The sequence below is a fragment of the Amphiprion ocellaris genome, chromosome 16 (assembly GCF_022539595.1).
Source record: "Amphiprion ocellaris isolate individual 3 ecotype Okinawa chromosome 16, ASM2253959v1, whole genome shotgun sequence".
NCBI classification, from domain to species: Eukaryota; Metazoa; Chordata; class Actinopteri; family Pomacentridae; genus Amphiprion; species Amphiprion ocellaris.
In genome coordinates, this window is record NC_072781.1 from 13785362 (window position 1) to 13907257 (window position 121896).

The window sequence follows — 121896 nt, forward strand, 5'->3', positions numbered from 1 at the left end:
ATATGGACAATGTAAGGACTTACAGCGATGCCATCAATTCCTGGGACACCTGCAGGTCCAATAGGGCCAGGGGTCCCATTGTTTCTCTGTGAAAAATAATAATGATAGTAATGTCAAGAGAAAATGCAGAAATTCCTGCCAATTTTGTTCTTTCTTGTCCTTATATACTGCTACACAGAGGCTATGAAAAAAATGAGAGCAGGTGCACCGCCTTATTATTTCTCCCTGCAGAACTGTCTCTGTAACACTGAAGTGCTTACAGTACACTGAGAGGATTTCTGCTTCAATTTTATCAGTATTAGACGGCACATTCTAAAAGCCAAAAGTTTAAAGAGGACAACTCTCAAATGTTGCATATTCTACTTTTTTTTTCGAAAACAGATGCTCCATATATATTTAGAGAATAAAATATTCAGAGCATCTCACCACAGTTGAAGGCAAAGTTATGTTATTATTCAACATATGCGCCAACAAAACACTCACCTGCACCTCTGTCACATCAGTCTAGACACACAAATAGAAAGAACACAGAGAGAGAAAAACAGAAGTCTTACTTGAGACGAGCAAATAAGGACGAGCTGCAGTAGCAACACCAGAAAAGGCCCTTTAACGCCAGGGGGCCCTGCCATGATCTCCCCTGTGTGCAGGAAAGGTAAAAGTTGTAGTCCTTTCTCTGGGCTTTGTTGGGTTGAAGGAGCCCCCAGCCAAACAACCCAACTGAATCCGCCTCAGCTATCTAGACCGTCCGAGGTCCCATAGCTATCAGGGGCTCATGTATATTCATACTTCGACTGGCTGCAGGAAGGGATTGGAGGGTTTGTAGGGGGATACCACAGGGAGGGGCCACACTGCAGACACCACCAATAGGGGGGAACAGCGGGTTATTTAACCTCTGCTATCACCCACAGTTATTTCACTCATGTATTTTTTGATTTGATCAATTTAACTTTGCACTTTAAATGTCAATAATGCTGTGGGCAAAAATAATTTGGCAAGGATGCAGAAACAAAAATAATATATAGTGATTGCTGATTACACACAGGCATTATGGATGATTTTTACACACAAAAAGTTGGGATGTTTATTGTGGATGTTATTTCCCCTTTCTCAGTCAACCAGAAGTGTGTATTTTTAACAAATAGTCTGACATCTAAAACTAATATTTATGGGTTATTATGTTTTTTTCCCATTCTTACCGATGTTCTGGCTGGGAGGTCGTGACAAACCTCTGCCCGGGCTCGCATCACATCACAGTGAATCAGCATGGAGTAGAGTTCAAACTTGACAAATAAACAAATAAAAATATTACATTAGCACAACAGCAGTAGAACAGAAGTGCAGCCTCCTATCCGCTGTATGTTAAAGCACAGTCCTCTAACGGCACTGCATCCCAGGGCAAGAGGCTGCTTCCATTAACAATCTAGCCTCAGTCTGTAGCATGAGATAAAAGGCATAACTATGTCTAACAGCATAAAGTACTTTGTTTGCACAATAAATTACTTACAACATGGGACTCATTACTGAAACATCACTATGGACCTTAAACGCAGATAACCCTGCGAGTTATAACGTTGGCAAAGTAGGTAATTTATCTGCTATGTGTGCAATTACACAAAACAAAGGCACGTATGCATCTAAATACTTAGAAAACATGCACCTGAGCTGTATGGTGTGGCACTGCAGGGTCATTCAGCCTATGCACAACTCATGCTGTTCGCCAGAACGTGCAACATATTTGTAAAGCCTGAATGTAGGGACAGTAGACTTAACCTACTGGACACTGAAACAGACAAACCAAACAGGCTGGTGAGAAAACTCAGCGATTCCAAAAGTTTTGCATGGCAATACTGCCCCTAAGTAAACCCACTATAGGGAGAAAGTCCTCTGCATGTATGGTGAAGCAAGGATCAAGAATTATGTGAATCAAATTTAAGATAATCTTTAAAAGAACTGGTAGTTTCGTTCTATATTATTGTTGCATTATAATGTGAATGATCATTAAGCATCACAAACACAATTGGGATACAAAGCTTTCATTGACCTGCTTTTTTTTTTTTTTTTTTTTTTTTTACACTTTTCATAATGAGAAATAACTAAATAATCATATCTTAGTCAGACAATATGTCATTTATATCACATCCAAGAAGCATTCTACTTTTTGGAAGCAGCCTAAACCTTAAGGCATCAGATATTTTGTAAAAAAAAAAAACAGTACGCTGTAATGGAATAAGAAATAGCAAATAATCCTGTCTAGTATTAGTGCTTGTGAAATGTTTCTGTCCATCAATATAAAGCCTCCCACCTCCACTGTTCACACTCAGTGTGACAATAAACATACCGGAATTGCCACCACAGGGTTGTCCTTGAGCTTTCCTATCAATGTGAAGCCATCAAGACTGACTTTTTTCCGGGGTGGAATATTCTGAGAACCAATCAAGACACAGTCCACGAAAAGAGCCACACTGTGCCTCCTGATGTCCAGTAACACTCGGTGCCACTGGTCATTGAAAAGAAAAGGCAGGGGGCCGAAAACAACAGTCTGCCTCCCGGTGTTCAGTGCAGTGAAGGTAAACTCCAAAGACCTCGACTTGCCATTGAGTGTGACAGCCAGCTGCTCGTCTCCATTCACATCCTGCATTTGCCAGATATTCCAGTTTGTATTTATGCTGCTGTCACTCATGCGCAGCACTGCCACAAATACAAACTCCTCTGGCAGTCCCAGTGGATAAGCTGATCTGAAACATAAAGGATGGACTATTATTAAGTCAAGAGTGATTGTGAAACCTATTTCTTATTATAAGAAATATCTTGTCTGTGCATTATTTAATAAAATCGTGCTACATAATGAATTTGATGGTGCAGATAAAGCCAGACTTTAATGTTCAGGACCATGGACAGGGTAAACAGTGTTATACCAGCTCAGCCACTAGATGTCGGTGTTCACTCATACATTTTAACGCACTGTGGCTTACCTTGTGTTGATTCTGAAGTTGAAAGCCGGGCCGATTTGATAAGCAACATCCTGAGGAGATGGTCCAGCAACCTTTTTGACAGTGCCCCTTCTTGCCAGCTCAGCGATGTGGAACTGGGACATAATATAGAATCCTGAGGGTACAGGCACACAAGAGTGGTTAAACACAAAATCATTTCAGAGGGCTTGCAGTAATCCCTCAGGGTGGTGATTTGATTCTTCTACATGACCAAAAACCCCATAGGCAACATCTTTTATTTTTTCTATTATGCTGCTCAAGTGTTCCTGTAATAATGTCTCTTTAGAGGGAAAGTGTTGGTAAGCAAGTGTCAGACATATACAGACGGGTGACAAATGAAAGAAAATCCTGAACCATTGATCCCTACAGTGAAGGGATTCAGTGACTCTGTTATGCTGTTTGGGCCATTCTGCAGGCCTGTTTAGGTGAGCTTGTACCGCTAGACAGAACAGTGATTGCAAATCTAAACAAAATTATTTTGACCTTAAGCCTATAATGAAATATTTCTGTCTTGAAAGAATAGTGGTTAGCACAACAATGCCTCAATCTACTGGACACAAAGTGTCACTGACAGATTTGATTTGTATTTAGATATTTTGTGAATTCACCTGGGAAATGATTCTCTCCAATTCTGATCTGAAGACACATGGACTGCCGCTCCATATGAACACCAACTTGAGATGAAAATCTCACAGCTGCAAGATGGAAAGAGAAAGCAGCCTGTTAGTAGTCGTGTGTGTGTGTGTGTGTGTGTGTGTGTGTGTGTGTGTGTGTGTGTGTGTGTGTGTGTGTGTGTGTGTGTGTGTGTGTGTGTGTGTGTGTGTGTGTGTGTGTGTGTCTTGTGTGGAGGGAATAAAAACTCAGTGTTTGGAAAGCTGCACCACTGCCTTGAATAAATATTAGACTATCTCTGACTGTTTGTGCTTTCCTCTTTAACACTGAAGCGATAGATTTGCCTGTTTTTACACATCTGGACAGGAAGTTAAAGGTGTTTATCAAGTTTGAATAAATAGTTACATACAACACATTCTTCCTTTATCCATTTGCAAAAAACGGGTGTCAGCATTGTATTAAACGTCTGACGCTGTTCAAATGAATAACTCAGAGCTGGCGCTGTGTTGAACATGCTACTGTATAATCATGCTCACAGCTGCTAGACAGGATGCATGTCATAAAATATAGATAATAGCAGCAATGTCAACACACAAAATAATGTGAACGCCTAATGGAAAAGAGGCCATGTGGTTATATATTATAGACATATATCAAACGGGTGGTTTACATCAATAAATATCAATTAGCAGAATCTGTCAGCTGGAACACCTGCAACATGAAACAACTAACAGAGCTCCATAGACCTCATTACATATATATGAGTGAAAACAATTCACTCTGTCAAGAGGAGCATAAGTCACAGCACGGTCAAGTACAAGGAAACTGCTTCAACAAAAGGAACAGCAGTCACAAGTACAAACTAACCACAAGGGATATGATTAATATACCGAGTATGTTGGGGCTGACAAACAGTGCTAAATTAACATGACTCATGTCTGCAGCAAAGCACTGAACTGGTCACTTTGTTCCTTCAAGGTTAAAGTGTTTTTTGTTGTTGTTTTTTTTTTAATGAAATGTTGACATCATTTTGTCTTCCTTTGCCACTGTTATCTCAGCAAGTGCACCCTGCAGTACAGAAGATTACTTACTCTGAGAATGAAGTCCAGTGCAGAGATACTGTGGAATAGCATAGCAGCAGCACAGTGAGTACAGAATGATATTTCTGGAACAGAATCAGAAGGAACCATTAGCATTGATGTAATTTGAAATGAGATAACACGCTTACAAAAATTGACTGTCACTTTGTGATTAAAAGTGTCAGCAGTGTTCGCATCAATTACATGTCTTCTTTGGTCACACAAACACTGTGAAGTAAATGACTTACCTTTTGACTCCTCCCATTTCATAGCTTGATTTGGAAATGAAAAAAAGCACCTGCTGCTAGATGTTTTTTTGAGATTGGCTTCCGGGAGCGAACAAACCCCTGAAATTGTTGCTCTGTCAGCAGGAGTGAAAAACCTCACAAGTCACAGTGAGAGGTCTCTTATAGGCTTCACTGTTGTCATTTATTTGGGGGAGTGAGTCAACAGTCTCCACAGTGTCAACTTTGCATTCTACCAGCGTTCTCCGCATCCACTTTGGACTTAATGTTTGGCCTAATGTTTCTTCAATTGCACACTCACAAAACTGTATCCCATTTGTAGTTCTATTGTCATGCTTATGTAATAAATGTAATACCAACCAAATTAGCGATGAAAAGGATTGTGGTGGCTTCATTTACCCAGCACTTTGGGGATTTATATTCTCTGCGATCACTATGGTTGCACAGTATTCAGACACCATTGTTTCTAGTGCAGTACAACCTGAAAATCAATAGACGCTGACCAAGGAGCAATGCAGCCTGTGTTTGTTCAGTCAGGCAAAGAGGCAGAAAAAAACCAACTTTTGTACAAAGGCAATAATGTTCAGGACTAGTCTTTTTCATCGTAGTATTGACATCCAGATTGCAAAGATATGCAGTGTTGATTTCCATGAAGCTCAGCTTTTCATTTGAAGGTGTAAAGTATAAGAAATGAAACTGCTCATTGTAAACTGATGTCCCTCCCCCACATTTCCTCCTCACATCCTGCCAGTTTCCACTTGTTTCAAGTCTCCAGGAAAACAGATAAGTCAAATTGGACTTAATACTCTGGACACTGACATCCTCCTTTGTTATCAGGTTGCGGTACGCCAGTTTATAGTATAGGTCTACAGACTGTGGGAAGAAAAAAAAGTAAAGCACCGCATACAGAAAACCACGTCAGATACTCACCAATTCACTAAGAAAACGTTATTTACTTAAATGAGATGCAAAGGACCATCAGATGTGAATATATTTAAAAAAATAAAGAAGTCAAAGTGTAACAACAACAACAACAATAATAATAATAATAATAATAATAACCTAAAGAAGAAGAAAAGGAAGAAATATAAACGTCTCTAAGCTTTAAATGTTCCATTAATAGGCAGCAGGTTTGTTTTGCATAGCGTCAGCTGCGCCTCTGGTATGTGCAGTTACGCGCAGTTGAATGTTCATCAGCGGGCAGCTGGAGCAGCGCCTACTGTCAGCTCCTCAGATTGAGCAGTTAGCTTCATGCCTAGCAAACACTGCTCTAAGAAAAAGCTCATGGCCTGTCGGCTCTGCGTGTTATTTTAAAGCCGTTTCCCAAATTGGAGTAGCCAGATTAGGAAGTGAAACATCCAGCGGAGTTGTGTTTTTTGCCAGCACTTCACTGTGAACGGACGACGAGACGACTCAGTTTGGAGCTAACGTTGGTTAGCTAGCTAATGTTAGCTTGCTAACGCAATGGTGAGTAGCGTTAGCTCGTCTGCGGCTAGCTAATGATACCCGGTGACAACTGCTCGGTGGGTGGCTACGTTTACCGCTAACTATTAGTTACCGTTAGCGAACTGGCTGTCGGAGAAGATTTTTTTTGTTGGTCTGTTCAAGTATATTGTGTCTTTGCCGAATCGTTCCTCACCTTTTGTGGGCCTTTACATAAATGTTGTTTTAGTAGCGTCCCACCTGTAACCGAAACGATACCCTTGCAGAGATTCTGCCCACCAGTTATGGACCTTTCATTTCGCTCACTCTGGTAATAGTATTCTAAACGTATAACTAAGTCATAACTAATGCAACTGTTTCTTAACTGTTCTGGCTTAGTTTGGGGCTTTAGCTGTTGATATGCCTCTGAATAAGAAACCGTACGCTGATGGCATTTCAGGCCTTGCCATTTATATATATTTTAGCAAGACTGCTTGTTTAATTTCACTTTCCCTTATGTGGATTGGTTACTTGAATTGATTTAAGTGCTTGTTACATTTCTGTATCAGCAATCGCCGGTGTTTGTTTAGGGAAATATGTCACTTTGCTTAGTGGTAACTTTTTTCAAATGAGCGTTTTGCATGTACTGTAATGTTTGGATAAACAGTGGATATGCATACGCTGCTGACAGCTCACACTGGCAGGTTACTTGGTTTACTGATAGCAACATGTCAGCATTCCAGTCAACGCCCCACTTCACCTTTTATTTTGTCCCTAATTATATCTTTTATGTACTTGCAGTGCTGCAGACGTAGCTCTTGGCTAAAGACTAAACCGGATCAGCCTGTTTCTGCTGTGACCCTGAGACTCAACATCAGCTATTTCACGGGGTCATAAATCGATAATGCTACCCAAATATGAATTACTCGCATTGGCATTTAGTAACATAGCTTTTTATGTAAACGTTTACACGTTTTTGAATTGGAAATGCCATCTTTCCCATGCCTTAATTCTGTGTCTTGCAGCTTTCTTACAAAGTAGACTTGACAAAGGCAGCTGTCATTGGTTCATATGATAATTTTAGCTGGGGATAAATTACAAGTGGCTTCTTGATTCATACAAGTGTGTTAATGAAGTGTCTGTCATACTAATAATATGTGTCACATCATAGAAAACAATGATAAAGTGCACACTACAAAGTTGCAAAGAGTAATAAGTACCTTAATTTATTGTGAGCAACAATTTTTGTAATTTAATCACAGTCAAATTTAGATATGAACCTGTTGCTCTTTGTATCAAGCATCCATGTCAACCAGGTCAAATTCATGGTGGCCTTTTGTGTCTCATTGGTTTCCACTGGCACGGACACAAAGTCATGTTGTTTCCCAGTGGATGATTTATTCATTTCATACATGACTAATTTAAGGAGCGTCTGTATAGTTGGGTTTTTTGTGCCAGTTTTATTTTGCCTCAACTACAGCCAGAAATAACTATATTGCCTTTTTTTAAAAAATTGGGTCTAAATACATCGAGAGCTAAAAATGTTTGCATTAAATGAGAGGGATGTCTGGGTTTATTTCAAACAGTACCAATTGGCGATATTGTATTTCAGGCCTATTTTTGCAGTGTTATTAATAGTATTTTCCTTTACTCTGCCATACTAATGCTATAATTTTCTGGGCTGTTAACTATTTAGGCCCAGAGGACAGACTGCTTCTTCTGTCAAATATAGACTTCATGCCCTAATAATTCCTCCACAACTATCACCAGAGCCTTATGTAATCTTGAACTTCATATTGTGACTGTATGATTACTGCTGATGGTTTCTTTTAATTGATATCTTCAGATCTTTAAAGATAATTGGGCCTGGACTTCGCTTTGTACAACTTGGAGGATCGTTTTACAACTTTTTTGAAGTTCTATCTGGTATTTACCTGTTTTATTCCAGGGAAAATACTGTATTTTATTCAAGTGGAAAGGTTTTGCAGAAATCTTTTTGCTTTAGCCCAGATGTCTTTGAGTCTCAGAGCTGAAATGATGTATTTGATTACTTTTGCCTGCAGGCTTATAGGTGTATCCCAGATGATGTAAGGCATCTCTGCCTGTAGAGACCAAGATGACTGAAGTTCAGGCCACAGTGGAGTTCTCTGTGGAGCTCCACAAGTTCTACAATGTGGACCTTTTCCAAAGAGGGTGAGTTTCGTCTCATTGTTTCTCCGAACTTGTGTTTCCTTTCTGGAATGATTTTCCAGGTTGCACTTCGTTAATGCTGCAACAAAAAAAAAAACTCTATCGCAAACATATTTTACAGATAAGTCTATCTTGATAATGTAAAAAATAGGTCAGCTTTCATTGTATGCTTTGAGAGGAATTGAACAAGCTTTGGCAGGGAGTTTGGGATAGAAGGGCACAGGGGCATGTTCTGTGAGTGTCTCAGCCAATCTCAGAGAGTTGGCAGTCTTGTTTAGACCTTCAGGGGGCTATGAAATACTCTTTGTACAGACAGCATTAAGTGTGCTAAACAGTGCATGAGTATACTGGGTTATATATTTAAATTGGCCTTTTGTTCTGTTTCTGTGTGATGGGAATTCTCATCTAACATAGTGAAGGTCTAAGGTATAGATTTAGGTATATTGTCTAAAACTAATGTTTACAGTTTAAAATAAGTGCCTAAGAACACAGATAACTTTAAGAAATGCTGTGTAGAACAGATATGGAGGAGCTCCATATTTGTGGCACACTTAGTTTAAGTGTGTGTCTTGATTACCAAAGTGCTGTAGTGGAATTAAAATATTGATTTGAATATTGAATTGATTGAAAGATAAAAATGCAACTCTTAGGAAGCCTAATATAGTGAACTGTACATACCATTTAATCAAACAAAACGTGAATAAACAAGCACAACTAATGCTGTTCTTGCAAGTGTTTTATAGTGAGACAGTGCTATAAAGGATTATTGACTTTGGCACAACAAAATACCATTTGGGCTGGCACAGAGTGACTAATCTGCTTTATTCAGCACTGTATTGGACTTAATAATAATTGTACATCAAAGACCTGGTATGGAAAAACAAAGCAGTATAATTTTTTTAGAGAAGCGTGTTTTAGTTGTGTCAGACTTTGTGTATTAAGACTGAGCTTACCATGCATCGTAGCAAAGTATATTAGACTGAATAAACCTTGTTTCTTACTTGCTTTTATGCTCTTTATCAGGAAGCAAGTCACAGTCCAGCTATCCCATCTGACTTAAACTGATACTTCCTGCTTCCTAATATGATTCTAGTTTTGGCACTGTGTCGGATGGTGTTCTGTGCTTCCCTGTCATCCTGCCAGTTAGTAATGATACACCCCATCAAATCGATATTTTGCAAACATCCAAAACTGTGTAACTAACATATAATTAACAAGTTTTATAGGACACTGAGGAAGGGAAATTCACTGTTTAAACTGCACAGCTCTACAGTCATTTCAGTATTTCACTTATGGAATTTTTTTCACAGCAGCAGCAGCGTAATGATACCTCACTGTGTTGAGGGAAAAACTCGTACTCAATGCTCCTGAGTCATCAGTGCTTTAAGAGCTCAGGTTTACTACATGAGTGACTGCAAAAGAAAGTGCTCATTATTTATTCATGAAAGGTGTAGTGTCCCTTTACAAGTAGAGGCGTTTGTAGCTAACCTGTGTGGTTTTCTCCCCTTTTACAGCGCTTCTCATCTAACTAAGCTAATAGTGCTAGTTTTTCAGACCTGTGTTCATGTTAAATTATTTTTATGTATTTACAGGTTCTACCAGATGCGCGCCAGTCTTAAGGTCCCACCCCGAGTACCACACAAAGTTGAAACAAGTCTGCTTCACCCAGGAGGTAAATTAATTTTTGATGATGTGTACAATATAGACAGTCTTCTTTCCTACGACACTTGTGCACAAGGCTGGTTAACTATATTTACAGTATTTTCTGTACTTGGATTCAGGTTTTCTTTTTGGATCCAGTTGGTCAGCCCCAAGCACTGCTCCTTTCCTCTCAGTTCTCCAATTAAAGCCATGAAAAAAATGTTTTGATAAGCTGCGGTATGCGCCAAGTAACACACTGCTCTTTTTCTTTATCCTTCTTATCAGAGGGCTGGCAGTTTCCTGTAAATGCAGGTGATTGTGATGAAGTCATACTATTTCTTAAGGTAGACATGCATGACAGGTTCAGTTTTCAGGTCTGAGATATTATTAGTGACTTCAGGAAAAATGTTTAAAAATGTTTTTCAGATTTGGTTTACATATTGTTTTGCTGACATAGAGTTAGTAGAGCACTGATTTTCGTTATAAGGCCACTCCTTGTTCTCAGTATTTCTTTAAGGCTTTGTGCATATGCCCTTTCAGGAACCCGAAGTGCTGCTTTCGCACAAAGCACTCATTTCTTTGTCTCATAAATAAACAGGAGCCTCAACAGTATTTCCAATGCTGAAATGTTTTGTTTTCCACCAACTTTGGTGACCTTGCTGAATGGGTTAGTTCAGAAACAGCTACATTTTAACTTTCAATCCAGACATGATAAGATATTTTCTGTCAGATGCATTCTGCCTCAGGTTATTATAAGATCATTACCTCTGTGGTGGTTCTCATGTTTTTCCAAAGATTATACAATTCTGAAGCTGACAGGTGGTGTAAAATTATTCCTTTCTCATTTTTCATCAACACACAGTTAATTGTAGTGATTTCCTTCTAGGCTCTGATCTGGCATTTCCTGCTTCAGTCCAAGATGATGTCATCTGCAGCAAAACTTTTCAAATCCTGTATAAGAATGAAGAGGTTGTGGTCAATGACGTCCTTCTCTTCAAAGTGATGATGCTGCTGGATGAGAAGAAGGTAAGCTTAGTAAAGCTGCCTTACCTAGAGTTTTGTTTTCTTGGCCGTGAGCTCAGGCCAAATTATTTGCCACAGTGTATTTGCCAATACAGTGTCTGAGTCATAGATTTTTAATACAGTGACACGGCTTTTTACCTACTTGGCATTAAGTACATGGTAATTAAAAGACAATCCAATTTAGAAGAGTGTGGTTGATAGCTGCATATAGTCAGCATCACAAGTTTTCTTCATGGCTTTTCTGTTGTGTTTTGTATCCTGCAACACAGTGTAGTGTTTAGAAGCAAACATAAAGTACTAAGTGTGGAACTGTTCTGTGGCAGAAATGTTAGAAAACTCATTATTTAATATCTATTCCTAAAGAACAGTTCACAAAACCTTAATTTCAGCCCGAGACATCCATTGTTTTTACAGGCTCTAAAGTTGACTGGCTTCACTGTTTTTTATTATCCTCAGGTGGAAGAGTCCCTCAATGACATGGATTTTCAGCTCCTCTTGGATTTATATTTCACAGATGGCGATTACACGTAGGTGTTGCATATTTTAACTGCATATACAATGTTTTGTAAATTTGTTATTTGCATCTCTTATGTAATAAGACACTACTAGAGTTTTCTGTCTTCGTTATGTAATTTCTACAGGCCAGATGATCCAAGTTCTCTACAGAATATCAGTGGCCGCACACTTCGTTTGCACTTTAGCCTCCAGCGAGGCATCCACCAACACGTCAATGTCATGTTTGACTACTTCCACCTTTCGGTCATCTCCATAGCCATCCACGCCTCGCTTGTGGCACTACATCAGCCCCTAATCAGGTCAGACAAGAGCACTTTTTTGCATTAAATTTTCAAGCACAGAAATTGAAGCTTTTTCATAGACTTCTGTCATGTACCTGTTCCTGTTGTTAGCAGCAAATTCCAACGTAAACCTTTCTTTACTGCTCACACAAAATTTAACATTAAAGCCGAAGTAAAAACTGTTACTTTCGATTTTGAACTTGACGTGAATATGAAGTAGAGGAAACCTGTTTTGAAGTATCTTACTGAATTCTTGTGGTGTTTACCTAGTTTCCCTCGACCTGTGAAAACCACATGGCTTAACCGCAACGCTCCAGCACAGAGCAAAGACTCAGTCATCCCACCTCTGGAGAATGTGGTGTTCGGCAGCAGTTATGTCAAGCAAGTATCGCCAGATGTAAGTAAACTATTTTTATGGCATAAATGTTTTTGAAATTTTCTCCATTTTTCTTTATAGATGCTGCGAAACTGCTGTAATGTTAAAAAGTCTTGGAAGATGTCATTTTGATTGTATAGTTTGCTGAACTACAATTGAATCAACTGAACATTTGTTTAAATAACTGTCCTCAACCTAATAATACCTGAGATATTTTGTGAAACTGTAGTTGTTTTACTTTTATGATGGAGGAGAAAAAATAAAAGAGAAAAAAGGGCCTTTATATTTTCAAGCAAGGGTGCCTGCCAGTAATACAGGCTTTGATTATTACATGGACATGGCTGTGGATTTGGATTTTACAGTTGTACACTTCAGGTAGAGTAGTGTGCTATATTTATTGCATTTGAAGCATGGGGGGATATGTCAGACGATTGATAGATCAGGCAGAAGAAGAACACTGTCAGATCTGGCCGTGAGTAATATCCCTCTCATGACAGAGAAAGGTGGCCAGCCAATGCTTCCACTGAGATGCTGTTGGGTAAATGTACCAGAGTCATTCAGGCAGAACAGAGGCAATTCCTGCATCACTTCTTGATGTATCACTAACTGGTAGCGTGGGAATAACAATCCGTTGACCACTTTTTACTTCGCTCCAGGGATTTGTTCAAAAGTCGCTATGAAACATTTGCATGTAGAGATCGCACACAAAATAGAGTGACTACTAAACCCAAGGTCCACAAGTAGTACAATGTCTAGAACAGCAATATTATTGTGAAATAATTAAATTATCTATTGCCACTTTTTGTTTTTTTTTGTGATCCCTCAGGGCAGGACGTTTCTGGTGTCTGACCCCTGTCTGCAGCATGCCTTCAGTTTGCACCATAACCTCTGCTCCAATCTCCTAGTAGCCTACCAGGGCCTCTTTGGCTATTTCACCTCCATTACTAAGGACCTGCCCTCTTCCCATCGGATGGAACTAGGTATTCTGCATTGTGGCTTTACATCAGCTCCTGTGAGGTTACAACAGGTTGTAAAGCAATGATTTTCTATGTCCCAGACTTCGTACAATATGACTGGATTTTATGTTATTATTTTATTTGAACTAACATCACTGAGAAGAAACCAGTATCTTCAAGGTTGTACCTTATACAATATTTTCTTATTCATTTTTTGCTGTCAGTGGATTCTCATTATTTTTTTTTTCTTTTCAGTATGTGTTTGTTGTATATAAATTTGTGGTGATCTCATGTCATTTCACTTGAGCCCTACACATTACCATATTCAGCCCTTTCAACAGACCACACAGCTAGCAACCTACTCAGTTGTTTTAGGGGTCTAACCATGGCTAACTCATCTCAGTTCACTATGCTTACAAAATCACACTTGCATTTAGATAAGCCTTTTAACTAATAGACAGAAGCAAAACACAACTCTGTTGTTGCTATAGTTCACCAAACCTAATCCACACAAGTGGGCATATATTAACCTATCCTAGACAAACAAATAATACAGAAAGTTAAATATGCCTATATGTGCAATCTTACTAGCCAAGCCCAGCATGCAAGTCCTATATGAGAGAGTACTCAGAAGACCCTATCCCCGAAGTCAAAGGCACGTCTACATAGGTATGTCCCGACCCTTACAGTACCTCAAATCATACTGCCTCTTTCTCCCTTCTTCTCTTCACTCCAGTTTTTTCCTTTCTTGTAGAAAACTCCACGCCCTCTTTAGGACCACTTTCCAGGGGCATATCTTTTCATTGCTGTATACATATTCATCTTTTCTTTTCATCTTTGTAGCAAGGCCTTGGTCAAAGAGTTTCATAACACAGTGGTACTATAGAATTTCTCTGCTGTCTCTGGTCATGTCATGAAGTATTTTCTGACACCATTACTGTCTGATACAACTTTCTTATTGAGCTTGTATTACAGGTTCTTTGAAAAACTCTGTAATTGAAGTGACTGATAATGAGGAATCTTAGTAACACTATTCCTCTGCCTCCTTAGAGCAACTCGACTTAGAGGCCCGTCTAGCTGAGCTATGCGAACAAGTCAAGGTAAGATCTATTGAATGTTGGTGTTTTCTGTCTTTGACAACTGTCCGTCAATTGCTAGTGATGCACGGCATTTATAGTAAGCGACAAGGCTGGCACATCATCAGATTTGGAACTACTAGATTCAAATATGGCACCAGAGCATATAGAATTAGTTGTCGAGAGGTTTTATTGGCGTATTTGGTAGTGAATATCAAGTCATACTGAAATGCACAGAAAGTGTAACTGAATCACTGGTGAGAATCCGTAATTATAGCAAGTGACTCAAGGTGTGTCAGCAAATTACGGAGAAGAGACACAACAGAATGGTGCTACCAAATTTGTGAGCAGACTAGCTAAAACTAGTCTGTGAACACATTTTATAGTTGTGTAGATGAGAAGACCAAGCTTTAATGGGTCCTTGAATCTTGATAGTTAGGCCCTCTATAGATCAGTAGTGAAGGAGAATGTTGCCAGAGCTGTGGAATGATACAAATTGCTGTGGATCATGTAGGCACATTATGGAGATCAAGTGCCTCTTGCATGTTTCAGTTTATAGCACTTTGTTTCTAAATATATCATTTTATATGAGGTTAGACAGAGATAGGAAGAGCTTTCATTTATTTTGGAGACTCCATCCGGAATTAAGCAGCTTTACATGATCACAGTAAGCAGCTTTTCAGAATTGAAAATATATGGAAATTAAAGATAAGAGTACTTTAGTCTCTTTGAGGCTTAAGTGGTCCATGATACTAATTTACTTGGGGAAAAAAATGGAAAAATTAGCCTTGTTTAAACTACTGTTAAGGGATAGCTGGTGACCAAACAAGTGCCAAAATTATCTGTAACAAATTCCCCAATTGACAATTAAGGGAAGACGTATTATATATTTTACCAGATTTTACCTTGTGTCTAGCAAAGAACCTTCGAACAGAATTTCTTTTGTTCTCTATGCTCATGTTAGGAAAATATGCTTACTTGTGCCCCCTGTTGAGTGACTTGTGTCTTTTTGATTTTAGCAGAAAGCCGAGTCCCCTGATGAACTGGCGGAACTCGTAAATATGAATCTGGCTCAGCTCTGCTCTCTGCTTATGGCTCTCTGGGGACAATTCCTAGAAGTTGTGTCTCTGCAGGAGCATGTTGCTGCTCTATTAGCTATGGAACACCATACACTAAGAGTGAGTCCAATTTCTTAAGTCATCTACAAATTAAAACATCTGACTAGTTTTCTTTGAATGATTGCAATCCTTTTCATTCTGATATGATTCAAAACTATGCTAGAATACACAGTACGAGACTGTATAATCTGTAATGGGGAATTGTTACAGGTAAGGCGATTTGCTGAGGCTTTCTTCTGTCTGGAACATCCAAGACAATCTGCACTGGCATATCAGGAGCTACAGTAAGTTGCACTGGCATGTTTGTCGTGTTTGTCGAATGCAGTGTTTCTGTTATCAGGTCTGGGCCAGCACTAACTTGCCTGAAATACTGTAGCCCAAATTTGTTTTCTTTGACATGTTGTTTCCTGTTCTCCCTCTGCCATTCCATCAGTGCTCACAGTCACCAGCAGATGACTAATGCTATCAAAAGCTCGAGCTACTTCATGTCTTTGCCTCCGCTTCCAGTGGAATGTGCAGACCTGGATGGTGATGTTAGCTCCCTGCCAATTATCTTTGAGGATCGCTATCTGGATTCTATCACTGAAGGTCAGTAACACAGTATTGCTGCTCTGCTAGATGTGCATATTTACTGACTAATTTTATGAACAAAATATATGTTTGTTTTTTACTTTTTTGTGTGTAATATGTCTTCAACCTGAAGATCGCGATGGACCCTGGCTGGGCATGCACAATACAAGGACTGGCTCAGTTTCTTGTAAAGCAGACAAGCCCAACGCCAAGGACTACAGTGCAGCAGCCAGCCCCATATCTGAGTCACGATGTGCTCCTATGGATAACACCTGGCCAGACAACTATGATCCACCACCAAAGTCCAAAGGCAAGTCCGTCAAACTGAAGAAAAATTCAAAGACTGACAACTCCAAGAAGCTGATTAGACAGGGCTCTAAGGACTCTGTAGTTCTGGTGGGCTATAAGAACCTCAAAGTTCCTTATGGTGATTCCAGCAAAAAGTACAAGGAAGGTGAAGGTCCCCTTCACCAAGATGAGGAACGAGAGACCTTGCAAGCGGATTCAAGTAGTTATTTAAGGACTAATGTCAATTCTGTTTTTGACTCTGCTGCCACATCAGCACACTCTGAAAACCGTGCTGATGATTCTGTTGCGGATGACAATATAGCTACTGCTGCTTGTCAAAAAGCTTTTTCCAAAAATCCTACAACCTTGGACATGCAGAATAATCCTCAGGCAGGTCCTGGGGTTATTGCTACATCCAACCAACCAGTTCACCACGATGAGCAGATTGACCACAGTGGCCAGAAGATGCCACAGTGGTCTGCAGGACTGAAACAAATTGAGGTGAAACCAAGTAACAAGGACCCATACAGAGGTGATAAAGTAACCATTCTTCTACCATATCAGACTGATGGAACTCTTAGTAGTAATATTCCTGAGATCACCCAGACAGATCTTTGTGACTCACAACAGTCTGTCTTAGAATCTGTGTTTGAAAGGCCAAGTAACGAGGCGACACAGCGTGGCCAGTCCTGTGTCGTCTCTGTACAGGTAAAGAGTGATTGTATCAGGATGCCAGATGGAGGAGCCCCCAGTGCCTCGTCTCGCCTCTCTGACTCGGGCATTGAGAGTGAGCCCAGCTCCTTCGCCACTCAGCTTGCTTTAGGACCACAGACCAGTGCAGGGCTAGGTGCCTCTGACTCAGGTCCTGCTGCCCCACAACCTGAGAGGGCTTTCCTGAGTCCTGCACGGCCTGCTCAGCAAAGTGCAATACAAAAGCCCAGTGGGACAGGAGAAATTCTGTACCCAGAAAATACGAGTGCTGTCAGTGGAGTCCAGTCCTCCCTCACTTCGATCAACTCCTTGCCCTCAGATGATGAGGGTGAAGGCTCCTCTAGGGGCTCCAGTGGTGCTGAAGTCCGAGGCAGGAAGTCCAGTGTTTTGGTGCAAGAGCAGAGTGTTGTCTTCTCTGGGGATATCACTAAAAGACCTGATGTAGCCTCCAATCCTGATACAGTCACAGGTGATTCTCAGCTTAGAAAACCTGCCTTTGACGTGGAAACAGATTCCAAATTACTAGGTTTTTCTGAATTTGGACTTGAAGAAGCAGCTGGTTCTGGGACCGTTAAAGAACCCCGTAGTGAACCGCATACAGCCTGCCCCTCTAGTAACTCTGCCACCAGTAGCACTGACCTGGTAAAGCGTGGGATGGTAGAGAACTACTTTGGCTCATGCTCTAGCACTGATGTGTCTGAGATCAGCCCTGTAGAAACATCTGCTATCACACTGGGAATCCAGACAGGACCACAGGCTGAGGAGGATGAGGATGAGACAGAGCATGAAATGATTGAGAACGGTTACTACGAAGAAGGTGACGGCTATGCTTTTGTCAATGGTGTGGCGGATGATGACCGTATTGGGATTGGGGATGCAGCCGCTCAAGAGACAAGTCTTTTGTTCGAACAGCCCAGCATTGACTACCTCCATGAAACAAAAGATTTATCAAAAGCTCCTATCTGCTCTAACCTGGCCTCCAGCAGTGTTGGCTATACCTTGGGAAGACCTGTCTATTCCTCCACTTCTCTTTCTTCTAGCCTGCAGTGGTATGAATGTGCACCCACACCACAGATGAAAGTGTGAGTCATCTTTCAAAACTTTTCACAAATCCCACCTAATACTGGACTTTGTTTTTCACACATTACAAATGAATATTTATCAACCCGTTTCATTATAATTATGCAGGTTCATCAAGGCCAAGGAAGAAATGAAGCAGCTAAGGCTTCCTGGTTTCTTGTACAGTGAAGTGCCTGAGCTGGCATCCACTGTGCCCTATTTCAGCTTGGAAGAAGATGAAAGCTGTGAAGAAGGCATCCATCTCATAGTCTGTGTCCATGGCCTGGACGGTAGGAAACCTTTCATCAAAATCTTCAACATTAAATTTTTTCCTTTACGCCCATGTTTAAAAACACATTGATGCATTTTTGCTGCAGGTAACAGTGCTGATCTGAGACTAGTGAAGACCTACCTGGAGCTTGGACTGCCTGGTGCTCGTATAGACTTCCTAATGTCTGAGAGGAATCAGGTAAATGGTTCAGACTTTATACTTGTTGAATTTAAGTGGATGAACTTGGGTTATCTGATAAAGGTGCTTGAGCTTAAACAACTGTTAGTCAAGTATACACTCAAACCTTGTCCTTGCTGATTCAATACTCCTTTTATCTACAGAATGACACTTTTGCTGACTTTGAGTCAATGACAGATCGACTGCTGGATGAAATAGTCCAGTACATTCAGATATACAACCTCACAGTGTCAAAGATAAGGTAATACGTGTGATTTTATCCGAATGTACCATGAGAATGTAAAATACGAAAAAAACATGCCATGTTAGTGATTTATCAAACAGCAGCATAGTGCAATAAGCCATCAGTAAACTGGCATGATAAAACATAGCCATGTCTAAGTGTTGAAGTACATGTTATCAATCAACAAATGATAAATGTTAAGGCTATTTATTTATTATTTTCTGACACAAAATATGTCAGTGACATTTTAATGTCACTTGGTGTCTTTACAGTCTCTAATCCTTTTGTTTCTTCATTTGCAGCTTTGTGGGTCATTCTTTGGGGAACCTCATAGTTCGCTCAGTGCTTACCAGGCCCAGGTTTAAATGTTACCTGAGCAGGCTACACACCTTTCTTTCCCTTTCTGGACCTCACCTGGGCACACTGTACAACAGCTCTGCTCTGGTCAACACAGGTGAATGTCAGAACATTTAACTTCATTTTCAGAGATTCCATCTTCTTTTAGTCAGCTAACTGGTAGTTGCTATGATTGTATTCTCTCTCACTCTCTCCATCCATCTACTCTGTCACAGTGAAGAATCCTCCTAAATACTATTCAACTTTGTTTCTAGGCCTTTGGTTCATGCAGAAGTGGAAAAAGTCAGGGTCACTCCTGCAGCTGACGTGCCGTGATCACTCTGATCCTCGCCAAACCTTTCTCTATAAGCTCAGCAAGAAATCTGGTTAGCTCTGCAGTTTCTAAACAGACATTTTAGGCTGTGCATTTGGAATATGAGATTGTATATAACCTTGCTCTTTATCTCACGTTCAAGGTCTGCAGTTTTTCAAGAATGTGGTGCTGGTGGGGTCACTGCAGGATCGCTATGTCCCCTATCATTCTGCTCGAATAGAAATGTGTAAAACTGCATTAAAGGACAAACAAACAGGTGAGTTGAAGCATCCTTGGTGGGCATATCGACATAATGACCAGGACAAGGTGCCTTTGGTTAAATGCAGGTGTTCTGATTCTAAATTGGAGAAGCAAACAGAACAATCACACTCTTAAGGGTTTTGACACACCAAACCACTGTCTACTACTGTGTTGTTCTTCACCCATGCAGTGCAGTTTCCCCTTTTTTGCTATCTCCAGTTTTTCAGATATTTTCACAGTGACAAAAGTATTTTTAGCTTTGTCATTGAAGAATAGTAAGTGTCCCTCTGTCCAGACTTTTTTTTCCCATTCCCCTCTCCTTAGTTTTTTTTTTTCTCCTTTTCCAACATGGTGATGTAGACTAAATTGTAATTTTAGATTGAGTGTCCAAATAGCATGTTTTACTGAGTGCCAGTATCTTTTTTTAATTGTTCCCAATGAGGATAGATTGTATATGGCCATCGACAGAAAAAGCGCTGCACCCAGCATCTTTTTTTCAGAGCTCTTGTCTATTTTCGTACAGCCACACTGGGCACTTCAAGTAGAAAATCCCTGAACTTTTCAAAATGGCGCTGGTGTTGTTACTGTCGCTTCTTTTAAACTAATATGGGCAGAACTTCTCATCCTGGAAACTAAACAAATGAAGGTTATTCTGGCTATGACTGTCTGTGCAGAGCTTTATGAAATGTCATGCAGAAATGATCACAACGAGGGGTGATGCTAGTCAATCATGCAAAGGTTAGAGTGGTGATGTGCTGTCAAGATATTGCTGTCAATAAGACAAAGCATGGGGAGTGCTTTTGCGATTAGGCTTTTCTTGCCAAAGAAAAACTATATGAACTCATTCCCTAGTTTTGCTGACAAACTAAATATTAGGCTATCATACAGTTTTACACATTATATTGACTGAAGAGCATGAAATGTACCAAACCCTGTCCTGTTCAGCCTGTTTCACCTTTGTCTCTACAGGTCCTGTGTATGCTGAGATGATTGAGAACCTGCTGCTGCCAGTACTTCAGAACAAAGACTGCAATCTAGTGCGATATGATGTCATTCATGCCCTGCCCAACACAGCCAACTCCCTTATCGGACGGGCTGCCCACATTGCCGTCCTTGATTCTGAGATCTTCCTGGAGAAGTTCTTCCTCGTTGCAGGCCTCAAGTTCTTTCAGTAGAACAGCAGCAGAATCAAACACTTGGCTGGGCAGGAGGAATGCGGCACTGATACCTCACTGCAACTAAATGTTATTCTGATCATGGCATCTGGATTATCTCTTGGTTTTTCAGTACTTATAATTACTTTTCAAAGACATACGAACAAAGTTGTTTTTCTTTCTTTTCATGTTGTTTATATTGGAATCATGGTGGATACGGAGTTTGCCATTTTTATTTTTCTACTACCATTTTTTAAAAACATTGTTTTGCCTCTGTGTGTTTGGAAAATGGTTTCCCCCATCTTATGCTATATTTTCAGTGTTATTTATGTGTTATGTTTTTACGTAATTATTTTACTCCAACTTTATACAATTAATTTTAGACTCTGAACTGGAAATGTAGCTGCTACAAATAATGAAATGGCTGTTTTGGTGAGCTGGCCCAAGTCAAGTCTGCACATACTGTCCTCACCATTTCAAATGTTTTTCCACTAATGTTAAGAGACACTGCATTGATTTGCACCACAACTACATTTTACAAGCTTTTGTACTGAAAATGGTCATTTGTACAAGTTACTTTTTTATCAACAATTTTCCATCGTTTTTAAAGGCAAAGATTGCATATGAAATAGGATTGTTGCCCAGACTTTGCAGCCTTGGCTTTGGTCTTAATACTTAATGCTGTTACTTGCCATTGCAGCACAACATTTACCCAGCCTGGTGTTGGGAGAGTAAAGCTTTGCCTACAACAAAATGACAATTTATTACAGGGGTTTTAAGAAATGATCATGATTCAGCAAAAGCACACGTTGGTAATATGAACTTGTTTTATTGAAAGTATTTTGTTGATCATTTGGTGATTATTTATGTTTATTAAACTGGAAAGAATTGGATGGAATTAAATGTTTCTTGGACAATTGTTTATATATCATCATAATCTATCATTAAATATGCATATTATGAAGTAGGTTATATGACTTATTTTCTTGTGTTCATTTCGGGATTTAAAGTGTTGTGCCACTCTCAAGGCTTTCGGAAAATTATCTGATTCAATGTTGTCTTACAAATTTGATCAACAATGGGGTTCATGTATTATATACAAAACAGTTAATTTTAATTAGATTTCTCACCACAATTAAAATAAAGTTTTTATGAAGTCTAGTTTTTCTTACATGTATGTGCAGCCGTGGTAGTTGCAATTGCAGCTGTAATTGAAATCCTAGGGTTTCTTAAAGTCTGACTTCAAAGTTTGGATTGATAATCTTGGTGCTTTTTTTTTTTTTTTTAACTTGGCCGTTCTCATTTAATTGTACAAGTTTAAATTAGTTTTGTTTTGCTTTTGCAATGGCACAAATGGTCCTGCAGGTGGCAGCGTCGTCACAGTAATATGTGATCATTGCAGGAACTTCAGTTGATACAGGGGTGACTGTAGTGGTCTTGGCCGGCAAAAATGTTTTCAATAGTGAAACTACTGGAGTATCACTTGATATTATTTTACATACTTTAGGCCTCTACATAATTTTAGGGATATTTTTATTGGTGTCACTGATATGACTAGTTTATGTTTTATTTAGGGGAGTTTAATTGGAGGCCGAATATTTTCTGCCAATGCAATCACAAGGAACAAAGTAGGACAATTTCCCTGACTGACAACTGACAGACAAAAAGATATAGATAGAGGCTATGGGATAATTATGGCAAAGACATTTGGGTAGCCCGTTTATTTCCATAAAACCATGGATGATGGACCACTTCTCCAATACAAATGTGTCCAAAGTGATCTTAGTAATATTTTTTTTATCACTCGTGTCTTCAGCCATATAATCACTTACTTAGCCCCTTCAAATCTACTCTTTTCTATGAAAACCCTTTAAAATAATAGATGATACCTCAGCCATGTCATACACTATAGTTTGTGCACTTCACCCACTAGTGTGAATGATACTCCCAAAAGAGAAAAAGTTCTCCATTTTAGTTCCACCTATTTATCAAAATACTACAAACGCTGATTAAAAGATAACCTTTTTCCTGGAAAACGCTGGAAGTTACAACGAGAATCACAGCTGCTGTCAACACTTCTACATGGCCCTCTAATTAGCACGCCTCACAATACCGTCACAAAATTAGGGATGTGTTGTCCTGTTTATTTAAAATAATATGAAGGTGATATTCCTACATGAATAAAGACGTGTGTTTTTTGGCTCATTTAAATACAATCAAAGCTAAAATAATTATCGAATAGGACGTGAATGTACTACGAACATTTCAAACATGAGCCCAATCACAACAGATCACCCCCGCAACTGCCCGAAATGGTACGGCTCAATCGTTAGAGCTTCAGGGTGGTTGAAGCAGCGCTTTAAGACGCGACAACACGCGATGGGGAGGGGGAGAAGTGATGGTCCGCTCATTTCTGTCATATTTTTACTCGGATAAATAAGAAGGCTGTTTTTAATCATTTTGTGGAAGACCTGCGACTGTATTAAAATCTTCTTCGCGTCTTGTACTGTGAGTAATTCCCTGCTTCATACCTAACTTAGTAAACGAGTTGGCGGAGTTGGTGATGCACTTGTTGCACTGTTAGTGTGTAACGTTATAGCACTATCCGACCAAGCAGGCAGTTTTACAGTTTTTCTTTAGGAAAAGGGAATATTGACTATTTGTTTTCAGCTTCTCCTGTTTTGTTCTGATTTATTGCTCACTCAGTAATGTCTGTAATAAACTTATGCTAACAGTTACTCCGAAACTTTGACAGAACAAGCGACTGCTAGCTTACAGCGTTACGGAGGAACTGTCAAAAAAATGGAAATTTGATGCGCCTTCGTTATCTTTAGCAGGCTGTTTCTTCTTCGTAGCCTTTTGTAACAGTTTTAATTTCCTACATGTTATATAAATGTGTCTCGCCAGAGCTCTGACTCAAACTTGAGGAATGCACTGCTCCCCCAAAACTGAAAATCCAGCTCGCCCCATTGTTTTACAGTGGAATGAGTGTAAATGGTGTTGCCCTGTTTATTCAGACGTTATCTTATTTCTTTATGGGTTTAGCGGGCAGCGAGGATCCCTAAATACTTCAGAGGGCTTGCACTGTGCAGAAGGGATGTTGTTTTTCCACCAGCCAGCAGTGTGCTCAGAAGTAGGGATTATAACGGTCTTGGAGGGGAATTAAAGCATACAGATGGCTGCTCTCATGTGATGCCAGGTTTCACCCTGGTCAGCAACATGGGAGATGTTTGAAGACGTCACTCAACACCGTTTGGACTGATGGGAAACTTGTTTTGACAGTGGGATGCAGTGAGGACTATTGTCACCAGTATACCTAAACTGGGTTAGGATGGTATGATTTCACCTCTTTCATTCGATACCCAACTGTTTGCCTCATTTCAGGTATATTTTGATGCATTATGACAGCTTTATGGACCATAAATTGATGGTGCAAATATCTCAAATGCTAAGGAGTAAAAATAACTGGCCAGGCTTTACATTGGAAGTACAGATTTTGTTAAATGCATGGATTTGTTGTTGTATTAGCTGCATACAACCGTTTTCAGAGTCAGAGCATATACAAAAACAACCAGATTTCTGTGAAATGGCATTACCTAACACATGCATTGCTCAAAAAATTGCACACTAAGATATGCAACCTCTTCTTCCAGTCTCTGGAATCAAACCAGCAAACTGTTGTTTATTATTGTCTGTTTATCATTTATTGCCTCAGTATGTTGTTGTATCTTACCTCTGTGTCATTTAAAGTACATCATATAAATCCAGCAGTGTTGTAATATTTTTTTGTGTTCTACAACAATGTCACTGTGGGCATAAATAAGTTGGCAGAAGAATCCAGTACTGAAACGACAGGTTGTGATAGATTTTTATTTCTTAATGTATGTTACAATTATTTAAACTTTGTCAATATGAACATGTATTTGGGTGTGTTGGGTGAGTTTTTGTACCATTTGCTATATTCCAGTGTGAATTTAGTTGGTTGTGTCATAAGTCAGATGTTCGAGCTACTGGAATTTCAGGTTTTCTGAACGTCTGTTTGAGCTGACACCCTGATGTGTTCAAACATGTTGATAAATCATATTTGGTAGGGCAAATGTTTTACGTTAGGAGCCAGGAGCATTTGCTTTTGTAATTCCCACAACTTGTTTTGTACACTGGAAACGCCTTATCAGTTTTTCATTTTCTTATCATTTATGTCAATCAGAAAAGCGGTGTATGTGCTACTTTTAAACGTATATAAACATCTTTTTCCCCAATCTGAATGCTTAACTCCTTAAGCAGCGAGTATAAATAGAGACGAGCATGACACAAAGAAATGGTAGTTTGTTAGAGGATCTTTAAGTGAGATCACACTGCTTGAGTTTCTGATGATTTGTTTTCTGTCCCATGTTTTGTTTTTTTTTGTTTTTTTTTTTTTAAATGATTACTGTCCAGGGCAGGATTTAAGGGGATCAGAGTCGGCGCACGGCAGTAATTAACCTGATTATTTGATTCTTAGACGCTAATCAGATGAGCGTCGTACCAGTCGGGGCTTTGACTCAGCATAGTTGGGCAAGTTTCAGGTGGGCCTCGGTTGCTAGTAAAGTGCCATAGTGAACTGAATTGATATGTTAAGAACCATCTGCAATAATACAGGTACTTTTTATAATGTTGTGTTGCTGTGGTTTCTCAGAAAAGGTATGCAAAAGGATTATCTGATTGTTTCCAGTTAATGACTATTATTAGGATTATAGTTTAATAAGCTCATTGAATTTGCCTGACTATTTACTTGTTTATCAAAGATACAATATTGCAGTGTTGCTGAGCATTTCAGTAACAATGATTTTTAGGGAAGATTTTCTTTCTTGTTTAAATTTATGTTCCCTCTGGAAGATATCTGTGATGGTTAAACACTTGTCCTTCAACCCTCCGAACAGACAAATCATGTCGAGATAATCTTGGTTGTGGGATAATGGACATGTACTTATGTCTGAGAATGGGATTGTTTTTGCTTCAACTGATTGACAGTATTACAATGCCATGTCAGTGCAGAAGATTACATGTTTCACAGCAGAATGTAGAATGTGTAATTAAAGCCGTTTAAGATGTTCAACTTCTTTTATTTTGATATCAGAACATACACAAGTCGGTAATTTCTTAAGGTATATTCTGCTGTCTTCATAATTGTCATTGCCCTGTTTTTGGATTATGTTTTTTCGTTTCTTTGCTTGTCTTACTCTGATGCCCTTTATCTTTTTAGATGCAATAAGGATGGACTGTCCTGGAACAGATAAAAAGTGAGGGATAGAGGGAGCAGGAAAAAACTGAAGCAATTCAACAAAGCGAGCGTACTTATCAGAGACATACACAAGACATCATGTCCACCTCAGTCAAGCAGGAGAGAACCATTTGTGTTCTCCTCCCCAACAAAGCCCAGCTGGACATCACTGTTGGGGTAGGTATTTAATATGTTTCTGACTGTCACCTAAAGGTGTTAAGAGATGATGAAAGTTCAGTTAATTACAACGGTGTTTTGGTTGCAACCTAGTCTTCTTGAATACAAAGTGAATACAGACTTCTTTATTTTTTCATCTGTTGCAGCTAAAGACCACAGGGCAGGATGTTTTTAATCGTGTAGCGGAGTTTCTTGGAATCAAAGAGCTGCACTTCTTTGGCCTCACAGTGGTGAAAGGTAAGTTAATTCCTCATTGACCCCTCAGCCCTTGAACCTGAAAGGATGGTTCACACTACAGTCCAGAATAGAATTTGAAAACTGAAAAAATATGCTCATGACATTGCAAGTGCAAACCTTCAGCAATCCATCAGGTATAGTGTAAACAAGACAAAATGATTCCAACTTCTCAGTCTGCATAATTGAATTTTGTAATCCACTTGAGCCACTGAGCAAGTCCTGAACTTTATGTTTCCTAGTGTTCCGGTCGTACAAATACGCTGAAATGCCTCAGTAATCTTGTGTGGTTCACCACTTGAACAAGCAGCCTTTTGTTTTTGTGGTGTTGGTTCAGCGATCACTTGGGCCTGGATTCCTGCAATATTAACTTCATTAAGCCTGGAATGCACCCTTGCATTCCTCCGCTTCACTGAGGAGGGATGGATTGATGATGGGAAGAGGAGGGGAGTGGGAGTGGTAGAAAAGGAGGTAGGGGGGATTCGTCATGACACAAGCTGCCCTACTCAACTCTTACTCAAAGGCCTCAATGAAAGATGAGAAGTGAAGGAGCTGGAATGAGTCAGAGTGGAAACGAGACAGGCTGAAAGGAGAGATAGATGGTTAAAGGAACGGGTTGTGAAACAGCTTGGCGAGGATGATTTGACTACACAAAGTTGAACAAAGGAGATAAGTTGAAATAAATAGAAAATGCTTATGTCATGACTCATATGACCAGGCACAGAGTGATACCACATCCCGAAGCTCAGTACCGGTTGCGAACAGCTTTTTAAACCTGCCAATAAAATGTATTTCAAAATTGTTTTTGATAAAACAGCATTAGCATTGACATAAAGCTTTATATTCAAGGGTTTATAGGACAGGTAAGGAGCTAACTATGGAGATAGAAGCTTTATTATTTTAAGTGCATTGACGAATGTCTTTACGTGTTTACAAACTGTTAAAAATACATAGCTCTTGCCAGCAGTGTTTGGTGTGTGCTGCCATGTTGTCACTGGCATTAGAAAATGCATACATTAATATTGGCATTGATGTCACAGCTTCCTCGCAGCCCTATTCATAAATGGAACAAGGGCTTTTTTCTTTCACCCTAATGAATTCCATTGTTGGGCAAATTTTACGCTTGGTTACATTATTGTTTTGTTTGCTTACTAACTGTCTCCTTGTTTCCTGATTGTCTTTCTTCATCCCAGACAATGAGCACATATTTTTAGACATGGAGGAGAAACTGACTAAGTACTTTGCCAAGGAATGGAAGCAAGAACCAAGAAAGGTATGAAAATGTTTTTCAAAGGGAAAAAAAAATTATGATGCAAATGAGAAGTTGTTTGCTTTGGTCTGCTCTCCAAACTCTTAGACAGGTCCATTAATTGAGAGGTAGAGTTCAGTGGCCTGTATGTTAACTAATCATTTAACGTGACAAAAGATGATAATATACACAAGATTAATGTAACCTGTCTTTATCTACAGGGCTTACAGAAGAGACCCTTGCCTCTAGTACTTTTTCTCAAAGTACAGTACTACGTAGAGAATGGTAGACTTCTATGGTATGTATTCTCTATATGCATCTTCTTCTGGAGAAGCTTGTATTCTTTATGTTATTTGGTTTTCTAATTTATCTTTGTCCTACTTCCTGACACCTTTTTGTGCCCTTCCCTCCCCCATTTTTTGGGTGTGTGTGATATCAGTGAACGAAAGGCACGGCATCTATACTACGCAGACTTGCGGGAGCGAGTGCTTCGCTCTGAATGTCGTCAGCAGGAGGAGGTGTACTTCCAGCTGGCAGGTTACGCCTTGCAGGCTGACCTCGGTGACCACCCGTTGCCTCGGGAGGGTATGGAGGTCACCCCTTATTTTGAGCCTAAGGAATACTTTCCCCCCTGGGTAGGTGTCACAACAAGGCCGCAACGTTTAAAAACCGCTCAAAAAATTTCTGTTAAGTGTTTAAATTTTTTTAACGATATGTAGTAAAGTTATTTTAAGGAGCTCTTTGCTAACTACTGCCCTTTCTTCCTTCTATAGATTGTAGCTAAACGTGGCGTGAACTATCTCCTGTGCCATGGCCCCAAGGTACATCAGGAGCTGTGGGGCATGTCTACTCGTGACGCCATCCTCCTCTTCATCAGAGAGTCATGTCAACTGGAGGACGTACCTGTCAGGTTTTACAGATTGCAAAAGGTTATGAGTCACTTTACTATTTCCCTAACATAAGCTAGTTTAAACTAGTTGCTTGAATTAGGTTTTTGAAGCCTTTGCAATACACATTCTGTTTATTTAACTGATGTATATCATTAAAAATAAGAAACTATGATTATTTAGACTATTGCATTGTAAAAATTAGTTTTCAACTCGTTTCTAAAATATTTCAGCTTCATTTCTCCCTTCTGCTGGTAATACTGGCACAAATATAACACAAATACCGTTAGCTTGGCTTCATTTGAGCTGCTCTGTACAAACAACTACAGGGCCGTTATGTAACCTTCCATCTATTCCAGTGTCTCGACCTCCCCATTTCAAAATCACTCATCTATAGAGTGATATTTTGAAGTCTGTCCCATCCATTGCGTAACACGCTCTCACTTTAAATTTGTTGTTAGCAGCAGCTCAGTGTTTCCCAGTGAACTAGGAGCGAGGCTAAACTGTGAAATAGCTATCTTATCTGAGCCAGTCAGATGCCTCGCTGACATCTCATCTTTCGTTTGTCCAGGACAAAAAGGAGGAGAAAGGAACAGCTTTGCTCGGTCTGACCCTGCGAGGAATGCAAGTTTATCAGGTGCGTGCATGTGTGAGTGTGTTATTGATGAACAGGGTGTACGTCAACACATACGTACACAAGGGAATCTGCGTTTGCTCAAAGATTCAGTCTTTGTGTCTGTAGTCCTATAAAACCTCCGACTACACGTGTGAGGAATGTGTGGGATTGCCACCAACAGCAGTCCATCAGGAGATAGGAGCTGCCTGCCATGCCTGTCAGTTGTTTGATCTGTCCATCAGGGGCCATCTGGGGGGGATTAGCACTCCAGGCCTGGCTGATTTGAAAGCCAGCAGACCGTGAGATGCCTCGAGAAGCCCTTAGCCTCATTCAAGTCCAGATGGCTCCAAAAAGGACAATTGATTATTGATGACTAATTCTAAAATGCAGCTAATTAGATTACACATCCAGATATCATACTGAATTGTTTTTTGTTTTTTTTTAATTAAGTGTGTGCTGTTTGTATTCATAGGAGGTGAATAACATACGACAGCTGCTATACGACTTCCCCTGGTCAAATGTGGGACGTCTTACCTTCCTGGTATGAACACTTCTCATTTGCATTCACAGTTAAATTTAAGTGGAATCCTTGTAATTATTTAATGGGCATTAGCCATGTACACTGTGTATAATATGTTGTCCCATACAGGGTAAGAAATTCGAGATCCAGCCAGATGGCTTGCCATCAGCCAGGAAGCTGGTTTACTACACAGGGTCATCGTTTCGCTCTCGCCACCTCCTCTTGCACCTGAGTAGCAGCCATCAGCTCTACCTCAGCCTCCAGCCTGCCCTGAAACACCTACGCCAGCTGGAGGAGAGCAAAGGTAGGGAGGGGAGAAGTAAATACAGGGACAAAATGAGTATCATATAATTAGAGTTTGGATGGGGACCACATGAACTAAGCTGAACACCCCAGTGGCTACTAGAAAGTAATTGCATAACTTACAATAAGTGACTTTGTACTGCAGAAGATGTTACTTTTCAATAATCATATTTGTAGCAATTTAAAGATTTAATATTTTTCTCTTCTGCCTTAAAAGAAAAGAGCTAAAGTGAGTTTCTTATTGATCATAGTACTGTTGGCAGTATACTTTGGGATGAACTGTATATATTAAGAAGTTGAAAAGTTTCTTTAGATGGCTTATGTTGTTGATTTATTCTTAAATTTTCTTCATTTTAGAGAAGAAGTGTTACAGAGAATCATACATCAGTGATGACCTGGATTTGGACCCCCAAGGCAGTGAAAGCAGCCCTGGCCTGTCCCGACACTCCACCAGCAGCTCGGGAATTGAAGCAGATGCCCGCCAACATAGCATGTATGCCGAAATGGTCTCTATGGAGGAGGAAGGTCAGCTGCAAGCAGAGAAGTGTTTCAGCTCAGCAGCCAGCCAAGGCAGCTCCTGTACCTCTGGGTTTGACACAGGCAGCAAGGCTCGAATAGAAGATGAAGGGTGGCCAGAGGACGGTGAATGGATTTTTATACAAAAACATTTGCACAGGCATAGACTGATGCTTTGGGTTAGGGTTCAGTGATATTGATCATGACAGCTACTGTGTAATTATGTTGAATTTAAGTTTACTTCTGCAATTTTCTTTTGGAATTATTGATTTGTTAGTCTGATCTGTCTTCACCATTACCCTTCAGTAATTTGGCAGTATGTTTCAAAGATACAAAGTGATAATGAAATCACAAGACTGTGGAATAAGAATGTTGATAACAATAAATGTAAATATAATCACATATGAATGTAAAGTATTAACCTTAATAAAATTAAGTCGGTGTAGTACTATTATATGATGATGACATCAGTTCCATCTGCACAGATGTTTTCAATAGTTCTGTATAGTTGTAGTAATTGCACTGTTTCCTCAGGTTGCATACTAAGCAAAATATATTTCTCAGAAAAGATTTTTTCCCTCTTCTGCTTCGTACCTGTGTTCTTACAGTAGTAAGCATTTCAGCCTCTACTTACAGGCTGTTTGCACAGCTGCTGCCTTTTACCGTCCATTGTGCTCCTAAATTCATATGCGACTGCAGCGGATTTGTTTGCCTGGATTTTTACCAATCAGTTCTCTAAATTGTTTTGTCCAGAGACCAAAACCAGTGTTGGAAGTCCAGAGGAGGTGCTTGTGGATGATCCTGATGAGATGTTCCAGTTGGCTGATCTTCTTGAAGGAGTGTCAGTAGATTGTGCAGAACTATCCTCAGACACTCATTCACCAGGTATGACTCATTTGAAGGACCAGTGTGCAGGATTTGATGGCACCTAGTGGCGAGGTTTGCACATTGCAACCACCTTAGTACCCCTCCCTCACACCTCCCTTTTAAGCATGTAGAAGAGCCTAAGGTGACAACTGCTTAAATGTGGGGGGAAAAAAAGAAGTAGAACCAGTGTTTGGTTTGTCTGTTCCACGATACTGTAGGAACATGACAGACTCTGGAGAAGAGGAGTCACTTCCTATGTAGATACAAATATTTGATTCTAAACGAATCAAAACACAAATATTTGTAGTTGCAGTTGCTTATACACTAATGAAATCATTATTAGGAATAATTTATTACATTTCTGCTCATAGATCACCCTAAATCCAACACACTGGTCCTTTAATTGTCTTCATCCAAGCCTTTCAAACAAAATAGTTTTTTATTCTCAAACTCTGTTCTCTCTCATATTTGTTCAAATTGACCAATGAAATCATGTGGGCTCCACAGAAAACGAAGAGTGTCCCCCAAACAGTGATAAAGATGCCAGGAAATTATATAACAGCGATATGTTAAAACAGGTTGGTCAACTATGTTATTTCCAAGTGCTTTACTTTGCCTTCTTTACATTTCTTTGTTGTACATACTTATCTTTACTTTCTGTCTGTATTCTAGATTCTGAAATCTCGAGCACAACTTTGCGTGGATCGACACAGCCACAGTCTAGATGATGTCCGTCTGGTCCCACCTCCAGCACCCCTGGGAATGACACTGCCACCTGATTCCTCCCACAGCTACACCTTTGGGCTTCCAGATGTCTCAACAAACACTAAGACCTCTGTTGATCACAGTTATTACCCCCTTTTGCACTGCCAAGCCAAACCTTCCTTCTATGGCCGCAGGTCTACCAACTGTGTCTCACTGGACATGTTGGGTGATGAGCAGTTTCTGGAATTCATACTTTGAATACATCAAGTGCTGATGAACACTCTTGTTCTCTTCCTCTGTGGTTTCTGTGATGAGGAATATGTGCATTTCAAATTGCAGGGAGGCATTTTATTGAAAATCACAAGTTCCTTCATTCTCCCTAAAGTTGAGGATTAGACAACAAATCTAATTCAGCAACTTTTCAGTTGGTAAACAGAGCATATTTATTGATGTTGTATACTTATTGTGTACATATTACTTGCACTATTTTATTACCTTTCAGCCTTCCTGAGCAAAAACATATCTAATCAAGTTTATTGTCTTTTGTAAAGTTCACGCTTTTAAAACATTCTCTGAAATGTCTTCATAGCTTAATGTCAAGGGCATAAAAGTTGCACCACACAGCCATGTGCTGTACTGGGCACTCGTACAATGCGGCTTACTTTACTTACTCTTTATGTAAGCATGTACATTTCCTTGTTTCATTCAGGAGAATCTCCAGAAGCCATGGTGCTAATGTTTGTGCTCCTGTATTCCTTTTATTGTCTTCTTTAAAGTCATATTTTATTCTACACTTTTCTTTTGTATTGTGTGCTCTGTCATGCTTTACCCATTAGTCTTCCACAGCAATGTAGCTGCTGATGTGGAAAATTGAACCTCTTTACAACTGGCAATGGTACGAGATGCATTACGACCCGCCGTCGTAATTATAACAGAAAAGTATTATTTGTGAAGCACTATTTCTGTAATCAGTAAGTGTACAATGAGTCTGCAGTACTTTTGTATTATGTAACCCCCAAACAAAAAGCCTTTGTCGTTTTTCCTTCAGAAATTATTGTCACTGTTCTGTAGATGATAATTCATATGCAAAAAAACTGCTGTCATTAGCCAATATGAGGGCAGCAGGAAAGAATGTCAGTCATTAAACGGCAAAAACGTTTACCCAATGCCAATAATGTATAAACGCTGTAAAAATCACAATACTTAATTTTTACCTAAAGCACTGTTTTTTATGATGGTGAAAATAAATTCTTAATGTTACTAAATGAAACATGGAGTCTACAGTTTCTTTTCAACTCCTGCTACTTTTGTTTAAAATCAGTCCGCTTCGATTTACCCCCAAAATAGAACAAACACCAATGCGTTTCTTTCTCTTAAGTCCCACCTCTCGCGAGAGTGAGACGTTACGTTTGCGGAAGTTTACGTTCCGTTTTGGAAAACGTGCTGCTCATGGCAGCCGTGAGGAGAAGAGCCGGGTGTCTTTAGCTTCCGTCATCCTGACAGTATAATAGATACATACAATGTATTCCGTTTTAATGAACGCGCTTTTGTCCAGCTCTCCGGACTACGACGCTTTGTTTAAAAGTCTGTCCTGGCCGGAGGAGTCGTGGCCGGAGACGGAGCGGGTGGAAGCACTGACAGCTTTCATTGAAGGACTGGGACCACTTTTGGCAGACTCGATTCAATTTACAGAAGCAAAAAGACGCTGTGTTCAAGAAAAAATTGAGTCGGTTATTTGGACAAAATGTCTGCCTTTCCTCTCTAAAATATCAGCAGAAGCTGCTGAAGGTGCTCGCTGCAGGGAGAGTACAGCTGCCGCCTGCAGGCTTCTGAGTGTTTGCATCCCTCTTTGTAACGAGGAGGTTTGGAGGCGAGCTGTCTGCTTCGTCCTGCCGTCATTCCAGCTACCAGAAGAAGAGCTGCTGGGTCAGGGACGACTCAGTGTGGAGGTTGCCAGCGAAGTCCTGGCTGCTCTCATACCTTTTCTGTCAGCGGATGAAGCCCTCACACTCACCACCTTATCATCCGCTCTGTCATCCATCAGAACTCTCCCTGATGTGCTGGTTTCCAAAATCACAGTCAGGATTCTCTTAACTCTGCTGAGCTGCTGCAGCGGTGTGAGGTTAAAAAGCATCCTTAATGTGATCCTGGATGATCTGTACAGCTGGCACTCCACTGACCGCACACCTGTGGTGACAGAGCGGACCCTGCTGTGTCTGACTGCCCTGTCAGACCACCTCCTGAACCCTCACAGCCTTCCCTCTTCCTCCTCGGAGCCTGATCCTCGTCTGTCCCTACAGTTCTGGAGGATGGTCCAGGATGGACTGATTCACAGAGACAGTGTGTCACGTAAGAGGGCATTGTACCTGCTGAAAAGGTGTGCAGCCCTGTCAGAGGAGGAGGGCTTGAACTGTCCTCTGTCTCCATCAGAGGAAGGTAAAATGCTCAGATTTCCTCACACTGTACCACCTTTAAATCACTTGTGTTGTAAGGTTTGTTATTGAACTCTTCTTGAAACGTCTGCAGATGACACCTTATTTAAATGGGTACCTGACAAGAGCAAATTGCTTAGAGAGTTCTGGGAGGATTATGCACTGGTGATGGAGACTCTGGAGGAAAACCAGGTAGGAAATCCCAACTAACTGCCTTTTCACTCTTTATTCAGAATTTGGTGTCATGGTGCAGCTTTTACTCATCCTTGTCTCATTTTCCTCTGCAGGTTCACGTCGTCCGACCAGTTTTAAACAGAATAGACATGCTGATCCGAACAACAGTGAATGATAATCAAGGTAATACTAGAGTTGAGCAAAGCAAGGAATCACTTTTGTATTGTTTTTAAAAGTTTGGTGAAAATCCTTTTGTACCTCTTTTAATTAAATTTGTTTATTTGTATGGCTTTCTTTAAATGTTGATTGGATGTAGCAATAAATCCATCCCATTAATTCTATGAATCAAAAAGACTGAAGTGATCATAATCAGAGTTAAATTGAAGTTAACTATAATAAGCAAATGTAAATATGTTAAATATAATAACCTACACAGGTATTTATTCATTGAAAATTCAATAAAGATGCAGAAGTAGTTCAGCACAGAAGTGTTCTGGGTCTTGGGCAACCCATAAACAGAGGCTATTGTCCCTGACGCAGCGGCCACGGGTTCGAGTCCAACCCACGGCCATTTGCTGCATGTCCTCCACTTGCTTTCCCCCCATGTTTCCTGTCTCTCTCTCCACTGTCTGCTATAATAAAGGCGAAAAAAAACGCCCCAAGAATTTATTTAAAAAGAAGTGTTCTGCGTCTCAACATGGTCTCTTCTTCATGCCAGTGCTCTGTCTGTATTGCAGCTCCAGGTCAAAGCCTTTTCCACCCATCCTGGCTGCTCTGCGTGTACCAGCGGATGTTCCACAGCGAGAATAAATCCTTAATGAGAGAAGGAGTTTGTCATCTGCTCGAACTGCAGGTCCTCCAGCAATCAGCCTTTGCTTTGGCCTTTTCTCAGGTATAGGCTCAGACACAGTTTAGTCATTCAGACTTATTCGGACACCTTAACCAAAAACACTTAAAGTCAAACCTATTTATGCAATTTTTCTCTTCTGTTGCATTGCTCTGAAGTTTATCGTTGGCCCCTTTATGGATGTTCTCTCCGAAACGTCACTCTTCCACAGGTGAGGATTTAGAACCAGTTAACCAATTAAAATAAGGGCGATATGGTGCAGGGATTATGCTATTGAGTGTTGTTTGCATCAGACTTAAGTAACTAATTGTCTGTCCACATGTAGGTCAGTTGGACAGAATGTAGGAGACTGTCCTGAGCTGGCCGTTAAACTCCAAGTCTTTATGGCCGCCTTCTTCAATAGCCTGCCATCAGAAAGTAGAGGTACAGAAGCCACAGATAATACACGTTAACAAAGCTCCGACTCATTATGAAATTACCTTCCCAACTCCGGCTGTTGTGTTTGTTTTGCAGGTTGTGTGTTGCTGCAGCTGATTCAGCAGCTGAGTTCGAAGCACTGGTGTGCAGTACCGCTCCTCTTCCTCTCTCAGGCTCTATCCAATCTCCAACCAAGTCCACTGCTGGAGATCAGTGGACTCACAGCTTTAAGGTAACTCATCATGTTTACAGACAGACAGACTGTGTTGCTGCTGGTTGCGCTTGACAAGGAGGTTGATTTTGTCTGTGGTTTTTTGCAGAGAGGTGCTGCGCTGCACTATGATCACTCATCAAGTTCTGCTGAGAGGAGCTGCCCAGTGCTTTCTGTTGAACAGCGCCCTCTGTCTTACAGTAGTGGTAAGACAGAAATAGTGCACAGAGTGAAAGAGAAATAACAAATGAATAAACATATTTCTATCCAAAATTGGGCATTATTTTTACAGCAATTGGACTGAAGAGGAAACACAATGGATATCAAAACACATGGAAATATTTCAATATAAATAACAGAAAAATGCACAATTATAAACAAAATGCAAAAAAATTATCACTGAACTTATATGGTGTGCAAAGTTGAGGAGAGACCTTTCAGCATGACAGCAAGATTGTAAACAGCATTTGACCAAAGCTTATAACGTTTTTAATATGCAGTCTATTGCTGTGTAAATGAGTATGACTTTAGTTCATCAGCACCTCTGTGGCCATGCTGTGACCACACAGGTGCTGATGCAAAAGCACAGTATAAAGTTATGTTCAGGCAATAAACTGATTAGTTGATCAACAGAAATTTAATTAAAAACAATAATCAGAACTCAATCATTTAAGTCACTTATCAAACACATTAAAAAAAATGTGTTTCATTTGTCATTTTCTCATTTTTTGTAATTGTAAACCGATTACCTTTTGATTTGGTGATTTTTATTAAAAATTGAAGTCACTAAAATAACCAACCATTTAAATGATCTGTAGCTGCAGCCGAGTGCGAGGCTGATATCACTAAAGCAATGAAAGCATACACGAAAATGTACGCAACCCTGAAGGAAAACTATTTGGCAGTGGGGATCATTGGTTCCTCATTAACCTCCCGCAGAAATAAGATATTTGCTGAATACCACCCCAAATTATGACATCATAAACATGTATTAGGTTAAACTAATACCTGTGACTCATTCAACAAAAATAAATTACTTGTTGGACTGTTGTTGTTGTTGTTGTATTCTTTTAAAGATGTGGAGTTTTCATGCATTTATTTATGTTTTTCAGAGCGCAGTGACCCTGGATGATGTTTTTAGCTTTCTGATGCATTTCCGTGCAGATGAGTCGCTGTGTAGAGGAACGCAGCTTTGGAATCAGGTACGCTGTATCCCCAAGACGGATGAAGGAACAGTCGTAACATGCTGAGAAGTTGTATGGTTGACTAATCATCATCTTGTATATCTGCAACATCACTGCAGTTGTGTACCTGGCTATTGGACCATGAAGACAGTTTCAAACCCAGGATTATGGATGGAGGTTGCTTTGCTGCTTCTTCAAATACAGAAACTGTAAGAGCTTATGTTCAAGATGAGATACTCGCCTATCTCCGAGTCCCAGCTAGCACAGGTAAGTCTAAAGTGAGGCAGTTATCAATAATGATAGTGATTCTTTTTTTAAAAAAATTTTATAAAATCAGTGTCTTTTCTCCCTAGGTCAGTCTGAGAGGTTGCCTGACCCCAGAGAGGCTGATAAATTGGCCAGGGCCATTCTGCTGTGTGTGGACATGGAGAGGAGCCGAACTGGAGCGGAGATCAGTAACAATCTGCAGTCTTTGCTGTCTCCCCTGGTGGACACCCTGAGCAGAGTCAGCACCAATATCTACCTGCCTCTGCGGAAGAGTGACAAGGGCCTGCAGCTTGCACTCCGACTGTTCCAGCTCGGAGCAGTGCCAAACCGTCAGGTCGTTGGAGTGCAGCAAGGTTTGTAAAGATAACACAGATTCATTGTTACAGCTGTCAGGGCTGCGCTCATGTGTATGCAGCAGGTACAGTAGATGGACAGCTGCATTCAGTCCATGAACAAAGCATTGCACAACTTTTTTTCTTGGTGCTTTATTAGAAACAAATTGCAGAAAAAAATCTGTTTATTCAAGTTTTGCAAGTTTGCAAATGATATGGTTTCCTCTCATTGAAAAGCATCTGTGGGGATTCTGACATTTTATAAAAAGAAATCAGCATCATTTCAGGGATTCTTACTACGTGGTGTGATATTTTTTCTTATGTCGTATTCTGAGTTATGCTCTTAATGCTCTTGAATCTTGCACATGAATCCTTTTATCCATAGATTTGTCTCTACTCTTTTCTTTTTCACTCAGTTGGTAGTTTGCAGAATTTACCATTAAGACCTTCTTAACATCATTTGATCCAAGGTTTGATCGAAGACTGAGATAGATAAATGTTAATCATCAAATGACCTGACCTAACCTTCTCAGGTCACTCTTATTGATTTATACTCATTTTCTTCCTTTCTTCCTTTGCTGCTGTGGCCACAACTCTCCTTGTCATGTTTTATACATTGAAGGGCTCGGGAGCATTTGAAATCAAACACTTCTTACCTCGCTGTCTTTTTCACAGAGGATAGTGTGATGGTTGCCATGGAGAAGGTCATTTTTGAACATGTCGTTCCAGTCCAGGACTTTATCTTGAGGCGGCTGTGTGGGGAACTGCAGGAGGTAAGCAGCAAGTCAAACAAGTCACCTTCACTCCAGTTACATAGATGCCCCTTGTGGCTGGCTCTGATGTGTGAATGTGATGTGATGGTTTTTTTTAAATTTTTTTCTACAGCTGTTTGATGTAGAGCGAGCAGAGCTGTATGTCTGTGTCCTGAAGCAACTGGTTGTCATGTGCAGTTCTGCACCAGGGCACCACAATAGGATTCAGCAGAACGGTTTCCCTAAACTCATCAAATACAGCCTCATGGTCCTGCAAGAACCCAGCCAGCAGGTACGGGCCCCTTTCATTAGGCAGGAATTTCATTATTCAGTTTAGTTGCTCAGCTATTCAGCAATGATCGTTTTTCCATTGCCAGGTACCGTCTGTGGCAAACCAGGTGTCTAGAGCGGTTGCTATGGCATCCCTGGCCATGGTGTGTGGTCTTATGGAGGAGAAACTGATTGTCATGCGATCAGAGACTGTTGCTGCTCTGCAGTCACTGAATGATTACTTTTACAGTCCAGTTTCCTCTTCCTCACAAAGACAAGCATGTCTCGGAAATGTCAATAAACACCTACTGAAACCACAGATAGAAGACTACTCAATGTTAGTGGGAACATTTTATTACCATTATGACAGAAAACAACAATAGATATTACAATTCAGGATAGAAATATACTGTTTATAAGTGTCAGGCTGCCTTTTTTTTTCTTTTTTCTGTAGTGATCTCGAAGCACAAGGCCTTCTGCAGCAGGACTGGGGACGCATCGCTGCCAATTTTCTGCGGGACCAGTGGATTTGTCTGAACTTCCTGATCAAGGCTGTTGGGATTCCTGAGTCTCTGGCGATTCTCAAAACATCTGAGACTCTCAAGGCCGCTCTGAGTTGCAGTGTTGAGGCTTTGGCTCTGCTTCCCAGCGACCTGGTGCTGCCTGTGCTCACATTTATGGAGACTGTGCTGCCAGAAGTGAGTCTCACTCAACTTGGTACAGATTTAGGCAGTAAGAAAGTGGTGTTTGACCGTAGCTTGGAGTTAGAGTTCTTTGTGAAGTACCTTTTAGTTGTTATTTTAAAAAATAAATCTCATCAGAACTGCGGTAGAATCTGCTAAAATGTGTGTTTTGATGACATTTTGATTGCAGTTGGTGCATGATGAGGAGGCCCTCTGTGTGGAGGCTGTGAATCTGAGCTGGGAGCTGGTGCAGGGTCTGAGTACTAACGCTCATGACTTCTGGCCAGCCCTCAAAGGCTTCATTTCCATGGCTTTCCACCCTAAACTGCTAAAGTTGACACATGCTCAGACTCCGACCCTGACAGCCATCTTGAAACAGGTGATTCACATTAATCCAGTTGACTTAGACAGAAACGAGCCCATTAATTTGCAGATTAAACATACATTTTCTCCACTATATACATGTATATACAGCGTGTGAGGAATTGTCCCTTTGTTTTTAGATTGCCATGGAGTTGATGGAGCTGTCTCAGTCGAAGAGTGGCGTGTTCGGTGTGCTGCTTCAACACTGCTGTCACACGTGGCTGCCCACAGATCGAGGCAGCGGTGAGCCGGCTGACGCTGCTTTTTCGAGCGTTTTCAGTCACATCGACATCGTCAGCGAGGCTTGTGTCTACGGGCCGGTGTTCCGCAGAGATCAACGGTACGTCTCAGCAGCATTTCTCAGATTCCCTCGGCTGTCTCTCAGAGCTGTTTTAACTGTTTCACCTTGCTCTTTTAAAAGACTCATCCAGGATGTACAAATATATGTGGAGCGTCTCGGTGAAAAGTGTGCAGCTAATGTTGCAGTTACAAGGTGAGCTATAATTCTCCCAAGTGTAATTTGCTTCACCTCTGTCCCTATTTCTGTATTTTAACGTACAGCCACTAGAGGTCTCTCTTGTTGTGTAGACATTTTCACAGCTAATCCACTGCTTTTACTCTCCAGTGATAACAGGGATGATCAGTTGCCTCGCACATGTATATTGGCTTTTCTTAGCCGCCTGGATCCCTCTAATGAGCAGCATGAAAAACTAATAGAGGAGCTGGTTTTGGATTTGTTGAAAAAGGTAGGTAATAGATTACCTTCCCAATCCCAGTATGGAATCTATTCATCACCTAGGCTTTAAGGATTTTTTTTTTTTTTGGCAAATATCTGAATTTCTGTTTTTGTTTAAGAATTTTGAAAAGAATGAAGAGATGAGCTGAGCAAATTATACATAATTTATTTGTGTTTTGTTCATGTATGGCCATAAGCACCTGTTTTGCTATGTGATATTTTATTTGCACTTCATATTTAGGGCATTTTTTTCATTAGCTAGCAAATAAATATCCCTCACAATTAATTTAATTCACACAATTAACACTTGACACCATTTTCAATTATCTTTTCTACTCCTCACTTTATCTCCTCAGGATAATGGCATATCAAAGTCAAAAGTGCGTTACTATAGCAACTCCCTGCAACATCGTGTTAAAAACAGAGTATGGCAAACACTGCTGTTGCTGCTGCCCAAACTGAGAGAGGTAAGACAGTTACACTTTCCCTTACAATTACGTAAAAAAACAGTGCTCAGAAAGTGTTTTTCTTGTGTCTGTGCCTGCAGGAGTTCGTTGGCACTTTGGTTGAACGTGTGTTTGAAGCTGGATTTTGCAGCAACCAGGCCTCAGTCAAGTACCTGATCGAGTGGATGATGATTCTAATCCTTTTTCACTATCCACAACACATGGACAGCTTTTGGAGCTGCTTCAACATGGTCAGCATCTATTTTGGGCACATGTCTACCAGAAAATAATGCAAAAGTAGACAGTAAAATGACTAATTTCTGTGTTTTCTGTACAGGATCACGAACAGACCAAGACAAGCGTCTGCACCTTTTTATCAGTTCTGGTACATTTCAGTGTCATCATTCCTCATCTTAAGGATAAGGTAAAGCCTTTGATGTTTTTTTTTCCACTCAAACTCCATTCTTCTCATATCACGTTAGTATTTACAATATCTTTTTCCCTGTGTGTTAAAGTCAGTGCAGTTGCGTAAAGCACTAGACGTCATCCTGCAGTCGTGTTTCAACCATAACTTCAGCGTACGCCTGTATGCCTTACTGGCCCTGAAGAGAGTGTGGAGCCTGGCAGAAAACCAGGCAGAAGAAGAGGCCGATGCTTTAGGAGGCTTGTCCTCTGTGATCAGGGCCTGTCTGAACCAGGCTGAGGCCATGCAGAGCACCGGGTGAGAGCAGAACACCTGCAATAGCTGCATAAAGTTTGTTGCAAAAATGCTAATGTGCTTATTTGCATATGTGTTTGCTGTGTCACATTTAGAAATGCCAACAAGAACTGGATAAGGATTCAGGAGCACTTCTTCTTTGGTGCCTTTCATCCTATCAGGGATTACAGTGTTGAGGTGCGCTAATATGTTGAAAAGTAAACAGAAGAAGAAGCCTGCTAAAATACAGGCTCACAGTGAATCATACTTGTTTCTTTCCTTTTTGCTTTCTCAGACCATCTTCTACACGTTTCCCAGTCTGTCAGAGTTGGCCGACGATGAGTGGATTCCAACCTGGAAGTTTGAGAAGCTGTCATGTTTCTCTGAAAGTCCGTGTTTCCCTTTGAGAAATCCTGCTCCCGACTTGAACCAGCTCCAGCCTGGAGACTGGATTCAACAAGACAGAAGTATAGTAGTACCTCTCACAAGACAACCACACTCTCCCACAATCGTATGCCAGCTCTTACTGAGTGGTAATGATGTTTTATCTTCCAGGTGAGCAGGATAAGGAGGAGCGCTGGGCCGAGGTGCAGAAGAAGATCACCCCCTGGAGGTTGGGGATTCAGGAGCAGGAGGCTGAACTTCAGCTGGTTCCACCACAGAGGGCTGCTCGACTGGGCAAGCTGCACGGCGCCCTGCTAGTTGTGGCTTCACTTATAGACAAGCCCACCAATTTGGGAGGTCAGGAGCAGCACAACCTATTCCATCATTTCTCATTTTTATCATTCGTGTACTCTGGAAATGGCATTAAAATGTCAGTGAATTTCTCCTTGATTTGTGTCATTCGGTTTCCCAGTAGTGAGCTTGACAAATAATTCAATCATAGCTTCCACCAAAAGCACTTGAACCTCTTATCAGGCCTCAGACAGTGATCGCCCGGCTTTCATCATAGACACATATTTTATGTTCTCTGCAAATGTACTCCGACGCTTTTGTCTCAGACGATACAGGGCTGAAACAATCACAATTTGTTTATAGTAGAAAAGATCCATTTTCAAAACCAATATTGATACTGGGTGATGTAACATAGCCTTGGCCACTCTGTAAATGTTTCACTTGAAATCGCCCACTCAATTGTTAATGCTGGTCTAGTTTTTTTTATTATTTTTTTTTTGTATGTCTGTGCCCACGATGATAAACTCTGTATGCTGAGTCATTCCGGCCACAGATGTCATAGCAAGTGTCATGGAGCATTTATTTTCAGAAGCATGCTGATGTCATGGCAATCCAGAGTTCATAAGTCAAATGGATGTTACATTGGCTTTGTCTTCATGCATTTGTTTGTTGTTGTTTTAGGTCTGTGTCGGACATGCGAGATATTTGGTGCCAGCGCTCTGGTACTGGACAGCCTCCGCCACGTCAATGACAAACACTTCCAATCCCTGAGCGTCTCATCTGAACTCTGGCTTCCTTTGTTAGAGGTGAAGTACATAAAATCTACTCACTACCTCACTAATTGTACTGGTATGAACATGATGGATGATGTAGTCTTAGAGGTCCTATATGGGGAAAATCTATTTTTGTAGTGTTTTATTGTTGTTGCTAAATTTAAAATACCTGGGTCGTGAGTAAAAGTTCTGCTGTTGGCTGCAAGAGTGAACACAAGAGTTTTCATGCAGTCCCAGCATCTTATGAGTTGAAGATCCAGTGGATTACTTTTAATTTTGGTGGCAATGTCACCACAACACTCTGAAAATCATTTGTGTTAGCACATTGTGCAAGTGCTGTGATTAACGTTAGCAGTAGCTTTCATGAGCACATGCCCACGGGTCAGAGTTTTGCATCTGTTTGCTGCTGTCCTGAGAGAGTCTTCTTCCTGAACGGGGTGTGGACAGCAGCAGCTTAACTGAATTTAAAGCTACAAACAGCCCGTTTAGAACGCAACTTAAACCAGGGCTTACACAGTCATGGTGAAATGAACTGTCTCTGTGGTCACTTGAGCTGAAAATAGTAAAAGGCAAATTCTGGGGACATGTGAGACTTTTATTAATTTGCTGAAAATAGGCATAACATGGGACCTTCAAAGACTGAGTTGACATGGTTAGCTGGGGGTTAAAATAATCCTCATTACATGCACACCGCATCCAAAACAGTTGGAATGCTGTTGCCAGTACAGTGGTACGATGAAGTTCTCCTCATATCTTCCTGTTTGTGCTGTGACCAAAAAAACTGTCAAGAGACCTGCTGGCATCTTTTTGAAATTCCAAACTTCTTCATATTTTTAAAATTTCTGGCTTTAGTACAACAACTATCAACATGGTATATTGTAGGCAAACAGTAAATCTTCTCATGAAGCCTTAAATTAGGCACTGTGAAACTTACTGATTAGCTGATGTCCCTCCAAGTCTGGAGCATCTTTTCATCCACCATGTGGAGCAGCTGATTGTGACATTACAGTGTGACAGCTTGGAGCAGTTTCCCACATATGATGTATTCCCATCACAATATTATTGTCTGAGACCCTTTAACCCTTGGATCAAAACCCACCAGTGGGTTTTTAAAGGCATGATGTCTTTACAAAATGGCCAAAAAAATTACATTTATCAAAGCCAGAAACTATAAATTGAGGGAGTCTGTTTAATCACAAAAGTCACGAAATTGAGGGAGTCAGTCCTGAACTTTTTTCAAGTGATAAAAGTTCAGGACTTTTTCACTGAAATTGATTGATTGCAGTCTGTGTATTGAAACAAATTTAAAAAGGAAAGGCTATTAAAACATCTATACTATGTAGTGTCATATTTTGTCTTTCCATTATTGGTGACATCTGTGGGAACTGTTGTTTCTTTTTTTTGAGTTCTCTCTACATATAGTCATGGTTGTGCTGTTTCTATAGAGGAGCAACACTTTGATTTGCAGTATAAAATGACCTCACATTGAGTGGAAAATGTGACAGGAGCAGAAAACACCCAGAAACTGCTTCGGACTCAGATAGTTAAAAAAAATTAGATTGTGTTAAACATACTGACCTCCATTTAAATATGTTTTTAACTCACTTTGATTGCTCCTTGTTTGTCCCCATCATCACTAACATCATACACTGTATATGTCCTTTAGGTGAAGCCAGTGGAGCTTACTGACTTCCTGCAGGTTAAGAAGAGTGAAGGATACTGTATTGTTGGTGTGGAGCAGACAGCCAACAGTCACAGCCTCCAGGACTACCAGTTCCCTGAGAAGACTCTGCTACTTCTGGGGTACAGCAGCCTTAAACACTTCCAGTTAGTGAAACCATTAAAAAGGCTCCAAGACCTGTTTTTCTGTCGTTAACACACAACCAGTTGTGCATAAATGCATGCAAGCCTCTGTCTTCCCATGCCCTTGTGACTCTCACATAGATAAAGGTGTTAGCTGACGAGGCTATTTAACGTTATCTCACCAGCTTAGTGTGATTCCCTGTGGGGATTGAACATCTCCTCTCCATTGTGTACCTGTCGGGGCATGCTGGGCTATAATTGGCTCTCCCAGAGGAGGAGGAGGAGAGCAAAGGAAATAAATTACAAAAACCAATACAAGCAGTGCAATGACAGCAGAAGAAATACATTAACCTTTGTTTAGTGTTGTTCGCAACGCTGCCCCGTGGCTTCCATTAGTTTGGTCACCGTGACACAAAAAATCATTTGTAGCTACTCAAAGAATAGAAGCATGTGCAACAGTAGCCGCACGATTCACTCTCCTCGCTAAACATGTTTTGCAATTTTGCAGCCGACCTGGCACAGAGGAAGGAATTAATATTGATCCCTTCTGTGTAGGTGTCCTGTTTTGTTTTACCTCGTTCAGTCACAGAGGTGTGAGCAGCACTGTTAGCTTAAACACCCCATGTGTGAGTTCAATCTTGAGTGCTTTCACAGCTGTGCTCCCCTCAGCTCAGCATGGCCCAGCTCTAATTTCTCATCAGGTCGCTTTTATCTCACCCACTTGTACTCAAGATAAATGTAGCTCATCAAATCACGATTTCTTACTGTGTGGCATCCTCTGTAGATTTGAACCCCAAACTCATTACCTCTTTATGTTTGCTTTGCATGTCCCATATTGCTGGAGCTCGGTATATGCTCAGTTGATTAGAGCTTGAATTGCTCTTGGACTTGCACTCGTGTCATCTGTGTTATGAGCTTATTGCTCATAATTGTGAAGACTTGAGATTAAATAAAGAGTAAGTTGGCTGCTCATGGTAAGGGCTCTTAAATTTAATCACACGGATGTCGTCATGAAGCCAAATGAAAGATCCATTTGCAAAAATGTTAAGTTTAGTGTATATACTATACTATACATTGCTTTCAGATTGACTGCAAATGATGGGATGTTATACGGTATATAAGATATAAAAGCGATTTTGTTTAGACATAGTGCAATACACATCCTGCAGTTGATCTGGGTAATTATGTGATTTAATTTAGAAAACACAGTAGCATGTTCTGAATGACCCAACTACTGAAAATATAGTAAACAGCCTGTTCTTGAGGGTTAGTCTAGATTTATGCAAGTGTTTTTGTGTGTTTTGTCTGTTGGTCTAAATTCTCTTTGGGAAGCTTTTTCATCCTGAAAAGAAAAAATCTTCAGGGTAAACAATGAGTCTTTCCAATTGAAGGCATTCCATATTTTGGTAAATATTATTTTGGCATTCTTGCCAGTGGTTTGATGTAAAGATGTGTGCATAACTGGCTAGCTCAGCTTAGAAAAAAAGACTGGAAACAGGGAAAACAGGTAGCCGGACACTTCTAACGCTCAGTAATTTAGAGGTGTTGGTAGGTAGATTTTGTTACCTTCGACAAGCAATTTTCCAAAGTCTGGCTAAATGAATCATCTTGTATTACTTACAAATGTGTTAGTTTCAGCGGTAGATCTTAATGTATACTTGATGTTAAAGTTCCTTTTTACTTTGCTACATTCTGCAATATTTAATTTCTTTTTCACTTTCCCTTTTGCAGCAATGAGCGGGAAGGTATTCCTGCCAACTTGCTCCAAATGTTGGATGTGTGTGTGGAGATCCCTCAGCAGGGTGTGATCCGCTCTCTCAACGTGCATGTGAGCGCTGCCCTGTTGATTTGGGAATACACTCGACAACATCTCACCTCAGCTGAGATCAACTCAAAACGCAAGTGAAGAAGAAGCCAGCAGCACAGCCTGACATGACATCACACCACCAGATGTTGACCTCGCTTGTCCTCCTCTGGTGGCGCGTCAGGGGAGAGTTGAAATGAAAGTGTGAGCTTCAGCTACTGTCTGAAGTTTCTGCACACTTTTCAGGGCCTGACTTTCGGACTCTACCCTTTCAGGTTTCATTGTGGTCAGCAGTCATCAACACTGCTCTTGTGCCTTAATGAGAGCCATGAATAAAGCTCAGTTCTGGTTATTACATCTAAATGTGCCACTCGGCATGCTATTATATTAATGGAGGGAGTGCTGATTAAGCAACAGCATAAATGGAAATGTTCTCCTTTGAGGAAGAACTGTTTTGTTTATGTGAGCTTTTAGTTTTTGCCTCAGAGCATCAGGACTGGGTTATAATGTTCACACCCAGTGGATTCTGCTCTCAGTATAGCATTTGTATTAGCATGATTTTCAGTATTCCTAGTGTTTTTATTGCAGTTTATGACTTAAAGATGTCATTTTTAAAAACATAGTGAAATAAATAAATACTATACTTTTAATAATTTCTTTGCCTTGTTCTTTCATGATTGAATACAGATCAAGATGACAGCAGTAACAAAAGAAGCAGTGAAAGGGTTAAATCAGGTACAGTAGGTGTTCATGTATCCTCCTCCCTCCGTTTAAAACCAGCTGGTTCACATGGAGACCGTCCAGGCAGAATGGGAGCAGATGGAGCACATGCGATGACAGTAATTTCTTTTTCCATCTAATCAAGCTTGTACGTGACTCATGATGTGAGGATAGCAGCTAATTCAGGGGGGTTATGGACAATCTGGATGTCTCCTGGTCGGAGCCCAGATCACTTCTGCAGGCGGCAGCAGTGATCAACGTGAGCCTGGCTAAGGACACCGAGGTTCGGATGTCCAAGAGGACTCAGCTGGTCCTGGAGATTCTTATGGTGCTGATGTGTTTGGGCGCTGTGACAGGTACAGACATGCTGACTGGGTGACACTTTATCTTTTAAAGCATCTACAAAACCTGAAAGGTCCTTGGAATTTTTTTTTTTTTTTTGATGACAATAATACTTTTAAGAAAAAATATATTAATTCTCTGTGACGCTTCCTTGTTTCAGCACCCCAGTAATATCACGATTTACATTTCGCATTTTATCTGTATTTTGTTGAAATACATTCAAAGAAGTGTTAGGGGATCTTGGGGAAACTTTTGATATTTTCTAACTCTTTATAGTTTTGTAGCCTAACCACCAATAAGAACAAATCTGTCTCCCTGTCTACAATTTTCTGAACTCAGTAGTTAAATCACAGGATATTACTGTGGGGATGGTGTCTCTGTTGCTGGGTTTCACATGGAAAAGATGTTTGTGCAGTCTAGAATCCACCCTGACCTCTGTGTCTGCGTGTTGTTGAATCTCTGTGCAGGTAATATCCTTGTCATTGTTATTGTGGCTGCGACCAAGACTTTCCACTCGGTGACATCAGTGCTGATCATGAACTTGGCCATCAGTGACCTGCTGGTGGGCATCGGAGTCATGCCTTTTGTTGCTCTGTCCATTATGAACCACAGATGGATGGATTGTACGGTAGGTCAGCTCTCTTCAGTGGTATAAAATGTTTGACCTATAGCTAACTTGCCTTTACATCTGTTTTCCTTCGATGCATTGAGTGTGCATGTGTTTCTGTGCCTCTCCTGTCTGATAGGACCTCTGTTTGTACGTGGGTTACACCTCCTCTGTGTACTGCACGGCCTCTGTACTCACACTAGCTGCTATTGCCCTTGACCGCTACCACTCCATCATAGACTGCCTGCGCTACAGCTCCCGATGCACCCTGTGGAGGATCTACGCTGTGGTGCTGTGGATCTGGCTGCAGGCCTTGGCCACCAGTTCTCCTCCACTGCTGGGCTGGAGCTCCATCAGCTTTGTGGTTCCAATGTACAGCTGTGCAGTCAACTGGGCCAGCAGTCCCAGCTACACTGCTTTCATGGCTGCACTCTCCTACCTCATACCTGCAGTTGTCATCCTCTTCTGCTATGTGAACATTGTCAAGGTGGCTCGCAGCCACGCCAGGAGGATTCATACACTGGAGGACTCTGTCCAGCGCAGCAGGAATCCATGCTCTGCTTTTCCTCCCGATGATTCATCTCACCAGCACTGTGAGAGCCTCCACAGCCCCTCCACACTCATCTATCACGTAAGCGGACAGTTTGTATCTGAAGTCACTACAGAGGAGAGGAATTTTATCAACTCTGCTCTTCCAGGTGCTACTACAGAGCAGAGCAACCCTGCATGCAGACGTCTTTTCTCCTTTCTGGCTCAGAGCACCTCCCAGCCCACTCTGCAGAACTCCCAGCAGCACAATCACGGAGTGTTGCGTCTCTTCCTGGTCATCTCAGCTTTCTTTCTCTGCTGGACACCATACATAGGCGTGGCCCTGATTCAGGCCACAGAAACTGCCATTTCAGGCCAATCCAACCTTGTCCCTGCCTCCGTTGTTACTTTTTCCTACTGGCTGGTGCTGCTGAACTCTGATATCAATCCTCTATTGTACGCTCTGCTTAGCAAGCGTTTCCAGAACGCTCTGCAGGGACTGAGGCAAAAAATAAGAGCTCGTATGGGCAGAGTGGTGGGCAGAGAAGGGGAGGTCAGAGCGGAGGGGGATGAAGGCAGGAGCAGTGATCCATGCACTCTGACCACCACCAATCCCAGTCCACCCTCCAGCTTAGAAAGCGTGACCAGTGACAACTCAAAGTATTCCTCCTCCATTTTTACTGTTAGCACTGACTTCAAACATCATTCTGACGAAAATCTATGGAAGGTGTGTCATCCTGAAAATACCTCCCCACCCTCCGTGTGGCAGGATGCTGCTGGTGACAGAGTGGATCACCTGCAGGTTCCCTCTCGACCACAAGAGAGCAGCAGACTTCCTTTTTCTGCTCTGACTGAGGAGCGACAGGCTACTTTTTTCTATGGCCAGATAACAGTTAGAGTGGAGCATGATATTTGTTAATCTGATTTCTGCAGAGAATGTGGCTGAAAAATTATCAGCTGTCTCCTCAGATTGCAATTAACAGTTATTTATTTGTTTTGTACACATATTTTCTCAATAAATCATGATTTGTTTGGTCTATAAAGGTCAAAAAAAGGGAAATGTGCATCACAATTTCACAATTTGTGTATTGATTTCGTTTCTTTTGTCTGATAAGCAGTTCAAGTCTAAGAAATATTCGCACTTTAGAAGCTGAAATCAGTAATTTATCAGCACCTCAGCAATTATTCAATTATGAAAATAGTCCACCAGCTATTTGATCAGTCATATCAGATTTAAATTAGACGTGTCAAACTTTTACTGCACCAGGAAATTGCCTGCCACATCGGTTCGTGCTGTAAGCTCTGCATGGCTCTGACAGCTGATCTGACAGGTGAGGCAGCTGAAAGTACAACAGAACAAGATCCAGGGTCCGTGTACGGATCTGGTAATTGGATTTTCCGTTCTGAAACGGGTACTGAAAAACAAAAAAACGAGTGGTTATTTGATTTTCGTTTTAAAATACAAAGATTAAAATACAAGGCGTTTTTCCTTTTCATGATCAAAAAGGGATATAAGATTTTTTTAAATGCTTTGATTTTAGTTTTATATTTAGAATAACAAGAAAGTAAAATCAGTAAGAGACAGAAACGAAAAAAAGGTCAGTTTTTTTCATTTTCTGAGACCGGAAGTGGTCATCAGCAAGTGTGGAGCCAAACAGAGTACGGTGCATAGACTGTACATACATTTTTTTTCGTGAGTTTTCATGGTCATAATGAGAGATCAGGTGGCCGGTCTTAAAATAAATCAATATTGATTTTTTTAATAGAGCGTTAAAGTTTTGCGAAGCCAGGGGGCGGGACTACTTGATTGACAGTCCGGTCTGGAATGATTGACAGGTCCTATGGAGGAGGCAGCAGAGACTCTGTTCTCCTGGTTTGGATTAATTCTGATATAATGACTGTTGGTTTATTTATCGGTGGAGCAGCAGAACCTTTTCCACAGACAGTTTTTCTGCCCGTTGGCTTGTTTTAACCAGTTTTCTACCTTCGGCTGATTCTACCAGCAGACACTGAAAGGACTCTAATAGTTCGGTAAGTAAATGTTTATTTTCGTATCGGTGCCGCTTTTAATGCACTTTATATGCAGCTTTAGTGTCAGATGTAATGTGTGCCATGCACTTCAGATGTTGGTGGAGTTTGTTGCAGTGTGTGTTGACCAGAGAAGAAAGTTAGCATAGTAAATATTAGCTTTAATGTTAACGATGCTAACCGAGCTAGTTGCTCAGTCCTAGCCTGATTAAAGCTAACGTAGCATCAAGCTAATGTGTTGAGTTTCATGTAAACAGCTGAAGTGTGTTGTGTTCCTGTAATGTGGTTCATAAAACTGTGGCTGGTTGACATTAATGTAACATTCAGGAAACTTAAATGTGATTAAAACAATAACGTTAATGTTCTAGTTGTCAGTAATCAGCTTTAATTTGACACTAAAACAGACTGATAGTTTTAAATGACATCAGTTTCATTAATTTGTTGAAAATTGTCTCATTTGTTGTTGTGATTTTGCTGCTGATTCATTAAAAGCAGATGATCCATGTTGAAGATACGTTTAGTTCTAGTATCAGAAGTACAAGAAGGAAAATGGAAGTTTAGTTCTGCTACATCAAAGATTTCAGGATTAAAATAACTAAATGAGTCTTTATGCCTCAAACTTTATTTTTACAATGAAGGAATAATGAAATAATCACAGATAATAAAATATAAATAGCAGAGAAAACATGAGAGAATAATTTCCTGAAAAGTCTGTGAAGGAAAAGCAGCTTTTTATCCTGAAAGATCAGAATCAGCTCCAACATCTGCATCTGACAGCATCAAGTCAACCAGAAAGAAAAGAAAAAAGAAAATGACTTCTTTCTGATCACATCTGTTCCGCTGCTCACAGGCTGCTGCTGCTCACATTCTTCACATTTATAGTCCACTTTTAAAAGTTCAGCAGACAGGTGCTCTGCTTTGGAGTGTGACAATGTCATCGGTGATGTGGAGAGTGAAGTTTCCGTTTCACCCACAGCGTGCTTTAGGGCAGCCGGGTCGGACTTGATGTTTGAAATACTGACCGACAGCTCAGATTTAACTGTCTGTAGTTCCGTTTTGATGGATGTTAAACTTTCACTCAAAGCCGCCAGCAGCTGGGTCTTTAAAATAACCGCCGTCTCGTTACAGAGTGAAAGTAGCAGTTCCTCCTTAAGGTCAGAGATTGCAGCATCTGAGGGCCTCTTCAAAAGAAGATGTAGTTGATGAAGGCGTTCTGGAACAGGACCAGAAAGACCACGACCAAGCAGCCTTGAGGTCTTAGACGGCGTCTCCCTCAGGTGGGTGTCAACGGTGTTCACGGTCAGGTCTGTGGTAATCCCATCAAAAAACAAAACAGAAAAAAAATCTAGATAAAAAATCAACATGTAACCAAAGCACTCTGTGTATGTCAAATGTCAAAGTATAGTATACTTTTCAAGAATAACATAGTATGGCCTGTAGTTCATAGTATAGCATGTCAGCAAAAACACCCAACTGATTATTATGTGGTTCAAAAAGTGCAAAATGATAGGATGTTGCATAAAATTGTCATGTATGATATGTGGATCAAAAAATGTCACAGTGCAATATAAAAAACAAAAAAAACTAAAACAAAAAAAATGTCATAGTAATATGTCAATTTAAAAACCCTATAGTATAGAGTGTCGCCCAACAAACATCATAGTATAGCATGTCACTCTAAAAACATCATAGTATGGCCTTTGGAGCAAAAAACGTCATAGTATAGCATGCCGCTCTAAAAACGTCATAGTACAGCATGTCGCTCTAAAAAGGTCATAGTATAGCATGTCGTCCAAAAAACGTCATAGTACAGCATGTCGCCCAAAAAACATCATAGTATAGCATGTCGCTCTAAAAACGTCATACCATAGCATGTCGCTCTAAAAACGTCAGAGTATAGCATGTCGCTCTAAAAACGTCATACCATAGCATGTCGCTCTAAAAACGTCATAGTATAGCATGTCGCTCTTAAAACGTCATAGTATAGCCTTTGGTCCAAAAAATGTCATAGTATAGCATGCCACTCTAAAAACATCATAGTATAACCTTTAGTCCAAAAAACGTCATAGTATAGCATGTCGTCCAAAAAACGTCATCGTATAGCATGTCGCTCTTGAAACGTCACAGTATAGCATGTCGACCTAAAAGCATCATAGTATAGCATGTCGCTCTAAAAATGTCTTACTATAGCATGTCGACCTAAAAGCATCATAGTATAGCATGTCGCTCTAAAAACATCATCGTATAGGATGTCGCTCTAAAAATGTCATAGCATAGCCTTTGGTCCAAAAAACGTCATAGTTTAGCATGTCGTCCAAAAAACATCATAGTATAGCATGTTGCTCTAAAAACGTCATAGTATAGCATGTGGCTCTAAAACTGTCATAGTATAGCATGTCGCTCTAAAAACATCATAGTATAGCCTTTGGTCCAAAAAACGTCATAGTATAGCATGTTGCTCTAAAAATGTCATAGTATAGCCTTTAGTCCACAAAAAGTTGTTTTGTCCCAGCTGTCTGAAGTAGGTGAGGAGCAACACAAAAACAGTCCAAACGCTAGTTTCCAGAGGGTTAGATGAGTATTTATTTGAAAGAGGAAGTTTACAACAACACAACATGTGAGGGGGTTAAAAGCAAATGGGTGTTAGTAAAATAAAAATAAACAGAACTAAAAGTGAACTTCATGTTGACATTGATGGGCATTCCAACCAGGAACAAAGTAAAAGATAATCTATATGAAAAAAAAAACTCTTCCTGTTCACCTCTTCAAGCCCAAAAACACACCGCAGTAGAACCCTAAACTAAAACTACCAATGGGTTCCCTGTTTTCCTTTCATAACAATTCAAAGGTCCCTCTCTATTTCTCTACACATCCACCAACCACTGGAACACATCTCCAAAGTTCTGCCAGGCCAGCTCAGCTTCCCCTCAGAAGAAATGCCGCCACCTGCCAGATGAAGGTGCCGTTTGAGAGGCAGCTGGCATCGTGATTGGACTGTACTTTGGTCTGTTCCAATCCAGCTTCAGCTCCAGAGACGGCAGGCGGGACGAGTCAACGGAGGCCGGGTGGACGAAGGCATGCAGCTGAGTACAATCCAGAAAACAACAGAGGAGGAGTGCAGGGCCAGAACAAGCAGAGTAGCACCGTATGTCTCTTAGAAAACATCATAGTATAGCCTTTGGTATGAAAAAACGCCATCATATACATCGTATATTGTACAAATAACAAGTCAAAGGAAAGAGACATACATTGTAGAATTGTAGTAATTGTGGGCTGACTGATTTACTGATTAGCAGTGTTTTATTGTTTACTGATTTACGGTAATAAATACATTTAAAAATGGTGCTACTTTGGCTCTGAACCTTTATCTACCTGTGGTTGCTCTGTCTTCTGGAGTGATTTGATTGGTTATACATCACGAATAAAACTCCTTTAACTTAACATCTGTAAACAAAACAAAAACGTATCAACAAAGTTTCCTGTTAGAGTTTGTGTTCTTCTAAGTTTAACTCCAAGATTTTAAATACTTTCATTTACTGCACATGAATATCGACTCCAAATGTCTTACTAATAATCATTATCAGCCTTAGAAACCCACTAAACACCCCTCTATACTCCACCACACTTAGTACAGTCTGGTTCCCCCTTCTATAAATCTGCTTGGAATCTTCTGCTTCCTGTTTGTCAAAGTGGCCTTCTACCTGGACAGGTTTTGTTGGAGCTCATGCAACAAACATTTTGGGTAACTGCACTTTAATATGAATGGACGACACTGAATTAGAGTCTGTTTTAATGAGACTGAGTTCAGATGTGTAGCTCTGTCATTAAATAGGAAATTTTTTCTCAGAATTCACAGAGAAAAGTCTGAAATGTTTGCTGGGTTAGTGTCCCACATGTTCTTTGGCTGAGCTAAAGCTAACTCTCTCCAACTTCTGGATCTCTTCAGTTGCTTGTTGTTAAAATATCTTGCTGGAGGTGCTGAAGCTCAGAAAGTCTGAGATGTTTGTTCAAAATAAGCTCATTCTCAAGTCTTATCTGAACTTTCCCTAAACTTAGCAGTTAATGACAGAGCAGCACATCCAGACTCATTCTCATTTATGTAGAGATTAAACTTCAGTGTCATTCATTGATGTTAAAGTGCAGTTTTTCAAATGTTTGTTGCACATGCTCTCGACCAAACCAGTCCAGGTGGAAGACGATGTGAAGAGAAAGCTCCAGAGGATGAATATCACACATTTACGTTGGAAATAAATGTCCTTTAATTAGACATTGTCATGCAAATGATGTTCAAATCTTTGTTGATGTTGGTTTCTAAATGTTTTCTGACACTCGGCCCCAAAGATTAAAACCTTTTACGGCTCACAAGCTGCAACAATTCACACATTATCAACTATCTTTCTAACTAAACTAAGATAAAAAGTGAAAAACTGCCTGATTCCTGCATCATGAATGTAAATCTTTTTGTTTTTTATGACAGTAAACTGAATATATTTGGGTTTGACATTTTATAAACCAAAACAAGAAATGAATTACTGGAGAAAACAATCAACAGATTAATGGGCAAAAAAAAAAAAAGTGTTTTCCAGCATATATGGCTGAATTACTGCAACATTACAAGATACATACAATTTTAATTTATATAACGCCAATTACAGGTCAAATTGTCACAAGACGCTTTATTTTTATATTTTTTTTGTCATTTAAAATATAACATAAGAAATTAAAATTCTTGATTAATCCAATTTATTATTTGGTTTTTAAGAGTCTAATCAACAATTAAAATAACGTTCTCCACTAAAACTAATAAACATGAGGTCAAACAGAAGGAACAGTTTTAAATACTGCAGTCCCACGATGACAAGAATAAAGTTTGTCAACAAAAACTAAATCTGCTGGTGGATTCCATTAAAGTTCTAATAAATGATAATAAAGTGTGATACTAAAGGTTTGTGGTGCTAAAAATGTCAAAGTAAAGATATCAAGTTGAACATCTGGATGGAGGTTGATAAAAGTTGACCTTTCATTTCTCTGGAGCCGACTCCATGGATTTTATGGATGGTGGTTAAAGACCTGCTCTTCTAGTCATCTTCCTTCTAGTCGCTGTAAAAAGTCAGTCCATCCTGGCCGACTTCAACACCTCTTCATGACAGCTTGTTCTGCCTCCGACCTGGTGGAAACTCCAGAAACTCGGGAAAACCCATGGAGACTCGAAGAACTCGTGGAGACTCGAAGAACTCGTCGGGCGGGGGAAGGTGTGGTGGGTGGTGGAGGGGAGGTGGGGGAGTAGAGGGGGGAGGCCGCCACCCACCTCCCCGCCTACTCTCCGCCCTGACTCCACCCAGACTCCGCCTTGGCTCTGCCCATGTGGTCACTTCAGGAACTACGATGCCAAAGGGACGACGAATTTATTTCTTTTCATCTGATCTGTAGCTCAGTGAGTTAAGGATTTGCCTGTGGAGCTGCAGGTCGCTGGTTCAAGACCAGACCCTTCTTAAATTTTTCTCAAAATCCTGACAAAGACAAAGAAAGAAAATTGCCGGTGGTGGGTCTTGAACCTGCGACCTTCCAGTCTGTAGTCTGTCTTCTTATCTCCTGAGCTACCCGCTCAGATACTAATTCTTCCTTTTTTTGCGCATTTATCATCTATTTTTTGTCGTTTTCGAGTTTTTTTTTAACTCGGGTCTCGACTCGACCGTTTTTCTCAGGAGGTTGGACTTCAGCCTTTGAGCTGGAGGGTGGAACCCTCAGTTCCAAGACTTTCCAAAGCCTCCACACCTCCCGAGTCCTCAGGACCTGAGCTTTCACACAGTCTGAGGGCTGAAATTTTCTAAGTCCCACAGTAGTTCTCTGTTAGATTGAACTTTCAGACAGTCCAAGGACTGATATCTTCTAAGTTCCTGAGTACTTCTCTGTTAGTTTGGACCTTCAGACAGTCTGAGGACTGAAATTTAAAAGTTTCTCAGTACTTCTCTGTTAGTTTGAACTTTCTGGTTAACAGAAGCCTTAAAACTTGTGACCATGAGTCTTGATTTCACATTTAGACCATCCATCTGAGTTCTTCTCAGACCTTCACCTGTGGGTTTTTAGAAATCCTGAACAAACTTTGATTCTCTTCACTGAACAGTAAAGTTTGTGGAGATCAGAAGGTAACATTAGTTTAATAAATGCCTTCAACTACTAGTAGACTTTATCTGGAAAGCAGTTTTCTGAAATGAGTTCTTAGTAAATCTGTCCACAATCAAACCAAGAACAAAGAAAGAGGAAATGTTTGAAGAAACAACTTGATGTTTTCGTTTCAGACTAGAAAACGCTTTCAGACCTTCATCTGTTTTTGCTCTTTTTGATCGTTTTATTGTCTCTTCTGTTTAATTTGATCTTCTAAAGTCTAACTGGTGTCTTTTCAAATGTTTTGTCTTTCGTTTGATTCTTCTTAAACGTTTAGTTTTGCTCTTTTCTCACCTTTTATTCTTTTCTAATGTCTGATTTGATTTCCAAATGTTTTGTCTTTTTAATGTTTAATTGTTTTTTCAAATGTTTTATCGGCTTGTTTGAGTTTTTTTAATTGTATTTAATGTTTAACTCTATTAAACAGACAAAATATTGAATTAGATAATTCAACAAGATACAATACATGTCATTATGAAATTAAACACAATTTTTAAAATACAAATATTAAAAATTACAGATAAAATATTTTCCATAATTAAACATTTAAAAAATACAATTAAACAAGAATATTAAACATTTTTAAAAATGCAAAACATTTAATTAGATTATTAAACCTTTAAAACACAAAACATTTAATTAAAAAATTAAATGTTTAATTAGAAAATTACATCTTAAATTTCTTAAATCTTTTTAATAACAAAACTTTTTAAAAGTTTTATTGTATTATTTTTTTTCCTTTGATTTAATTGCTTTTTGTTATGTAGTTTATTTCTTTAATCGTCTTTTTCTGTCAAGATTTTGACCCCAACTTTAAAAATGAAATAAACCCTTAAATCACAATGAAAATACTTCTGTTGTCACAATCATGAGTTAGTCATTTATTCAGTTTATCAATTCAACTTTATTTGTTTAGCACCTTCCACACAGATGACAAAACTAAACAAGCAAACAGAAAAAAACTACGCTAAAACTATGATTAAAACTTAAAAACATTTAAAATAAAAATAAATAAATAAATAAATAAATAAATAAATAAAGATTTAGCATGGTAATAAAATATGTTGTGTCCAGGGGATGGAGGGAGTTTATTGAAGTCTTCTTGGGCTCACATGGTAAATCATTTAAAATATAAACTTGATATTCAGTCTAAGGAAACTGCAGAGCGACAGAAGAACCAACAATATCTCCTGTTTTCTCCTTTAATGAGTCGACTCTTCTTGTGCTTTCAGACCAAAGAACTTCAGACTCTTCACAACCTGCTCAAACTCCTGGTACAGGACCTCACCATACGGGTCAAGAAGGTTTCCTTCTCATTTCTTCTCTGAAGCTCACCTTCTCAAACTGCTGACAAATGTTTCTGTTGCTCTAAAGTCTGGTCTCCAGAACTTTCTAAAAACTCTCAAAGTCTCTTCTGCTGCAGGTTGCTTTGTAGAACTGTTCCAGAAAACCTCACTAAACCACATGGAGGGGCCTCAAGATAGTCGTCCAAATGAAACCGTACAAAAACCAGACTAGCACAACCCAAATGCTAAAGTCTCCTGCAGCCTACCAGAGAACCTCTGAGAACAGAGAATCAGGACAGGAACTCTTACCTTCTGGACAACCAACGTTGGTTCTCAAACAAGAATACAGAATGTGTCTGACCAAAAACCTCTAAAGACTCACTACAGCCAAGATAAAGACAACTCAGCTGCACCAAATCCACTAATCACTGCACACATTAGCACCATGTGGGTAAAGAACCACATTTACCAAGACAACTATCCAGTACAAAGCCCTAAAACACACCAAGAAACACATTAAAGATGATTTTAAAGCTGGAAGCTGCAAGCCAACGCCTAAAGAACAAACTAAAGCAACAGAGTCAAACCCGGTTCAGTGGTGAATAGAAGCAGAGGAAATGTTTGCCTGCAGCTAAATAAAGCAGGAAGACACTGAGCTGCTCAGGTGTTCCTGATAATACCAAGCAGCCACCTGGACAGCCAATAGGAACACAGCTTACTGGAAGTCCAGAGGGCGGGGTTAGTCAACGAAATTTAAAGTTGAAGCAGAAAGTTAACAAAGAAAGTTGAAAACCACCTTCTGATACCTGAAATCTCTGAGTTTTCACACAAAGAACACCTGAACATGTCAAACTGGCTTCATAGTAGAACCATCATTGTAAAAATGTCATAGTATGGTGTGTTGCTCAAAAAACATTACGATGGGTCGCCAAGGAGCAACACAAAAACAGGACAAACGCTGGTTTCCAGGGGGTTAGGAGGCTATTTATTTTAAAGAGTAAGTTTACAACAACACAACATGTGAGCAGAAAAATCACAAAGTCTGTCTTTAGTTCAACTGAAAATATTAGTTTTTGTCTTTTTTATTGACCAAACTTTTCAGGAAGTAGATGAAGAATAATTAAAACTCTCATGTAGAAGTCCAACTTATTTTGGATCCTTGTGGAGAGTTTAATCTTAGAGTTTGTAAAGCTGTTGAGTTTTTAGAGTCACATGGATTGCTTTGACATTTAATAACCGAGTCCTGAAGTAAAATTACAGTTGTGGATTTCTGTCATTTAGTCTGGACTAAACAAATAACAGCAGCATAAATCTCAAACGTCATTATGAGGAGTCTGGATTGAGGTTTCTCACTTGATAATGATCAAAACATGAAATTTAGGTCGATTTAAAGGAATATTCCACCTTAAATCTTTAAATGTTGACCTAAAAGGTTGGCTTCAGGAAGTATTCCACCTACAGGGTCCTCACACATCCACCTTAAAGGAACATTCCACCAAAAATTCTTGGACATGCACCTAAAATGTTGGTTTAACCGAGTATTCCATCCAAAATCCTCAGAGACCTGAGGGGCTGGTTAAAAGGAATATTTCACCTAAAACCCCAAATATAGACCCGAAAGGGTGGTTTAGAAAAAAATCCTTCAATGTAGACCGAAAAAGGTAGTATGGAGGAATATTCCACCTGAAATATAGACCTGAGAAATTGGTTCGGAAGAATATACCACCGTCCTCAGACCCACGAGTCGGGGAGTCGGTGAACTTTTTGGTCCGGTTTGAAGGCCTCCGTGTGGTCCAGTAGAAGTCCACATAGTCGGTGTTGGCTTTGAACCGCAGCGACTGGCCGCCATCAGGTGGACCGGCTCGTCCTCATAGAGCTCCTCCTGTAGCCTTGAGGGGACCACAGGAACATTCAGTAGCTGTTGGAGTTCTTCCCGTCAGGCTCGTGGTAGAACGGCTCTGAAGAATCTTGTACTTGTCTTATCTGGAACAATCTAACAGCCTAAACTGTTAACAGCAGTGTAAAGAAGCAAACACACAGGCATAGATTAGGACTCAAACTGGATTTATTTTAGGAAACAAATCAGCTTAGAGGCTTTTGTTCACACATGTGGCTGAACAGGAGGCCGTCCAATCAGATTTGAGGTCTTCACTCTGTAGGTTGGTTGTTCGGTGAGACTCTTGGACCTCCATCCGCTGACGTGGATGTTTGATGGTCTTCCTCTCTAGTGCCAGATGATTCATCCATGAATTCAGCAGCTACAGACTGAAATGAAGTTCATGCTGCCGTTATTGAATTCCTGTTCCAGATCAAATGTTCAGAGCTCACCTTGAATGCAGCCGTCTGCTGTCTGATAGTTTTTCTCATTGTAGTTTTCAATAAAGTCTTTTTCCTCATGTCAGGATGTGTGAGACTTTTTCTCAGTCGCTGCAGACGTCCCTCATTGTGCATCTCCAGAGAAGAAACTGAAAAACTGATCACTGCTTCAGCATCACAAACGCTCTCCAGCATTGAGAGTGTTTTAGGAATTCATTCATTGTGTTGTGAACTTTGAAGAAGCAGAAACTTTACAGCTGTCAAAGATATGAGCTCCAATTCTGGATGTTTTAGGAAATAAAGTTCATCAAATGAACACTTGATTTTTGCTGATAACTCATTAAATTACTGAAGAAATCTAACATCAAAACCTGTAAACTCTCAGGCAGCTTTTGTTAAAGTTTGTCTATAATTCTATCATCGTGTTCTGGAACCAGGACTCTGTAGAAGTTCCTTCAATCAGATACTTGTGTGTTTCTATTTCAGGCCTCAGGTTTGAACGTACAGCAGAGGATTAGAAAGGAGTGATTTTAATATTTAAATCAGTCCAGTAAATGTTTGGTGTGAAAATTATTAAAATTTTGACTTAGACAGATTTGTGTCAAATAATATTGTAGAGTCTCACTTAAATATATCCAAATGAGTTCAGTGTATTTACATTTTATAGAATATTTGATTTCTTAATCTCAATACTGTAGGGTCTGACCCTAAATATTATAATAATGATGTCAATTTAAATAATATTTTAGTGCAGAGTCATAAACTTTAATCAGCTAAACTTACATAATAAATATCACTGTACAATCTTAACCTGAACATTCATATTATTGAGGTAAATTTACATAAATCATGATATTCTAGAGTCTTAACTGGAATATTTCTAACATTAATCTTTTTGTATTGTGCTGATAAACAACAATAACCCGACTTTCAGATAATATTTGTTGTCTGTGATCGTGAGACTAAATTCCTCCAAATTCTGGAACTGGACTGCATTTCCCAAAATGAAACATGGACAGAATTTAACACTCATGTATCCATGGCAACACTAACGTTTCTGCTTCTTACCAAAGTTCACAACACAAGTAAAGATTTTAATGTAAAACTTCAGGGATGACTGCAAACCATAAGTATTCTGATCAATACTTCATGATCAATATCAGGACAGATGTTACAACTCCAGCTGTTGCATTAGACTGCAGTTATTCACAGAGAAATTAAAACATCACATTCCTCATGAAAACTAGATGGGACTTTTATTAAATAAAGTGTTGGTGAATAAACAGTGTAAAAAGTGCAAAGCAGCTCCATTAAATCAGGAGATGTGAGACTTCCACAGCATGGATCACCATCTGCTGTGTTGATTCATAGCTGAATGTCAGAATGAACTGAGATAGAAAAGCTGCTTTGAGCTGCAACATTACAGTCTGACAATCCAACACCATCACAGTTTTCATCTGGTTGTTTTGCTCCAACATGCTGTGAAGTTCAGTTTTTACCTGAATCAATACAGAGATTGTATTTCCAACTAAGACTGGAATAAACATTAGAATGTTATGAGGTCATTAATGCAACTAAATCCTTTCAGATCGAAGGATTTACTTCTACGTTCTAATTCAAGTTTCAGTTGGAGCACATTGCATTCACAAAGAAAAACAGCGAAACCTTCATAGCAACATTTAATAAACCTAAAGCTTCCCTGCTGGCTCATTGGTGGAGTTTGTTACTGAGCATCTGAACCTTAAATCCAGTGAGACGACCATCTTCAGTCAAGGCCAGTCAGAGAACTTCAAGACCTTCCATCAGCTGGACCAGATGTGGCATCATCTCCCTCTGAACATCTGGATGACAGGAGAAAAGACAGAAATCAAACACAGATCACAGAAATACAATTTATTCACTTTTAGCATTTTATAAAAGTAGCATGAACTTTATTAAAACTTGACATCAGTAATGAAAGTAAATGTTTTCATCTTGGGTTGAAGCTAAATTTAAAGTCAATTTTAATGACAGTTTATCCTGAGAGGAGTGAGAATGGAGCTTTTCTTTCCTTTTTACAAGATTCCCTCAAAATATTCTGTTTATTATTGGCTTTAGAAGCATTTTTCTTTACTTATTTATTTTTAGATACCTCAGATTGATACACTTTGCTGGTTTGCAGATAATTTCATGTACAATGACAATAAAGATCTTCTATTGTAACATATTTTGCTAAAACAAGAACTGCAAACCTTCTCAACCATCTCTCAGTCTGCAAAATCCCAACTGCGACCAAGAATTATCTGATGTAGTTATTATTATAATCTTTAATGAACCAGTCCTGGAATTAATACAAATCTGTATATGGATATGATTTCCTCTGATGGGACCACTATGGAAGCTGTAGTAACAATTAACTATCCTTTGAAGGGAAAGATTAGGTCTTCTTCAGGTGGATAAAAAAATGCTCTCCCTTAAAAAAAAATAAATAAATAAATTGCATACAATAAAGTAAATCTCTTCTGCACTGCACACATACTACACTTTTGTATAACTCTGGATGTCAGAGTAAAGGCAGACAGATCCACCGATCAGCCACAACATTCTGACCACTGACAGCTGAAGAGAACAACATCCATCATCTTGTTCTAATGTAACGTTCTGCTGGGAAACCTTGACATTCATGTGGATGTTTGACATGTACCACCACCTAAACACTGCAGGACAAACAACCCCCTAGTCTCCATGGCAACAGCAGTCCTTGATGCCAGCTGCCACCCTCAGCAGGACAAACTAAAACTGCTCAGGAGTGGTCCAAGGAACATGACAGAGCTAAGCTGTTCACCTGGGTTCCACACTCCCCACATCCAGATCTGATGGAGCATCTGTGGGATGGTCCAGGATCAGCCTGGTCTAGGTAGGACCCACCCTGTAACCCACAGGATCCACAGAATCCACAAGACATCCCCAGAGGTTCTGATGAACCACTGGGTCAGAGGAGTTTTAGCAGCATAAAGGGACCAACACAGCATTAGTCAGGTGGTCAGAATGTTATACTGTTATATTGTCATGCTGATTATATGATCAGTAAATGTTACCATCAATTATAACGTCCACATTGATCAGGAAAAAAACAACAACTATTAGTTCATTCAGAAACTGTGGGGTTAAACCTAAAAACACAGACCTCACCAGCAGTTTGTTTCAAAGCAGAACACCAGCCGGTTTTCACTAAAGAAGCTTCCAGAGCAACAATTAAATGACAGTTTTGTTCTCATTAAGTTCAGAGTCAGCCAAAATAATGTACACACACATCAGGAAAAGAAAAACTTTTATAAATATTTCATTTGTATAAATACTTCTACACATATAGATAACTCTTTCTAAGTTTGATCAAATCACGATAACTCTGTGTCCTGTTGTACGATGTTTCCCAACAAATGGCATTACCCTCATGAATGGAGCATCAACAAGTGACGTCTACAACACAACAGAAATGTCTGGAAGCCAGTGGCCACCACTTTGAGCACCTCTTGTAATTGTAGAGGCCAAAGATAACTTTTATTAATCCCGTGATGTCTGAATAAATTTGGTATTGAAATATTTATGCAAGTTTTTCTTTTCCTGATGTGTGTAAACATTATTTTGGCTGACTCTGTATAATGGGTTTCTGACAGGTCACCAGGCAACATCTTTTTATAATAATGACAATCATACCTGCATTCTACAGGAGTGATTTTCCTCATGTGCAGGTAAAGATGTGTGAGGAGCTTAGAGATGACAGGAGCAGGAGTCATCCTCACTAATTCAGCTTCCACCTAGAAACAGAAAGACCACAAACACACTGATATACTCTCAAACGTTCAACCTCACAGCCTCAAAATATCTGTATAGGAAATGTTGTGTTTCTAAATTCTGCTGAAAGCATTGACAGACATTCTCTTACAAGGTTGTGTAAAAAGCAGCCTGTCCTCTGAGCTACTGAGAAATCTTCCTGAACAAAGTTTATACGTGTAAATCAGCTCAACAAAAACTAAAGCCTCAGTCAGAGATAACAGGTATCGCAAATTATAAAGAACTTTCTTTGTTAACTCAGACTTTCTGCTTCAACCTCACATAAAAAGGAGAGTTTAACTCATCAGGTGACTGAAAATGAACGGCTTGTGCAGTTCTAGATCCAAAAGTAGGATGTTTCAACTCATGTTTTACTACAAATACATGCAGTAAATAAATACAATGGCTGGTTGTTAGTTTATTCACTATTCATGTCATTTTATATACTGGATTGAACTTGAGCAGTGGAAGAGAGAAGGAATTTAATGAAATTATGGAGATTCAGAGAGGTAATGTTGCGCAATGTTAAGCGTGGTTTAATTCAAACCAGCTGAATGTTAAACTTCAGTGCAGCTGAACGAGTTTCAGTTAACCTTAAAGTAAAATAACTTTTTTAAAAGCTAAAATACACAGCAGAAAAATACAGGTTGAGAAGGTCATTCTAATAATGACGGACAGCTGCAGCAGCAACTAACACAGGTGTTCAGCGGTAAGTTAGCCACCTGCGTTAATTAGCCCGCTAGCTAACTTAGCCGCTTAGCTAGCTAACGCGTCTGGACCAACTGGTCAAACACGACAAAACACAACTCTTCACAAGTCGCTGACTTAACGTACAACAAAACAACGCTACTGGGTAGAAGTATTTATCTTCTTACCGTGTTTTACTCCAAAAACAAGGTTAACAGCAGCCAGAGATGCCACCAGACGTGCCGACCATAGATATATATAGACTAGATACGCTAGCGCGCTGTCTTCTATATTATCTATGGTCTGACCAATCGCTGCTCTCTGGCTCCGCCCTCTGAGAATCTTGTTGTCGTTTGGCTCCACACTTGCTGATGACCACTTCCGGTCTCAGAAAATGAAAAAACGGACCTTTTTTCGTTTCTGTCTCTTACTGATTCTACTTTCTTGTTATTCTAAATATAAAACGAAAATCAAAGCATTTTTTTAAAAAAATCGTATATCCCTTTTTGATCATGAAAAGGAAAAACGCCTTGTATTTCAATATTAATTTTTGTATTTTAAAACGAAAATCAAATAACCACTCGTTTTTTTGTTTTTCAATACCCGTTTCAGAACGGAAAACCCAATTACCAGATCCGTACACGGACCATCCAGGAACCCTTGTTTGATATTATATAGTGCAGACAGCCGTGAAAACAAGATACTTCATCTTTAGGTGAAGTATAATTCTTAATCTGTTCTTTGAGCATATTTATTGCCTATGCTTTTTATTAATGTAACTGAATCTGAAGATGAAGTGTATTGTTTTTATCATGGTTGTCTTCCCATATAGTATCCAGCAAGACTTCCTCGATGTAGTATTTAGTTTTTGTATTTTTTTGCTTGACACAGTCATTTGGGATTACATAAGTGGCTCATTTCACATCAGATTGATTTGTAACAATGATTAGGGTCACACAAGTGCAGCTGATCTCCAAAGTGTAATTGTGATGACATAACCAAATGATTAATCATTTGGTTATATCATCACAATTTACCAGAGCTGAACCTGACGCAATTATGTCTTCTGTTGTCCAAGCAGCTCTCCAGAACTCCCAAACATTTAATTTACGACCTCATACAACAAAGTCGGGATGCATATCTTCACAAAGAAGAAACTTTAACCAGCAAACAACATAATTTCCTTCAAATATAAATTCAATGACTCACTGATGAAGTGCAAATTGATTTTCTATTGCTCAACTAATTGATTAATGGACTAAGACCAAGAACGGTATGGAAGAACAAACCTGGACAAGGAAATGTATTGAAAAGAAATCTTTTTTTTATATAGTACATGTGATTACACTTGAAGACACCCAACAGTAGATCTAATAAACCCATCTTTTATTCACACTAAATATTTCTTCCTCAAATGTGATAATCATATGTTGCATCTCAGTGTAAAAATCATCATTCCTTACAAAGGTTTACATTTATGTCTAGCAATAATTCCAGAGGAATACAATATTATTATTTATTGTCATAGAGAATGACAATGGGAAACAGTGCTAATGTACTCTATTGCAAAACAAAGAAAAGGCAGTGAAGTGGACTTTTTCAGCTGTCTGCTCATACAGTATGTGCATGCTCGTTCTGTAGACATCAACCACTGTCCCTGCGAGGTTAGTCAGCAACCAAAATGCAAAAAATCTTTAAAAAGTCCTGTGCGATGCATCCAGAGTTTGTTCCAAAAACCAAAATGCAACTCATTCATATGAGTACAAGAAGGGTAGTATTAAAGAGTCTCTCTGCAGCAGTCTGTGGTGGCACTGTAAAAAACAGATAGCATGTATTGAGCGTGTGTGGCTGAGTGATGTTCATACATTCACAACAAGGCAGAGTTTACACCGTCGCTTCACCAGGCGTGTGCCTCAGTCGCTCTCGGGTTCGTCTTGGTTGTCAACTTGCCTCAGAAATGTGACAAATGAAAACAGGTACAGTAGGACTTTTTTTTCTTTTTTTGATAAAGAGAAGACCTGGAGAAATGCGAGCCATTCTCATGTGCCGACGCACTTTTCCTCAAGCCACAGTGAGACAGTTTTCTATCAAGGTGTCTGGGTTTTTTTTTTTTTCACCAGAAATAAAATTGGATTTCCACGGATTGGTTCGGGTGCATATGAATCTTGAGATGTGGTAGGAATTCAAAGGGGGGCTCAGTGATAGCTATGGTTTAAAAGAATTAAAGGGGTAGTTCCAGAGTTCTTTTAAGCCTGTCCATCTTATTAGAAGCTATTAGAGCTCCGGGCCCATCCAAAGATTGGAATACCTGAAGCATTAATCAAGAGATTTTTGGATTATTCCAATTTAATGCATAAATACGTGTATTACCTCTATAGCCTGGTTAATAAAATGTTAATGCTGTTTTCTGTTAGTGTCTTGATGAGACAAGGGCTTTATGGACAAACAAACCACATGCATTTTAATCCAATGCGATAGAGATACCGGAATAGATATTTCGTGACTAAACTGTGGGCCCGAGCATTGGGTGAGCATTGACGGAGTGGGAGTTTAGCCCCAGGAATGCGCATAACCACAGGGAGCCAATCAGTGTGGTTAAAAAGAACCTGACCTCCTCTCTCAGGATGAACAGAGAGAGGCATTGTGAAAGCTTCTCCAGCTCAGATTGATCCTCAGACGTCCAGACAGGCCCCCTTCACACCAGATGAGCCCATCAGGTCCACAGCTCCGGGACATCAAAGGTGTGAAACATAGCTATGTACAGTGCACAGAAGGCAGGTATTTATCATTAAGTTTACACCTGAGGGATGCCGCTGTGGGCCTTCCCTTTTGTTTTCAGGCATTCAGCATTTTAGGCATTCTTCTTTGGATCTTAAAGGTGTGTGGATGTGTATGTTAAAGCCAGCTGGTCCACAAGGTGTTAGGCCTGCCTTGAAAAAGGTCTGTTCTTTGTTTTGTTTCTTTCTCGTAATTGAAAAATATCAGGGAAGTTGGCAAGTCTTCCCAGGTGCAAGGATGTCATGAATCAATGGAATGATTAAGAGGTACAGCAAAAATTAATACGCAATCAGTTACACCTGATCATTTTGGGGGTAAAAAGGATCGCAGTATGAGTCCATGCACCACCTTAGATAGCTTCAGAGTGGAGTGGACGGCGAATGAATGACGCACATTCTGTGCCTCCTGGATCTTCTCTGCTTGGTCGAAATGTTATTGATCAAAGGGCAGTCCAAAAGTCTTTGTTTTGTTCCTCTCTTTTTTTTTTTTTTTTTTTTTGCTTCACCCAGAAAGCTTCGCGAGACAGAAGGCAGGGAACCAGGCAGATCAAATGTGTTAAAGTGTCTCCCTCTGTGTGTCTCTGTATGGTGATATATCATGGAGTCAATGTGCAAATGTTGACATGGAGGTCCTGCCTCTCCCTCTCCAGTTGAGCCCTGTGGTGGCGCCTGCCTCTCCGCTGCCCTCTGCAGGCTCATCGCGTTTGCGCAGCTTCGTGCTGAGCTGGATGATACACTGATCCCAGTCCTCTGGTAACAGCAGCATGAGGAAACCCAGGCAAATGATGAACACCGCGATGAGGCGCACCGTGTTGAAGTGGATTTCACACGTGTAGAGGTCCACCACTGTCAAATTACAAGCATATATTAATATGAACATATAAAAGATATTTGAAAATATTATTACTAAAAGACAAGAACTTCATGAATGTAAATAATCAGTTTTTAAAGTGGTTTGTAAATCATAAATGATGGGTTTGTGTCTGTCAAATAAAATGAAAAGCTATACATTGGCATTGAAAATAGCATTTTATCCTTTATTAAATATAGATGATAGCTTTTGGGGCAGTTTCAATCAAATATTAAATGGTGACCACATCTAAGAAGCTAGGACTGGGAGGAAAGCCAAGACACTTACTGGCATTTACAGGAACACTTAGGACAATGCCAAGGGAAATTAATGTTGGGTATGTTATCGCAATGCCAAAGTTCACCAGGATGTTGAAAGCTGTGGGAGAAAAAGCGGAATCAGAGCAACAGCAGACCACATAAGGACGCTGTCAAACCACAAAACTTGCACAGTATTGCTTGCTATGTCCATTTCATTTACCAAAAAGCAGGGCTGCGACCCCACAGAGGTAGGCCCAGGGGATGTCTTCAAGTGAGCCAATGTACTCCACACGTGTAAAATACAGGATGACCGGCACGAAGCTGATGAAAACAAAGTTGGCGCTTCCAACGATGCTCAGGAAGAGAGCAGCCTCTCCAAATTTGGCACTGCCCAGGACCATCTTAAAGAGCACCTGAGGATAAACAAGGAGGAAAATGATGAATGCACAAAATCTGGCCCCTTAAGGAACTGTGGTATATTACAGAGGGTTCACGTGCCAAGCACCTGCCACGTCTCTGGCTCTGGGCTGCTGCTGTCTGTTTATCACATTAGGAAGCACAGACAGGGGGCAGAGCAGATCAGACCCCGTCAAAATATAGATATCTGTCCTCCTGTTTCCGGGTATCGCTACCTGAGGCGAGCAACCAGGCCCACACACATCACACACTTCTGTCAGCTGAGTCTCACATTTCATAATCTCCTCCTGACGTCTGCCACCTGGTTACATAACTAGAAGGGAGCTAGTCCAGGATTTCTTATGTAAGACTATTCATACATATGTTTAGCTATTTTTGATTGCTTTGTTCCACTGCAAATAAAGCATCACTACAAGGGAAGCGTAGAAACCTCGCAACAACGCTCTAAAAAGCAAGTACCTTGTAAAGCGCTGACATCGAAGCAGAGGCCACGACCAAAGCGATGCCGATGACCGAGTGGCTGTGAAATCCGTCCGCATAAGTCATCATTACGATGCCTGCTATGGCCAAGATAGCAGCAACTATCTGTAAAGAGAGACAGAAGATCAGTGAGGGGACACGCTGCTCACAGTTTGGTGATGAAGACGCCTGATCCTTTACCGCTGTGTGGGGACTCAGCAGGCACACATGGTCTCCACTCGCTGAAATCACAAGCCTCACAGAACTCAGCTTGTGATGGTATAATTACTGTGTGAGTTTTATTTTATAGTCGGCAGGCAGCTCATTTGGTATTTACATTTTCTCACATGCAGGCAAACACGGGCGCACTTCAGAGGAATTCTGCTCTCAGATTCACAGCGCGAGGTCTTCCGGTGCAGGACAGGCGGCTTCTACAGTGTTGGCTTGATTGTCTCACATTGATTTCCATTATGCTGCCATCATGTTTACAAACCAAACCCCCACCCTCTCAATCCAGCATCTCCAACTTATTACACCCACCCCCACTCCCTGCCTTTGTCACAGCTTCAGGACAGCACCACCTTTGGTTTCATCCCCCTCTCAGTCGGCCTTATTGCACCAAAACCAAGTTTCTTATTTGCTGCAATTTAAGTCTGTGGTTGAGTGCATGTTTTCATACTGTAACTGCACATGGAAGGTTGTTTGACTACGACGGGGACACGGCGCAGTCCAGCTGAGTGGATTAGCTCCGCATTAAGGAGGTGTCAGGAAGATAAATGAGCCGTGTGTTTTTGCTTGGCCAAAGCCCTTGGGCACCTTTGGTGAAATGGCTCTTTCTGCACTGCGGGCTGCCTGTCAGTCACAGCTACACCTTTCATTTCAGCAGGCGCCTATTCGCTTACAGGGTCGGCGACAATGCGAGATGTTTCAGCACAATGGTGGCAGAAAAGATCGTGACCTCACCTAATCCTGTGCAGTGTGTTTTAGACGCCCCTGTGCATTGGGAAGCTTACAACACCAGTACGGCGGCATGTAAACTTAGACTATGCTGCATTTTCCACTCATAAATCCAAACACAAGTCACACACCAACCCAAAGGCTCTTCAGTTTATTTTATTTTAGGTTATGAACTGATTCAGATTTTGCTGCTGCCAATAAAACAGTCATCTCTTTATGCACATAATATCCCTAAAACAACCCACATCCCAGTTCAACAAGCATGATTCAGGACCTCTCTCTCTCCCTCTCCTCCTTCACTTTCATGACAAACTCATCCAAGATCCCCTGCATTGCTGCAGACATCCAAACACTGCAATCCCCACCACCAAGCAAAAGAGAGAGAGAGAGAGAGAGAGAGAGAGGGAGAGAGAGAGAGGGAGGGTGAACAAGAGAGAGAAGCAAGGTTATTACAGTATTTGTCTCCTACTGAGGCTTTTCATCAGAAATAATGGGGTGGGGAGTAGGGGCATGCACAAGGGAGAGACAGGGTGGTTGTAAGTGTGTGGGAGAAAAGAGGGGGAAATCCATTCTGCAGAGTACAGGACAGTTGCAGATATGAAAGCAGCTGATATGTCCAGTGGGAGGAGAGTAGGAGATGCCTCAATTCATAAAGGTAAACCCTGCTGCTTCTCTCTCCTCATCTGGACAAAAAAATGCAGAGAAACACACTCTCATCCACACACACACACATACACACACACACACACACATACACACACACACACACAAACCAGGACCTACATCTGAATGACACTCTGATCATTGGTGGGTAATCATGCTGTCACACAGATAACCTGCTCTCTACTCAGCCGTGCTGTGTTGAATGTTTAGCTGTAAATTCAGTCTGAGTAACCCATCATAAATTATTTGCATCCCTTTAGAGGTTATATACTTTTTTTTTGTCAACGTAAGTGAACTCCTACGCAACTGAGCTCATACATAATCACTCCAGGACAAATACTTGACTGTAAGAGCTTAGACGGAATATAGTAGCTTTATTTCTGTCCAACAGAAAACCAATGAGAGGGACAATTAGAATCCTAATGGCAATGGAAGGCTATGCTTTTATCTCATTTATCCATTAGAAAGCCTCTGCAATATCACTGGATTTTTGTCAGTGAGTCAGTACGATAAGATCATATTGGCTTATCTTTAGCTCAACAAACAATTTTCATTGTCAGGATCCCTGCATGGAGTGACAGCATCTAAAGGATCCAGGAGATGGCTCACAGGACAGAAAAAAAGAAGAAAGAATATAGTTCTACTACACAAAATTCTATATTTTCCTCACTTTTCTCTAATCTTACTTCATGTCTTGTGAAAAACAGAATACTTTTGCTGCTTCAGGGCTGTGAACATGATCAAACTGATTCAATCTGGGAAGAAAAGACATGACTATTTGGTGAAAGTACTCATAAATCAGATAACTGTGACAACTTTTCTTTCCCGAATACTGGTTATGCTGTAACTGTAATTAAACTTGGCCAGAAACTGCACCAAAGGGCATGCAAACATTCAATCAAAAGATATTATCTCCTAATACAGTACAGTCCAGAAACAAATTTAAATTTACACTGATAATAGTTAAAGGTATACAAGCTGAACATTGCAGCACATTGAGTTAAGTGTTGCAAAAAACTGTTAATGGGAGTTTTAAATATTATTGTATATTATCATTATACCAATACCATCATGGTAATTGCTTTGCTTGTTAGTCATTATCTCTTATTTACAGATAAAAGTTACAAGCCTAGAGGACAGAAATAATAAAAATCATTGTTTTGCTCTCGAAGTTTCCTTCTGCGGCCTGCGTTTGAGCTTGACTCTTATCTGACAGCACAGCAATAATGCTTTCTCTTGCAAGCAGAAACCATGCAGATGAACTCACCCTGACCCCCATGAAGCGGTCTCTGAGTACAATCCAAGACAGCAGGAAGACGAAGGCCTTGTTACAACAGAACAGTGCTGACACGTCTGTTGTGTTGATCTTCCTGAGGGCCTGCAGGTACAGGTAGTTGGTGAGGATCCACAGCAGGCCAAAGGGAGCCACCTTGGTGAAGAACACCTTGGGTGTCAGCCCGTCGTCCCCAAAAAACCGACAGCACTCCCTGTGCAAAAACATAAAGCAGAGCATGGCGTTGTGAAATGTGGTATAATTTAAAACCTAGCAGACATTATTGCGGTCTGGGACTTTAGTCAACACAAACATAAACAGTGATAGCGGAGGCGCTAATCTGTGATGAGTGGCTTCAGTAATTCCCACTCCAGCAGTTACATTTAAATGATGTTTGTCCCACATCATAGCACATGTGGGACCAAATCTACACTACTGGAGAAATTAGTAAATATTTACAAATACAATCAGATCATCTGTAAGAACAGCAAGTTAAATAATCAGCTGTCTCCATTGATGAAACAAAATTATTTCATTGTCAGGGGATTTCTTTGATTTATGTTTGTCAATTTCTGTTTTATTGTATGCACAGCAGGTAGAAATTTGGGTAATATCTAAGCAGTTGGAGTGCTCTTCGATTGTATTGGACACTGTATCAGAGAAAATGTGTTGCAGATAATTGTATCGAACACATATTCTCAGCTTGGCCAAGAGGTGTGATAATTTCTGCTGCACCAACAGGGCATGATATATATCGGTGAAGAAAAAAAGCAGTTTAGAAGCGGCAGAGGTTTATTAAATGTACTGATATAAAATCCTTTCATCTTCCTCCCTCCTCAACATTACTTTTCAAGACCCTGGGATTCAGATTGTGGGTATGAATTTCCCTATGGGTGTAACGATGGAGGTACATTAGGGACACAAACAACTTTCTCCTGCTTATGCACACGTTGAACATCTGAGGTGATGACTCAGTATAAGGAAATCTAGTCAGCTCAGACTTAATGGACACACTTTGGAAGCAAAACTAAATCTGGCAATAGATGATTAACAGTCAGTTGACAACATTATGTTTTCCAGAAGCAGTGATTCAGCTTTAAGCGCATCATTCTTGGCCAAGAGTGAAGCTTAGTCATATACTCTGGATGTTTTTCAGTGGACATCTTAGCTAAATTCTGGGTTATGTCTGGACGTGATCCCTGAGAAGAATAAGTCTGGAGGTGATCCCTGAGAAGAATAAGTCTGGACTTGATCCCTGAGAAGAATGAGAATGCTATTGATTGAAGCAGACAGTCCAAAAACTCTTAGCCTGAGTCAGTGTACAACACCCTCTGTAAGGTAAGAGAGGAACCAAACCATGACTTTATGTTCTGTTAAGACATCACGTTGCTGTGCTGTGAGGCCAAGAATGATTAATTTTACCCCTAAACTACATGACTCCGCCCTTCCCCCCACGAGTCAAAATATAACAATCACGCATTTTTGACTGCCACCGTTTACAGTACTCCTGAGTTATACCGTTTACTCTGAGAGCATGGCCCTGTGAAAGTGATGAAGCAGCAGGAACGGAGGAATGGCAGGTAGCACATTTTGCCAGAGTCTTGCTGGATACTGAGGAGCAGCGCTGCTATGAATCAGCTCCACAGAGCTGAGTCTGCACTAAAAAAAAAACACTCCGCTCAAAGCCGCTCTATAAACACAACAATAATTCTGTGACAGCCACGTTAAAGTTTATCATGATTTCATTACCAGTGACAGTGAATACACCACCTTCAAATCCAAACGAGCAGCAGCATGTTTCTTTACTTCTGCTTTGTTGCTGTGCTTATGAGACCCGTAATCTGCAGTGACATTAGAAAGATTTCGAAGCTCTACAACTCCACCGGGGAAAATGTTACAGAAGAAGATTTAAAACCATCTAGCAGCTCGTGAAAGCAACTGTTAAGCACTGCATTTCAAAAGAATTCAATATTAGCAAATCGGTCTCTGCTGCCTGAACTTTTTTTTTTGTTTTATTCAGAATTCAGCTAAAAAAAACAACAAAAAACATAGGCAAAGTTTTTAAGAAAAAAGATCAGATCATACTGAATGACTCTATTTTTATGCGAACATTTCAAGAACCAAGACAATCCAGCCTTCCTTCCACCTTGACAACAATATTTTCAACTATTCAAGGGACTTTTAAAGGTTTTTTTCAATAGCCAAGAATAGCTAAATCTTTTTCAACTACAAGCACTGAGGCTAAAATACAGACTTAATTAATCAGTTAATTTATAATTCTATCCATAATCTGTCATGTAAATATGAAATCAGTACAGCAGGAAAGGTGACAGGCAGATACACAGTAATGAAGAGCATCTGCATCCTTTCCACTCATACCTGTGAGGACAGAAACCAGCGATTACCAATGTCAAGTCATTGCCTCTATAATTTGGCCACCGCTTCATACAAAGAGGTAGGTCAACTATTACAAATGTCCTCTCTTGGTTTATCTTCTTATGCATTTGTCACCAGCAGGTGCAATCTGAACAAACACATTGGAAAGAGGGTGTTTGATATTCAGAGAACATCAGTCCAGGAATGGGAGCCCCAGATCCTCATCTTCAAAAAAACGTCTTACATCAGAGAGGTGCAATGATCACAAATACAGAGACAATCCTCCTGCTTACACACACAGAACACCTTCTACCCCACCACCTTCTTTGTCTGTTTGTTTTAAAGTTGCACAGCAGGCAGCAGAGAGACTTTTGTCTTAAGACCATGATTAATGGGCTGTTTTACTTATGAAATTAACTCCTTAGGATTACATTCTCTGTAGCAGCAGGCCTAAAAATGGCATCTAAACCTGACATTCCAAATTAATTAAGTGTCAGGCTGTTTTGGAAATAAAATGAACAGAAAGTTATTGTGCATAACTAACCAGCAAACACACAACCTTAGCTCACTTAGTGAGATTATCAACTGCTGCATGTCATCATACTGTAAGCAGCTGGCGAAGCACATTAAATATATATATATATATATATATATATATATATATATATATATATATATATATATATATATATATATGGAGAGAGAGAGCGAGAGAGAGAGAGAGAGAATATAGACAGAGAATGAAATTGGCACATCATTTGAAAATGTGATAAAGAATTTAACATTAAATATCCCCATAGGCATAGTGGGGCAATGCAAAAGATCATATATCTTTGATGTTTAATTTTGCTTTGCAATAAAACTGACTTCTTCAGTAGAAGGCTATTTTTGCTTATTCAAACTTGTCTTAACTTATTCTATATTTGTGACCCTGATTGACCTCAGAGAAAAAGGAAAAAAGAAAAGATAAAATTGAAGTCTGAGGGATATATATATATATATATATATATATATATATATATATATCCCTCAGACTTCAATTTTATCTTTAGCATTTAGCATTAAAATGAACCAAAAGTGTAGCCAATTAATTGTTTACTTTCAACAGTGTCTTATGGTGGCAGTGAGCACTGTTTAGTAGATCCCTACACTGTGAAATCCACATCATTCTCCTCATAATAATGCTATTATTGATCCCTGACTCTGGAACCGCCTCCCACAAGCCATATCAAAACCCATTTGTTTTCTATGGCTTGTTTATCTTACTTCTTTGCTCTTCTTTCCGTTCTCATTTTTCATCCTGTAAATCCCTTTGTAACTTTTGTTTTGACAGGTGCCTACGTGAGTAAAGTTTGCTTGCTCTGCTTGTGTTGTCCTGACGCAGTGATAGTCTCCTCACCTGAATCTCTGCCTGGGCGTTTGCCTCTCCGGACTTTTGCACAAGTGGCCAATGTAGTAGAGGGGGAAGAAGAGGCAGTTCCAGCTGGTGGCGAACCAGGTGAGGGTGAAGGGTGCGTCGAACTGCTTGAAGGTGAGCTTGGCCAGCTGGGTGGAGCCTGCCCAGGACGAGCACACGCACATCACCATGGCGACTCCCCACAGAGCCTTCCGAACCTGGACGGTTGTTACTCTGATGCAGCAGTGGAGCCTCCTTCTGTTGGTGCCGGACTCTGCTCCTCCTGCAACGGCCGACTGTGCGTCTGTGGTGCCCACCACATTCTCTCTGGTGCGGTCTTCTCCTATACATGGACACAGTCGTATTAGTTTGACTGCAAAGAAAATCACAAGGAAACTTTTCACACTTTTTTTAAACCATTAGATTCAAGTAGGTTTAAGACTAAAACAAACCATACTTGCTTCTTTTCTCTAATGCTGTTTAGAAAGTATCACAGTAGCATTACACATGTACATTTAAAATCTTCTGCATTGAGTCACAGCTGAGGAATGTGTTTCCGAATGACTTCAGGTCACATGTGCCTTGTCAGCTTTTCCAGCTAAAAATAGCTGCTTTCGTGGTTTAATTGAACTTGAAGGTAATCAATCAGACATCTGAGTTAAAAATGTGGTGATCAAGTGTGACAGGCGGCAGCCAAACAGAGGACAAAAGAGGGCAGATCTGATATCCAATCCAAGACGACCTCCTCTCCACCTACAGCCCGAGTTTGCCCGAGTGCACAAAGGCAAGCACAGCAACAACTTTTCTCTTCGTCCTGTCAAAACATGATAGCCTCCATACCTCTTCAGTAATGCGGGAATTGAAGCAAAGCATGGACCTGCCATTTTCTGTCCCACTCACACCCACTCTGTGCTTCAAAAGTGACTCACTCGCCAAGGTCATTTTGCTCCCTTGAGTCTTTATACTTATTTGAGAATACATCAAGTGTTGTCTCCTCTAAACAGTTCAGTTAGAGCCGTCTAATCATGTGTGAAAGGACAATATTTAATAAGCTGAAATGTAACATTTAAGATGGTTCGCCAATTGTCCAAGTCCTCTGAGTGGACATTTATTCTGCAGATAATGATAGTTACATTATTCATACAGCAGCTTTCCATTCAGGCAGATTATCTGCCTCCTTTTATCACCAAGTATCATCAGCTTTGACCCAAAGAGACCCTGCAGCTATACTTTCAGCACTTAGAACAAAACTGCAAGACCACGGCTTTATAATCAGACTGGCAAGAAGAAGAAATTGTAAACAACAACCCTGGTGCACAGTATGCATCATGCATCTTCTGTAGCTTTCTACTTTCCAGAAAAAGTTTGAAAAAAACAAGGGATCTCCCTGATGGTGTTTCCAGAGGTAATGATTTGCCGCAGGGAGACTTTTCCCAATTCATCTGCACTGTATGCTGCTGACTAGAATACAGATCACACTTCAAAAGATTTCAGAGACAAGAATAAGTCTAACTTAAGGTGGAGTTATACTGTGAAAATATTACTGTGCGGCACCAACAGGACACTGTACTCTTTTCTTTTATGTATGTTATTTTGTGGCCATATGTCTACCACTTGCAACATTTTCTGTCTGTATATTAATATGATCTGTATAATCAATGGAACACCCATCCTCTGATATAAGCGACTTGCTTGAAAGAGCTGTATAAGGGGGCATCCATCATGCCCAATGAGGCGACTCATTCTTCCTGTAAGAGCTGCCTCTGACCTTGCCAGGTGGTCTCATCATATCTTAGATTAACTTCCCTGATGACTATCGCCTCTAATGCAAATGCCCCGGCTTCCCCAGGCTACCTACCGCATACACAAGAGATCCGTGTTCTGTTTATCTATTGCAAGCAAAAAAGAAGTGATGCAATTAAGCTGAAATTATGCTGCACTGTTTGAGCATCCTGAACAATGTTCCCTGCTGCTGCAGGAGCACTTGACAGCTCTGACAGCCCACAGGCAAATTTGGCTGCAATGAAAGATGATTCAAGATCATTGTCTGTTATTGCGATGAAATGATGAATCAGCAAAGACCGAAAAAAGATGCAGCCACACATGGATGTCGATCAAAGTCTTGGGCACAAGGGTGAGAATTAAGTTTCTCTATTCTGAGATCTAAGCCTCTTTGTCTTGTTCTGAAGGTCATCTCTTGTTTATGCTGGCCAGTTTTTGTCCTTCCTGGGCCTTGGTCCCACATCCCGTGGCTATGGCCACTTCTCCATACTGCACCACAGTTTAATCTTCCAAATGCAGCGATGGGCCAAGCCAATCAGCCCCCAGACAGGCTCTGGAGCCCCAGCTAGGCACTTCCAGCTTTGCACACTTAGTGAAGTGTCATGACAACATTAGTGATATTGCACAGCCCACACTTAAATAAAGCTGTTACCATGACACTCAAATGCAAGATTCTATCTAAAACACAGCCGGTAAAACATATTAATCAAAGCTGCTGCGATTAAAACCCGAAACATTAATGTATATTCATTTGTAACTGAAGCACAATGGCAACACCCTTCTTTTTACACTTAGACGGACGTTGACAAATGATACGGTACCAGCATCGACTGACAGTGATGAACAATACGGAGCGCAACTGAACTCATCAGTGTGAGGGAGGTGGGTCAGTGGAGTGGCTGAGCGAGATAGAAAAGCTCCTCCACTAATGACATTTGAAGAGATTATTACCATGAAAGAAACACTAAGGAAGAGTCTTCTGAAACTGCTAAATGATTAAGTGAAAGCTCTCAACCTTATCAGTTCTCTCACCTTATCATATTGAAGCATCAACTATCAAGGTCAACATGTGACACCAGGAAACAGCCTGCAATGCAATTATAAGCTTATATAGTGTATTATTTTTAACTCATTTTTATCAATCTCAGTGTTTTGCACACTAGAACAGATTTAGATTAGTTTTACTTGTAGATTACTGCATTACCAACGATGCTTAATTTGACACGACATGAAAATATCTCTATTCATTCAACCCATTCTGTGTCCAAATGTGCTTAAATGAAGCCTAACAGGCATCTGTGAAATCACTGGAGACAGGACGAAAGTGTTTGTAGGAGCATCTCTTGATCCACTCTGACAGCTGTGTATGGCTTCTCCTTGTTGCCTCCTCAAATGTTCATCCTGACCCTGCAGTTGGACTGAGGCACGCTAACACTGTTGGATTTATGCATGCACAGGTGAAGGTGGTCTCCAGAGCAGAGAAGGTGTTCATAAAAGATCATATTATGACAGCTGAAGCATCCATTGACACAAAGGATAGTATTTGAGCTCTGATGGGACTTGCTTAATTAACATTTAAGTAGAAAAATGCACATACTTTGTGAACATCTGTGGATGCGTCAAACTAGACTAAAGCTACAATACATCAGCCTTTTTCTCATGGGCTCATTTGTTTGGATTTTAGTTCACTGAGCTTTTCATAGATTAGGTATTGAATAGACACCACACTCCCAGTAGAGCCAGAGCACTCCAATGGGTGAAGAGATTTATCCTTCCATTAACTAGCCAGTTTTCCAGCTTTTCCTCTATCTCAATCCACGCTTCCCTGCTTCCAAACCAGCCTCTTCCCCACTTGTGCTCTCCTCCCTCCCCCTGCAGTCTCTGCAGTGCAGATCTCTCCTGCTGATAGCTGCAAATCCCAAACGTGCCAGCAGAGCCCTGCTCCACTGCCTGCTCTCACACTTCACAGAACCTGGCCGTGACAGGCCCAGAAAGCCCCGCTATGTCCCTCTGCTGCTCCCTGAATAGGCCACCGCCCACACCATTCGCTGCTCTCTGCTGCCTTGCAGCGCTTCACCAGGACCTCGACTAAGTGGGAGACATGGAGGTAAGACAGAGTTTAGTCTGTTGGGCTGTTTGGCAACACCTCCGTGGGAGTGAGAGTGCACTACAGCGCTCTGCCTCAGTGATTCAAGAGGGTAAACAGATCAATCACCCATACACACTTCAGACGAACGCATCTCCTTGTCTTACTGTCTGCTGGATCTGCTCGGTGAAGAATATGGATCGACTAGTGTAACTTACTCATGCTGTGATAATCAAACATTATGGTGTGCAGTCCTTGTACGGCTGCGTGCAGTTTCTATCCCATAAATCACTTCCTTAAAGGTTGAGTCAAGGTTGAGAGCAGAATCTCCATTTTCAACTAGATTTATGTGCCATTCGTGACAAATATGTTGGGTGTTTCTGTAATTTCTATGAACTGACCCTTTAATTTGACCTTTAAAATGTAAAACAAGAAAAAACTGTGAACTTGTTTCTGGCTGTCACACAGTATCAATCATTGAATCGATACCTAAATAAAAATAAATCCTTCAATCCCATGATGACTTAATTTGATTTGTCATTTCTGTTATGTAAGACAGTCTTTAAAAGATGTTAGTCCACATTTGTTTGAAACGGAAGGCAAGTTCTAGGATCTTTATGAATTATAAATTAGAGATGTCTAAATCCAAATGGGTGGTAGTTTTATTATGGCAGAACGACAGGCAGATAGACAGGCAGCACACAGACAGACAGCAGTCATTGTCTTTGTGATCGCAGTGTCTGACAGACAGTGGGAGTCTGTGATACTCTGTGACAGCTTGGCCTGACCAAGCTGTCAGTCAGAGGCCTTTTAACACATCAGAGCAGGCTCATCTGACAAGGCTGTCCCACTCAATAACACAGCAGAGAGACGGGCGGAAAACACACCCTGCTGCGTCAAAAAAGCTGATAGGTAGGGCCACATGGGCCGAGGGGACAAAAGGCCCAGAAGGGCAGACAAAGGTGGGACAGCTGTTACTGATCCCACTCTCCTTCATCCTCAACCGGTTTCTCCTTCAACCTCAAAGGACAACGGAGCGACTTCCTCACCGAGTAGCAAACTTGTTGTTTGTCTCCGCCTCGACCTGCCCAGCTGGTTCAACAGATGCTCATGATACAGGTCAATGCTGCGGCCCTCCGATGCCTCATTGGTTAGTGACACGACAAAACAGTGTGTGCAAGCAAGCAGAGTGTGATCGAGTGTGTCGTGCAGCAGAGTAATAGCATTCATCATTTTTTGGCCCCTGTTACACTGCCTAACAGCACAGCCCCCCCTCCAGTGTGGAAGCGTCCCTCCCTCTCTCTCTTGCAGTCCCTTATACCATCGTGATGTACCTGCAGTTTAACAGACTGGCTAAAGGCCCAGCACTTTCCGCAACAGATCAATATTTAAAAGACAGGCCACAGCGTCCCTGTTGAAGTAATGGATAGGCAACCACCGAAGGTGTACACTCTGTCTGCCCAAACAGTGGTTTTACTCCCTGCCTGCACCCCAAAACCACTGATAACAGGGGCTCTATGGGACTTACACAAACCTGAGTTATGGCTTCACTATTTTAAAAAAACATCTTAACGATCCCACTATGTCACTACTGTAAACTGACCATCACACTTTCATCACTGATGTATTTTTCTTAATGGCAACAATAGAAAAAGTATGTTTATGAAACAACTGCCGACTCTGTCATTTTTACAGATTAAATGCAATGAAGCAAACAACACACATTTTTGCTGACACTCTTTCCAAGTTGCTCACAAATACTACAGCTGCTGCACAAATTCACAAAGCATATATTTATTTTTTAATTTAGCTTGTTAAATTATTTGTCATTATTATCCTTTTCCCACAACGACTGCACCATTTAGTGGCGGCATTACACATTTGGAGAAGACAAGCCATTTTCCTGCAGCCTGACAAAAGCTTTTGGCCCAACTCCTTCAATTTAGGATTAAGCTTAGCGCTTCCACATTACACATTTTTTGTAAGGGATTTTGCTTGGAGATGAAACACTACTACACTTTCACAGAAAGCATTTTCTTATATAAATACAAATGTGATATTCAGCAAAGAAGTCTAGCCACAAATGTTGATTAATCACCAAATTCAATGAAATCTGATTCATTACAATGGAATTGACAGCCTATTCTCTCTCTCTACACACACACACATACACACACACACTGCATTTAATAAACGTGAGGGAAAAGCCCGGCCTTAATAAAATAAAAGCCCAGTCATTGTGTATTCATTGCACACTTATCAAGGCCTGTTTCGCTGGCTCTTAAAATGAATTTAGCGAGGAGACGCCTCACTTTTACTCCTCTGACAACATTCAAAGTCAACTCCAATTAAGCTCAAAGGATGAAAGCAAGACCTAACATTTTAATGGAGCTCAGGAAAGGAAACTCCAAAATTAAAGTCATCAGTGCTCCTGCCGCTGGTTAAGCATATGTACACGTATGTATGTTTGACCTCTACTTTGGCAGATGCAGTCTTATCTCCACACTGACGCTGCTGCTGTTTGCACCGAACCTGAATGTGCTTTTACATACAAATAAGACACATACAAACGAGCACAACATGCGAGATTGTACTGATGTCCTCTGTGAATGTGCTTGAATGTTTAACACTGATGATGATTTAGGTTTTAGTGGGGAGGTTTTGTCTTGAATTTAGTCAATAAGGTTGTAATGTCATTAGATTTTGGCTCATATTCCACTAAGATAAAGATGATTCTTCTACATTATGCACAAAGAGCAGAGAATATTAACCAGAGTTACATCCACACAAAGCCGTTGGTTCAATACTTGGCTTTCCTTCAGTTCTAAAAACATCTTTACAGTCTGGGATCAGAGGGAACAAAGCAAACTGCTGATACAGTCACAAAAAAAAGAAGGTTAATTTAAGAAACATGCAGATTTGTCATCGCACTATGAAGCACTTTGACACAGCTCCAACACTACTATGAACAAGGTAATTATCTGTCCATTCTGACCTAAGGCTCTACTTGTGTGTGTGTGTGTGTGTGTGTGTGTGTGTGTGTGTGTGTGTGTGTGTGTGTGTGTGTGTGTGTGTGTGTGTGTGTGTGTGTGTGTGAGGTTTTAATTTACCATCATCTGACTGCTATATGGTAACTTATGGCCGAGGTGCACAGAGCCCTTGGGAATGGTTCAGTGTGCCCGGAATAGTAGCTGGTGAAATATAGCCGGCTTCCTGGGGGACGTACGTACACTAAATTACTCTCAAAAGATGCCTGTTCTGTTTCAAAGTGTGTAATTAAATTATAGAGATTAAAGAGTCTTTTATGTCTTTTATGAACTTCTTAGCCCTGACAGCACAGGAACAACACAGATGCTCCCCAAAGACACCATCACCAGAAATACGTTTAAAGGGAAATCAATAATTATCGTCCACGGGCCGATGGTCGGGTGGATTTGTCATAGGAGCACAGGGGGAAAGCGGTAAATGTTCCAGATGAAGACAGTGAATCAAACTCGGGGCTGCAGGAGACAGCAATATGTACCTGGAATGGCCTCCTGTGGTGTTAAAAAAGTAAAACTGACCGACACTGAAGGAAGGAAGAATGACTCTGGGGAGTGTTTCCTCATTGATAGATTGTTTTGTGACTTGCCTCAGGATGACAACTGTACCACTAATACTGTCCTTCGCACACAACTCTGACCTCCTCAAAGCACAGAATGACTGCACCTAAAGAAATGTTGGCGAACATGTAGCGACAGAACCAACTGTAGGAAAACTACAATTTCATGTTCAAAATCTGACAACAAACAGCAAATTTAGACCCCAGGATTTGGTTACATGAAACTGAATATGCCACAACATCTCCTCGGTGTATTGCCTCACAAATACGATGTGGATGTTAACTGGACACAAAAAAGAAGGAAAAAAGAAAGATCACCGAAGATCCCAAAGTGAAAAAAACAGCTCTTTGACAGTTGGGTGCAGGTTGCTAGTGGGGAGAACAGAGGTTTCGGAGCTGCTGTTACATAAGCAGCAGAGACTCTGAAAAGCTGTGTGTTGATCCGCTGTGGCCCCCTGTGATTCCATCCTCCTTCAAAGCAGCTGCTGAAACAAGGAGCCGAACGCTTACATCATAAACTTTACAGCCTCGACTCCCCTCAAACAATCCACAATACTGTATCACTCCCAGCTCCAAAACACACAAACACGCTTAACAATCCTTACCCCAACCGCCACCAGCTAACACCACGTCGTCTCACAGCACAGCTTTTAAATCTGTACACAGGAGCGTGTCAACTAACAGCCCACCGCCTCAGTTATTCTGTTTTGAGCTGACATGCACACTAATAAGCTTAAAATCTACGATAATCCAGCAGCGGCGGCCATTAGTCCGAGGTTATCCTGGATGCCTCACAGTTTAAACAAATTTCTGCAGTGTCCATGTAAAACTGCATGGAAGTTCCTCATTCATATTCCAGCAGCTGGTCGACTCATAAATTATGAATAATGAAGCCTTTTCAGATATTTTTCACAGTAATACCCCACACTGTTGTGAAATCCCAGACAACAGCATAGACGGGGAGTAAAGCTTCACTGACAAGTCTTAGTCAGCACGCCATTTATCTCAAGTTTTGGCTGCCAACACCACTGCATAACGGAGCGACAAGTAAACAGCTCCACAAGTATCCATGCCATTGTATTCATAGTTCACATATGTACTGAATATAGCCTGAAAACAGGTTGTTTTTAGAAGCCACACTGATATTTTTGGAGAATTACACACAAGATGATGAGCTGCCTCCAGGGTTCATGTAAGCTACTCTACTGCACTGCACAAAGTACAGCTGCCAGCAAGCTATAACACAAAGCTGATCAAACAATGACTTCATCTCTAAGTCGTCATAACCTCTAAGGACTGTTTCCACGTAGCAAGATGTGCAAATGTGTCATTTTGATCTTTTAAAAACAGCTATTTGTTAATTAAGGTGTTCATACTGTTCTGTTCAGCTGTGAAATCTGCACCCAGTTCTGCTCTGTTCTGTTCCTCTGCCAAACACTGAGATATTCAGCAGCTGAGGGGAAGATTAAAAAATGCATAACATCTCTTCTTTGCACAAGCGTGAGGGGAAGAGCAGAACATCAGAGGAGGCATTACTGTACAGGCAGGAGGTATGACAGGACTCGCTCAAGACATCATCAGGACAGGAGCGATGTTCTGGATGATTTGGAAATGATGCAGCAGCACACAGCATCAAAACACACATAAGGAGTCAGAGAGGTGTTGTCCCTTAATGATGCCAGCAGGAAATGCCAGTTTCCTAATTGTGCTCCTGCAGATCAAAGGGACTGTCAGACCAGACAGGGGGGAGACCCATCATGAAGCCACTTAAAGAGGCAGACTGGGGATCATCCACCTGGGAGCATCGCTGCTGGGGTTCGTGTCCCAGCTTCTGGTGGCGCGATGCTCGGGCATCATTTTTTTTTTTTTTTTTTTTAGCAGTGATGGGTGGAGGGTGGAGATGGGGAATCCCTGCTGCAATAACAACTTAAGACCCTCCCTAAGGACCAGTAAATTTAGCACAGTGGCGATCAGGCCACCGTGAGTCGCTTATTGTCGATGATGCGTCAAGGACATAGTTGAACAAATTCCTGATTCATTTCGGATTTTTGAGGGCTATTTTTCAGCATTGCAACATGGCATGATGGGAGGAAACAATAAACACAATTCAGCATCAGACATCACTTGTACGCAGAAAATGGATAAAGGATGATGGTGCACAAATATTACATCATAGATCTGAAGTTGCGCGCTTGATTGATCCATTTTGCGCGCAGTATAGGATTCGCCAAAGTTGATCCAGGTCTTTCAAAAAAGAATAAAAATCGAGATTCGTGAGTAGATTTTAGAGGAACATTTCAGCTCAAGCATGTCTCTGTTTACTCTCATGCTGAGCCACCAGCAGCCCCAGTGTGCGGGGAGGGTGCCAGGCGGTCTAAACGGACGAGGAAACTCTCCCTACCTTCCACTTTGGTGAGGGTGAGCACCGGGCTGTTGCAGGCGGACAGCGGGGCAACCCGTGCGGAGTGTTTCTTCATGATGATGAGCTCGGATGGGCTGAGCTCCAAACCGCTTCGACTACATCCCTGAAGCTGATTTGGTGCAGACACCAGACCTCTTGACGGGACCCTTGACGCTTCTAGAGCCGCTCTCCTCCTGCTCTCCGTCCCCTCGCATCCATCCAACTCCCCGCTGCTGATGCTTTTTTGTCTGTCGTCTCCCCCCACCAACTGCCTCCCCTCGCCTCCTTCCCGCCCCAAATCTGCCGTATCCAGTGCGTCCTGGCCGCTCTCTCTCCTTTCCACGTACACTTTGGGCAATTGCTGCAATTCGCCCACGTCACGCGTTAATCAGAACCACGTCCCACCACCACCCACCTCCAACCCCTTCGTCCTGGAGCCCCGGCTGTCCTCGCAGACCACCCTCTCCATCCCTCCCTCCCTCCCTCCCTGCCTCCCCTCCTGCATGGGACTGAGAGGACGGAGACCTGGGAAACTCTCCGCGACGGATGGCACATATTGGAAGCGATGCAGCTGAGGTGGCAGGGAGGTGTGTGTGGGGGTGGGGGGGTGGGGGTGGGGGGGTGTTAGCCCATAAACTGGAGCAATTTGTGGCGAATTAATTTAGAATGAAACCAACTAATCCCTATTTTATATCTGGTGGATCACATGGAATCCTCACAATTAAGCTCATTAAGCTCCCCAGAGTCAAGTTTCTAATACAATCCTGATCGGCTTTTATAAGCAATTTTTTTTCATATTTATGTTGCAGATTTTTTTTTTTATTAGGGCTTTAAAAAGAATTTCAGTGGTGTGTTCTTGATGAAGGTTATTCATATGCTGAAATTTTGCACATAAATTGCGTTGAAGTGCTGGTTATGAGCTGAAAATATCCTCAAGGTGATCCTGTTCTTCATATGTATTAATGGCACCGTTTGGTGTTTACAGAGTGTTAAAGTGTTGGTGTGAGAAATGATTCACAAGATCAAGTTAGCCTTATGCAATCAGTGAGCAGGAAATATTAACCACAAGGTTTCAACAGTGATTATTCTTCTCTTAATCTTTTCCTGATTGTGTGCTAATGATAAAATGCAATAAGCTGGACACAAATAAATCACCTCTATTTGAGTAATAAATCTTACACGTTTCTTTTTTTATTCTACTTTTATTTGGTATTCTTTTGCATAAATGTGTGTTCCATATTTTAAAAAATTAACAATTACAGTACAGTTGAGTTCAGCATATGAAGATCAGGATAAAGATTCACAATAAAGTCTATTTAATTGCATATTTACCTCATAATATCATTCTTATGCCATTATTAGTAGCATATTTAATGTAGAAAGTATCATGAATATGCCAAGACTTCTATTCCCCAGAGCATTTGGTCTGTTTGTTCAGCCTAATTGTCAGGATTTGCAATTTAATGCACAGTGTGTTCAATTAACACACAGATTAGGGACGAAACCCATCCAGCTGTTTTTTTCTGTTTACCTCAACTCCAAGTATCTGCCAATACAGATCCAATTATAGCACTTCCTCCTCTGCATTGCATCCATTGGAAACATTTTATGTGAGGTAATGTGAGGTCAGGGATTGCTGTGGCAGTAAAGAACTGACTTGGTCGCACGTGCCCACCTTGACTAATTTAATGCAACTGATAGCACTGAAATTCATCAAGCCAGCAAGAGAGAAAGAAAAGTTATTTAATGTGAACTGGTTGTGTCATGGCTGACATCTGATCCGTTTAATGAGGTTTGTATCGGTGCTGATAACAATCTGGCACACTGGGTTAATCCATCCCCAACAGAAATCTATGTAGGTTATGATCCTGAGGCAAAAATAGAGGATCAGCTGCTAATTCACTATTGCTCTGAATTGTATTGTCATGAACACTCAGCAGCTTTAGTATTCCTTCTCCTGCTGTATCTTCTGCAAAGTGATTGCCACTTAAATTCTGACAAAGTCAATCGCAACCTCACTGACCCATCTGCCACCACTTCTTCTGTTTGTGTGCCATGTCTGTGACTTTGTCATCACAGCTCCACTTCTTTCTGCTAGAGGCGTTGAAGAGGGTAACATTTTCAGGCTCACCCACGAGCAGCTGAAAAACACTGCTGAGTGTCCCGTGACTCTTCTCTGTTAGGTCTCTGCAACAACAATAGAAATTGGTTGTGAGGCCTGAAGTGACAATTTCGCAAGGAGTTTCATAACACTGTCAGACTGAGAACTGTCCAACGCGCCGTGATAGCAGCTGGTCAACTGAAATTGTGCCCGAGTGTATAGTTATCCTGTCACTCCTCTACGTGTCACTTGTGTTTTACTCCTGAGAATCCATTATACACAAAGACATAATACATCAGAGGAAAGCAGATAGCTGTCAGTGGAGCAAATTAAACTGCTCAGTATTGATCTGAGAACGCCTCTGCTCTCCGTGTGACTGTACTTTAATGTCTTTAAAGACACACTAGTGAGTGTCTGCAGTGGCCCTGCATACGTGTGTGAAATCCGCTGAGTGTGAGCATGCCTAAAGGAAGCCGTGCTGAATAATTCACTGCTTAGACTCTACCTCACACTCATGCTAGAATCCCCTGCCCTGCCTAACTAGGACAGGGAGCTCTAAAAACACTCTGCCCAGACCCATTCTGGCGTCCCTCAGCAAGCAAATCCACTGGATCCTCCACTATTTTCCATTGCCTCCCCACTCCTCCTGTGTTTGGGTTGGAAAATGGGAAGTGTCAGGGACAGCGGATGGAACTAATGGATGAAGTGCAAGAGCTCACAGTGGATGAACTAAAAGAGCAGCACAGGATGTTTGATGGATAAACATTATAAACATGTCACCTGTGAATTATATTGTTGTGTCTCTCTGAAAAAATCCATGTCCCTCTTTTGTGTGTGTAGGTGTGTGTGTGTGTGTGTGTATGTGTGTGTGTGTGTGTGTGTGTGTGTGTGTGTGTGTGTGTGTGTGTGTGTGTGTGTGTGTGTGTGTGTGTGTGTGTGTGTGTGTGCGTGTGTGTGAGTCCCACTCAGGCTCCAAAACTGCCTTCAGGAACTAATGTTGTCAGTTTTCAGTGGCTCAGTATGGTAAGAACATGAAGATTCACTAACAGCACACATGCTGTTATTGATAGAAAAAACAGAGAGGTGGAAATGGGTGGAGCAGGCGAGATCATTAAAAGATCCCAGTCAGTGACTCATAGACTTTTATCTGTGAACACGGAGGAGGATCAATCCAGTCCTTGCTCTGAGACACCACGACAACTCTCTCTAACACACATTCGCACACTGTATAGGGAAACGTGCGTATGAGCAATAATGAAGTGTAAAAAAGCCAAATCCTTTGAGGTCCCTGCATCAGCACAGCCTTTTGAATCCCTAGTTCTACCCAGAGACTGAAAGAGGCAGAACGAGAGGCGATTACTCTCCCATGTACGTTGGAATGTTCTAGTGCGCTCCAAAGAGCGGCTTGTACTTTTCTTTCTTTTGTTTATTCATGCTGAATAATGAGGGAAGCTACAGAAGCCATTTTCCAGGTCAAACAATCTTTAACTGCACCAACCAGCGCTGAGTGATGTTCCTGCTGATGGTGGGACAAGGGAAATGCTTCATGTAAAGCTTTTCTGGCATAAAATAAAAGATATACTGCAGGGCTGATGGGCACCTAAAGGGAGAACTGAGGTGGATGTACAAGACAGAGGATCCCTGGCAAAATTTTACTTGTAGCCTTCAAGTTATAGCAAGAAATTAACGTGAAGTTGCTCCTCCAGGGAAACATTAATGTCTTGAAGCTATTTAGCAAACTTTTTTTTTTTTTTTGGAAAAGTCTCTTTTGAGAGCTAAAGGATATATTTTGCTTGAAGCTGAGAATAAACAAGGAGCAAAATGAACATAACAGTTTAAATATGAAATCAGAGGAAACGTGCATAAAAAAAGTCTAAGTCAAACTAAGAGATCAGCTGATATCTGTTACCTGCTGAATTCAGCATGTCACCACTGTCACAGTTACAAATCAACACTGTATACGGTCATCACAAAGAGCCAGATGAGAAGAAGGAAAACAGAGTAGTCTGAAAATCCATTTTATTGCATTTTTAATGCATAAAAGTGGCTTCAGCTGCAAATCTGACTGCGGAGATGATTGACTTGGAAGGCTAAAAGGTGTGTGCAAGAGTAAATGATTTCTGGCCGTCTAGCTTAAATTGACCAATACTGTCAGTGTGAGTGAAAGTGCCTGGTTTAATTTGTGTACAGCGGTCGTTTAGTACAGACTGTCTCAACTATTGTAGCTGCATCTTTGCCAAAAACGTTAACAGACTTGTTATTGGCATTTCATCACCAATTACAGTTAACCCTGATTTAAGACAGATCAATTACTTGTGTAAGACACGTAGTAACGACCTAATGTGAGACTTATCTCACTGAAATTAAGGAATCCTGGAGGCATCATGAGAGCAGAGAATGTTCGGCCACAGTTGCACATATCAAAAATCAGATTTAATCTCTTATTATTTGTGTTTAAACCAGTAAACAGAGATTCTATATCACATTACAGTGAGATACCACAGGCAAAACACATACTTTGTTAATGTGCGGGTCACTTTTGAGATTTTTGCTTCTTTAGCGTGTCTTTTTTCAGACCAGTGGAAAGAAAATGTCCAAAACAGACATTGAAATGTCATTTTACGACAATTTGTCTAATGGTCATTTATGCAAATTTGCATGTATTTAATGAGACAACACCTCATTTGAATATTTAATGTTAAAATCTGAAACGGAGAACAATCACAGCTAAAATACCTGTTTGATAGATTTGTAGCAATGATACGTGCCACTTTTGAGACATCTTAACCCTTTGTACCAGCAAAACTGATGGCACTCCCATTTTCCGATTTGTGCGTAAATGATCAAATGTTAGTATGCTAATAGGCTAAACTAAAGTGATGAATAGAGTACAGGATATACCTGCTAATCATCTGCAATACTGACATCAATGTGAGTGTGTTAATATTAGAAATTAGCTCACTTCCGTGCAAAGCTTCACATCTGCTGTCATAGCAATGACACAGAAATGGCACTTTCATTCTTGAACTTCATTGAGCGTTTTAGTTCTTTTTGAAAACTTTTCGCACTTCATTAAAATGATCACACATAATCAAGTTTTTCAGCAAAGGAGATACGCCAATACACTTTAATGTAACCATGAATATTAATGATGAAATGATTAATATTGATGGTAAATATTGGAAGCAATTTGCTCCTAAGTGAGCAAAACAGTCTTCAGTCTTTGCTTCTCTCTAGAAACAAAATAACTTCACTGTTGTTGTTTTTTTTAATCTTGTCTGAACCCTGTCTCCCTCCACTGCTGCAGTCCGGGTGACTTCTGCCTCCTGTTTAGCATGGAGGCCGAGGGTTCATTACAGAACTCAAGGAGTCTGTCTGGCTACTTAACAGCAACTCCCAGGGCATGAGAACAGAATAAGGGGGGGTTTGTGGCATGAAGTCAGTAAATAACAGCTTGTTTCAAGTACCAGAAAGGTCAAGTCAAATTAACTTTCCCTCTTCCCGGGCCCTATACATCTTTAGAGCAGACACAGCTCATCTGCGGAGGCAAGCGGCTGTCAAGGTACTGCAGCCAACAGCAGTTTATTGGATTAATGGCCTCAGCGCGGTCCCCTGGGGCGTGGAGGGAGAAAACAGTTGCCCAAACACTTTCCTCATTTTAGTTACATTGCAGAGCTGCATGGTGGCACACACTTTTTATTGCTCTTATGCTTGAAACTTTTAACTCGTGCTGCCGTAGTGTAACTTTACACATCATCTTCAAACTGATTTTGAATGAGCTTTTGGAAATCCCTTGTTGGAATTCAATACCTCAGTGCTATATTGTAATAAAACTGTCTTTCTTCTCTGCAGGACAAGAGCTGCATGAACATTTTATGATGACATAAACACTATTAATCCAATCCCGAACCATCACATATTTCAACTTTTGTGATGTTACTGTCCATAGTGAGTGGTGGTATACAGTCAGCAGCACATTAACTTTTTTTCTTATGTCTTTGTGTGCAGTTTGAAGGTATGCTGAATATAAGATTAGCCTCCAGTAGCTTAGTTCATTTGCAGGATTATTAAACGACACCTCCAACGGGTTCTAATCTTCCCATTGACAGTTGCTGGTGTGAGTAAATTATTGTAATTACATCAAATATAATTGGATCCAGTTTGGGCTGCGTGGGGTGCATCTCAATGTATGAGTAATGCAGTACAGGTCTGGATAGCTAGGAATTGAACCAGAGACTCACGGCTGATGGCATCTGCACCAAGTGCTCTAATCACTCAGCTTTTGGGCCAAAGTGGCCATTTCCGAACATATTATGTTATTTAAAAAAAAACCCAAAACATTCTATTATGAAACTGTTCATATCAAATTAAAATACGTTCTTGGAAGATGCATTTTCTTTCTGTTATGAGAAGTATTTATCAGAGTGCATCTCAATGTATGGGGGAAAAAAAAGGCATCCATGTGTTTGTTTAACACTAATTAGGAAGAAAATAATTCTAAAGCTTGACAAAAACAGACAAAAACATAAGTTACAATGGGCGTTTTTTCTATTAATGAGTTATTCTTTGAATTTCATTTGTAAGTAAAAAAGCGACTTTCACAATTTCTTGGAACTGATACTGGAATGAATATAAGAAGCTGAGGTGCACTGAGCTGGCAGCCAATGCACAACAAAGCAGGTGGAAAGCAAAGGTCTGACATCATGTAGACGTGTTTATAAGGTATACTAAATTCTGGTCCTGGTGGGAAGCTTGAGTCACACTATAAAAACAAACAAACAACAATACAAATAAAATAAAATAAAAATGCTGTAAGATATCAACATATGGGTCACCAAAAATGCTGTAAAATAACCATCAATTACTGTTAAATGCACTTTTTTTGTCAATTGTCACAAATTGTATCTGATTGTAGAGATATATTTAGGGTATTAAACTTTTTAATTTAATAGCAATTAAATGAAAAGGAAATATTTGTTAAATTATCATAATAGTCTCTGTTTTAATGTTGACAATTTCTGATTATTTACAGTTAGAGGTTTTAATTTTATTAAATTTTTTGCTTGTGATATTTTATGTTAAGTGTATAAATTCTATTTTTGTAATTTTTAAAATATTTTTTTTTTTATATATATATATATATATATATATATATTTTTTTTTTTTTTTTTAAATATGGTAAAAAAAATTATGGGATAAAAAGGTAAGATTACAGACTTTCTAAAATGTATTTGTTTATTTTATTTTTTTTTACAGTGCATCCCCTTTTCTTGCAGACTGTACAGTAAAATAATGGGTGATACACCACGGTCTGCGTCAAGAAAGGTAAGTCCAGATAATAAAACTTCACATTTAGGAGCACATCTCAGGGGTGCAGTTTAAGTATATTAACAGCTACAAAACAGATTTCGTTTAGTCTGGCTAACAGTTACAAATTAAAAGACATTCAATTTAAAAGCAGCTAATTTACATATTTAAGCAGCTTCTGGGTTTGAAAAATAACACAGACAACTAATCAATTATTAATTAACTGCAGTTCAATTGTTTCTCAGTTGGTTTTACTGTCTATTGTTCCAGCGCTCAGCTACATTCACTGTTTAACACAAGCACAAATAAACGGTCTGACTGGCAATTTGTGAGATGAGCACATGGGTCAGAGAGCTTCTAACCTCCCCTCACTCTAAACACAGCGTTGTCTTAGAGAAAAAACAACGAGAGCCAGACAGGCTGCCGCTTTAAAAATGTGGGACTTCCTCTTAATTACAACCACAGCTAATAAAGTCCAGCAGCATCTATTAAATGCTGTCAAGTTGTAATACCCAGTGATAGCCCTTATAATCACACTCTACCCCGGTGGCCCACGCTTAATTGGGAAGAGTGAGTCTCCATTAAATTTACATCCCACCAGAGGAATCAACCCCCGCCGGCACATTTCTCCTTTCCAATTAAGGTTGTTTCAGGGCCACCACATGTGATGAGTAAAAGTTTGATGTGTGTGAGAGATGTGTGTAAAGGCTCCAAGGTTTTCTGATCTAGGATTTGGCTTTGGATACTGTAGGACATGTGGGCAGCGGTGAGACCAGAGTGATTCTGGCCAGTATCTGATATCAATGCCGATCAAGAGGGATGTAAAATTGAACCTGACACCCAAACAGGCTCAACCTTTTATCTGTAGGAAATGTCACTTCTTAAAACTAAACAGATCACCCACTGTTTTATTTTTTTAATCTGTGCAGTAAATGTGCTAGACAATATTGCAGCCCGCATGTGTATACTTTAATTTTTTCCTTTATATGTATTCCTATGTGAAAATCATTAGCCTGTTTCTTTTTATGGCAGCAAAATCACATGGGATTTGTCTCAGCTGGGATCAAAGAAAGATTGTAAGAGACACAGCACATATTGGTCCAATAATAACTGTTGCTTCAGGCATAGTGGTGATAACATAATGAGTGCAAGTCTTATGTGAACACTTACAAATAAGTATATATATATGTGTGTATACATACTAGCATTCAAAAGATTGGAGTCACTTAGAAATGCCCTTATTTTTGAAAGAAAAGCTTTTTTTCAATGAAGATAACTTTAAAATAATCAGAAAAACAGTCTAGACATTGATATTGTGGTAAATGACTATTCTAGCTGGAAACGACTGATTTTTAATGGAATATCTCCATAGAGGTACAGAGGAACATTTCCAGCAACCATCACTCCTGTGTTCTAATGCTACATTGTGTTAGCTAATGGTGTTTAAAGGCTAATTGATGATTTGAAAACCCTTGTGCAATTACGTTAGCACATGAATAAAAGTCTGAGTTTTCATGGAAAACATGACCTCAAACAGTACGTGTTAATTTTTATTTTTTCTACGATATGTTAACAAGCGCCTGGCTGTCTTTTCTAGAAACAATACACACCATGTATAACCACTCTCAGCATGTAGCTTTTTGCCGGTCTGGTGATCAAAATGCCAACCTTACAGTTACAAGCCCCTCTGACCAGCATTCTCTTCATATAACTGATGAAAATTGCTGATAACAGGAGCAAGGGATGCTCGTTTAGAGGTTGTCCAACTACTCCCATAGCACTGGTTCCATCATTTACATGGTTATACAACTTAACCTTGAGGAAGATATTTAACTTCTACCCACTCCAGTAACAAAGAAACCGGCCCCTTGTTCCCTGTTGCAGTGCTGGTTAAAGTCTTCCCTTAGGAAACAAACTATGACAGAGAAAGACATTTTCTCTCCAATAAATGGCACTGGCTCCCTCTGTTGTCAAAGTACAGTACGATTATTTCAACTTAAAGGTTTATTGGGTGATACAGCGGGCTGCACAGTGGCGTAGTGGTTAGCACTTTCGCCTTGCAGCGAGAAGATCCCTGGTTCGCGTCCCGGCTTTCCCGGGATCTTTCTGCATGGAGTTTGCATGTTCTCCCTGTGCATGCGTGGGTTCTCTCCGGGTACTCCGGCTTCCTCCCACAGTCCAAAAATATGCTGAGGTTAATTGATTACTCTAAATTGCCCGTAGGTGTGAATGTGAGAGTGATTGTTTGTCTATATATGTAGCCCTGCGACAGACTGGCGACCTGTCCAGGGTGTCCCCTGCCTTCGCCCGAGTCAGCTGGGATAGGCTCCAGCACCCCCCGCGACCCTAGTGAGGAATAAGCGGTGTATAGATAATGGATGGATGGATGGATGGGTGATACAGCCTGAATAACTTCAAGTCTAGGCTATGTAATCGACTGGTTGGTAAATTTGTTTTTCATTTTCCAGCATTTAACTTTACATTTAATGCATTTTAAATTCAGTGCTGTCTCCAGGCTGAAGCAGCACCTCTTTGAACTGCAGAGCTTAAAATGATTCAGATTGTACAAAATTGCTGTAATTATGGGGCTGCATTTCCAAATACTTCTCTCTGCCACTTGCATTTATATCAGGCTGTTTACCTAGCCTGAAAATTGTGGGAACGGAGGTAGGGTTTTTTGCATTTTTGGCTTTATTGTAACAGCAAATGCTGGAAAAGTAACGCAGTGAAAGTCTGGCTGGCTGGGAATTGAACCAGAGACTGACTGCTGATGGCATATTGGCACCCATGTGGTAAGTGTCTAATCACTCAACTACTGGGCCAAAGTGACCATTAAGTTCTAACACATTATGTTTTAAAAACTTTTCATTCTATTATAAAACTGTTCATACTAAAATAAAATAGCTTCCTGTTATGAGAAGTACTTACAGAATCACATCACTGTTCCTCACTGCCCCAAAACATGCAACAAATAGTACAAATCATATATTATATTGCTGTGTCTTTACATTATTGCATGAAAATCACAAGAAAATGGAAACAGAAGGTGTTTGATTTGACAACGATTGTCACACTTGATAATCCCTTCAAACTGCAGTGTACCGATTGCACCTGTAGGGGGAGCTGTGACCACATGTACCTACTGACAAAAATATGACACCTGCTCAGGGTTCGGATGAAAAATGACCAAGAAATCAAACTGCAGCCCAGCAGTGAGGGGGAAAAACGTGGGAGAGCAGTAATGAAAAGTGATGAAGTGACCCACATACACAGAAAATACAGGTCAGCACTTATGTATGAACAGATGTACACTTTCAGTGGGACCAAACACAGAAGAGACCCATAAATACTATAGTACACACACCTAGACACACACACACACAGGTAAAAATAGTGACAAGCACAGTAGCTCTTTCTAATCTCCTCAGTTTTTTTTTTTTTTTTTTTGTTGTTGTTCTTTCTGGTGATGTTGTTAAAGCTCAGTTACACTATGAGGCACTCACTCCCAGTTTGAGATTTGTTTTCAACCAAAATCCTTCACAGTGACGTGACAAAAGGCTACAAGGAGTCCAGAGTGAACTAAAAAAGCACTGAAAACTCACTGGGTAGCCGTGTACCGTGGTTTTCCACAAACTGAAAAATAATTTCAAGCTTAACGCCTTAATTGACTGATAAAAACCACTGCTACAAAGTTGAATGCAATTAACAGTATCTGTGTTAAAAAGGTTTTTGCACAAGTTGGTACATGGGTCAGAAGCATTAAATAATTGGCAGAGCTCCAAAGGCACCATATTATATGTGAAACTGCAAATGGATTGCAGATGAAGTCAAATAATTTCCAAAACCCTCATAACCCTTAGAAAATATGCCCCATTTTCAGCTGTGGATTGAGGGTTAGTGTTAGGTTTAGGTCAAATCAGGCAATGGAGGCAAAGACAGTACCTGTTATTGTCCTTTTAATGACTTTGGTTTAAAAAAAAATATTTAAAAACGCTTTATATTATATCCCAAACACAGAAAATTTCTAGCCTTCATTGTGAATTCAAACTAAACAGATCTTCAAGAGAGAATGTGTCCAAAAGAGCAAATAGCAGAAAACCAACTTCCAAATTCACTATGATCTCCACAAAGACAGCCTCCATAAATACCAATTAGAGCTGAGAAATGCAAGACAATTGTTCCTCTCTGAGCACCAGAGTCAATTTGATTCTACAAAGTTGTTTATAATGACTTTGCCTCTTTCTTCACAGGAAAAAATTTGAAAGATTTGGCAAACTATCACTGTTTCCTCACTTGGTTTAACAGAATGAAACACGCGTCAGCAATCATTCTGATGTAATAAACTTCGCAACTCTTTTTCGCATGTCAAACTTTGCAGCCTTCAGTGTTTTGTCGAAAAAGGTTTTTAGTTACCTGGCAACAGACGCATTACAAGTAGTCAACAGTTTCAGCTGGTTTCATTGTTTTTTCCAAAGCCTTGAAAACTTGAGTAATTAGGACACTTAATGTAAATGCATCTGTACTAAACAACTAAAGATCCATTTCAAACCTGTCATTTCTGAGTAAGACTTTAGACAATTCAGCAGATTTCTGGCAGTAAATAGCTTCCTTAACTTGATTTAGGCCTCACCAAAGTACTGACACTGATCTTATCAAGGTTCTGAGTGACATAATCTTAAAACTGACTCTAACAAAGTCTCTATCCTTTTGTTTTCCAGTTGAAACAGCAATGCACTGATGCATTTGATGCAGGTGATCACACCATAGTAATAAAGAGACTCCATATCATGGTCCTGAATTAGTTAAAGTCCAACTTTGAAGTTCACTTCGAACAATGTATGGGGTTCCACAAGGGTTGATTTTTGGGTCTCAGTTATTTTTTACCAACTACCATTGGCTACAAATATTCAAAATTTTAAAGACCTATTCTGTTTTTTAACCTTTTTAACATGTCTATATGGTGTGTTTTTAAATGCTAGAAGACATAGCACATGGCTGAGCATCTCCACCTTAAAACTGCAGCATATCCACAAGTATAACATGGATTCATACAGCCAGGGTTTCATAGGTAGCGAACAGAAGAAACTGATACAGTCAAACTTGCAGGCTGGGGGTCTCTGTATCATTATTGTTCAAATTTTAACATGTATGGGTGAATTACTCCAATACTAGAACTTGACATTGTATACTATAGAGTATTTCACAGTGTTTGAGCAGAGTCAAAGGTGAGCAGGTATGTTCAAGCTGCAGGAGAGCAGAGAGGAGATTTTATTTAATTTTGAATTTTCAAAGATCTGTCCATACTAACAGAGGCAATCTAAGACATTTTTAGGCACGACAGGATTGTTACCATGGAAAAGAAAATCAAAATGTGAAATTTAGATGAACATAAGTGAGTTTTTAGGGATTTAATCTGTGCCTGGAGAGGAACAGTCAGGTTTCATACCACATATATGCAGATGACACACAAATATATACAGCTGTCTCACCAAACAAATTTAGCTCAGTAGACTTCCTGAGACAGTTCATAGCTGGATGTTCCAAAATTCTTTCAGTTAAATGAGGGCAAGTAATGTTTTTTAGGGCCAGTAAAAGAAGCCAGGAAGTTTGTGGTCTATCTTTGAAGAGTAAAAATTAATTTAGAAACCTCTGTGTCACCTCTGGAACTAAATTTCAACGGTCACATTAAATCAACGACAAAATCCAAACCATCTACAGCTTCAACAATGTTGCAAGAACCAGAGACTTGATGTCAAAACAGGATCTAGAGAAACTTGCTTTTATGTCTAGCAGGCTGTACTACCACAATCAACTGTTCATAGGTCTGTCTAAGACAGCAACCCGACAGCTTCCTTTTATCCACATAGCCGTAACTTGGACCAAAAACGCTCAACTCCGTTTCTCAGATCACTACATCGGCTGCTGGTTTCTTACAAAGTCAACTTCAAAAGTCTGTCGCTTGTCCATAAATCATTGAACGGTTAAAGTCCAAGATACTAATCAGATTTTCTGACCCAGTATGAACCATGCAGACACGTCAGGTCGGCTGGTTCTGGATTAGTGGAGAATCCAAACTAAACATGGTGAAGCTGCCTTCAGCTTTTCTGCTGCTCAAACATGGAATGAATTGTCAGAAGACTTGAGACACTGCAGACTACTTTTAATACAAGCTAGAGACCTTTCTCTAGCCACTGCTTTGAATGAATTTGAATCAGACTTAATTGGTCATTTGAATTTTCTATGAATATCAAATGCGCTTGTTAGCTTGTTTATTGTTTTGTATTCTGTGTGCTTTTGATTGTTTTATTGTTTATGCCATTTGTTCCGTGTGCTTTTACCTCTGTAGAGCCCTTTGGGCTGCCATTGGGTATGAAATGTACTATATAAATAAATTAACCGTGGTTTGCCTAGACGAATATATAAAAGACACATAATATATATAATACATAAGTGGTGCACTCCACACGTGAGGTATGAAAATGTGTCTGAATGTATCACAATATATGAAGCATTTTTCATCGAGTGGTGCATTGCAGGTTATTTTACATTCAGGCAGTTAAAAAGGTTAATTAATGTGAATAGCAATGAGCGACATGTATTTCACTGAATTTCTTTTCTTCCCCAAGTCTTTGATATAGTTTTATTGATCCCTCAAGCATGAAATTTTCTTTTCCTTCTCTCTACTTTGGGATGCAGCACTGAACAGCTACTATGTTGCTGCTGATTAAATGGGTTACAGAAGGAGTAAGGAGTTGTTTTTTTTCCAGCGCTGCTTCAACACTTATGAACAGACAGGGGATCAAACCTCTAATATTCAGTTTGGAGACAACCTGGCTAAGCGCCAAGCCAATCCTGCAGCTCTTCATTAAATCCGTGACACATGAAAAGAACATTCTAAGAGTCTGGACAGTGACTAGGCGAAGAATCCTAGTTGGAAATGAGGGACCTGTTGACACGTTTCCCTCACAGCTCCCACAGTCAGCAACGTGGGACCTTAAATGAGGGATCCAACTAATCTCCATCTTCGTTACAGAAGGCGCCATGGAGACTGCTGATAGAACTGTGAACATCCTGTGCACAAATGAGTGCGGTGAGTAACAGTAAAATGATACACTTGAGACTCAACACCTTAATTATACAGAGATTTGGCAATTTGAATAATTTTGCTTGAACATAACTGAGCCTGGCAGACTCACAAAAATCGGGCGTGAGACTCTGCCGTTTGTGGTAAATAATTCAAAACTGGGGAACAGGCTCCAACGCCAGGAGAGAAACTAGTTGTTAAATACAGTTCGTAACTGCAGCTGCAACAATAAAAAAAAAGTATTTCACGGTAGAGAAGGATGGCAACTTTTGAATGCAAAATGGAAGCAGGTTAATTCAGATCTGTATATTCATATTATCATTAACCTTCTGATCTATCAGTTTTAGATTGGATGCCAGGTCGCTTTCATCACTGATCAAACTGGTTTCTGATCACTGGCGAACCTATATTTCCATCCACTACAGCAGCAGGTGTTTGGAGACCCTCCAAAAGGCCAGCAGGTGTGTATCCTGTCAGCGGTGTAAAATTCACACTCTTTCCCTCCTCTATCTCCAGTTCTCAGTCCAGCCTGAAATAGTGAGAAGTTAGTGTTGGACTAAAATAGAACTTGATGCCCCTGCGTTCCCAAAAGCTGTAAATGTACAGCTTTGTGCCCTTGTTATCAGGATTTATAGAAGAGCTGTTTTCTCTATCAGCTGGTGATGAAATTTCCAAAAAATGAGGCAATTTATCATTCCATTGAGAGTAATTCTCATTATGGGGAAGTATCCTCATTATAAGCAACACGGAAGATGAATGTCATGTTCTATTCTCTGCTGTAATTACCCAGAATTCACACTGAGAAAAGTAAGAGAGGTGCTCTACATCTCAGGCTTGTATTTTCTGTGTTTCACACCATTTGCACCATTTGACCGTGCTATAAAATTATCTTTTAAAAGCTGTAAGCAAGGACAAACTTAATCTCTTGTAATAGACTGTTCAATGCACTCAATAACACTGTGTTCTTCCCTACTCAATTACACTAAAATTGAAAGTAATATATTCTCATTTAAACCACGTTTGTTCTATATCACAAAACAATACCTGCAGCCATTGCTCAATACAATTTGCACTCATAGACGGGTCTGTCGACTACTGTCTTTAAAGTGTGGAGTGATTGTGCAGTATAAGCACTTGGGCGAACACAGGCCTGTGCATTGTCTTGATTTGAATAAGCACTGTGATTAAGTAGTTGGTCTGTACATGTAGTGGGCTGAGGGATGTGGACCAGTCAGTTCCCCTGAGGGGGAGACGAGGTTCAAGCCTCCCCGGCTCCTTCTGCACTCCCCCATTGGCTGTCGGTTCTCATCCACATCTACAGCTCCCTTAATTGCCTGATTTCCTGACCCAGCGTTGGCTACTTTGTACACTGGGGGCTGGGGGTTATAATAATGACTTATAGTGACATGCATGGGAAAGACTCGCTCCCTCGGCTATCAAAGCTCTCACCGACCCCATCACAGACCTCTTCATTTAATACTTAAATTAAAGCCTCATATTAGGCCACACAAGAGTGTCTCTCACAAAAAATATTCTGGGTCAGTGTAAGACATGTGACACCAGAACTTTGAATTCAAACGAAGCCGTTAGATAATGAGGCAGGACTTTTTTTTTTTTTTTTTTTATTAATTCCTCCACTATGCAGCAATACTTAGAATTAAAATCTGGCTTGTCTTTATGCTGTATTTTTTCCAAGCGGAGCAGAGAGGTATTGGATAAAATCTTTACAGCAGTGAATAATGTAGAAAATAATTACAGACCATGTTTGCAGTCAATTTTTAATTGAAGTAATTTTGAGCTGGAAGAATTAGTCAAGTAAATTTGAAAACTGATTAAACCATTAAGTAATTTCTTTATAAACACCTGCAGCTATAAGACAGATATTCAATCGATTAAGCATATGCTGCATATACAGATCTGATAGTGGTACACATCACCCATAGAATTGCATTAGAGCCCAGAATTTGGTGATTTTGGCATAGCAGAAAAACTGTATCACTATAACTTCCATGTTCAGCACATGATGCACACTGGCCCAAAAAATGAAAATGAATAATATCTTAATTTCCATGTCTTGCTCATCATCCTGAGCAGTGCATTACATAATGATTTGCAACAGTCAGGTCTTATGAAAACTCATAATGCGGGGAGTTCTCTCTGCCTAAACGATGTAATTGTTCAGTATTTATGGAACTCAGTGAGCAGCCAGAGAGATGGTCAGATGAGCCTGCTGATAGCTTTTGGATTGTAAAGAAAATCAACTGCTTACACTGAGCCATTAGTGATACTCCTGCGAGCACACCAATAATCCATGAGATGGAATGATAGATTGAGAGGCTTGCTTCGACAACGGCGGGCCACTTCTAAATGTGATTATTGTGAAATTACATCTACATGAAGTTGTTTATTTCAATTTATGACTCCCCTCGATATGATTTCTGCTTGGCTGTAGTCCAAATTTCTATATATGGTAATTACGTCTCAGGCTAATTAGCCCATAAAAACAAAACATATCTTTCAAAACAGATTGAAGTTGCTGTGTATGCGGTGTTCTCTGAGGATTATTCCCCTTTGAACAATTTCAGACAAAAGGGATCAGCTGTCAAACATTCACCAGTGATAATTTTGCTCATGCATAGAAGCCAGTTAACTGCCCTATCACAGCCTTTATACACACTGCAGGCTGTATGGGGGTCTCTATCATCTAGGAAAAGATTTTATACAGTTGGCCTTCTTTGTTGTTCCTCTTCTAAGCCTCATTCTCCTTCTCTGACAGATCTGTTCAGACACTGTGTGGCTTTTGTTACCTCTCTGAGGAAGCAAGTCGCTCCCACACATTTACAGTAAAGTAGCTTGTGTGTACACCAACAGTAAACATTTAAAGGAACAGTTTGACACTTTGAGGAAGGTTCGCTTTCTTCCTGAGAATTGGACGAGACAGATGATACCAAGCTGTGTTTTAAATAGACTCAAACAAAATAATTAAGTGAAAAAATTCTGATTTCACGCAACGGCACAGAAAGTACACACATTTCCCAAAAATGTCAAACTATTTCTTTAATCCTGGGCTTTTGTAGTAACAAAGAGTGATGATTCACCACAAAAAGTGTCACACAATATCTGCATGGAAGCTCGGTGAGAGAGTAGATCTGATTCTCCAATAGCAACGCTGAGCAGAGTATCCCAGAGGTCTGACTGCACTGTTTTCACCCCCTTCCTGCTGTTTTTGCCCAGGGCTGCACCAGCACAACCCCCACCCCTCATCTGCCACAAACTCTTTTCTATCTTTAAAGACAACAACAATAAAGCACTTCTTCTGTAGCAGATCATTGCGAGGACCACCTGAGGGTGATGCGCTCTTCAATTCCGCTAAGCAAGCAAACACCAGACCAAATGAGTCTGTTTACCAGAACCGCCATGCATGGCTGCTCATGTTTGTTTCTCCCTTGCATTAGACCACAAATGAATCTCAAGTGCCACACGTCAAGCTCAGTAGACTTCTCTTGCAGTGGTGGTAGAACTGGCCACACATGTTTCCTTTCCTCCAAGTCCCTAGCTGCTTTTACCTTGAAAAACGAACTGACTAAGACAAAGAGCAGAGGTAAGAGAGGACAGAGAGCCTGATACTGGAATAAATTTAGTTTGAGGAGTATGCAGCAGGTTGTATGATTGATGGGACTGCAGCTCTCACTCTGTTGCAAAGACGCAGTTAAACAGCAGTGGGCTAAATAAGAAATACCAGTCAGACAAATGACAACAGACAGTGCACAAAATAGGAAGGTGATGTGAACAGCTGCTACATGACAGGATGAAAGGCATCATCGAAGAGGTTCCTTGTTGAAAATGAAACTATACTTTCAACTGTAATATTTTTTTCTGCACATAAAGGATATACGGAAAATCAGGATGCACATGAAACACCTGAAAGAAAGAAATATTTGTAAATCAAGGAGAGCCACTGAAGGGTAAAATACTGTGTGTGGCTGTGGCTTTTTGCATCTTTTTGCCACCAATGACCACTCGTATCTGGAGCGTATGTAATGTAATGTAATGCTCATATGGTGATGCTGAGATGGACAACGCAGCAGAAATTGAAGTTCAGTTATTCAATACGCAATACTTTGACTTGATATATATGTGAGCGCTAAAAATGTAAGCTCACCAAGTTTTGACGCAAATAAAGCCCTGAAATTGCAACTCAAATGCAAGCTGTTATTGAGCTAAATTATATACTACATATACGCTTTGAAGTGAAATACTTTTTTCCCCTCTTGCAATTCACTCCACAGAGTCGTGACTTCTGACTTGAGCAGCTACTTTAGACTTTAGACTGACACACATACAGATCCTAATCACAGACAAAATTATATCTTCCATCTATCGGAAGGCTGAACAGCGGCCAAAGAAATCTGCAGCATCACGCCATTTACAGATAATCCAGACAAGTGCTGCTTTCATAAATGCAAGCATCAATATAAGCTAAACGCTAATCAGCCCTCAAATGTCTTAACAGTGTTCACTTCATCCCCCTGGAACATTTTGTGAATTTGTTTCTTGACATCTGTGTTTATCCCTGAGGACAAAGGATCAGGTTTAAAACAAACATGAAATAACACTTGAAAATGAGTCAGAACCTCTTTACCGTCAGCCTGTGGACACCACGACTCACTGATGATGATGAGGAGAGTGTTGACCCTGGGGAAAGTGTAGACTGCACATAACATGCTTCATCTGTGTTTACATGTTTCTACTTATGCTGCCCTGTTTCCCGAGTTGCTAGTTGGGAACTGACTCATTTTGATAATTAATTATTATTGATACTTTGACATTTCTATTTTTTCTGATGATCTGAAGGACTTGAGGATGATTCATGTACTGTACAGTGGGTTTGAAACAATATATAAAAGGTACTTTAGAGCGAAATGAATTATGTTTTTAAGTGTCTATTAATTGATCTACTGCCCACATGTCTTTATGTTTCTGGGAAACACGCAGGCCCAGTTAGCAAGTCAAAGTAGAATACAATCAGTGCCGTAAAATACAGTTTAAAACAGCAATAATCATTCTATTTATATATTTTTCACATTTTCTTTTCTTTTAGCTCGGTTTTGGTCTCCAAAATCTCCTTTAGCTTTTTAGCAGCTAGCCATTACACTATGTTTGTCAGTTAGTTGCTGATTAATTTTTTTTGACATTTTCTTGTGCACAATGGGTTTGCCAAATAAAACCAAAACAATGAGGTGGCAGAAAACTGTTTTAAAGCAAATTTGGTGACATTTTTTTGTAGGTTACTCATAGGTCTTTCACACACAGTCATTTGATCCATTGTTAATATTAAACTGTTGATAGTTGCACCTTCCACAAATCACTGCTGATGTAATAAAACTGTTCCAAATCAGTTATAATTGTACTTGGACAGCACTAATTTGTGTTCTGCAAACTTCTCTGCTTTCCACTGTCTTATGTTTTCTGACTGCAGCCATATCTCTCTAATTGGGGCACCATTATAATCAGCTGACAAGGAAACGATGAGACCCATCTCAGGACTGAGTGCAGTGTGAAGGTCAATTGCTGCTCGTCCAGCAGGGTTGACATCTACACTGTATATTGCTCTGGGAATGACGACTACAATGAGAAACTGAATGAGAAATTGAAATGGCGGGGGGTAAGATTGCTCCAGCAAATAAGAAAAGAGGCATAATGATATGACAGCACTGCCCAACTTTTTATAACTAGGTCAGTTGATGCAACATTTTTTTCCCAAACCGCTGCTAAAACGGGAGGACTGAGATAAAGACTGAGCCAACTTCTGCTTCATTTTTTTTTAAACTCTGCGACATTTTCACTCTTGACACTGGCATCTATGTCAAGTGTCAAGAGTAAAAATTGTTGTAAATCTTTTAAAACATTGTCATTTGTTGTAATAATGGTGTTTGTCTGCACTTGCTGATCTAACTCCTACTAGCAGGAAAAAGTGGGCACAAAATTTAGCAACATTTAAACCAGTTAATTGCAGTTGGTAAACGCTTGTATCTGTGTTACAAGCTGCCATCAATACTCATCTTCTGCCATCAAGGTGCCCAAATAAGCCTCCTAATCACTTGCGCAACCCCATTTACACTTTGCTCTGCCTGTTCCTGAGCGCTGCTCTTCTGTGGCTGCACAGACAATGATGTGCTGCATATAGCCACAGCAGACCCTGGATTAATTACAGAGAAGTAGGAGTCATCACTTCACAACTTCTAATTAACAGCAGATAAAAGGAGTGAGGAGGAGAAAGGGATGACAGCAGGGCAGGATTTGGCATTAAACTGGCAGGATTTCCATTACAAGGAAGACTGAGCACTGAGAACGGAGCACTACAGCTGTAATTCAGTTTAGCGCTATTGTCTTTATGATCAATTCTGAGAAAGAGAAGCACAAACAATGCCAGCATGAGGCACGGAATAGTCTCAGATATTACATAAAGTGTACAGATGCACAAGTTCATGAATGCAACATATTGGGGTTACTCTGCAAGTAACACCAAGAGATTTTGCTTAACATTTCCAAACTGAGACTGAATATTTTTCCTCAATACTGCTTCAGCTGGCTCCTCTTTTGCTCCTCTGCATCCACTGTAACCTCCACCACTTTGGATGAGCAAAGGCGAGCAGCTGTAACAGACAAGACTAGAGGCTTTTCTTCAAAGTGGTATAGCTGATCTGCAGCTCCTCCAGCCCAATGAGCACAAGCGGGACTTGAGGAGCAGGTGTGTGATGATCTATGCATCCTTTTCAATAATAGATGTGATGTTATGCAACAGAAGCTGCTTCTACTGTACTGAAGAGGGTAAAAAAAGCCCAAAATACATTTGTTCACAGGAGCCTTGCTTGCACCACTTGGACAGAACATGGAACTAGAGACATTTTGCTTCGACAGGGTTTTTGAAACACAGTGAGGGAATTATTTACGGACTAGTTGAGGGGCAGAAATTCCTCTGATTTCAGTGCCACTATTGTAGTAACCATTCAACCATGTTTTTGAACACAGCATCATATGGGTGTAGCAAATGCTCTCCGACACATTAACCCTCATTGAAACATACTTTCCTGTTAAAGTTCTACAGAATTGGACCAATAAACTTCAGAAAACCAGAATTACTTGGTTCTGAATAAGTAAAATCTCATAAGACACAGTCTGAAATGTCTCTTGCTCTGAACTGTGTGCTTTTTCTTATCACTGTTGATTTTTCAGTCCCTCCGGCCGACTGCGAGCTGCAGCAGGATAATTTGCTCTTCGGTATTTGCACTCCTGCCTCAGCTCCTTTGGTGCTAGTTACAACAACACAGTTATTGACACGTACTAGAAAAAAACACTGTATGTCTGAATAATCCCTGTCAGATCATGGTATGTGGGCCACATTGAGCTATATGTACCCAAAACTCATAAATATATGTCCCACTGTCACATAACCCATTTGCATAAAATATTAAATACATCATGGTGTTCAGGTCCTCTGGGATTAGATTTTTTTTAGTATGTTATATGTTATGCAAATCACTAAAACATGTAGGAGTGTTTTTAAAAATGCATGTATAAAGAAAGGAGAAGCGTCTAGAGATGAAACTCTGCAGGGTAATGAATTGTTTACCTCAACACTGTGCAGTTGCCGTCTCCATTTCTTTTGTTTCATTTCGCTCCGTGGATGACTCTGCACATGAGCATGTGAACGTGCAGAAGTTTAAGTGTAACAGTGACTCTATTTGCGTAGAGAAATGTTCTTGCCCCTCGACTGAACATCAGCAGGACTTGTGCACACTGAGTGCGCAGTCGCTTGGCTTGAGCGATTAAAACAAATGTGAAAGAAGCCGATCAAGGTTGGAGAAGTATCACTGTCGGTGTTATACACACAGATAGTTCTACTTAACACAGGAATCAGATGGATACAAATATTTTTTTTTCATCTTACTGAGTCAATAATTTTTCTCTGGGTGGCTGTGATAAATTAACAACTGAAAAATCAATACGTTTCTGTCATGATGCACCATTTACACATCATCAGATAAATAATGGTGAGCCTTAGATATAAAGGAAAATTATACATCACCAGGCTGTTTCTATTTTGTCAACTCTTTCTTCAAGCCCTTTTTTTTCAGTTCTCTCCCAGCCAGTGATTGAATACATTTCCCAGAGCATCTTTTCTAAACCTTGATGCTCAAATTTGTCATTCTCAACTATGGATTAAAGGGATCAGCCACAACATTAAAACCAAGTGAAAAACACTGATTATCTCATTACAGTGGCATCTGTCAACTGGTGCAATATAGTAGCAACAAGGAAACAGTCGGTTCTTGAAGCTGATGTGTTGTAAGCTGGAAAAAGGCGGGCAAGCAGGTCTCATGGGTTTTTCCTGGTATGCGGCATTTAGTAAAAACCAAATGTAGTTCAATGAAGGACAGAACTGGACCATGCAGCAAAAAGAAGGTGGCCTGGTCTGATTAATCACGTTGTATTGTACATCATGTGGATGGCTGGATGTGTGTGCACTGTTAGCCTGGGGAAGATATGGTAGCAGGATGCACTATGGGAAGAAGGCTTGCCAGCAGAGGCAGTGTGAAGCTCTGGGCAATGTCCTGCAGGGAAACAGTGGCTTCATGTCACAGATGACATACATCTCTTCAAGGCAATAGTATTCCCTGACAGCATATTTATTGCACCTTGTCACACTGCAGAAACTGATCAGGAGTAGTTGGAACGTGACAGGGAGTTCAAGCGTTGACTGGGTCTTCAAGCCAACCACATCTCAGCTTAGCTAAGCATCTGTGAGCTGTGCTGTTAAAACAATCCTCATCCATGGACTTAAAGGATCTGCTACTAATGTTTGGGTGCTTGAAACCACAAGACATCTTCTGAGGTCTTGTGGAATCCTCGTCTCAATGTGTCAAAGCTGTTAGACCCAACTACACAATATCAGGCAACTGGTTTAACCCTCGTGTCGTCCTGTGGGTCAAAATTGACCCGGTTTAAGGTTTGAAAATGTGGGGAGAAAAATATATTTTTACAGTGAAACTTCTGATGTCCACATTTTCAGCATTTTTGGGAAATCTTTGAACATTTTTTGGTGGAACAAAGAAAGATTCAAAATATTTCTTAAGAACGTTCACAAAAAAATCAACCAAAATCCAGCAAATTTTGCTGGATTTTGGTTCTTCAAGGAAATATTAGAAGTTTTACTGATATATGTGTATTCACTTTAGATATTTTTAGGATTTTTTGCAAGATTTTTATAGATTTTTTGAAAATATTTACAAAAATTTTCTTGGTGGATTTTTTCTTTTTTTTTAAAATAAAACTTTTAAGGGAAACTTTTAAGGAATTATTGGAATTTTCTTCCTGAAGAATTTGCATATTTTGAGAAATTTGGAGAATTTTTTGGCTGAATTTTTGGATTTTTTCAGACAAGGAAACAATATTTTTTGGTGCCCGTAAATGAGGACAACAGGAGGGTTAAATGTTGTGGTACATTTATGTTCTTAAAATAGAACAACAATGAAAGCAGAACAGCTCTTCCATGTGAGAAAAAAGTAGAACCTTTATCGCTTCCACCCAGTGCAACATCTTGTGGCTGTTTTTTTTTCCTTGTCTGCCTCAGTGATCAATTCTTAAACACCAGTATAAGTCTTCCTCTGGCTTCCTCAGGAGTTTTCAACCAAGCCTCCATTCAGGCTGGATTTATCCGTAAGGAGCTGAGCAAGTGAGAGAGTGAATCTGCATAACTGTTTCTGTCTTCTTCCTCTGCTCCAGCTGAGTTGAAAGCAGTCATTCTCACAGTCAGGCCATACCTTGCCCATCCCTTCCAGCTGTTATGTTACTGGCAGCAGTGAATATGTACATAGGCTCCCTCCAACCTGCTCCACTGTTGTGTCTCACCGTGCCCAAACCATGAGCTGAAAATAGAATCCAACCTCATTTCATGCCTCGTGAAGCCCTAAATTTGCACCAGAGGGGATGCTACATTTGTGATAGATAGTGTGAGTAAATTAGGGAAAGGAACAAAGTCTGTTTGTCTGACAAATTGTCTGTCTCTCACTGGAACTTCAAGGGTCACTTTCACAGACACAGTAAAGACTTAATCTGAGAGAAAACCATTTCTACCTTAGAGGAGAAAGTAAAACAAACTTTATAGCTGGAACTTGTCCTCGGACTGAACTCATGCCTGGAGAACCAACAGTACCTGAACCAAATAATCATCTCTAGCTTTCATAAATACATATAAAATAACATTACAGCCAGGAGCCGACATTCAGCTCCACTTTTAAAGTAATATTATCTTCATAATTACCTGCTACACACATTTGCGTGTGACAGTTACAAACTTTCCCTAAGAGAGACAAATGAAATAAAAGAAAGAAAAACATTGTTAGATTTTCAATTTCTCTTCAGCTACCATGTCTTTCATATTCCTGTCTATAAATGCCCCAAAACATCCAAGTCAAAATGGTTTCAAGTGGAATTATTGTAGCTAAAATGTTTTTTGTGTTCTGAGGTCTCCTCAGGCGAAGGGGAAAGTGATGACACTCGCTCGCTCACTTTCCTGCGTGCTAAAATAGTTTCCTTGTATCTTGATATCAGATTCAATCCGCCTTCACTCTAAAGTCTAATCAGTCTGAGGTGAGGACATTCATTTATGTTTTATTAATTACAATGTGGGTCGGTTTTATAAGATGACATTTTGTACGAGTTCAGCAGAAGCAATCCCTCGTGGTCGACGGGATTAGATGAGACAGATATGTCAGAACTTCTGCAGTACTTATAGTACAAATGCCTTACAACTTTAGGGCAAAAAGGGACAAGTAAAAGTCTAATCTTTCTCTGCTCTAACTTGTAATAGAATCTATCAAGTATAAATCTTTATGGATTTATCATTCAGAAAGCAAGAGAAGAATGAGCAGTGCACAGAATGACTGATAAGTGTTTATATGATATTGTAGACATTATTGCTCCAAATATCCCCTCGGATAACCTTTCTTCAGTGAACTTTCTTTGACACAGACATCAATCCCTCCATCTGTGACCATTTTCAAAGTGGAGTGAGAGTGGTTTTCTCACAGGCAGGGTATTGTGTAACAATTTGTTGATCTTCACTAAGGATGGAATTCATTACTGGCATTTTAGCTGGATTTATGTGTTTGTCAGTCAGTTGCAGTGGAAAGAGAGAGAGCGAGAGAGAGAGAGAGAGAGAGAGAGAGAATCAAACAGAAGACACTGTAGGTAGATGGAAGGTAGAGCAGCTACCTGAGGTGGAGTCCACACATGCTAAAAACAGCCTGAATTCAGAGCTGTGGCATCCTGGGATAAAAGGGAGACGCCTGCAGGCTAGATCACTTGTATCTACTACATCAAAAGCAAAACTCCGGCTTAATGTTGCTTTGGGTTTGCATGTACACCACTCATGGGAAAGTGAGTCACAGGCTCAGGTTTGAAAAACGAGCAAGGTTTTCATGTTGCATTTGGCTGTGTTACACATGCACTTCTGATCAGAGGGCTATTACAGCATCCTGCATGTTTGTGATCCCTGCACTCTCACATTCAGGACATTGAGATGATCCATTAAGTCAGAAAGAAAACAAAGTTACACAGCTACCTTTCAACTCCCGAGCCTGAGTCATATCTAACTACCAGCTCCCACTTTCTCTCTCGGCGTGCTTACTCCTGCGTGAAAGAGCACACGTGCCAATTTGGAAAGGCTGGTGGTAAATGAAACAAACAGGCATCTCTTTGCACTCTGCTGTGAAGTACTCAGCCTCCCACCTCTCTTGAAATTGGCTGCATTCAGCATCAGCCCTCTGCTCTTTTGTTGCCATTATCCACCGCTTTCTAGTTGCCACTGATTCCTGAGCAGTCAGGTCATTTGTGTGTTAGAGGCAGCTGTGGGCCGATTCTGTTCAACACGAGGCATGCAACAGTGCGCAATGTGTGACTAGTCTGACTCCTGTCCCCGCGAAACACATCGCAGCGAGGTGGGCCACAAAGATCTGAAAGCTGCTCTGAATGGGGACCATGACATAGATTAATTCTACTTTAGGACTGCTTTGTTAGAAACAGGAGGAAGCTGAGGGAACCAAACTCTTCCTGAAATGTGCAATTAATAGACGTTTTCCCTGGTGGCCATGCACGCAGACAAGCGTCTGACGCAAGAATTCAACTCATCATGAAATATCACATGCAGCATGACTGTCATCCACAAAATGCTATTTCAGGGGACAGACTGTTGTATAAATCAAAGAGCGGATGTTGTATTTCAGTTTGGTCATGGTGTTTTGGAACGAAAACCTCAATTTCTCTCATTTGCTACAAAGTAATTTGGGGGAAAATGGACATTTGTGTAACACCACTCACTCAGTTTAATAAAAACACAGCCACTCTAACAAATAATACTTGCTAATGTGTCTGTTTCACAACCACTTTTACAATCAATCATACTAAAAATAACTGTTACATAGATTATAATGAGTTGACTGAATCCTTTTAAAACACAGGCCTTAATGGAGTGTGTAAATCATCTGCACATAAAAACGGTGATATCAGTCTGCTTTTATGTAAGTAAATCAAACATGCTAAATGGAAAATTCCATTTATTACCATTTACATCAATAAATATTAGCAATGTGTGTTGCTCCATTTGGTATTTCACCAATGCTGGTGACTAGCAGTTAATCAACTTTATTGAAAAGCTTCAACATGCAGCGCTACTATTATTTATTATTACTTTTCTTTATTATAATCTACTAATAAAACTTCAGCTAAATAATTACTTACAATTATGCCCAAAGTTATTTCTATTCATGCTAAATTATGATGTATAGTGAACTTTCATTTCACCAATTGACCTCTTATGGCTGTAAACTGAATAAACAAGTTACAAATTATGTTAAGACATTGTTTTTGAGATGTTAATGATAATTTAAACTATTTCTGTGCTATTTCTTTGTATTATTCCTAAAAAAATGCAATGTCCAAAATTATTCAGTGGCAAAGCCCTTTTTTGCCACCACATCCATCAAACCTTCTTATTACTGTGACCAAGCTGTTTGCATGACTCTGCTGGGATTTTGGATGTCCTCCAGGTCTTTGAGGTTGAAGCCATCTTTGCCATCACTCTGGTCTTCAGTTCCCTACACAGATTCTCGATTAGATTAAGGTTTGGACTGGCTGGGCTGTTTCAAAAGGCTGATATTGTTTTCTTCAAACTATTTTTTGACCGCTTTGGCTGGATGTTTCAGATCAGCGTCTTGTTTGAATGTCCAGTGCTGCCCAAGGGCAGGTTTCGTCTTTGGAATCCTAATGTAGCTCTCTTTTCTCATGATGCTGTTTACTTACAAGGTTGCCTGGCCTTTGGCCCGCTCTATAAAAAATAACCCCAAAGCATTATATATTTGACCATGGGGATGGTGTTTTTGGGGCTGAATGCTCCTTTCTTTCACCAGATTAAAGCAACGTCCTTGTGTTCAAACAACTCTATATTCAATCCCATCCAGTCACCATAATGATGAACAAAAACTTTCTTCTATTTTCCAGGCGAACTTTTAAAAAGTCTGGGTGAGCTTTAGTGTGCCTGTTTTTGATAAGTGGAGTCCTCCATGGTCAGTGTCTGTGGAGAATTGCTGAGATTCAGCGATTTCTAAATTCCTCTTGGTGTCTCTTGCAGCCATTCCTGTCAGTGCTGGGATCACTTCTGGCTTCATACCACAACCTGTGACTTTTTGCACAGCGTGGAATTCCATGTACTGTTTGATGATGCTTTTCACTGAGGCCATTGGCACTTGGATTCTTGAATCACTTCAGTTCTAGCCATGATTTGGAATTGACTAGTAACATACGAAAGGACTACAGCAAACAGCAGTATACTGGAATGCTCTAGAACATGGCAGAAATTACCACGACCTCTTGGAATTGTGTAGAGGCTTGCAGTTAGTATGAATTATACAGGACATGGTATTTTAAATGGAAATGCAAGATCAAAAAAAACATATAAGCAATTAAAATGCAATATTAACATCTCTAACAATATGTGTTGCTGTCTTTTTTCACTTGTTTTGTTGTTTACAGGCAGAGGAATTCTCTTGTAAACAAAAAGTCATTGTAAATCAAAATTTGGCATGAGTATGAATAATCTTAGGCTGACCTGTATGTACCAATTCAAAGACAAATCTCTCTCAGAGAAATTTGCTTTTACCCTCCTATCAGTTTCTGTGCTTTTATTTGATCATTTGCGTGCTTCAAATTGATTGTAATCATCAATCAATAAATGTCATAAATTCAACTCTTTTAAAGCCCTTTGGTCAACATTTGTCCTTTTTAACACAACTAATCTAACTCAACATATTTGCATACAACACCATAAGAACATTTGACTGCTGTTGCTTTGGCAGCAAGAGGACCCTGCAGTTCGCAGAAAAAGTGTTGTGTATTTTTCAGCAATTTTAAAAGAAAAAAAGCATTTCTTTTCACTCTTCAGAAGCAATATACATACAAAATTGGCTTCAGTGGAATATTCTCCTTCACTTTCCCTTGCTACAGGACCAGAAGTTACAAAAAAAAGTGAAGACAAAATGAAGTATGAACAGCAGCTGTCCTATGAGTTCTGCAGCGGTCAGACGTTAGGTATAGGTCTATGAATTGTGAATAAGCTTCGCAGCTGTTTAATATTGCAGTATCATGTGAAATTTACTAAATTTGCCACCAGCTAGAAGTTGTCAGCCAGTGAAATCCTACCTGCTAAATATATTCACATCAGAGCAGAACAGTCAAAGGCAAATGAACAAAAAACTGACAGTTGTAAAGACTGTGGTTTGTTGTGACACCACCGCAAGAAACAAAAAGCTCAGAGATGAAGCAGGTGAAGCTGTAATCCATCACATCAACCAGCGAGGATCAGCAGCAGTTACAGCTCAGGCATTTAAAGCAATGCACAAAAAAAAAATAATGCAAATCGACTGCAGCGGAGGAAAATGAAAGAGGAAAATAAAAGCTGCGTTGACAACTTTTTGCTCTTCAGAGAATAAACTGCTCCGAGCAACATTCTCACTGTCTGACTCCAAGCTCAATGAAGCAAACATTAGCTCCCCCTTCTGCAGCAACCAACAGCAAGTCAGACACTTTAGTGAGAAAGAGTGAAAATTTAGACTCCACGAAAATAATGACGAAGATGGTGACTGACACCATGCGTGTATCGCTAGGGTCTAATTCTGGAGAGCTGAACTTATTCTGTGCAGAGCCTAGATTGTGCATGAAACAACAGGACCTGCACCTCCCTTTAGCATCCAATTCAGGTTAATGGAACGAAAGAGGACAAAAAAGGATGGATGGACAGAAGTTGTGTTTGTCATGGACTTTGGTTCTATTCTCAGTTTGTTTCCTGTTTTGTCTAATGATCCATCTGCCTGGATGCAACCTTGTTTTTGCCTCTAGGTAATCCTGCCTGTTACCCACCTGTTTGTTGGCCCTGTTTATTCTCCAGGCCTTCTGGCCTGGTTTTCCTTGTGTTCCTTTCCTGCTTCTGGTTTGGTACATTTAGTTTTTGAATCGTGTTTGTGTCACTTTACTTCTGACTGTGCTTTTTCCCCCACTCCCTCTCCCAAGCAAGCATTTTTAAAAACTGTGTCGTAAGCAGAGATGGGGTTGTAATGTCTGTTTAAGGTGGATATGCACATGAAGTCAATGTATCAATAACGAAAGCCCATTCCACTCATTTTAACACTATAGCAGAAACTGCAGTCTCTGTCGCCTGTCAATCACAGCCGAATCTTTATGCTAGATTCTTTTGTTCAAAGGAATCACTTCCCTTCACTTTTCTCCTGTATAAGCTGACCCTGAATTAGTACTTCAGAAATCTGTCTTTCACAATAAAAGTACATCATAGTCATCATCATCATTGTTATCATTACAAACATTGTCAATCAACACTACATATTTTACTTTTATTTTTTATTTATACTGTACTTTATGCCACTGTTGGTCCTATAGAGTATCTTTGTCTGCACCTTTAGGTTTTGATGTGGACTTAAGTGTGTTTTTATACCAGCTTTTTTACCTTTTTAATACCTGCTTCTGGGTCCCTGTTTTCTGGGATTTAAAGAGGACATAACATGCTGCCTTTAAATCTGGAAGGCCAAACCATCTATATGTGATTGGTAAAACAATACATCAGACAATACATAATCACATGTTTTCTCGGAAAGACAATGTAAAATCTGCATTTATCATGCCACTATTTAACTTGGATTGCCTTTCCTCTGTCTCTGTCCAGTTCATCCACAAAAGCATCCATCAGTGTCAGCTCGCGCACACAGCCATCAATGATGCTTAACGGCACACTACATCACTGTCATCAATACTCTAATATAATCTGGAATGAGTGTCTGTGTCCACTGTTACAACAACACTGCATGTTCCACAGCTTCAAAGTTCGCAGCACCATGCGTTTTTAGTGACTCACTCTTGTAGCTGGCGCTCCAAGGCTGGTATCCATAATAACCGGTGATACGCAGAATCCGCTCCTCTATGGACGCGCTGTTGATGTCCTCCACCGAGCGGGAGGACTTGAGGTCCTCTTTGATGGCCTCGTCCACCACCAGGTACTTGAGCTGTCTGAGCTGCGGGCTGATGTCCGAAAGCCTTCTGGGGCTCACGTCGGGCGACTTGCGCATCCCGCTGGGAAGAGAGAGAAACAAGGAAGGATGGCAGTGTTACGAAGACAAAGAGAGGCCGTTTGGTACAGAATGAGTAAAAAGCTGTGAACCTTGTGTATAACTTGGTGAGATATCCTAAGAGTTCTCCTTGGCTAAAGCAGAAAAGTCGGCGCTGTGTTTTCCACTGGGGCCCCTGCAGCGCACAGAAATCATCCTCATCCTTCAGTGGCCCTGCGTCCGCACAGCAACAGTGTGAAAGACACTAAGCGAAAGTGACTGGTCTTGCAGTTGTTGTATACTATGCACTGTGCAACTCCCATTATAGGCTTATAGGAATCTGAAACTAATCGATCATGAGGGATTTGGAGAGATGGAGATGCAACACTTGTGACAGCATCAAAGGCACTGGAGCGCAAAAAACTGCGCGCAGCTACACAGAAGCCCATCAACTGTTATTTTGATCTTGCAGAGGGGATAAATACATGGTGCAAGCAGGTGAGATAAACAAAAATAATTGCTGAAAACTGCACCTATAGAGCTGACAAAGTCTCTCAGTTGTGGCTTGGCAGGTTCTCAGCTGCGGCTTGACAGGTTCTCAGCTGTTATAAAACCATCATGTGAGAGTAAAATCTGATTTACTGATCCACAGAAAAAAAATCGGTGTGGAAAATCATAACCATATAGTTTGTGTAATCTTTGTAGAACCGCAATTTGACTTTGATAAACCAAAAATGCAATAAAAACACTTAAATTTGGTGCGTCAGCCAAATTTTGCAGAGAACACATTTTACGCACAATGAAGTCAGTTTACTTTACTGACAAATCAAGTGCGCAACAGGTTGTTCTCCCTCCTGTAATGCATTTAGTGAAAGTTGAAACGTCTTACATGGGCATCAAAGTGGTTGGAGGTCCAAGGTAGCACATACAATCCCGGTGGGGCCGTCCGACCCGGTCCCACACTGTACCCTCTCCATCGCCGTACATCCTCGGGGGCCACAAATCAGGGCGAACTACAACGAATTTAAATCCTCATCAATGCTGACGGAGAGAAGTACCATCGTCCTGCTCCTCCTCACCCCCACAGACATATGGCTGGCCACCACAGCGCGCACTGTTTCAACAATAAAAGGATGCGCTCTGCTCTGGATGCTGCTTCGCTCCTGGAGGCATTGCAACAGCGCCATCTACCGGAGTCACTAACATCTGAGAATGTATTGTCCCAACTGTGATCTTTTAAAACTGCTGAAGAACGTCTTTCAGAGGGCCTCGGCTTTAGTAGTATAGAAGTATTCTCTCCTGGTTGTTAATGGTGTAAATCACACTCCAGTGGGCAGCTGTCACACTTTGCAAATGAGCTCTTTTATTCCTTCTAATTGTCACGTTAAAGAACAGCACACCGAGTCTCTTGAAGTGTGAAGCATGCAGGTGTTTCATTTTTAATCTGATGGTGTCAGTTATCTCAGCCTCAGGACAGTATCGGCTGCTGTGGGTGGAGAAATTTTTCATCCAAAAGACTATCGACGAAAAAAGGCGATGGAAAAGTGAAGCAGAGACACTTTAAATTACCTCATTTTCTTAAAAAAATAGAATCTGTCAATATTACAGCCCTTGCTTGCTGTCTGTAAAAAAAGTTCTATGAGTGCATCCATCCTAAAACTTCTTGACATTTCTTGCCTGTGTTTTAAAAGCTTAAATTTTCCCGCTTGATTATTCAGGTTGTTACAGAAATATTGACTTGACAAGTCCAGACAGTTCAAGATGTTTCTCAGCACAGCGGTGAAAAATACTAGCCCTGGTATCAGACAACTTTTTTTTCCCAGTAACTACTGCTACAGATTCGACAAGCCTTGGAGGTCCCTTTTTGTTCTATTATTCAGAGTCTACTTTACCTAAAGAGTCCACCAGCATTTCAACATGATGCTAGGGCTTTTATTTCAGATTTCTGAGTGAACAGTGGTAGAAAGTGAAACAGCAGAACTGAGATTTCTGCTCAAGAACTGAAAGCAGTTACAAGGGTGTGGTTGGTTGTATCCAATGAGAGCCGTGCTTGTAGTAATCTGGTAATTATGTTCACTGATGGTGATTATATCCACTAGGAGTACAGAAGTGAGCTGTGCAACAACACAGGACTTACACCTGAGTCCTGACCCTCTAGTAGGCCTTTAAATGAATGTGGATTTGTGATGTGCTCCTCACCTATTTGGCCTTTAACATGGTGTATAATACATTTCATGCTCAATCTGTTTTTAACGATCAAAGCAGACTGGCAAAATTTATCATGTTCTTTGTTCTCTAAGTAAATTAGTGCATGCAGCTTCAACAATCAGGAAGGTGGAACTGTACCTTGCATCGGTGGGGTAGAGGTGTCCACACATCCCCGGTCTGTGGTCCACTCGCTGCATTGCGTAGGCATTGTGTGAGCTCCTGACTGCAGACTCTATTTTGAAGACAGGTTTTTGCATTGATCAGTGACCAGCTGCACCTCACACATCACCAGGAGTTGGGGTAGGTGGGTGGCGAGGAGGACCTGTGCTTACTCGAGCAAAAAAAAGCAGAGCCCAGTCATCAATAAGGGGGTCAACACCTCGCATCGACAGCCTTCGGGGGGGAGAGGATCAAGTTTATCTTGCATAATGCACCTCTCAATTTCACAGCTCAGCCGAGGCAGAATCAATCTCACTATTCGACCTTCTTCTCTGCCAAAAGTACATAAAGTGTGAGCCGTGTCTCACGCCCCTGTAAGACACACCTCATACATATCAAAACAGTTGTTCTAAGGGCAGTGCTAATATATTCAAGCCATCCACTGCTGTCCAGCACAGCATCTTCCACTTCAGCAGACCTGTACTGGTGATCTAACTGATGCCCCAATCTACAGGGCTCTGCGCTCCTTTCTAAATATGGATCTGAGATAAATTGAGAGCCAAAGCTCAAGGCCAAGAAATAAAAAATGAATAAAGCGAGGGGGATTTTTCCCTACACACACAGGATAGAGGACACTGACTAAAATGATGTTTTTTTTTAACCAGGTTCATTATAGTTTTCTGACAGCGAACTCATCATAAAACCAGCTGCGGTCAACTTCTGACTGCTAATATTTTGTCCTGTCATTTTAAGAAAAGCACATGTGTAACTAGCAGCATTAACAATGACTCAGATTGATTAAAGGCTGACTGCTTAACATGAAGAAAACCCTTATTATTGACATCAACAAGCATTAAAAGACTGAACGTGATTGACTGGCATCTTGGTGATAGATGAGGTAACAAGTGTATGAGAACTCTCATTTTTCCATTTGTCTTTTGACACTTTGAAGCCACACATTACCCGATACTGTTTTCCTTCTGTGTATTTTGCTTTAATTTAACCACGTTAGTGTAATATTGCAGCACACACTATGCCAGGCTTGTTTGGGCTAATATTAAGCTACAGTTTGCATCCACCACATGGGTTGTTATCTAGTTATCTTGTATTAAATTTCATGTCAAATGTGGCTTAAGTATTTGTTCCTTTCTTTAAACTTACCCTTCTTTGCTCGTTTGTTCTGCCTCACATTCAGGACTACTGTTTGGGAGGAGGCTGGCCCGCACTTCCTGAATTTATGAGACAGAGTGACATCACTGGGACAGAGCAAGCGGTGGGGGTTTTTCTTTTTTGTTGAATATTTTTTCTGCATCAACAGGCATCATTGAGTGGTGATTTCGCATGTTTAGCTCTAAGGGAGATATTTAGAAATGTCAACAAGAATGTGGTGTGTACAGCAATGTTGCTGGCATTTTTGTTTGCATTGAGGTTATACAGTCGGCCACCATGCTGTATGATGGTACGGCTG

General features: G+C 40.4%; 6 protein-coding genes and 1 long non-coding RNA gene across 18 annotated transcripts in view; 4 read left to right on the forward strand and 3 right to left on the reverse strand.

The window, feature by feature from the left end:
• col9a1b (collagen, type IX, alpha 1b) overlaps positions 1 to 759 on the reverse strand; it is a 14916-nt gene extending 14157 nt beyond the window's left edge. Inside the window, exons 1-2 of the mRNA XM_023261781.3 lie at positions 555 to 759; positions 24 to 86 (exon numbers count right to left, since the gene is read on the reverse strand). Of these exons, the coding sequence (XP_023117549.2) occupies positions 24 to 86; positions 555 to 629 (138 nt within the window). The 5' untranslated portion in view covers positions 630 to 759. The remainder of the gene's footprint in view (positions 1 to 23; positions 87 to 554) is intronic.
• Positions 760 to 6118: 5359 nt separating this feature from the next.
• On the forward strand, positions 6119 to 21876 carry fam135a (family with sequence similarity 135 member A). 8 transcript variants are annotated; one of them, XM_055018741.1, is made up of 22 exons: positions 6119 to 6393; positions 8412 to 8541; positions 10131 to 10210; positions 10465 to 10491; positions 11066 to 11205; positions 11659 to 11729; positions 11844 to 12017; positions 12270 to 12396; positions 13202 to 13355; positions 13923 to 14000; positions 14382 to 14431; positions 15427 to 15585; positions 15736 to 15809; positions 15959 to 16107; positions 16223 to 18176; positions 18283 to 18443; positions 18531 to 18622; positions 18766 to 18863; positions 19148 to 19299; positions 19457 to 19567; positions 19658 to 19771; positions 20725 to 21876. In XM_055018741.1, the coding sequence occupies exons 2-22, from the start codon at positions 8465 to 8467 to the stop codon at positions 20928 to 20930; spliced, it is 4248 nt and encodes a 1415-aa protein (XP_054874716.1). In that variant the 5' UTR covers positions 6119 to 6393; positions 8412 to 8464; the 3' UTR covers positions 20931 to 21876. The 8 variants fall into 8 exon arrangements, with proteins under 8 accessions (XP_054874716.1, XP_054874719.1, XP_054874722.1 ...); XM_055018744.1 differs by having other exon boundaries at positions 15430 to 15585; XM_055018743.1 differs by lacking the exon at positions 6119 to 6393 and adding an exon at positions 8252 to 8274.
• Positions 21877 to 23258: 1382 nt separating this feature from the next.
• zgc:172136 (uncharacterized protein LOC566376 homolog) lies at positions 23259 to 33513 on the forward strand. Of its 2 annotated transcripts, none has more exons than XM_023261800.3 (14): positions 23259 to 23417; positions 26152 to 26346; positions 26493 to 26583; positions 27774 to 27853; positions 28051 to 28127; positions 28269 to 28464; positions 28603 to 28758; positions 29288 to 29353; positions 29805 to 29873; positions 29982 to 30156; positions 30513 to 30797; positions 31425 to 31556; positions 32046 to 32116; positions 32211 to 33513. In XM_023261800.3, exons 2-14 carry the CDS (start codon positions 26269 to 26271, stop codon positions 32499 to 32501), a joined length of 1767 nt encoding a protein of 588 aa, XP_023117568.2. In that variant the 5' UTR covers positions 23259 to 23417; positions 26152 to 26268; the 3' UTR covers positions 32502 to 33513. The 2 variants fall into 2 exon arrangements, with proteins under 2 accessions (XP_023117568.2, XP_035800155.2); XM_035944262.2 differs by lacking the exon at positions 23259 to 23417 and adding an exon at positions 24062 to 24243.
• Positions 33514 to 33656: 143 nt separating this feature from the next.
• tarbp1 (TAR (HIV-1) RNA binding protein 1) lies at positions 33657 to 47762 on the forward strand. Its single transcript, XM_023261790.3, has 29 exons — positions 33657 to 34679; positions 34770 to 34867; positions 34963 to 35032; positions 35587 to 35741; positions 35855 to 35907; positions 36022 to 36119; positions 36210 to 36345; positions 36434 to 36530; positions 37437 to 37526; positions 37628 to 37775; positions 37862 to 38128; positions 38783 to 38880; positions 38993 to 39151; positions 39237 to 39466; positions 39584 to 39827; positions 40003 to 40191; positions 40316 to 40515; positions 40597 to 40668; positions 40801 to 40921; positions 41268 to 41378; positions 41459 to 41608; positions 41695 to 41781; positions 41873 to 42078; positions 42171 to 42252; positions 42350 to 42521; positions 42610 to 42795; positions 43411 to 43535; positions 45169 to 45305; positions 47037 to 47762. The coding sequence occupies exons 1-29, from the start codon at positions 33764 to 33766 to the stop codon at positions 47209 to 47211; spliced, it is 4872 nt and encodes a 1623-aa protein (XP_023117558.3). The 5' UTR covers positions 33657 to 33763; the 3' UTR covers positions 47212 to 47762.
• Positions 47707 to 50380, forward strand: LOC111562963 (5-hydroxytryptamine receptor 1D). The gene is made up of 4 exons (XM_023261784.3): positions 47707 to 47844; positions 47975 to 48185; positions 48639 to 48799; positions 48918 to 50380. The coding sequence occupies exons 2-4, from the start codon at positions 48023 to 48025 to the stop codon at positions 50223 to 50225; spliced, it is 1632 nt and encodes a 543-aa protein (XP_023117552.1). The 5' UTR covers positions 47707 to 47844; positions 47975 to 48022; the 3' UTR covers positions 50226 to 50380.
• An 8174-nt stretch (positions 50381 to 58554) lies between these two features.
• On the reverse strand, positions 58555 to 65828 carry LOC129350790 (uncharacterized). Its single transcript, XR_008604307.1, has 4 exons — positions 65790 to 65828; positions 64798 to 64898; positions 61114 to 62942; positions 58555 to 61050 (listed from the first exon to the last, which is right to left on the reverse strand). It is a non-coding gene; the product is annotated as an uncharacterized LOC129350790 (long non-coding RNA).
• A 1075-nt stretch (positions 65829 to 66903) lies between these two features.
• Positions 66904 to 121636, reverse strand: slc35f3b (solute carrier family 35 member F3b). Of its 4 annotated transcripts, XM_023261794.3 has the most exons (9): positions 121590 to 121636; positions 120408 to 120501; positions 117872 to 118086; positions 77033 to 77372; positions 73252 to 73471; positions 70365 to 70490; positions 69709 to 69901; positions 69517 to 69606; positions 66904 to 69224 (listed from the first exon to the last, which is right to left on the reverse strand). In XM_023261794.3, exons 2-9 carry the CDS (start codon positions 120464 to 120466, stop codon positions 68983 to 68985), a joined length of 1485 nt encoding a protein of 494 aa, XP_023117562.2. In that variant the 5' UTR covers positions 120467 to 120501; positions 121590 to 121636; the 3' UTR covers positions 66904 to 68982. The 4 variants fall into 4 exon arrangements, with proteins under 4 accessions (XP_023117562.2, XP_023117563.3, XP_023117564.2 ...); XM_023261795.3 differs by lacking the exons at positions 120408 to 120501; positions 121590 to 121636 and adding an exon at positions 118951 to 119149; XM_023261796.3 differs by lacking the exons at positions 120408 to 120501; positions 121590 to 121636 and adding an exon at positions 118175 to 118308.
• Positions 121637 to 121896: the final 260 nt, after the last annotated feature.

Excerpts from the sequence above, each read along its gene's own strand:
- LOC111562963 (XM_023261784.3), top strand. The coding sequence starts at position 48,023 with ATGGACAATCTGGATGTCTCCTGGTCGGAGCCCAGATCACTTCTGCAG. Across the intron at positions 48,186-48,638 it reads GTGTTTGGGCGCTGTGACAG|GTAATATCCTTGTCATTGTT; the intron begins GTACAGACATGC and ends ATCTCTGTGCAG. Across the intron at positions 48,800-48,917 it reads ACAGATGGATGGATTGTACG|GACCTCTGTTTGTACGTGGG; the intron begins GTAGGTCAGCTC and ends CCTGTCTGATAG.
- tarbp1 (XM_023261790.3), top strand. The coding sequence starts at position 33,764 with ATGTATTCCGTTTTAATGAACGCGCTTTTGTCCAGCTCTCCGGACTAC. Across the intron at positions 34,868-34,962 it reads AGACTCTGGAGGAAAACCAG|GTTCACGTCGTCCGACCAGT; the intron begins GTAGGAAATCCC and ends TTTCCTCTGCAG. Across the intron at positions 41,609-41,694 it reads TTTGGAGCTGCTTCAACATG|GATCACGAACAGACCAAGAC; the intron begins GTCAGCATCTAT and ends TTTTCTGTACAG.
- zgc:172136 (XM_023261800.3), top strand. The coding sequence starts at position 26,269 with ATGTCCACCTCAGTCAAGCAGGAGAGAACCATTTGTGTTCTCCTCCCC. Across the intron at positions 26,584-27,773 it reads TGGCCTCACAGTGGTGAAAG|ACAATGAGCACATATTTTTA; the intron begins GTAAGTTAATTC and ends TCTTCATCCCAG. Across the intron at positions 31,557-32,045 it reads CTCAGACACTCATTCACCAG|AAAACGAAGAGTGTCCCCCA; the intron begins GTATGACTCATT and ends TGGGCTCCACAG.
- fam135a (XM_055018741.1), top strand. The coding sequence starts at position 8,465 with ATGACTGAAGTTCAGGCCACAGTGGAGTTCTCTGTGGAGCTCCACAAG. Across the intron at positions 12,397-13,201 it reads TCAAGCAAGTATCGCCAGAT|GGCAGGACGTTTCTGGTGTC; the intron begins GTAAGTAAACTA and ends GTGATCCCTCAG. Across the intron at positions 18,623-18,765 it reads TAATGTCTGAGAGGAATCAG|AATGACACTTTTGCTGACTT; the intron begins GTAAATGGTTCA and ends TTTTATCTACAG.
- slc35f3b (XM_023261795.3), bottom strand. The coding sequence starts at position 119,048 with ATGTACGGCGATGGAGAGGGTACAGTGTGGGACCGGGTCGGACGGCCC. Across the intron at positions 73,472-77,032 it reads ACGCCCAGGCAGAGATTCAG|GGAGTGCTGTCGGTTTTTTG; the intron begins GTGAGGAGACTA and ends GTTTTTGCACAG. Across the intron at positions 69,902-70,364 it reads CGATGTCAGCGCTTTACAAG|GTGCTCTTTAAGATGGTCCT; the intron begins GTACTTGCTTTT and ends GTTTATCCTCAG.